The following is a 106,817-nucleotide window of genomic DNA, read 5'->3' on the forward strand; positions in this document are numbered from 1 at the left end:
AGAGCATGTCCTTGCTCATTTCACTACACCACACAACACACATCTCACTACAAAGTTGTAGAGAGAGAAAGCACTTGAAGGAGTTCAAGTATTCATCAATCACGGGAAAAACTTGGCGACGTTTTTCATACATCCGAGCAAGGTAGTGATCGCGGCGAGAGTTTGAGCTTAGGGCTGCTCGGCAAGAGGAACTCTTGCAGGATTACTTCAAGGCGAGGATTCAATCGGACGCATACTCGTGTGGACGAGCTTGAGGTCGCCGTACTTTCGGGACTACAAGAATCGTTGGAGAATCGACATAGGTATTCTTCTTACGATTCCTAGATGCGTGCTTTAATTAATAAATGATACGACGATCCATTTGTTGTTGATATGATCAACTTTAGGATCCGGATTGTTGGAATTTCGATTTTGAATTGAAATATACGATTCGGACCCGCGCCTCCCGCTGCGCCAACAGTGGTATCAAAGCCACCGTATCATCGAGTATTAACGCTTTACGATTGAATAAATGTATAAATAATCATGGACTTAGGAATTATTATTGGGCATGTAATTTATAATTCCGAGGGATTTTTTTTTTCAAGATGAACAAACGCTATTGTGATATTAATTACATTTGAATAAATTCTGTCTAGGAGATTGGTACTTAAGTGGTCCGCTCGTGACCCTCCAATCTATCCTGGGAATTTTTCTAATGTGATCATTTAACACAATACGTGATTCGCTTGTGCATTATGTTGTCATCAACGGAATATGCGGAAAAAGCGAAACCCGAAAAAAAAAACCGGAAAAAAAAAATTAATATTTTTTTTTTCATAAAAAACAAAAATGCTGAAAAACGGGTTTTACACCCGGGAAAAAGTTTTCGGCCCGAAAGAAAAAAAAAAAAAAAAAATTTTTTCGTAAAAACTGAAATGCTGAAAAAGGGGTTTTACAACCGGGGAAAAAGTTTCCGACTCGAAAAAAAAAAAAACGTAAAATAAAAAATAAATTTTTTTTTTCGAGGATCAGCGATCGGTTGAGGCTTTCGGAGGTTCTAGGACGATTCCTCTATACCTAAAGAAAGCAGATATTACATAGTGAATGATTAGAGAATCATTTCCGAGATATGTAATAGTTTGCTCATTCTTTTGTGGCTAAAGAATGAGACCTAGGAAGTCCATGATCATACATGTGTGATTGCATGATTAATTTTAGCTTTAATATGTATGAGATGCATGCTAAAATGTATTGTGTGTTTAGTGAGACCTGAATAACTTAAAAACCCTAAGAAATCTTCCTAAAAGTTAAAAGATTAAGTTTATATTGATTAATCATTAAATTGTTTATCAATGGCTCTCCATTGGAGCAATAAACTAACACGCTTTGAGTTATCATCTTGTCGGCTATGGATACATAGGGGTGAGATGATATCGTCAAGAGATGTTGTTGAGTTTATTGTAAAGCATGAGATGTTACGGGTGTAGTCGATATAATATACGGCGAGAAAGGCAATTAGGCGTACCTGAGTCGTATATTATTCAAATCGATACATCTTAGTTGATTCAATGGGTTAAACTTAACTAATGTGGAAACCTAAGAATAGCATTAAGTACTTGAGGGTGAAAGCATTAGGAGCCGGAAATGATTGAACCTCATATGAGATATGATGAACAAGTAATTGTTCACTTATATATCATTTTGATCCCAAGAATAGCATTAAGTACTTGAGGGAAAGATAAATGAATATAAGAATTCAATCACCCACTTGAAATCTTTTCCAACAAAGATTCACGTTTCCTATTTTGGAAGTGTAGGATTCGAAAAAGATAGTGGGAGGCCATCTTGATAAAGACCAAATCATTATGGTTAAATATACAAAATAACAATAATACTAATTAGAGATCTTTGCTATCTAAGGGATAATAAAATTAAATAGAATCCTTTTAAGTGACATTCACGATAGTAATCGGCTAGTGGTTTAAAACCATTTTTTTTATTGATTAAGATATTTAGATGCCTCCAAGGCTATTGCGAAAAAGAAATGCACATTGGTTAACAAAGAAAAGTGTTTTCGTTTGTTAAGATGTAGGACAATATAAGTCATAGCCGGAAATATTTGGAATATTTAAAAGGCGGTTTGGTCAATAAAAGAAATTGTTTCTTTTGTCAAAACAAAAGACATTGAAATGGAAATTGTATTAAGTATTGTGAATACTTAAAGGGCAATGACGAGAGGAACGACAATTCCATCAAGAATGTGTCTATCTCATGTTCCAATGTCAATTGCTCATTTAAAAGCTTAGGTATTGGATACCGATGCTAATTCTCACATTTGTTTATCTTTTACGGATTTAGTAAAAGTGAGAAATAAAGGAAAAAGATGAAGTAATCTTAAATCTCGGGAATGACGCAAGCGTTGCGACAAGAGCTATAGGATCAACTTCAATTTTCTTAAATAAACATAAGTTGTACTTAAACAAGTTTTTTTGTACTTACCCAATATATATAGAAATATCATATCCGAATTTATATGACAAATTTGGTAGTTGATTTTCTATTTACAAAGGATGTTTGTAGTATTATGTTTGATAATACGGAGTTGGGTATGGATATGTACAAAATGTTCTTTATGACTTGAATAAAGATGTTTAATGCAAAAGATGTTTTGGAAATTAATACCATAAGTAATCAAACTTCTAAACAACTTTGGCATTTATAATTAGGACATATTGCAAAAGATAGACATAACAAGTTAGATAGGATGGGAATCTTGAGCAATCAAGATTTTGCATCTCTTCCGATTTGTGAGTCGTATCTTAAAGGCAACATAGCCTGATTATTCTTTGTGGGACAAAGAGGTAGAGCTAAAGCCGTTTAAGAGATCATACATAGTGATGTATATGGTACGTTTAAAGAAACGGACCAAGGTAGATACTTATACTTCATTTTCTACATCGATGATTTATCACGATATAGTTAAGTTTGTCTTATGAAGAACAAACATGAAGATTTTGAAATGTTCAAATGACTTCAAGAATGAAGTAGAAAACCAAATTGGAAAAGGTATTAATACTTTACGATGTGATCGAAAAGGGAAGAATACTTGAGTACATAATTTGGTATGTTCCTAAAAGGAATGTGGTATTATTTTTCAACTTACTCCTTGAGAACACCATGGTTGAATGGTGCGTCTGTCAAGAAGGACGTATCGTACATTGTGGGAAATGATACGATCAAGAATGAGCTATATACTGACTTATCCATCTCGTTATAGGGTCAAGCACTTCTTACCGCAAATAAAATTCTAAATCAAATTCCAACTAAATCCGCTCCATACATACCTTATGAGATATGGTATGGAATAAAGTCTTAAGGATGTTAAGATTTGAGGGTGTTCGGAACATATCATGTAACTTATATCCGATAAATTTGGAATCAAAATCAATCATGGAAAGATTATGTTGGATATCCTAAATACAGTTTAGGATATTGTTTCTATATTCGAACCGAACAAACAATCGTTGTTTATCGGTGGTAGTCTTTCTTAATAAAGCGTTTATTCAAGAGGGACACTAAGAAAGGAATATAGAATTAGATGAGGAGTCATCTAGTTACCAACAAAATAATGAATCAATGAAGATTGATCAAACCCACTAAAAGCCGGAGTTAGTAAAAGATGTATCTACATTAACAACTCGAAGATTAAGTAGAGTATCTCGTCCACTGGAGAGAGAGATGGTTTTCCCACATGATAAACAAGAGTTGTTTAGTCATGGAGTAAAAGATCAAATGTTGATCCCTCTACTTATGAGGAAACTATATGTGATATAGATTCTTCAAAATTGGTTTGAAGGAATAAAATCTGAAATGGATTCCATATAAAGAAACCAAATTTTAGGAGCTAGTCGATCCATCCAAAGGTATTATACCAATAAGGTTTAAATGGATCTTCAAGTGTAAAATTGGTACTAATGGAAAGGTGGAGACCTTTAAAGCTAAGCTTGTTGCAAAAGATTTTTGCTAGAGGCAAGAAGTTGTATTGTGAATACACTTTATTGCGGGTAGCCATGCTTAAGTTCATCAAGATTTTTCTTACCAAGGCTACACATTTAGATTTTGTGGTTAGACATGTGAATGTAAGAACCACATTCCTTAATGGTTAAATTAAGGAGTATATCTATATGGAACAAGTCGAGGATTTTGAATCCGAAGAAGGTTCCAAGACGTGTAAGCTAAAATGATCCCTAGTGGATGAAAAGAAAGCTTCGAGTTTCATCGTCTTGATAAATCCGTAAGAAGTTACGAATTTATCAAAAACGATGATAAACCCAATGTTTACAAGAAGGTTAGTGGGAGCAGACTCACTTTCATGATCTTGCATGTAGATAACTTATTACTAATAAATAATAATATCGGAATGTTAACTTTTGTAAAACTTTGGTTTATCTAATACGTACTCCATCAAAGACCTCGGAGAGGTAGCCTAAATTCTCAGTATTAGACTCTATAGAGATAGATCTAAGAGAATAATTGGTTTCTCCTAAAGGCTCTTCTTAGAAAAGATATTGAAGTAGTTCAATATGGAAGTTCTAAGAGAGGATTGATACTAGTTAGGCATAAAATTCTTCTTTCAAAGGGAGTGTCTTCCGAAACTTCTGAAGAAAGAAAGAATCTAGAAAAGATACCATAAGCTTCGGCAATTGGTAGTCTGAGGTATGTGTTGCCACATACAAAGCTAGAAATTGTCTATGCGGTTAGTGGGACTAATCGGTTTTAATCCAATCTATGTTGAGAACATTGGATGGTTGTTAAAGGTATCATTAAGTACTTTTATAGAACTAAAGATATGATATTAACAAATGGAGAACGAGATTTTTAAGTAGACCGTTTTACAGATTCTGATTAATAATCAGATATGGATAATAGAGAGTCTATCTCCAGATTCATATTTATCTATAATGAAGGAGTAGTGAGCTAGCAGTGTTCTAAGCAAGAATCAACTCCATACTCCATTATAGAAGCCGAGTATATTATGACATGAGATGTCGTAATAGAAGGTGTTTGGATAAATTAGTTTATAACTGAACTAAGTACGGTTTTCTTCCATTAAGTCGAAAGTTCCTCTTTTCTGCGACCACAATGGTGCTACTGCCCTAGCAAAGGAAACCGGGTCTCACAACTTATCCGAACATAAGGAAAGGCATTATCATATTATCTAAAGAAATTGTTGGAAAGAGAAAATTGTTTCTCTAAAAGATAGCATTAGCCAATAACACGGCTAACCCACTAATAAAGCCCATGACTTGGAGTCAGTAAGGTTTATATGACTTAGAGTCATTAAGGTTTACATGACTTAGAGTCATTAATATTTACATCTTGTGAAGATGGGGCTTAGATATAGTTGTCAATGGCACTAGTGCAAGTGGGAGATTGTTAGTAGTATGTGCTCTAGGGCCATTTGATCATGTATATTTGTAGAATTAATCCCAATGGCAAAGATATATATGTTCTATTTGAACTAAGTGTCTCATCAACTAAGTGTTCATTTATTACGTATTGTCCTTATCACATTGTGATAGAATCTATTCTTAAGGTGTTAAGAATATGAGTGACAGATTCTATTATACAAGTGATCTAAATAACCGTTCACGATCGATGGGGTCCTACGAATAAGGGCATCGCATTATCCCGGAAAGATCGTCACCTCTGTTTATTCTCCTGATTAGTAAAGAGTTACTAATTATAGGAAGTAGTGAGTCTCATACTACTTGATGGGGATCAGAATAAACATGTGGACACTCAAGGTGTTGAGTGAGTCGAATAAGTGACGCTAGATGACTTATACATGGTAATTCATCAAAGTCAATTTAATGTCATCTAGTTCATAATTGTACATATGTCCTTTGACTTGCGGTGACACTATCTTGTATATAGGTGATTAGAGTTTGATACTCCTTAACCCTAGATCTTTCATGAGCTAGGGCCGCGGGATGTGTTGGCTATAATTAGTTGTATATGGAGATAGGGGTTTAACCTAGAAAGGATTCATCACTCTGGATGAACGGAGACAAGATTCTATGCTACCTCGAATTGTTCTTGATGGATGATAAAACCTGCGCAGGTGTATATGACTTACTTAGAAAGTTGTTTCTAGTGGAAGTCATATTTATCAAGAACTAGAACTGAGAGATGAGGTCATATGATCAAGACAAACAGTGTTTGACTTAACCGTGACACTAGTCGAGATTGGAATCTAAGATGAAGGGAATTCTGAGTGTACGGTAATTATGAACATTGGTTCAAAAAGAATGCATCGAAACATTCATCTCTATTTGGGGGTCGTGATATGTTGCTAGACGTCACTCTCGATCTACGAGAATTAATAATTAAATGGGATTTAATTATTTAATATAAGAAAGGCGTTTCTTATGTCTCTCGTTGCCATATAGATGTGAACCTAGTTAGTCACACACAATAGAGTGTGCAACCGATTGAGTTTACGAAAGATCGATTTCATATAGATACTAGCATATCTCGGAAATTAATCTAAGATGAAAAACAAGTACAAATTAGGGACTAATTTGTAAGAGTTATAAATTAGTAAGAACGTAATTGTACTATGTCCAAGTTAATTAGGGAATAATTTATAAGAGTTATAAATTAGTAGGAACCTAATTATATTTTAACCAAGTTTTATGATTAAAAGGTTTAAGTAATTAATTAGTGTAATTAATGATACTTAAATCATTAATCATAAGCTAATGGAATGATGATGTCATGGGGATAATGCAATGAGATAAGCCTATGTCATATGTGTGATGTCATATGATGACATCACTTATATGATGTCACCTATGTGATGTCACCACATGAAAGGTGTCATGTGGTGGCAACACCTTTGCTTGGTGTGTGACACCTAGCATGCAAGGTGTTGCATTCTTAAGACATGCTCTAACCTATAAATAGAGCATGTCCTTGCTCATTTCACTACACCACACAACACACATCTCACTACAAAGTTGTAGAGAGAGAAAGCACTTGAAGGAGTTCAAGTATTCATCAATCACGGGAAAAACTTGGCGACGTTTTTCATACATCCGAGCAAGGTAGTGATCGCGGCGAGAGTTTGAGCTTAGGGCTGCTCGGCAAGAGGAACTCTTGCAGGATTACTTCAAGGCGAGGATTCAATCGGACGCATACTCGTGTGGACGAGCTTGAGGTCGCCGTACTTTCGGGACTACAAGAATCGTTGGAGAATCGACATAGGTATTCTTCTTACGATTCCTAGATGCGTGCTTTAATTAATAAATGATACGACGATCCATTTGTTGTTGATATGATCAACTTTAGGATCCGGATTGTTGGAATTTCGATTTTGAATTGAAATATACGATTCGGACCCGCGCCTCCCGCTGCGCCAACACATTTATTTAGGGAAAAGTAAAAAAAATAGAGAAATATACATTGTGTGTGTGTGTGTATTATTGTGCATACAATCTTCACTTTTAATTAATATGATATATAAATTTAATTTAAAAGTGAATTTATTTTTTATTTTTTAAAATATCAGTGACCGAAAAATAGCAAAAATTACTTGGTAGATTTTTTTTTTGTTCCATATTTGGGTTTGTCCTTTGAAGAGAAGTTAGGAGTATGGTTGTTTCTAAATGTTGGTTTAGCATAAAAAAGTGTGGAAGCTAATAAGGATGATTGGGCAATGAGAACATAAACGTGTATGATTAATGGATTCATAACTTGTAGTAGTTCTTGAATCAATTTCCTCAATGGTGAATTTTGTAATTGCTGGTCAGTACAGTAAAGATTATCAATAGCAGTGAAGCTCATATTTAGAATGTGGTATTTTTGATTGCAGTGTAAATCATACTCCTAATGCGGTGTCAGCCTTTGATAGAGTCCATATTAGGCTCAAAACGGAACCAAATATGTAGAAGCGGCAGATTTTATAGAGTTAGGTTTTCTCTTACTGCAAACAGGCCATGGCCCTATAGTTGAATACTTGCATCACAATTTATCTTTTACAATATGGATTACAACGGAACCCTAAAGTTAACAGTCGTCAAATTAGATTAGCCTACTGAGAAACTAACAGCTTCAGATTTTGACAGAGTTATTGCAGCAACCAGCAAACTCCACTAGAACTTATCACCTTTAATCCCTTTCAATAACTTGAGTACCTCCAGCATAGTGGGCCTGTCAGCAGGATTATCACACAGGCAATAAGATGCAATTTTCAGCACTTTAATCATCATCTTCTTTGATTCCGCATTGGCCACCGTAGGATCAAGAACATCAGCTGCCTGACCTTTCTTCATCTTTTGGAACACCCAACCAACTAGATTCCCTCCTTCTACCTCTTTGAAATCAGGCCCTGTAGGCTCTTTCCCAGTCACCAACTCCAGCAGTATAACACCAAAGCTGTAGACGTCTCCTCTCGTCGTGGACCTTCCGCTCTGTCCGTACTCCGGTGGAATGTAGCCAAATGTCCCAGCTATATCAGTACTCACATGCGTCTCACATGCACTGATCAGTCTGGCAAGCCCGAAGTCGGCCACTTTTGGTTCAAATTCTCCATTAAGCAAGATGTTGCTGGCCTTGACATCCCTGTGTATGATGTGAGGGATGAATCCGTGGTGAAGAAAAGCTAGCCCACGGGCAGAGCCAGTCGCAATCTTGTAGCGTTTTGTCCAATCCAGGACTTCAAGGGGGCCACTTCGGTTTCTTAGCCAGCTGTCTAAGCTTCCATTTACCATATACTCGTACACCAGCAGCTTTTCCTCACCAAAGGAGCAGTATCCGAGCAATGGAACCAAATTCTGATGCTTTACCTTGCCCAGGGTCTCCATTTCAGCAACAAATTCACGGTTACCCTGTGTTTTGGCTTCGCTTAGCTTTTTGACTGCAACTGTTTTTCCATCAGGCAAGGTGGCCTTGTATACTGTACCAAATCCTCCATCTCCAATGATGTTTGTCTTGCAGAAGTTATTAGTGGCCTCAAGAATATCAACTAAGGTTATTTTCAGAAGAGGACGCTCAAACATAGCTATGTTGATGCTTAAAGGTTCCTTTGATCTGCTGCTACTTAATAAGAAAAGGTGTTGATCCATAAAACTGCTCAACTTGCTTTCTTCAGTGTCCTCAGGATCACCCCGTCTGCTACCTCTCATGCTCCAGCTTCGTAGTGCAAAAGCTACAGTAAGAATGATAATCATGCATCCAACAGCTATCCCTGCATATCCCCAGGCATTTAGCAAAGTTAACCTGCCAAAGCTTCTGATTCTACACTCTGAACCTATAATTCTGCCGCACAAATTTTTGTTGCCAGCAACTGAAACTTTTGATAGGCTTAAGCAGATACCATTTCTGGGGACAGGACCTTCCAGACTGTTTTCTGATAAATTCAGATAAAACAGGTTATCCAAGGTGCATATTTTCTCTGGAATCTGCCCAGACAATCTATTCCCAGAAACATCAAAATATTGAAGTTGCATTAAATCCCCAAGCTCTGCAGGAATCTCTCCGGTAAGCTTATTTCCATGAAAATCCAAGTACGTCAAGTACGACAGATTGCACAAAGATCGGGGTAATCCCCCATCAAAGAGATTATTACTCAAATTCAAAGTTTCTATCTTCCATGCCATGGGATCAGACAAGAGCTCATCTATAGAACCAGAAAGCCTGTTCTGCTGAACATAAAGCCCGACAAGATTCAGCATATGCGACAGAGATGAAGGAAGCCGACCCACAAGCTCATTATTGCTTATATCTAAATGAGTAAGTTCTTTCAAGTTGCCAAAACTAAGAGGAATCGAGCCATACAACTTATTACCTGTCAAGTTCAGCTTCACTAAACTACCCAAGTTACCTAAACTTTCAGGGATGATACCTGAGAGCTGATTTTTTCCCAGATACAAACCTTGAAGCTTAGTAGAGTGCCCAACCTGTGGTGGAATATGACCACTTAAAACATTTCCGGATAAATCCAAGGTTGTAAGATTACTTAACCTAGAAAGTGATCCTGGAATTGCACCAGAAAGCATGTTATCATTAATTAGTAGATTAACTATTACCACAAGGTTCCCCAATTCCTCAGGTATTGAACCAGACAGCATATTATGAGATAAATCAAACACTCCATGGTGTTGAAGAAAGCTCGAGTCAGGTATATTAGCCTCTCGAAAATACGTAGAAGGCTTTGAAGGAATAGACCCGGACAAATTATTGTGAGAAAGAACCAAGCACTGCAACTCAACCAAATCTACGAGTTTGTCAGGAATTGACCCATTCAGCCTGTTATTTCCAAGGTCCAATGTAGTTAGTGAAATGCAATCTCCTAGCTCATCAGGAATATTACCTTCCAGAAGATTAGAATTCAAGTTAAGAACAGAAAGAGAAGTCAGATATCCAATTTCCTTAGGAATAGTCCCGATCAACATATTACTGCTAAGAACTAGCCTCTGCAATTCAACAGCATTCCCAATCTCCATAGTCAGAGAGCCCTTTAACAGATTATTTGAAGCAGAGAATTCCATCAAGGTGGTGGACTTCCATAGACTCAAAGGTATTGCACCTAATGAAAAATGTCACACAAACTCACTAATTGAGTAAATTCCCTGAAATGTATTTATGAAAATAAATTAAACAAAGGCGTAAAAATAAATTGAGGTGTTGCACCTGTGAAATTGTTGGAATCAAGGTCAAGAACCATCAAAGGAAGCTTTGCCAGGTAGTCAGGAATCGAACCAGTAATCTGATTATTAACCAAAACCAGCTGAGTCAAGTTAGCACACTTCAAAAATGCATCTTCAATTGTTCCAGAGAAGAAGTTTCCATCGAGATCAATCTCCATAAGCGACACAGCATTGCAGAGCTCTCCTGGAATTGTCCCGGTCAAAAGATTATTACTTAAACTGATATGCTTTAAGGATGAACAATTCCCAATTTCAGGTGGCAATCTCCCGGAAAACTCGTTACTCGAAAGAAAGAGCCACTCCATCTGATCCCATCCCCCAATCCAGGACGGCAACGACCCAGAAAGCTGATTCTTTTCGGCAGAAAATGTCAACATAGGCAGATGAGATAGCTCTTCAGGCAGAGACCCAGTAAGTGAATTGAAAGAGAGCATTAAAGTCCTCAAGCTTTTGCAATTTCCAAGTTCGCCAGGTATAGACCCGTTAAGCTCAGAATAAGCAAGATTCAATATACTCAAATTATGCAACTTTCCTAGAGATTTGGGAATTGAACACTTGAGTGGGTTATAAGATAGGTCAAGTTTATTTAAGGACTTTAAGTTGGAAATCTGGTCAGGTAAAGGCCCTATGAGCAAACACGACGGTGAAAAAAAGTTTTCAAGCTTCGAAAGAGAACCAATTTGAGGAGGTAATAGACCAGAAAACGAATTGATACCAATGTAGAGATCAGTGAGATTAGTGAGGTTACCAATCTCTGGAGGAATTGGACCAGAAAACGAGTTGTTTGAAATATCAAGAGAAACTAAAGACTTGAGATTATTGTAAAAGGGTTTAGGCAAAGAACCTGATAACATATTATTTCCCATATCCAGGAACCGCAGCCCAGTCATGTGACCGATTTGACTCGGAACTGTACCAACGAGTGCATTTGCAGAGAGATCAAGAGTATCAAGCTGTGTCAACTTCCCAAATTCAGGTGGAATATTTCCACTGAACGAATTATCACCGAGTCTGAGAATCTGAAGATGACTCAACTCGCCGATTTGACTCGGTATCTCGCCAGATAACTGGTTTTCACCGAGACAGAGCTGTTTTAAGCGTTTTAGAGCTGAAATTTGAGGTGAAATTTCACCAGAGAGTTGATTCTTGGACAAATCGAGGGCGGTGAGAGTGAAGATAGAGAAAAGAGAAGGGTGTAGAGGACCATTTAGAGATTGATCAGAGAGAAGTAGCGAGGTAACTCGGCCTTGCAGGCAACCAACACCGACCCAACTGCAATGAGGGGTCGACAAGTTCCATGAAGACAGAAGGGTTGGATTTTGAAGTGAGGCTTTGAAAGATAATAGGTTATCTCTATCTGGGTTCTTCCCATTTTGGTCTAAAATGGAGTTGGAGAGCGAAACGAAGAGTAGATTATGGACTAAGAAGCATAGAAACAGAAGCTTAAACTCCATGGCCAGTCTGAGAAACAACAGTTCTTGCAGAAATTTATGACAGAGACGCACTCAGAAGAAAAAACCCATTGAAGAAAAGAAAAAAAGAGAGGGATTGAGGGCTAAAGTAAAACAGAAGATGGAAGTGAAGGAGAAGGTTGAACGCCATGAAAGTATTTTGTTTTTCTTCTGAGAGAAGCGGTTTTTACAAGTGTCAGAGAGGACACGTAAGTCACGTGATTCAAATCTTTTTAAGTTCTTGTTTTTATTTTGCAAATCTGCCCCTTTTAACTTTCTAAGTACAACATTCTTTCTTTTGGAAATTATGTTAGGGCCCTCTAATAGAGCCAATTTTTCATGATCAAGTCCAGTGGATTCTATAAAATCCTGCTTTTGTCTTCATCTATTATTCTCTAAACTCTTCTTTTGTTCCCTATATTATTATTATATATTCAATTTAGTCCATAGCTTTTATTATTTTTTATGGATTTTCTTGTCACTGTAGGTGATTGTGGTTGCTTGCTAGAATAAAGAGACTCTTTACCTATTCTATGTCTTAGCTAGGCCAGTCTATCTATACGCCTTGTGTCTCCTAACCCTATAACTATAAAATTACAAATACATATGTTAATGGGCAATACCTTTTTTTTGGTTCTAAGTGTTACACAAGACTTAAGACTGGGAATAAGTGCAAATAATAAAAACTGGTGGATAAAAATGAAATATTTATACTACGGTACTGAATTTATCTCTGGTCACAAGGGCAGTAAACGTGAGTTGTGTGAGCGACTAGCAAACTGAAAAGCATCCTTGACCCTTTAATATATTGGGAAAGAAAAGTGGTTTTAATTAATTACCAAAACCAAGTGCAAACTACTAATCACTATCAATCTGTTGGAGGAAGATTGAATTATATGGCTGCCATATCAATCTTTTTCATTCTACTAAATGTTCATTTTCATTAGAAAATAAAATATTATTACGAATTCAAGTTTATTAATAAAGGTAGGAGCCTTGATTTATTATCTCCTTTGCACCAACAACAATTAGACCTCACTTAATTCGTAAATGTATATTTTTCGAGAAATATAGGTTGATGCTAAACCGCAAGTGGCGGTATTGTGCAAGTAATATAATCTGAAAGTACGGATATCGATCACAGAGACAATAGATTTAACGACTAATTTAGAGAATTCTTTTGACCGGTTAGCTACAAAAATGGTTTGAGAGTTTGTGACTAAATTAAATAATTAAAATTAACTAATCAACAATTAAATTAAAGTAATTAAAATCAATAAAATTAAAATGATTTAAAGATTAATATTTATAAATAATAAGAGTAAAAGGTTTAAGGGTTGATAATTTCAAATAAAAATATAAAATCATGAACAATAAATATTTTGGTGATTATCTAGAATCGAACTATTCTAAAATATCGAATCCCGCTCTCTCGAGCCTCAAAGACCGAAATGATCACAACTCAGTTGTATTGTCAAATTATAGTTCAGGCTAGTGTAAAGCACATATAGCTCTCTCTCGATTTCGAGTTACTATAGATAAAAATAAACAAACAACCAATTAATAGGCAAATTACTCACTCTCGTGTTATAATGAACCTAATCAAATAATTAAATGCTACTAATTAAGAAAACCCTTAAGAACACGTATTCATTAACTCACTCTCGTGTTATTAATTCATACGTTGTTGATTAACTAATCTATTTAACTAAACTCTCTCGAGTCAATAATTAAATATTCATAGGACAATGAATAAATTGATCAAAAACATTCAAGCACGAAGAATATTAATCAACGCCAAATTTTAACACCTATTAATTAATCGATAATTAACTCACTCTCGTGTTATTAAAAATCAATTAACCAACTAAATTCTGATTATGAAGCAAACTCAAGATTACTTAAATTTTAACCCACTCTCGTGACATTGTCCTTTAAGTTTCCGATTACTTAGGTTTACAATTTCTCAATTAGTTAACTAATAATGCACCATGAATCAATTTCTCAATTTAATCCAAGCATTAAGTTCAATAACCGAAACACTATAAATCACCAAAATATTCAAAATCAATCAATTATATAAATAAACGTTCATATCAACCCTCGAACGAAAGGTTTAGTTACTCATTGTCATATGAATTATAACTATGGATAAGTTACACCTTGAGTACATGAGAAATAAAAAATAGAAATAATCTATACTAAAAGAGTATTTTTGGTGTCTAAGTCTAAGTCTACTCTAAGTGGTATATATTTTCTCTACTCAAATGGAGTCTATTTATGAAGTCACTTGGAGTGGAGTTCAAGCCAAAGATGTCATCCTTCCATATAAAATTTGAGTGAAGATCAAGTTCAGAATATCTTCTTTCCTTTGAAAGTGAAGTAATGATCAAGTCATTCCATAATCATCTTGAGTGGAGCAATCTTTAACTTGTCTTGTTTCCAAAAGAGCATATTTTCTTCCCTTAATGAGCTTATAACTTATTGTCAAAGCTCATTTCTTTGTGTACAAGTCAAGAAGGATCACTTCTCTTGAGTGTGAATGCAATTCTCGCTCCTTATGGAAAGTCCGATGTGATAACTTCAGAATTTTATTGCCTTTTTCTCATGCGAACATGATTTCGCAATTTCTCGTGCCCCAAAATTTCTATGATTAGCATTTGGCACCAGCTCATTGCACGTATGCGGCCCGATATATTTTGTGCATGTCCACGTATGATTTGCTTGAAGCAGAGTTACACGCAGCCACCATTTGCAAATAGGATGATACCTACATACCAGCACAATAGTATAGTTGGTTGTCCTGCGAATTTTGTGCTCCCTTCCGTTCTCAACAGAATAAGCAGTAGCACATGCCTGAACAGAATCACGATTTGGGAAGATCATCCCAATTTGAAACTCCATCCCAGGATTCCACATAAGCTTCTCATCAGAATCCGGTGCCACATCAAAATCATCCAAATTGACATGGTTAAAACCTTCTGGGAGTTGCGATTGATACAATGTGTTTTCTCCAGAATCATGATCATTGCAATCCTCTTGCTCTTCTGCCTCTTCCTCGCAGCCATAAAAATTCTCTTCATCATCTTCATCTTCATCACTCCCTTTCTCCGACCCACTTGATTCACTCAAATTCAACTGATGCACAGAGAGATCGTTACAAACGACAGTACGGTATTCCACGTAAAATTCTAAAGTATCAATCCCTCAGTACCGCATCGTCTCTCTTAAAATTCCAAAAATATGCTCGTTGTTTTCCACTGAGTACAACGAGTAAGAGATTATACGAACACTTTCAATTTTTGGAAGTCGTAAGTAAATTTTTGTAATCTCCACTTCCGAGTCCGTAGCAACTGCCCTTATACACATATTCCTCAACACTTCAAAATTCATCCTATCAATAATTGGCATATCCACCCGACAGCCGCCCTGGTATTCTACTCCAGCCGGAGAGCTTACCATGCGGCCATCGCACCATATCATAAACGATAGGTTCATAGTCGCCATTGCTACAAACTTTGTCAAAATAAATATACATTACACTTATTTTAGTTTATAGCATTTTTTTTAAATTCATTAAATAAATTCTAATCTTTTTAGCAATATTTTTTTTTCCATTTTTCATAGTGTAAACTATTTTTTGTCATTTTTCATAGTCTTTACAGTTATTTTTAAAAAAAATCAACATACTTAATATTTCACTAAATTACAATTTCTCAATAAATTACAATAACACCTATTATTTTTGCTAACAATGACTAATTGAAAAATACGACATATTAATAATTTATACTAACACCTCGTATTTTTTAAACGTACAAATACTTAATAAATAATTAAAAACCTAACATTTAAGTTATATTAATCTATTTTTTTTCTAATTTAATATAACAATAAAAAATGAAAAGTAAATTTACCTCTTGTAGTCCAATAGTGCTAAAATAATAAAACTCTTCAAAAATAAATTTATAATCGAACCGCCATAAAAATAAAATCCGCTCTAAAACCGCCGCTTGAGACATTTTGTTTTGAGAGATTTGTTGTGTGAGGAAAATGAGGGATGTGAGAAGCAAAATGGTACAATGGCAGGGAATCTGTTAAATGACATCCGCGATATTAAATCATTTTTTTCACTCCATAATTTTTCACTCTAACCACCACTAAGAGCAAATCCATCTTCTCCGAGCATGGAGAAGACAAATTTGCAACAGGTCTGTCCTCTCCATGCTTGGAGAAGTCGGATTTGTTCGTCTTATCCATGCTTGGAGAAGACGAACATATTCGTTTTCCCAGAGCATGGTGAAAACAGATATGTCTTCTCCGAGCATGGAGAAGGCATATCTGTTGCAGATCGGTCTTTCCATACTTGGAGAAGACGGATCTGCTCTTCGTGGTCGGAATAAAAGATTATGGATTGGTGGTCGAAATGGTCGAAATAATAAAAGTTCGAGATAAAATGAGAATTTAATTAAAAAAATAAATTAATATTAAAAAATTCATCAAATGAATTTATTTGATTTAATTTTATTTTTAATTAAATTAACTATGATATTAAATTAGTTTTAATAAGTTAGTTTAATTTTATAATAATATATGTAAATTTTAAATTAATATAATTAGTTGATTTGATTTTAAAAAATGTATTTGATTTTGGTTAGATTATTTTATGGTTGGTCAATTATATGGTTTGGTTGGATTAGGAGCGTTGTCACGTCAATAATTTGCTTAGTTAGCAGTGACGTGACTGACATGTTGTTAAAAAATAGATACAAAAGGTACCGAATATGCTAAAACGGGTCAAATTGGCTGAGTTTAAAGGTTTGAATATAACTGACAAACCCTTAAACGTTTGATATTTTTTGGTGATTAAGTCTTTATTTTTTTTATAATAATGCTGACTAAAAAAGCTGGGAAATACATATATTTAAATTTGTTCTAAAAGGTATACAAAAATCAAATTAAGAAAATAAAAGTCGAAAAATTTAAATAACAAATTTCGAAAAGTTGAGAAGCAAATGGTACAATTTTTTCTTCATAAAATAAAGTTGAGAAGCAAATGGTACAATGGCAGATAATCTGTTAAATGCCATCCGCGATATTAAATCGCGGATGGCATTTAAGTAAGGTTAATCCTTACTTAATATGATCCGCGATTCAATATCGCGGATTGCCACCTAATCCGCGATATTAAATCGCGGATTGCCACCTAATCCGCGATATTAAATCGCGGATTAGGTGGTCCCAGGCACAGATTCGGGATTAATTCTCAAACAGGCACGAAATTGTAATTTTAAAAAGCCCGTAGGCACAAATCCGTCAAAAACCCGACTTGGGTTTGACTCTGATTTCCTGAATTATTCTGATTTTGACTATTTGATCCAGTTTCAATAATAAATACTCCAAAAATGATAAGAATTAATATTTATTCCTAAAATCTACAAAACACAAAAATCTAATTATATAAGCTCTTATTTTACGCACAAGTACTACAAACTAGGAAATAAATGCTATAAAACTACGTAAAATAATAGCTTATCAGTATACTTTCCGAAAAATTAATTGCTGAGGAAGTTAGTAAAAAGAAAATTGATAATTGTTTTGTTTGATTTACTTACTAATTTTTCGGGAAGTTGTTTTTTGATTTTAATTAATTAAAATATAAAGACGATATCATTCTTAATAACTAACTAGACTAATTAAATGTAGGGACATAATTGTATTTTCTATCAAGTTAACTAGGGAAGTTCTATTTACCTAAATTTGGTTAGGGAAGTCACTTCCCTAATTAAAGGAAAGTCAAAGTGCTAATCCGGAAAATAACACGTATAAGTTGAACCAGGTAAGAAAATTTTGCTACTTTCCGGGAAGTTAAACTTCCCTTACTCACTTACCCCCAATTAAGTGAGGCCTTACTCTTTTGACTAGTTTCAAAAAATAGAATTTTACGATAAAAATTATATCTTTTTGAAAATTTTACGATAACACTTACTCTTTTAACTAGTTTCAAAAATTATACTAGTATCTTTTTGGAACCAATTAAGAGAGTAGATATTGTAGATGCAAAAGAGGCAAACCAAAACTTGTACCACAAAAATATAATTTTGCAATAAAAATAAAAAATTATCAATAAAAATGTATATTTTCCATTGGATCCATGTCCACTAGTTACGATTATTTTTTTGGTTTGTTTATTGTTTTAATTGTTTTAATATATTTTTAATCGTCTTATCTTGTACTTTTTACAAGGGCTTTACTGTATACCGTTACTTTTTATTAGGTACACCCCTTTTAATTACCTTCTTGCCCTTTTAATGAAAACATAATTTTTGTTTCTCTCAACCTCATTTCAATTCTAAAATTGCAATGGCCGATTTCGATTACGATTGCAACCTAGCTATAATGAAGAACAAGTATTAAAATTCCGAAACTTTTTCCAAAATATTTTTTTTATATATTTTTTTCTCGGGGACGTTCCATAGGGAAGATGTTTCCAGGAAACGTCTTCCTTTCCGGGAAGACGCAATTTCGGGGACGTCTCCCCCTCTCCCTTCTGGGGAGATTTTTCCTGGGAACTTCTCCCCAGAAAGGGGGAGACATTGCGTCTCCCCTTAAACCGGGGACGTCCCCGAGAAAAGAATTCAAAAAAAAATTAAAAAAATTAAACAAAAACTTATCAGGGAAATTCCGTCTCTTTCTCGATTAGATTCCGACATTTTCACTCGAAATTTTTGTTATTCGTTCTTCGTGCTTGAATGTGAGTTGAGAGAATTTAAATATAAATTTTAGAATTAAAAACAGTTAAAAGGGTATTTTGGTAAAAAAAAAAGGCGGTACCTAGTAAAAGGAGCGATATTTAGTAATCTATTTTTACAATCAACAAACTAATTTATATCTTTTGAAAAGGGGTAGATAAGCCCTTAATGTTTGGACTCGGAAGCAAATGTGCATTTGATGTTTGGGCTCAAGAGAAAATATGCCCTTAATGTTTGGAGTCAAGAGCAAATATGCCTTTAATGTTTGAAGTTAGGAGCAAATATACCCTTTAATGTCTAAAAAGGGACAAATAAACCCTTAATGTCTTTAAAAAGAGGAAAATAAGTCCTTCTCCTAGATGGTATGTTAACTGTGTGTGCACGATGTGTAAAGTTTGCTGACATGACAAACGTGAATCCTATGTCACTTTAAAATTTATGAATTATATTTTTCAGTTCACTTTATAATGAAAAATAAATTATAAGCTTTTAAAATCCCAAATTCAAATCAATTAAGCACTCTAATTTAAAAGATTTTGATTTTACTTTTATGCTGTAAATTAGGATTCTAAATTAATTTGAATTTGGAATTTTATAGTATTTAATTTTGAAATTGTTTTTTCATTATTAAAAGAGTTGAAAAAATGCAATTCGTGGATTAAAAATGTCATGCAGGATTCATATATGTCAACAAAATTAACACACCGTGCACACTGTTAATATGCCGTTTAGGAGAAGAGCTTATTTGCCCATTCTTGAACACGTCAGAGGCTTATTTTGCCCTTTTTAAACTTTTAGGTGCATATTTGCTCTTGACCTCAAACATTAGGCGCATATTTGTCCTTTTTTCTATATCTTTTGATTTCATGGGTGTTCTTTATGGAAAAATAACTAAAAATGGAAACACATTAATATAAGCATGCAAGATGAAATACTCAACATCGCATAGAAGTCGAAGAGCAAATAAGAAATAGGAAGATGATGAATTAAAGAGGGTGAAGATGAAAGAGAGTGGGATTTGAGGGCATTAAAAGCAAAGTCACAATCTATTGCTATGTGGATGCTACAATGTTCACATCAAACTGTTTTTTTGTGTTATAACAAGTTAAGCAAAATTCAGCTTTGTTAATTAAAGCGAAAGAGATATTTGATAGACATTGAGTGAGAGCAACAAATGAGAGTATGGCCAAAAGGACCCTGCTCAATGACCTGTCTCTTCACAGCAAGCAAATCCTGAATTGGAATTTTGTTATTCTCTTCTAATCTTTATGTTCAACTGCCATCTTTATCTTTCCCATCTGCCTTTAATTTTCCACCAATATTATAATGCTGTAAGCGTTGCAATACTGTTTAATTGTACATAATCAACTTAGGCAATGGTGTTGTTCATGCAAAACAGCTCTGTTTCAGTGCAAACACAGAACTGAAATCCTGATTTGGTGGCCATGAGTATAGCTTAATCATTATATTAGTTATAAGTAGAGTGTTTATGAATTGATGTGCATACAAAAGTAGATAGAGTAGCATATGATATGTAAATAAAAAGGTGGGTTCACATTATGACGATGTCGGATTAAAGCAGGCTACCTGCTATGCGCAGACCAACTTTTCCTAATTATCTAAAATTTGTCCTACTCGAATCAATTCTAAACATGTACCCAAATAGTTACCTATCATTACATTTCTTTCTTATTTCAACAAAAGCTCGAACATCAAAGATTCTCTTTACAAATATTTTAGATTTTTTTTATCCTCCTCAAAATCTTGTACTCATGTTCCTGTGTTATTAACTTATACCATATGGCACACAAATGAGTCTAGCATAGCTTGGCTAATCCATGATATAAGGCACTAAAATTTTAGTTTTTGCCTTCCACTCCTCAAAAAGAGTAGCATGTGTGCTTTATTAGTCATTACTTATATTTTTAATTTTCCCTATCAACCTTACTGTTTTATTTGCCTTAGACTGATAGGATCATCACCTAAGTAAGACCAATCCAAGTACTATAGTCTCTTTCATTAAAAGAAAGTGCATTTTATGACATCAAAGTGGTTATTATTATTAAAAAAATTATTTAGATTAAATTTTTACTTAACGTCTTTCTTTTTTAAAAAATAGATAAATGAATTGTGTAAAACAATTATATGAAAAAAGATAATTTCTTACTTGTAAATATATTTCCTGATTTGAAAAGAAAGAAATGGAGGCATGCAAGGAAACAAGATCCTATAAAACCAACTACTGAGAGAGTTGGATGGGCCCTCATAATGAGTCCATCAAATCAATTGCGAGAAATATGCAATGGGATTTCTTATTAATCAGACGACTGAAGCTTTCTTAACAGAGCAAATAAAGTTTTTAACTTCAGGGGTGCTTTTGGGATTGGAGGAAACTATACACCAGTCCCCAAAATTTTTGAAACTTATATTTTCACGTTCTAAATTTTAAAGAGTAAATAAGGAGTATCTTTTTGTTGAATAATTATACAACGCAACAGTTGTGTCACGTGATTCGTGCAACAAACCAATGAGGCGTTTTCCATATGTAAATATTTAATGATAAAAAACAAACAATAATTAAAGATTTTTTATCGTAAATGTTACTCCCTCCATTCCTAAAAGGTTGACGTTTTAGACTCTTGCACACAAATTAAGAAATGCATTCATACATGACAAGTTTCCTAAATTGCCCTTAATAAATGTATATAAAGAAGAGTATATTTTCTGTCGTGTACTACACAGTGTTGAACTTTGGTGGGACCCTTTTTCTAATTATATTTTCTCAGATACTTTACCACCGTCAGATCATCATCATTTAGAGTAAAATAAAAACAATTGCTGAAAGTGGCCATGGAAAAGATAAGAAGAAAAATTAGAAGACCCATTTCTTTGTCTTCCTCTTTGAACTTTTAAATTCCCGACTAATTTTTCTACTGTAATTTTTCTTAGTCTTATCATTCCTTCTAATTACTCTCACTGGTCCTCGTCTTCTGCCTTGGATGGCCACTGTCTTGCTTTTGGTGAGTTTTTGCAATCGGGACTTAATGAACTCATCTTTAATGGTTGGCATCGGTTTTAATGGTTTTTGTAGGTGTTGACACAGTGATCTTAACATGGTTTTTGTAGGTGTTGGCATCAGTGATTTTAAGAGTTAGTCATCTCATGTTATTTACTCTTAGTAATTAAAAGAGTTGTTCTTTAAAAACGGTAAGACTTCTAGAAATAAAGAAACAAAGGTTATTTTCGGTAAAAAGGACTCTAAATATGGAAAACGTCATACAACTAGGAATATTCTGAAGAGTCTAAAACGTCATCTTTTCTGGAATGGAGGGAGTATTAGCTTGTTGTAAAAATGATGTGACACATCTGTTGCGTGTGATAAACATTTTTTTTATTACTTGTAGATTATAAAACCAACCAGCACATTTATTAAAAAATTATTATCATATTGACAATAAAATATAAATTTACTTAGATTGTTGAAAAGTGATTTAAAAAATATTTAAATTGTTGGAAAATGATTTTTTTTCAAATATACACTTAAATTCTTTTAATTCTAATTAAAAAATAAACAAAATCTATGCACAAATAATAAATTTATAATTTTTTGGACACCAATTGTAGTTTTAAAATTTGGGTTGGAGAGCCCAGAGATGCGTTCACGCCTTACTAATACCACACTCTTTAGAAAAAAAATTAAGTGTCAGCCGAAAAGATTGATGACATGATATAACTCTCTATGACGTCTAAAAGACTAAAGCAAGTTAATTAAAGGGTTAATCTCCTAAAAAAAACTCCCACCTTATCTTTTTTTTTATTCCCTGATTGTAAAAACATTATTTATATTCAATTTTGAGTTTTTAAATTTCATCCCTATCATAAACATTAAATTGTACTTTTTTTATTTGGAAAAAGTTTAAAATAATTTTTCATTTTTAATCTATATATTAATTAGATATTGATATTATTAATAGTAAAAATACCATCTTTTTAGAAAAATTAAAAATAATAATAATTTTTGTTTAAATTTTTTTAAAAAAATCTTTCCGTGGAGAATGAGCAGCTCGCTCCTTCTTCAAATTGGAAAAGGAGCGGTCACTGCTCCTTCTCCGACGCCGCTTAGGAGCGGCCGTCGCTCCTCGTTGATTCCGGATTTTTTTTTAATTTTTTATTGTTTTATAAAATTAATTAATTTTAGGATGTATTTGAATATTTTTGAGTTGAAGGACTTGTTTGTATTTCTTAAAATAGAAAAAGTATAATATAAACTCTTTTCCGAATGAAAAGAATACAATTTAATGCTTTTTGGTAGGGATGAAACTTAAAATATAAAATTGGATACAAATAGTATTTTATAAGATCAGGGTATAAACGAAGAAAAAGTGCAAGGTGAGGGTTTTTAAGGAATTAAGCCTCAACTATATATATAGGGAAATGGATTGTTACTCATTAATTTGACTATTGATAAATTCAAGTTTAAAAGAGTTTAGAAACAAACTTAAGGGAATGATTTTTCTTTTCTAATGATTATAGTCTATTGTGATTTGCATGGATTTACAACTGACATTACTATTTGGCCAAATTAGTGTCTGACAAGTATTTTGCGGGAAGAGAGCAACAGTGAGATCCTAATAGCAGGGAACAAACTCCTCAATGTAACCAGCTCAGTGTTAAAAGCCGAAGGCGAAGCTATGTTATGGGCTTTAAAGAGTGCGAGAGATTGTGCGAGTGCGATGAGTTTCTTGCAGGTAGAGAGTGACAATGCTGAGTTAATTGCAGCTCTCACCCATGACAAAAAATACCTAACCGACTTTGGAGACCTACTGCTAGAAATTAAACATTTAGCCAAAAGTTTTCAAGGCATATGTTGGTCCTTTATGCCAAGACAAGCCAACAAACTTGCCCACCATATAGCTGCTGCACCGGATTCTTTTGAAGGCAAAATTTGGATAGAAGATTGGTTACGTATTCGGAAAGAAGACTTGGTCTATTAGTGGCATAGGCTAAGCTTTTGCTGGTTTTTGCTCCTCATTGATGTGCAAGGTTTATGAGTTTATTTATCCGGAAAAAAAAATATTTTGCATGTAAATAGTTCTTAAACTATTTAGACTTAATTACTTAAAAAACCCTCATCTTTAACTTTTTTTTTCGTTTATACCCTGACGTAGGAAAATTGTCACATATACTATTGACGTTGTGTTTTTGTTTCACCTCTATCCCAAAATTCAAAAAAAAAAGATAATTTATTCAAAACAACTAAATATAAGAATTATTACATGCTTTTTTCAATTAATAAAAATACAAACAAACAAACCCTTCATCTTTAAAAACATTTAAATAAGTCCTAAAATTTAATTAATTTTTTTTATTTAAAAAAAAATCGAACCGCCATTCGACTTCCTCCGCCACCCAAATTTTTGAAACCCGTTGCCGGAATTTTTTAAAACCGCCGCCGCCGTCCTCCTTCCAGAAGGAGGAACGATCTGTTCCTCCTTCCCGGAAGGAGGAGCAGCGGAGGGCGGTCGTCCGATAATTGAATTTTTTTTAATTTATTTTGTTTTGTTGAATAGCGGGTTTTTAAATCGGAGTATGGTGGTAGGTCGGAATTGAATTATTTTTTTAATTTTTTAACGGTTTTAAAATTTTAATTTTTTTAATAATTAATATAAATTAATTAAAAAGCATGAGGTGAATTTTCTTAAAGAAGAAGGTGTTTTGGTATAATTAATAAAATTAACTTGTAATTAAAATATATGCTGAAAATGAAGGATTATCTTACACTTTTTTCAATAGAAAAAAGGTCAATTTAATACCTCGAGAGTAGAGGTGAAACAAAAAGACAACGTCAATAGTATATATGTCATTTTTTCTAGGGCAGGGTATAAACAAAATAAAGATTAAATGTGGGGTTTTTTTAAGTAATTAAGCCAACTATTTATTTAGTACTCTCGTGGTCTTTTAGTAGACGGAATCTGAGAAATGTAATTAAACATATGTGTAATATATAGCTAAACTTTGTAATTGTTGTTGATTATTTTTGTATTATCTTTGGTTTAATAGCGTAAAAAAAATCATAAATTTTAGCGTGTTTTGTAAATTTAACACGAACTTTTAATTTTATCAAATTAATACACCAATTTTTGTCTTTTGCTATTTTAGACACCAAACAATTTTCCGTCAAAAAAAATACTGATGCAGATACTTGCGATTGTTGTTGGTTGCTCGTTATTTTTTGATTATAGTTGAATGAAATGCATCAATAATTTTTCTTATAATTTTAAGGTTTCGTATGAATCTATATCTATACTATAATATAATCTTGAACTCCAAATTAATTTTGACAAGTGGATCGACTACAAATTGCCATGTGGCAATTACTCATTTAAAATTAATTTATTATTTTATTATAAAATCTAATAATTTATATTTTTAAGTTATAAAATATAAAAAGTTAAAACTTGCAATAATTAAATTTGTTTAATAACTTATAAATATTAATAGTATAGAAAAACTCTTAAGATTTTATAACTTATAAATATGAAAAAAGAAACTCTTCAAATTTCATCGCCATCAAATTTATAAAATTCTATAAGTCTAAATTTAAATTAAATTAAATTAAATTAAATTAAATTTTTTTATTTTTAATATATAATAATATAAAAAATATTTTATTTCTCATAATTTAAAAATACATCCTATTGAATATTACATATTTTAAAAATAATATTATAAGAATTAAAAAATTAAATTATGAGAACTAAAATACTTTTATTTCATTATATGCTAAAAATATGAATAATTTTAAAACTAAATTTAGTTAATTAAAATTTAAAGTTATAGAATTTTATAAATGTGATGGTTATAAAATTTGAAGAGTTTCTATTTATGTTTATAAGTTATAAAATATTAAGAATTTTTAAATATTATACCATTTATAGGTTATGAAATCAAATGTATTACTTTTTTTAACTTTTCATATTTTTAAAAATAAGTTTTGTATAACATCTAACTTTTAATATTTTTCAATTAATTACAACTTCTTTGTCATGAAATATATAAGTGTATATATATATAAATCCATGCACACATATTTAATTATAAACAAACATATTTTTTTAGAGTTTTTTTATATCTATTTCTTTCTATTTTTTCATACTTGATATTGTCTCATGCAACTTTTTCCCGCAATAAAAGAGTTTTTAATCATTCATAATGAAGCACGCTTGACAACTATTTTCCATCAAATGTCTTTTTTATTTATTTATATGACATATCTCTTGTTTTTTTAATTATATTTAAAAAAACAGTACGTTAATAAAAAATTGATTATGAATTTTAAATTTTTAATTATAATATCATTATTTATATGTTATGAAATATTAAAAAAATTTTAAATTAAATAAAAGTAATTAAAGTTTAATCTTATTAATTTTTTTTATTGTTTGGTTATGAAATTTAATGATTTTTAGTTAAAATTTAATGAAATTTCTTTAAAGTTTATGAGTAGTTCTAATTTACGTTTAAAAGGTATGAAATATGACGAATTTTTATTAATGTACTAAATATATGAAATTTGAAGAATTTTTATTATATTTAAAAGTTTTGAAATTTATCATGTTTATAAATTATGATATAGAGAATACTTTTTAAAACTATTAAAACCACCCGCGAAACGCGCGGGCATCGACCTAGTGTATATATTAAATTAAAGTCATACTCCATTTTTTTAGAGGGAATGAATTTTTTTGAAAGATATAAAAAAATTAATAAAAATATAACTTTTGTTTTATTAAATGAAATTCGATTTTTTATTAATATAACAAATAATGTTGATATTTCTATTGTCGTTAATAGTTTTTACATTTTTGTGTTTTAATATATCAATTTGTAAATGCAAAATTTAATCACATAGAATAGTAATTAAGTAATCTGGTGCTTTTCACTTAAAATTTTAGGAATGAGTCGACAACGGATTGACAAACAGAAGAACGACACATGGGCTACTTCTGACTTATGTAGACAACTTTATAAAGATAATTAGACGTATAGTTGGACGACACGTAATCTAATTGGACTTAGATGAACGTTTGGGAAGTGGAAGAGGTAAAGTAGATAGAGCAACGTGTCATACTCATATGTCAACAACATATCCTTATTTCTGCTCCATCACTACCACTTCCTATTTAGACATTACAATTCCTAAGCTTCACAGTTTTTTTTTTTTAATATCTGGGGAATTATAAATGATGTGGTATAAGAAATTTTACTATGATAAATTTGGTTTTCATATTATTTTTTGAATAAAATTAAAGATGAGAAATTTAAAATACATTCAATTAGGTTGATATTCTTTTTAATGTATGTAAATAAAAAATGGAAATTATTATAAAAATGGATGATAAGATGAAGCAAAGAATATAAGAAAAGGAAAATGCGTTTTCCTTTTATAACTAATTCCTTACACCGATTTTCCAAATGTGATAAAAATGTTCCCAAAAGCTAAAAAGGATAAGCAATACGTGTCAAGTTTAGAAAAGGTTAGATTATTCGATTGGTTGATTGAAGGGTTTTGTTTTCTCAAATGTTATGGTGGGTCATTAGGTGTGACTTGGCATACAAGGTCTTTGCCAAGTGTATATTTTTGTTGTCAAGAGTCAAGAAGAAGTGAAATTCTACTATCAAAATATCTGCCGCAATTCATTGGTTGAGGTTTCAAATGATTGATTCTTTTAAAAGGGTGCTGCTGTTTCCTTATATGTTTATTCGATTTGAGTTCTTTGATTCAATTGGTTTCTACTTTTGTTAGCTATACTAATAAGATTATAATACCTGATGCGAGATTGGCATGTTAGAGTGGTTCATATCCACCGCGAAGGTAACCGTTGTGCAGATCATATGGCAAGCAATGGCTTTTGCCACGATGTGGGTCTAGTGATCTATGACAACTTACCTACGGGAGTTGCGGACTGCATTTTAGATGATATTACGGGTGTTTTTTTCCCAGAATGTGTAGAATGCTTTAACTTTCTTCTGGCCTTTTCTTCTCTTTCAAAAAAAAAAAGATTATAATACCTAACAATTTACAATGTGACATAATATCATGGAGTCAAATGATATCAATCTTTCAAACTTCCATTTAGAGTAAATATAGAGTTCTATCTTTGACAACTAACGTTTAATCTCAAGACTACTGAAAATAATATCCGATATCAACAGTTCTATGGTTGAAAGCATTATAGTTTGATTTTTAATAAATCTCACTTAATCTTAGAGCAAGTCTATAATTCTATCTTTGGCAATTTACATTTAATAATTAAAATTTATAGACTTTCTATATGATATCATAGTCTTTTTATAATAAAAAAATCTATAATTTAACCATTGATGATTCTTTTAATTTGCATAACTCATAGATTTTTTTGGCAATCTTCATTAAATTTATACTGCAGAGAAAAATAATGAAATTATAATTAAAAACTCCTCTAAAAATGAAAACATTTTAATTTATTAGAGAGACTGAGAGAAGGGGCAATCTCTTTCCGAATCCATCGAATAAAATTAGTAAAGAAAAAAAAACTATTAAAGGAAGAGGATGTTAAACTCTTTTGGTCACTCAATTTATCTAATATTATAGAAAGAGTGTTAAGTTGCACGTCATAAAAAAATTGACTCGATTATACCTTTTGTTAAAAAAAAAATGCAGCATTTTTTCTTATACAACAATGCCAAAATTATAAAAAGAGGTTCACGTTTTTTTTTCAACAAAAAAAATAACTTATATTTTTTTAGGCTAATTACTCAAAAGTCCCCCACTTTTAAATTCTTTTCAATATTGCACCCTGATGTATATAGGAAAATCCTCTCAAAACCTCCCCACCTTTAGATTTTTTTCTGCAATTGTACCTTAAAGTATTAAATTGACCTCTTTTCACATGAAAAAAAAATTTAAAATATTTTTTCATTTTTAATCTATATTCTAATTAAACACTAATATTATTAATAATGTAAAAAAATTATTCTTTCTAAAATTATATCCAATAACTTTTTAAAATCAAAATCATAAAAATTTCCAGTTTAGGGTACAATTAAAAAAAATCTAAAGGTGGGGGGATTTTGAGAGGATTTTCCTACGTCAGGGTGTAATTGGAATGGAATTTAAAGGTGTGAGGGTTTTGAGAGAATTTTTCAACGTCAGGATGCAATTGAAAAAACATTTAAAGTTGGAGGGCTTTTAAGTGATTAAGCCTTTTTTTTTATAATTGATAATATATTCAGTTTGTAATGAAATTTAAGCGATCTAAACACATTGATCTTCCATCATAACAAAAAGTATAAAATTAAATGACTTTTTTTTTAGCGAAATAAAATTCAATATCCTTTGTGATGGCATTCATTATTATATGCATGATGAGCATTCTAGAAGAAACATAATAATCTGAAAGACTAGAAGAAAAAACAAAATGACCAATTTGGAGAGCTTTCCAATTATGAATTATAAAACAAAAACTGGACAAGATAAGCAATGGCAGTCTAAATTCTTGCTGTCTCCTTGATGAAGTTAATAATTACAGGTTCCAAAGCCTTGTTGATGAGATAAGATATTAGGTTTCCAAATTTGCGAAAGCAGCTTGCATGTGTATTGATATTGAGATAAGCACCTCAAAAGCCAAATTCCCATTTGCTTCCAATCAACATATATATAGTAATTCAAGTGGTAATTAAGCTACGTTCGATTCTTCATTCTCATCAGCCAAATCAGCCAATGACAAGTGTTAGATTCTCTAGTCTCAGATATACATTGTTTTTTCTTACATAAAGAGAATCTTTCAGATTTTTATTTTTATATAAAAAGTAAAAACTTAAAACTCAGGAAACCATCTTTAGTGGCTTCTTTCAAAACATTTTTCATAAATAGACGGCTCAATTTCATAACTTATCACACTTGCCCTTTCCATAAATAGAAATCCTTTTTCATAAATATATGATCAGAAGCATTTTCGAATCTCTCTTTGAGCTTATTATTTAATATAAGCTCCCATTAAGAATATTACTTGGTCTTTTTCTTGTCTATAAAAACCTCTTGCATGCATTTTCATATTCTATTGGCTCCACAGCTACTTCATACACTTGTACTTGTGTTTTACATATTTTTTTCTTAAAAAGAAAGTAAGATGTCAAGAGTTATAGAAACGCTGACGGTGGGGAGAGTAGTAGGGGAAGTAGTGGACATGTTCAGTCCAAGTGTGAGCATGAATGTTATTTATAACTCCAACAAGCAAGTTGCTAATGGCCATGAGCTTATGCCTTCTGTTATTTCTACTAAACCTAGAGTTGACATTGGTGGTGACGACATGAGGACCGCTTATACCCTTGTAAGTTACTTTTTTTATGGATATGTCAATAAAACATTGTATGAATAGTATTTGTTGATGGTGTCATTTTGTTTGTTTTATGTGAAAAGATCATGACAGACCCGGATGCTCCAAGCCCAAGTGATCCGTACTTAAGAGAACATCTTCACTGGTTTGTTTCACTGATCACTTCGTATATCATAATTATGTCATACATTGGATATTTGCTGAAAAGCGTTCTGATGTGTTTCAGGATGGTAACTAACATTCCTGGTACAACTGATGTTTCATTTGGTGAGGTTTCAAAATTTCACAAGTTCCAACTACTTGAGTAATTGAATAAAATGAAACTAAAGGGTTTTGACTTTTGATGAAACAGGTAAAGAAATTGTAAGCTATGAAACTCCAAGACCGGTGGTGGGTATTCATCGTTATGTATTCGTCCTATTTAAACAGAGAGGAAGGCAGACTGTAAAAGCACCCGTTACTCGAGACTATTTCAACACCAGGAGGTTTTCTGAAGAGAATGGATTAGGTCTTCCGGTAGCTGTTGTCTACTTTAATGCACAGAGAGAAACTGCTGCTCGAAGAAGATGATCACCATCACAATTGGCTTCTTTTTTCCTTTCTTCCAAGAAAATAAAGAATGTTAATCTTCTATACAGTCTATCCTTTCTTCCAAGAAAATAAAGAATGTTAATCTTCTATACAGTCGAATTTAACCATGACCTGTCAGGAATTCTGATGATAGCTCCACATTTTAGGGTTTGTTTAAACTCCAGTCCTTTACTTTTGTGGTATTATTGGATGTAAAAGATGTGATGGAAAATAATAACAGCATGATGGAAAAATAATAACAGCATTTAGCAAAAAAAGAAGTGGTAGAATAATTAACAAACTCACTCTTGCTAGTCAATGGTGGAATGCAGAGAACAAAAACATATTTTGATCCCTGATAACATTCAATTACAATAACCTATAAACCTCCCATACATTTTTACAGCCCTCACCCAATATCTTAGAGACATCTAAATGGCGGTCAACAGCCATATCTGGAAACCCCAATCCATTACCATGTCGCCTGCCGATACTAAAAAACTGGAAGCAAACATGGATTTGAAAATTTATGAATAATTTGAGTCCTGTATGACCATATATCACCACCTTGGACACAAAATTCAATGGTTCAATCTACATGATCCAAAAAGCATCAGGCATTAATTTCTGAATTGCACTGATGCTCTCTGCTGCAGCTCCTTCTTCCCCAGAACATCATCCCTGAACAGCTTGTTTTCTCTAGTCTCGGGCCTTCAATTTTGTCCTGTTCTACAGATATTGTCTGTGAACGGCGGGGGGCTTCATCTTGTGTTTCTACCGTTCGAGGTTCAAAAGACGGACATGGACCATCACTGCAGGTGCATAAAGGGATTGCAACTGAAGGAAATGGGCTACAAGTAACTGGGCAGAAATAATCAGAAGACACTGAAGCCACACGATTCTTTCGTATCTCTGGCACACATGCTGGAGATTGCTCGTCTGTATCACGAGAATGTAGAATGCACGGGGTACAGAGGCCAAGCGACAGAGGAAGTTTCATTTCTTTTGCTGCTGAACCAGGCAATTTAACAAAAGATACAATTCCATGCCTGCAGAGAGGGCATGGAATGGAGCCATGTGGGCCTACCATTTCAGAAGGAGTATTGCTTGATGAACAGAGATACAATGCACACCTCACACAAAGTTCATGCCCACACCCTGTGTATGAGAAGAGTTGCACAACAAAAGTAAGAAACCGAAAGACTACTAAATAATCAAATATTTCAATACCTACTGATATAGTTATTAAGCATTGCTTTGATCATCCTCTCCCCAACAACGTCAGATAAACAACAATCATCAAATTTTGCAAACACCTACTTATTTACTAACTTTAAAATTTGAAAACATAAAACAGTTTTTCAAGAATTGGTCAATAACTCTTTACATAGGGATCCAAATAGGACATTATTGTACAGTTCATTCAGGAAGTCATCATAACAATTGGTGTCACATTTTATTTGGTCACTGGTGTTACATTCCATTGATGCCCTTCTTCGATGAGAGTTTTAGGAATCTAATTGATCATATACATGGAAGCTCATTCAATTTGGTTGTTCAAGAAACGTGCTGGATAAGGAATTAGGCTGATGTTCTGATTGTTTTATTCAATAAGACCGCAATTATGGTATAAATATTCATCATAACATCTTAAAAACATACTGACATTCCCTTCTATTGTCAAGAATGGACAGAGAAGTTAGTAAAAGGGAAGTGCCTCATGTTACAGTTCTTATATGCTCCCACATGATCTCAGTGGTATTTGAAATTCACAAGGCAGTAAAATTTACTAATTGGCAATCTGTTTTTTCAAACTAATGATGACAAGATTGTATCTACAAGCAGTACGCTACATCGAACTACATAACTTCATTTAAATCCAATTTCATCGTTAATAAATAGAAAACATTAAATACATTCATGATAAAGAATGGGCCCATATTGGGAAAATCAAAATTCTCAGCCATTTAAAATGAGCTACACAAGACAAACTTTGCTAAGCAGAAACAGAGAGAAGAACAAACCTTCAGCAGCTACATTACATGCTCTCTCCAGGCAAACAGCACAAATATCAGGGTCATCAGAGACGGCTGTCAAGCAATGCATCCCACACTCTCTATAGGAAACAAAAAAAAAGATCACGTTTACTACCCAACTAAATGGCACTGATTGCCATTCTGTAAAAAATAAGCATCCTAAAACATCCCTTTACCAAGCCAAACTCCATAACGGCAGAATTAGATTCTTTTGGGGTAATAAGTAAAGCAATTAAAAAGGTATTAGAGACATTTAGTATTGTAAATACAAGAGAAAGTTTCAATAAGATTATACTTAGTTAGCAGTCATCACATGGAAGAAAATTCAATTCCTAAAGCATGTCACGTGGTCCTTGCCAGTCTAGTCTCTACAATCTATAGACACATTTCGAATTATCAAAATTACATGCAAGAAATAAAAGCACGCATCCACATGTTTTTACATCCAGAAATGTGTATATGCATATTTATTTCAAAGACGTACCTTGCTATGTTAAGCACACTTAAAAGAGGCAAAGATAGGTAATTAGAATGAGGAAATCTTGGTATGGCGGAGTCAGAATTTGGCGCCAATAATGGTTCAAGCCAATGACGCCCCCACATCCTAGCAACATCAACTGGCAACCACCTATAAAGTCATGAATTAATTTCATGCATCACTTTTGCATGATGGCCAGAGAACCTTCAATGTCAAAAAGAAAATGAATAGACGCGAAATAAACATTGAAAGCAATTTACCCATTGCAGTTTAAAGTCATCCGACTCGCACTTCTTGCAATGAGGATCTGTGGAATTAGGAACCCCATCATGTGACATTAGAAAAAGCAAAGATAAGTAAAGCATCAATTTAGGGTTTTTATTATTCTTGCCTGACAACACTTTAAATTCCCCCCACAAGCAGCATAGTGCAAAGGAGTGCTTCCAGCTCCTATAGATACAGTTAAATTATCAGCAGTAACAAAGGAAATGGGGGGAAGAAGATAGTCACAGAAACAAAATTGTAATGCATCAAATAGAAATGCTAACCAATTAAATCCATTGTAGTTCCATAATGAAATGTCACAGCTGACACATTTGCATGAATGTCGAGTAAAAGCTGTACACAATCAAAATATCCATTCAATGCAGCCATGTGAAGAGCAGTAATACCACCATCAGCCGCCTTATTTACAAACTTGGACAGTGCACTGCAATAGAATAACTTGAATCAAATAATCAAACAACATCTGAAACCACTGAATTAACCACAAATTTTAAATTATAGCTTTGCCTTTACGGAAAACAGGAACATCTAGTGATGGTCAAATCAATATACCCGCCATTCAGGCAAGAATTAGTACATACTCCTATGAACAGCCAGTACCTATGATCAAATTTGTTTTTTGCACTGGAAGCATCTCCTGAGTCAACATCTGCCTGAGAATGTGAAGCTTCAAAAGGGGAGCTAGGAACAAAGTCAGCAACAACTAGCCTTATGCATCTTACATGGCCGTTTACAGCTGCAAAATGCAGAGCTGTCCTTCCGCTAAGGTAATCTGCTCGTGTAACCTAATAAAAAAGAAGAAAATATTCATTCTCAGATCATTTGAGGATAAGGAAACATATGACAGTTTGGTTGAGTTAGGAACTTACATTGCATCTAAAAAGCAAAAGAGTTTGTACAACTTCCCAGTGTCCATATCGACAAGCTTGCATCAAAGCCGTCTTTCAAAAGCCAGCCATACATACGAGATTCAAAGTGTTAGTCAGAAACAGATCCCACCATTTTCCTTTTTTATTGTAAATTATTTTATTTTGCCCAATTTATGTTTAACATGTAAGCAAATTTTCATTTCAATTAAGTCCATTTGCTAATCCAAAAATTCCAGAACTGATGCAATTCTCTCAGATAATAAATCAAAATAAATGATAAAATTACAATTTTGAATTCCAATATATTTTAATTATCTCAATATAATTTAAATCCAACAAAAAAAAGGGAAAAAGTTACCTGGCCACAGTAATTACGAGAATTAACATCAGCTCCATTGTCAAGCAACAAAGCCACGATCTACCAGAAGTTCGAACATTATGAGTAAATTAGCTAAGGAAAAAATTTCATAAAATAAAAAAAGGAAAAGGAAAAAGGGAAGAACCTCGTTGTGGCCTTTAGCGGCGGCGAAATGGAGAGGAGAATTAAGACCGCCAAAGGTGGAGTACTTAGCTAGACAAGGATTGCAATCCAAGAGCATCTTTGCTTCCACAAAATCCCCATCTCTTGCCGCCGATACTAATCTTTCACCGGAAGCTGAGCATCCGAATGAATTCCCCATTTTTCTTTATTTTTGTTTTTATCTCTCTATGGTGTTTTATTTTTTGTTTGGTCAACTATGGTGGAAAATTGAAAAAGTAAATCAAGGAAGAATGTGGTATGGAGTTAAATATTTTCACAAAATCTAACTCAAAAGAGAAGATAGTTTAGATTAGATTTTTGTTGATCATACATAATTTAATTTCTGGGTGAAAACAAAAGATAGTAATATGATTTTATTATTGAGAACGGAAATTCGGTAGAGGAGAAAACGGCGACGTGCCAATTTGTTTTTGTTTTTGTTATTTAATTTCCAATCTGGAAGATTTTATTTTATTTTTGTAATATTTGGAGATAAACAAATTGGAAAGAGAAAAAAAGAGTGTTAGTTGGTCCACTTTTACTTTCCCCCCCCTTTTCTTCTACTACCTTTGTCTGTTTTATTTTCTTATTTGTTTTTTACTTTGCTAGAATGTAAGGTATTAACTTTAAGCAAAAGTTACAAAATATCCCTCCAAGTTTATCCAAAAGTACAAGACAGCCCCTTAACTTATTTTTGGTACAAATAAATCCTCACAGTTCTAAAATCGAACAAAAACACCCCTCCGTCCATGACTTTGACAAACGGACGTTAAACTGGTGATGTGGCACTAGGAAAAAAGTTCAAAAACATACTTAATTTTTAAAATATCTATTAAATTCATATTTCAATTTTTTTTATTATTTCACCCTCATGAAAGGTTCAAAAGTACCCTTAACTTAAAATTCATTCAATCAAACCCTCTTCTCCACTAACTTTTTTTTAAATAAACATATTTTCCCGACCTTCTTTCCAGCAACACCCCGACTCTCCGTCCCATATCCACCGCCGTCTTCCCTCATTGGAAGACCAGCTGCGGCTGGTCTTCCATGGGGGAAGACAGGAAGACCAGCAGCGGCTGGTCTTCTTTGGAAGATGAGCCGGAACAGGACGGCGGCGTGGCGGCGGGTCCGAGGCGGCGGTGTTGGAAATAATTAATTTAATGTTTGTTAATTAATTATAGATTAATTAGATTTTATTAATTGAAATTTAGTTAATTAAGGTTGTTATTTAAAAAAAAATTAATTAAAAATAAAAAAATTGTTGATTCGGGATGCCCGCTGTCGTATGTTGTGGAAGTGTCGGGTTACAGTGGTTCAATTTTTATTTGATTTTAATAAAAAAATTAATTAGAGTAATTAGAAATAAGAGAGTGAAATAATACAAAAAGTTATATAGTTATAAAATTGGTAAGTGTTTTAAAAATTAAACATATTTTTGAACCTTTTACGAGGGTGAAATAATAAGAAAAAAAATTGAAATATGAATTTAGTAAGTATTTTAAAAAGTAAGGGTGTTTTTGAACTTTTTTACTAATGCCACGTCACCTATTTAACGTCCGTTTGTCAAAGTCAAACTTGGAGGGGTGTTTTTATTCGATTTTAGAACTGTGAGGATTTATTTGTGCCAAAAATAAGTTAAGGGGCTGTCTTGTACTTTTGGGTAAATTTAGAGGGTTTTTTGTACCTTTTGCCTAACTTTAATTATTAAAATTAATGTTTATTTTACATTTACAGATAGGTTTTTCGTTTTTGTTTATGGTGACCGAAAATAGAAAAGACAAACAAAAACGTGTGATTAAGAAAAGGATCCGCTATGTAGATTAGCTTAGTGTATTTGTGGCTTTGGCCTATCTCCTTGATAAAGAAAAGAAAAGAAAAGGATGAGTGATCCATGAAATTCAAAGGGTATTATAAAGAGAAGAGTGATTGGCAGACATTAGATTATTTTATTTTTACTTGTGATATCCGCAATCGGATTAGGTAGTGTTGGGTGAGATGGGTCCCCTCATTCCACTTACAATGGAGAAATTAGATTTTCATATGCTTATTATAGGCAAAAGGGCTCAAAAACTACCGAGCTTTCAATTTTTTTTCAATAACACCCTCACCTTGTAATTTTGTCAATAGCACCCTATTTCGTATTTTTCAATTTCAATAGCACCCTAATTGAGAAAATTAGATGATTTGATTACTATAAGGATGAAAATTTTCAAAAGAACTAAATTTAAAGGTGAAATTATACTTTTTTCTACTTGAACACATTTAAACAAGTCCTTTTAACTTAAAAAAAATTCAAATAAGTCCTCGATAAATGAGTTTAATTTGATGATTTAGGGTGCTATTGAAATCGAAAAATACGAAATAGGGTGCTATTGACAAAATTACAAGGTCGGGGTGCTATTGAAATCCAAAAATACGAAATAGGGTGCTATTGAAAAAATTACAAGGTCAGGGTGCTATTGAAAAAAAAATGAAAGGTGGGTAGTTTTTGAGCCCTTTTGCCCTTATTATATGCCGTTTCAATTCATTTTAAGGTTTTATTTTTGTTGGCAAATGGTGCAAAAATAAACCATTCATCACATACAGTGCTCATTATAGCCTAATTCATACAGTGCTCATGGTTTACAATGCCCATCATAATATTTAGCAGAGAGCCCGGACACATTTTTCCCGTAACTCTAGCTAAAAGATGTTTGAGATAAATTCTATTATCACAGCCTACAATTTATCATGTCAGTACTGATTGTAATTTCCTAACAATAAAACAACCAATTACAGTACTGATTGAAAGTCCCTATCAAGATCCGAATAAAAAAGATATTAAAAATACAAGCTATATTCATGCAGGAAATTGACAAGAAATAGTTGTTTGAAAGAAACTGAGGCATACAATTTCAAGTTCTTGGCCATTTAAATACAAGGAACAAGTGGTACATTTCTTTCTCCCCTAACCAATTCCTGTATTTCCTCTGCTGATTTCTTTTTCTGCCAACTTAAAACAAGCAATAACACCATCAGAGTAGCGAATTCAAGTAAAAAATTCCCAAAGAAATTTCTTTGTTCTCTAAACATATTAGCTACATTAGTCTGCCTGGGGAAAGAAGCACTGGTATTGAATGATATCTTAATTTGTTTAAAATTCAGTAGCAACACTAAGTACATAGCTGTAATTAAAGTGTAGAGGTGTGATTTGAAATATATATTAAAATATGATGCCAAGTTCACAGTGCCTTGATCACATTAATCAAACACTCTTGCAGCAACTCAATTTGACTATAATTAGCTAACATACTATAAATTCCAAAAGAAATGCCATAAACAAAGTTTGCAATCAACACTAGAAGATACAACTAGGATGTATTTGAATCTCCACAAAAGTTTACATCACTCGGTTAACTAATAACTATGGTCGCGTAACCGTTGCATGCTGTTTTTGGGGATTAAGGTTGATTGAGAAGATAGTGTTGTCCGTTGTGAATGTGATGAGGTTTTGAGTGTTGGATTTTACAAGATTAAAGAGAATGAGGATAAGCATTTCATTTGCAGCAATAGGTAGAGTGATGTATTAGTGGGTTTCAAATTGTTGAAAAGCATCAACCTTTGTTCAGAATTGAGACGAGTGTTGTTCTAACTTCTCTACATGTTACTGAGAGAAGAAAGTTGGTCATAACTGCGCCTTCACACCTAAGCAAAACAAAAACTCGCGAAAAATTAAATAAAAATTGGCGTCGCCCGGGTTCGAACCGGAGACCTTCAGTGTGTTAGACTGACGTGATAACCAACTACACCACGACACCATTTTTATTCTGCTGCACTTCGCTTCATTATCTACACAAACATTACAAAGTAGAGCAATCATCAAACATGCATGGCAAAGCACAAGTTATTCGTTGCACACCAAACCATACTAATACACACTATTAAAATGCAGATTTTCACTTTTTCAGTTTAAATTTAGCTTAATTTGTTTATATCTTATAGAGTGATTGGAATAAGGTACGTATCATAATATGGTAAAGAGAATCCAGGTTGGGGTGATGATGTTGCTAACATGGGCTGCCATAGCAGCAGCAGAAACAGACTGCTCCACAGTGGAAGGGCTGCTCTCGGCTTGTTCTAATTTCATAACCTATGGTTCACCGGATCCCCTTCCAGATTCACCATGCTGTGAGGCCATGACCAGCCTCAACACCATTGCAGACTCTGGAGACAACAGACCATCTGTTTGCAGATGCTTCACCGGTCTCATTACTGTCTATAATCCTAATGCTACAGCAATCGCCACTTTGCCTGGCTTTTGTGGTATCAGTTTGGGCTTTGTCATTGATCCTAATACAGATTGCACTTAGTAAATCTCCGTCTCTCTCATTTTCACCCTAACATATTTTATCAACATTCTTATAGCATTTGGTATATTAATTATTGCTAATGCCATTTATGTGTTCATGCAGCTCTCGATGACTTTTCTTGGACGAATGAACAGAAAATAAGAGACTGATCAAAAAGTCTGTCTTCAGATACCTTTTGTTACAAGAAAATAAATGAGAGTGATTATTCCTGACATGTAAAATTTAACTATTCTATTTACCTTAATATGATGTTTTGTTTATCTTGTAATGATGAGTTTTTATCAGAATTGGCCGAAAAGGAATGATGACAAGGTTTCAAATGGCAAATGCTAAAATGTCTGTTTCTCAAGATTTGAAATCACAATCCATTTCCTATTAATTTAATCATTCATTGTAATATCATATACAATCTTGACTGTTTAATTCAATGGCATGTTGTGGGAATCCAAGGTTTCATTGTCATATCATACACATTCTTCGGCCATTTATATACAATCTTGACTGTTTAATTCAATGGCATGTTGTGGGAATCCAAGGTTTCATTGTCATATCATACACATTCTTCGGCCATTTCAGACAAGATGTTCATAGGACAATAAAAATAAGAAATAATTGCTTGCAACCCCTGATATTAGGTCATATTATTCATCATTGATTCTTCAAAATGACACTTGATGGTCATGAAAATGGCTACTTTATATTACTGTACTGAAAATCACAAGTTGATATGTATGTCATTCTAACATATAGTTTGAAGAACCAACATGGTAGTAATAACTCTATACTTGGAAACACAGTAGAATTCTTTTTTCCTCTACAAACAAATTTAAGTACTTGGAGTTCATCAATCAGTAAATTCATGATATTATAACTGAAATGTATTGAAAATTTAACATTAAGAATAAACTAAATGACTAAGTCGAGCACAACTGTAATAACAATTACACATTGCTAAAAAAATTACAATCTCAAATTTTGCAGCATCAATTATTCGGTTCTGTAAGGGCAAGGTTTGTGAGATTATGGTTAAAATAATTACAGCAATAGCATTCTGCCACACATGAAAAATGAAAAAAAAAAAACAAATGGGGAAAAAAATATTAGCAAACAAGTGGCTGTCACCTTATACCGTTACTCCCCGGCCTACTGTTCATGCGGCCAGTTGCTGGAGAAGCTTTGTTCCTAAAGTTTGTCTGCGGTGCAAAGCCACTTTCTGAAACGGTATCGACTTCATAAGACCCTTGGACAGGTCTTTTACTTGAACCAAATTTTTCAAGCTCTAGCCTCTGCCTTGGGGCACTTTGTGATCTAAGCTTATTCCGAAAGGATTCTGTATTAGCCATGTAGCTTGGGTAACCTGAATAACCATTAAAGAAACCCCATGAGCACTCACTCCTTGTTGGTGTAAAAGTACCTCTTCTGCCACTACTTCCAGCCCTAGATCTAGACGACGGGGAACAAACATGGGGACTATTCTCCACAGTCCTTGAAACAGCTTCGTCCTTCCCCACAGGAAACTTAAGAGAGCTTAGCGATGAAAATTCTTCTGAAGATACTGTTGGCATATGATTTGTTGCCTTTGTCGATGACTTTGATGGTGATTCGAATGCTGCAAACCTCTGGTTGCTATAATCTGAAGCCAAAATATGTTCTGGCATCTGAAATATTCCAGTACTTTGCTGGGATTTCATGCGAGGCATCCAAGTATCCACTTCAAGAATCTTGTCACTTCTCTCATCGTCAGCATGTCGCTTTCTCATTGGAAGGGTAGCATGGTTGTTCCGGAAACTTTGTTCCATCCAATGTTCTAACCAATTTGAACCTAGCTTTGCTTCATCCAGGTGCATGGTGTCTCTAAAGTTTGAATTCGAACCACATTTCTACACAAAGTCGAAATGTAAATGCAATTAGGATTTCATAAAGGAGCGGAATATGTTGATGTCATTCAAATTGGTGCTATTTGACAAAAGATTTTACAAAATCAATCAAGAGATACCTTATGGATTGAGGATCCATCAACTTTTGTACTATATGCACGAAGCCGGTATTCCTTATGAGGCAACGCAGGGACCTGCAAGTAAATAAGGTTTAATAGCGGGAATCACCTAAATGCACATGGAATTTACTCGGCATAGGCATGTCTCATATAACACAAATTGTTTGCTTACAAGTAAAGGTTCGCTTACTGAGAAAGCTAAGGCACAAACAGAAAGCTCCCTACAGGGACAAGCTAACTAAATAGAAAATGCAGAAACAGAAAATAAAGGTTGGCTTACGGTTTCATAATGAGGCAGAGAAGAGTTTGTTGTAGCAGTAGAATGCCATAATTCTGGGATATGTGAGCGAGTAGCACGAGCTCGAGCCTGCACTCTCACCAATGTTTGCATGCGTCTAAGCATATCTGCTGTTTGCTTTCTAACAATGTGACCTCGCACTAAAGCTTGAAGCTTCACTAGTGCCTTCAGTGCTCTTAGTGCTCTCCTTGCCTATTAATTAATCAAAATTATATATTCATCGACAGGGAAGAAATGTGTGGGACTTAACTTAATCATTGTGTCACAGAAATTTATATCAAAGTTAGCAGAGATTAAAAGGTTAGGCACTGGATATAAAATAATAGTTTGACAACCAAAACTGTCATCAGGTGAGGCACATAATTAGAAATTACAGGGGGGGGGGGGGGGGGGGGGCTCATAACAAACTCCAAAACAATAAGTAATGTTAAAATGAGATACTATCATAGAAGGCAGAGATACCAGCTACGGAGTTTTGGTGTAATGGTATGGTGAGCTATCCAATGCTGACGTCACAGATGAATAGCTGTGAGTTTAAGGCACATGCAAACATGTCTTCTGGAATGAGTAAATGAAAAATTTAATAATGTAGTATTGAGTTTTATATTTGTGATGCTTAAAGCTGCAGAGTGCTGAGTAAAAGAGACCAGATTATGTTTCTTGTGGCTACGAGAAGTGAGATCACATTAGAACCACTTGTGTCGGCGCTTACTTAATGTTACACTGTTCTTTCTTTTTTTTTGGTTTTTGTATGTACCAAAGCCAAAGGACCACCCCTCACCTTACCCTATTTATTATTAAAAGACAACATTTTACAGCTCAATTTTCCTATTTTGTTAGGTAATTTCATAAAGCAGATTTTCATATTTCCAATTCAAAGTTTCTATCTTTGGATTTCACTCAGCCAACCAATGTAAATGTAACCCAAAGGGTTTTACGCAAAAGAATTGGGTTTATTGTCATTTATGCATAATTATTGACAAGAATTTAAAAGGGTTAATTTTATGGAAAACAAAACGTAATCATTCATTTACTAACCAGGTAACCACGAAACGCCGATTGTATCTTAACCGCAGCCAGCGCCTCTGCCCATCGCCGGTGACTTCCACTGATGTGACCTGAGGCAGTACGTGGAGTGCCAGTAGAAGTAATTCTCCCTCCAGCGCCGCTGGTCAATCTGACAACCTCGGCTGCTGCTTGAGCAGCCGCGAGTGCCGCTTCGGCAACCGCTGCAGTGGCTGCCGCAACCGCTATTGCGTGCTTGTTGGCATCAAAATTGTCATCGAAGGAAGCTGATAAATTGGTATGTGAAGGAATTGTATTAGAAGATCTAGCGAAGCTCCACCGCCGTTTTTCCTTGTCCGGTGGAGAAGAACTAGACTTTTTGGAGCCAAAAAGTCGCCGGAAAAGACCCATAGTTCATGGCTTAATTGATTTTGGAAAAGAGAAAGACATGGCCTGGAGAGAGAATAGAGAGTGTGTGCTGGTTGAGAGCGAGTGACTATAGACTGACACACTCATAATAAGTTCCTCTTTTCTAATGAAGCATATAGAAGGATTAAAATAAGCAAATCTGGAAATATTGATGCATAGTTATAAGCGCAGTAGATGAAGTGTGGTTTATACGCGCAGTAGAATACTGTTTTCTGTTAACAGCATAATGAGTTTTTCAAATCTTGATTACCTTTGCTCATATGGACGTTGTAAAATAAAATGCCACGCTTTAAATTCTCATTGCTGCTCACCAGATTTGAAATTTTCACCTGTTTTCATCACTCTTGCCATATCATTAGAAAGTTAATTTTTGGTACTCTAAATTGAAAAACAAAAAACATAATTTCTAGGTTATTATATGCTAATTGTTTTTTAAGCATACAGCCAGTAATAGTTGTAGTTACTATCTGTGTTTAAAATACAAATAAATGGTGAGTCTCTACTAAATTAAGAGTTTGTGGTGATTAGGTAGGCAACGAGTGGATTGTGGTAGTTTAAGGTGGGATTAAGGCCTCGCTTGGTCCGTTTTGTAGCAATTTTTGAAAAGTAACTTCCCGAGAAGTGTAGTTCCGGAGAAGTTTGATAAATGTTACTTGTTTCAGTTTTTATTTTCCGGAAAGTACAAAATTAATTTTAATATAATATCCTATATTTTTAACTAAAAGATATAAATGTCTTTTGATATGTTTTATATTGTTAAACAAATAATTTTAATTTAAAAATCGAGCAAAATAATTTAATTTTTGCTTATTATCTCTTATTTTGTACTATTTAGGAGAGTTTTTAAATATTAAAATTTAAAAATTATATTTTTTTATTTGAATTTTACATAATATAAAATATTTAATAAAAATATTTACTTATTACAAATAACAATTATAAAATAATATAAGTATATTTTTTGAAATAAATAAAAATATTTTTATATAAATTTTAAAAGAAAAAAAGAAAAGAATTAAAGTTAAATTAGGAAAAACCAACAAAAATATTAGGGAAGTTCTATTTCCTTGAGTTTTGGTAGGGAAGTAATTTCCCTAATTAAAGGAAAGTCAAACATCCAACTTTTCGGAAAGTAAAATGTAAAAATTGAACCAAGTAAAAAAAAATTGTTACTTTCCGGAAAGTACAACTTTCCTAATCTATTTACCCCCAACTAAGCAAGGCCTAAGAGTTAAATTAGAAGTGCAGATGAGTCCAAAAATGAGGAGACTCTCATTTCATTTTCATAAGAATAAGACAAGTTATTGACATATATAGGAGTGGTCTCTGATTAAATCATGAAATGATATTTATTCTCCTATTTTGATCATTAGTACTCCCTCCGTCCCATTTAAGAAGGGACATATCCCATTTTTATTTGTCCCACTTAAGAAGGCCATATCGTGTTTTTTGTGCCAATTTATATGAATTTTCCTTTTATACCCCATTTTCTCTTTCCATAATTAATGAGTATTAGTCTATACACAAAATACAACACTATCATAAATAGGGGTAAAATAAGAAAATATTATAGTAGTTAATGCTTTCTTAATATATGTGAAAAAGTCATTTGTCCCTTCTTAAACGGGACGGAGGGAGTAATAGTTTAGACAATAATATTGCTTTCTCAAATAAAATACAGTATCTTTGGGTCATAAATGATGTTGAGTGTGGCTGAGGGCACATTTAACCAATATTTATTAAATATCATTATTATGTCATGCCATAAACAACAAATTAAGAAGTACTACATTTTATTCATTTTGCTTGGCTGCCCATCGGGTTACATTTTAATTTGGAAAGAAAATGAAACATATAATTTTAAAATAGAGATCCATAACACCGACGCTGCCATTATTCCTAGGCTATTCTCCTGCTTCCACCACGCATATGTTTGTCATCTGCAAATAGAAATGGAACCCTTAATTAAAATAACTCTACTGAAAAATGCAATTATATATGAGCCGAGCAGAAAAAAGAAAAATAGTTCTACCAGTTGCCGCAGTTAAGAGGTGGCATGCTACAGCGGGAAGGGAGACGAGCGGCGATCCTGAGGGTGTTGCAGAGGCAATCATGTTCGACAGTTTGGAGCGCAGTGCAACATTGAGGGCTTGGGTCGGCAGTGGCACCAGGCACCACATATTGGCCGCATACATTTAGGCTGGTCAGCTGGGCAGGACAGCTCTGCTGTGCTTCGCCTACCTGACTCTGCACCAGTACTGAAATAACCAAAACAGCCACTACTGCTAGAATGGATTTGAGAGCTGCCATTGTTGCTGATTGAATATTTGTTTGATTATATTTGTTTGTGGTGATTAGTATTGCGCATTTAACCTCCTTTTATAATGCCTGCTTCATACTTGTACTTCAACTTTTACATGACTCACCTAATCCCAAACCTCACTTCACCATTACTGTGTGGTGTGCTGCCATCCTAAATTAGTTAGATCACTACTCTTTTGGGTAGTGAAAATCCATTGTGAGAAGAGACATTTTGGTCCATAACTTTAAATAGTTAGATCAATTTGATTTCCTTCATTAAAATCAAATTAACTCAAAAGCTTATAAATTATAATTCATATCAAATTTTCTTAATCCATTTAGATTTGGATCATTTGTATCTATTTCATATAAGTTTAAAAGTTTTGAATGTAATTAATTTTGCAGCACAAGTTTATGGATCAGATTGTTCTTTCTCGAAATTAAGGGCAGTGAGAAAGGAATTAAACGTTTTAAAGGATTTGTATTTATAAATCTAACACTGAAATAATTGATAAAGTAAAGGAAATATCAGAAATAAAGATGAATACAAATCATTGGGGGGTAAAAAGAGGCTAATCTATGTCCAATTCATTAGGTGTAACTTTAATTTGGAACATTTGAATTAAATTGAAATATAAAGAAAAAAGGAAAAAGAAATGATGAAGAGGGGTCAAGAAGAATTAGAGGCAATTTGATCAGAAGGTGGAGCTGTCCAATAAGATTTGACAGCAAAAAGCAATTTCTCCCTCTCAAGAGGTCCATCTTCATGATCAATAATCTGACTGTCCCAATTGAATCCATCAGTTATTCTTTTGATCTTCACCAACAAATCCACATCATCTCTAAATATCACACTCCCTTCAGGTCTCAGAATCCTGTCCATCTCCAACAATATATCTTCCATTTCACATCTGTAAATCAATTAGATTCCATATAAGTTAGTCTCAGTTTGCAAATGTTATGTAACAAAAACATGAAACTGATAATTACCTGCCCTGGTAGAGGCTAAATACAGAATCAGCATGGATTAGATCATAAGTTCTTGGATAAGTAGACATTGCCTCGCACCTGTGGAACAATGTGGTGTCAAGTATACAATCATAATGCATCAAGTGGAATATTTCATCTCAATACCAAACTTTGAAATAAGAGTTTAATTACCAGTCCTGATATGTTCCGATTAACCCTCGTTCGTAAATGACGCCGAGAGTGTTGACCTTGGCTTGGGCAGGAACCACATTCATAACCCAAGCAGGTTGATCAATTAGAGCAGCAGCAAATCCACCTAAGCCAGCATTCATGTCTAAAAGGTTTCTGTACCGTCCAGATTGTCCTAATTGGTTGTTCACCGTTTTATAATACGACACTCTCTTTTTCCACAATTCTATGTCTTTCTTGAAACTTTCTGCTGTCACTCCTTGGACTGTTCCTCCGGTGATTCTGGGTGGGATAGCATTTAATCTTTCAGGCCACTTTTTCAATCTTCCTCCGGCTGTTTCTTTATTATTGGATACCTGAGGCAAGTTTGTCAAACAACTCTCCAACTTTGTGTACCATGCTCTGTCAGGATCCTGATGGGGCAGGCAGAATGGTGGATTTTTTGTAATTTTCCTGTTAGATTTGCAATTGAAGTGGTTGAGTGGCTTCTGCCAAATAGCAATGTCATCTTTTTCTACCAATTTAGTCCAGCAAAGGCTCTTAGCTACGTTCTCAATTTTAGTTTGTTCATCATTCAAGTCGTCTCTAGTTCTCTCCCAGCCTTTCCAGTATTTCTTCCACCGGATGGGAGGACCGGACAGAATCCAGTATCCACCTGGTCTGAGAACTCGATCGACTTCAGTTAGAAATAGCCCGTCTGTTGAATTCAATGATGTAAACATTAACTATTGTCATATTGTTCACATAAATGATTTTGTAGGATTGGGATTGTTTATTTTGTACTTGAGGGGGTCATATTCACGATATACACCGTTTATTATAAAATGAGCGGTGTAGATTAATTTTATTAAAATTGTACTTTTTTGATCTACACCGTTCATTTTACAATAAACGGTGTAGATCGTGAACATGACCTCCTCAAGTACAAGATGAACTTAAGGGGATCCCAATCTGATTTTGCGAGAGATGGAAATAAACAGATACCATGATCAGCCCATGGGATAAGGCAGCGAGAGCAATGGGCCATGTCGAAAGCACGAGCGGGGTAGGGAAGTCTTTTGGAGGCAAGAACTCCGATGAGAGCAGGAACCCCTCGTTCTAAAGCAAATTGAACTTGGGCTTCGTGGGTGTCCCTGGGTGCAAATGACGCTGTTAGTATGTCACGTGACAGAAGATATGCTCCCCAACTCGCTACCTGCATTTTAACATTACTCACTTACATTACATTCAAAAACAACAAACCCTATTTTGCCATAAAATTTGGCCTTACCAAGGTTTTGCAAAATTATTTAACTTACAAAAAATTATATAAGTGATGTCCTTAATCTTCTGTTTTATATTTAAATATTTATTTTTTTACATTACTGTGTATTTAGCCATTTTCCGGTCACCATTGTACTAAAAAAACCCAAAAATGACTCTCATTTTATTTAAATTTTAGTCAAATGGTGTCAAAAGAGCAAAGTTTTTGGTTTTTTTAAAAACTTATTCAAAATCTTTTAAAAATTATAAATTTATCCCAATTTGAATAACTTACTTAAAATTGAGTCAATTACGGCTAAATGACAATAAAATATGTAATTTTAAAAAATAATTCTCAATTGAGATGTCACGTGATTCGAATAAATCGATTTTCATTAGTGGTTTATTGTTTAAAAAATGACTAAAAACACTCATTGATACGCATTTAAAAATCAGTTAAAATACAATTTAAAAACAAATAAAAATTTAGATATTAAAATAGTATATTTTAAAAGTTCAGACATCGCTAGTGTAATTTATCATTTAACTTGATGTATAGTGAAATTCAAAAAAAAAAAATAAAGTCTTGAATTTTAAATTTTCCATGTAAAAAAAGTTAGTGTTATTTTAGAATGTACTTTTTATCATACTAAGATACACGGTTTTAACTAATATTTACAAATCTATACAGTAGTATATTCTATAAATATACTTCTAATGATAAAAAAAACTCATATTTAACATTTTTTTAAAATTGCGATTGGTGGATTAATTGCATCTAATGAGACTATATAAAGTGTAATTTCAGAATAGGAGTGAATCATTCAAGATATGGTGTATATACACTGAATATTTACGAGCCTATCACCACTCTAGGAATCAAAACAAAAACAGCTAAATTTTAAGGATCGAGAAACCATTAATTAAATTATCAAGTGGTAAATAACAAACGTTTGCATCTCTCATCGGCTATAGTGTAACGAGGAGTATAAATCGAGATGTAATTAAAAGTCCAACACATTAATCAATAACTAAATTTTGTTGGTCAGATTCATTACTCCATAATAAAAAAAAAAGCATATACTGTATTTAAGTTCCTAGCGAAACGCAATCTAGTAGCAATTCATTTAATTCATCCCTTCCAATTCCCCTTGTCAGGAAAATCTACATTTTACAAAAGTTTATTTAACTTTCCATATAATCAGATTTCTTCCTCTTTTCCTAACAATTAAAAGCTAAAATTAACCACTAAACGTTGAAAAATATCTCAACTTTTTATAAATGCTAGATTTTTTACCTTTCTGTTTTTATTTCTAATTCCTTGTTAATGTGTAAACAATAATTCTCTGTGCTGATACTGAAATTAAATTCAAATGCAATTTGTACAAATTAACCTATATGAAATGCAGATGCTACTTCCTAAATAAGCACAATTAATATACTCTAAAGTTAAATTTAATTAGAATAGGAAAATATGCAAAGGAAACAATAAAAAAAAGAATGAAGCTTAATTATTACCCCGCAGCCGGTGTCAATGGCGGTCCGAATAGAGCCATCTTTAAGATTGATTAATTTTCCGATATCATCAATATAAGCATCGGCACCATTGGGAAACATAGTTCCACCGCCTGGAAATCTGAAACGATCGCCTTCGTATCGAATCCAATTCTGCACTGCTTTCTCCACTGTAAGATGTTTATGAGGCACATTAGCGTACCAAGCAAACTCACGGCTAGCTGGCCATGGAAATGGGTTCCTGTAACCATGAGGAGCTGGTATACGACACTTTATTTTCTCGTATTTTTCAGGGCAATGCCTCTCTCTATATATAAGTTGATTTCTCGTGAATCTCAACGATCTCCGATCATCCTCACACGGCGTGTACTCACTGAAGTTCGCGTTGCATGAAGGATATATTTTGATCTCCGCCGTTACGGTGTCTCCTAGTTCTCCGTCTTTAGCAGAATGATGGGGCACAAAGTCGAGCAGTTGTTTTTTGGTGGCGGTAGGGTTGCATGGGATTGAAAGTATGGTATTTGTGGTGGATGTGGTGGTGGTCAGAGTTAAGCGGCCGGCTTGTTGCCAGAGGCCAAAGAGATAAGAGAAAATGCAAAGGAAAAGAATAGAAAGCAAAGAGAAGAGATTATTTTTCTTGAAAGAAAAAGGAAACATGTTGGCAGTGAAAGATTTGAAGGGTTTGGAAGTAGGATGATATTCAAGATTAGAAGAAGCCATAATTAGAGGGGTTTTTTTGTTTTAATTTGTGTAGCTAAATGGTTAATTTCTTGGTAGTCTGTTTCTGTATTTATTGTGGTCTGGGATTAAGCATGAGATTTCAAGTTGAAAGAGAGAGATTAAGAATGTGGATTGAAAAAAAATAGGTTTCATATCAAGTTGATCATGTGGACAATGAGTGTGAGGAAGTTCTAAGTTTACCAATTTATTGCTAATTTTATATTAACAAAACAAATTAAAACAACTATATATATATATCCTCAAAAACTATAGAATTGACATGAAAAGTAGTATAAAGTCTGTATATAATATGAGCTGGATTATTGAGATAAATAGGAAGTTAGAGAAGGGTAGATTTGTTTATTATATTTTTTTTAATAAATTAGCGTGGGTTAATAATGAAAAAATAATAATTAATGTGTTTTTGATATTTTAAAGTGACAAATATTATGGGCTAATTTTTTTTATCAAATGCGACAAATATTATATACCGAAGAAAGTAATTGCGGGAAAAAAATGAATTAATTAAGGTCCTAAATTGAGAAATAACAGGCTGTAATTGGAATTGTAAATTAAAGAAAAGCAAATGTGTAGTCTCGATTAGGTAGAGTCAAACATGGAAAAATGAAAACTGGTTTACCCAAAGCGGCAAAATCCTAAAAATTAGGTGAAATTAATGAATACGTGTAGATAGTTTTCAGTGCATCAAATAAGAATTTTAGGGATTATGCTTTTCATAAAAACCACTCCTTACTAGTGTAGTGTTGCTCTCCCACCGTCACGGCCACGATTGTTTATTATACACCATTTGTTATTTCATTAGGCTTTATTTAATTTCACTATGTCGTTAGGCTTTATCTAATTTCATTTTTTCATTAGGCTTTATCTAATTTCATCTTTCCATTTTCCAACAATCCATTAGTTGTTATTGTTGTGAAAAATTGTTTTAATTTGTCCTATTCTTTTTTGTCATTTTGTGTTATTTCAAAACAACATAAATCTCACATGGGAAGTGTAGAGCTCCAATATTGAGTTTATAAGGGTGTATGCAATATAGGCTCATAAGTGTGTTGAGGGGGAAGCAATGGGCTCGCCCCCCCCCCCCCCCCCCCCTCTCCGGAGTAGGCTTGAGGGTTGGAGTTCGGGATGAAAGTCGAGTGGGCTTGTCCGAGGCTTGACTAAACTTTTTGCAGCCCGTTATAATTTTATTTATTATTTAATAATTAAAGCCTTATATGAGAAGGTCCTATTTTAGCATATGTTAAATTATTTTTGCTTGAAGCCTAAAAATCTGGAACAAATCTTGACTGAGTTTAATTAAAACGTTTTTATTTATTTAACCATGTTTTTAATTAAGGATCCTGCACTCACTGATTTCGGTTATGTTTAACTTAACCTCTTTTACGTCCTCATTCATTTACTTGTTGATTACGAATTTAAAATTGAAATGAGATCATGGCTGGATTAGTGGGATATGAAAATCGTATCAAATATTTTATTCACTGCTACTTCTGATCCTATTTTTTTCGAATTAAATAGAAGGCTTAGTTGTATCCTGGGGTATACGCAAATACTGCGAAATATACTTTAGGTCAGTGAAACATTTCACGCCTCAAAGCAAAAACACTCTGTTCGTTCTTTCAAATACTACAACAATCTAAAGTATATTATGTCTACTGAAAATACGAACATGGGTGTTACTGATACTGAGAAATCTGACGCTCCGCCTACGGTTACGCTTCCAGCTGCTGTTGCTCCGCCAACCTTAATGGCTACTGTTCCATACGCCAAACCCTTTCCAGACATCTCAAAGATACAAGTCTTTAACGGTGAAAACTTTCGGCGATGGCAGGAGCGGATCTTTACTGTTCTCGACATGCATGGTGTTGCCTCTGCATTAACCGAGGCAAAACCACTCCCTACTGCTGTCAAGGAGTCCGAAACATGGCTTTATGCCAATAAGGTTTGTCGACACACAATAATCAGTACATTATCTAATGAACTTTTTGACGTTTATTGTGCGTACAAGGAAGCAAAACAGATATGGGATTCGATGATCAGCAAGTACACTGCCGAGGATGCTGGAAAACAGAAGTTCGTGATTGGAAAATTTTACAAATGGGAGATGGCTGAGGACAAGGATATGATCGCTCAGATTAACGAGTACCACAAACTGCTCGAAGATCTTAAGGGCGAATCAATCACACTGCCAGAGGAATTTGTTGCTGGAATCCTGATTGAGAAACTGCCTCAATCATGGAATGACTACAAACAGAATCTTAAACACAAACATAAACAATTGACATTGTAGGAACTGGTCACACACATAATAATTGAGGAGACGAACCGAAAGGAAATCAAAGCTGCCCGAAACAAGGCGCTGAATGCAAGGGCGAATATGGTGCAAAGCAAGGGGAACTTCAAGAGGTATGATCAAAAACCCCCTGTAGTTGTTAATACTGATTACAAACCCAATATAGCTAACTCCACTGCTTTCAAGAAAAAGAGTACTTGTTTTGTGTGTGGAAAACCAGGTCACTTTGCAGCTCAATGCAGAAAGAGACTCAGAAATGGCAATCCTCCTAAGCCAAATGCGAATTTGGTTGAAGGAGATGATATTATTGCTGCTGTCACTTCTGAAGTGAATTTGGTTGCTGATGCGAGAAACTGGATGGTAGACTCTGGTGCTACCAGGCATATCTGTGCAAGCAGAGATGCTTTTACCTCCTACACACCAGTAGGGGATGGAGAAGAATGTGTGTTCCTTGGTGATTCCCGAACAGCTCCTATTCTTGGAAAAGGAAAGGTTCTTCTCAAGCTCACATCAGGAAAGACACTGGCTCTGAATGAAGTACTTCATGTACCAAACATTAGGGCTAATTTGTTGTCTGTTGCACTAATGGGTAAGGGTGGAGTTAAGGTGTCATTTGAATCAGATCAGATTGTAATGACAAAGAATAATGTCTTTGTAGGCAGGGGTTATTGTAATCAGGGTCTGTTTGTACTGAATGTTGCTGAAATAATGAAAAATGCATCTACTTCTGCTTACTTGATTGACTCTATTGATTTATGGCATGCTAGATTAGGACATGTGAATGCTAGCTATATTAAGAAAATGCAAACACTTGGTATAATAACTGGACTAAATAAAACGAACATAGATAAATGTCAAATATGTGCTGAAACTAAATCGACTAAGAAAACGTGCCATTCTGTAGTTAGAGAATCTGAATTACTTAGTTTAATTCATACAGATTTAGGAGACCTAAAACAAACCATGACTAGAGGTGGTAAAAAATATTATGTGACATTTATAGATGATTGTTCTAGATATGCTAGAGTTTATTTATTAAGAAATAAAGATGAAGCATTTGATATGTTCCTAATTTATAAAGCTGAAGTAGAAAACCAACTTAATAGAAAGATTAAAAGAATTAGATCAGATAGAGGTGGTGAATATATAGCATTTAATGAATATTGTGAAAAAGAAGGAATAATACATGAAGTAACTCCTCCATATTCACCTGAATCTAATGGCGTAGCAGAAAGAAAAAATAGAACCTTAAAAGAAATGATGAATGCACTACTAGTTAGTTCTTCTGTTAGTGATAACTTATGGGGTGAAGCTATACTGTCTGCTTGTCATTTACAGAATAGAATACCTTATAAGAAAACTGGAAAAACTCCTTATGAACTATGGAAAGGTTATAGTCCTAACCTGAAATATTTAAAAGTGTGGGGGTGTCTAGCTAAAGTAATGTTACCTGACCCTAAGAAAAGGAAAATAGGTTCTAAAACCTCTGATTGCCTGTTTATTGGATATGCTGAACATAGTGCTGCTTATAGGTTCCTTGTATTGAAAAGTGCTGTACTTGATTGCAATACAATTGTTGAAACTAAGAATGCTGAATTCTTTGAGAATGTGTATCCACTAAAAACTGAGTCAATTTCTCATATGCCCACTGTTAATGAAAATGAAACTGAAAATATAACAGTGAACTCTACTGAGGAGTTGAGACGGAGCAAAAGACAAAGAATTGAAAATTCCTTTGGAAATGATTTTTATACGTATTTGGTTGATAATGAACCTTTAAATTTTAATGAAGCTGTTTCCTCTTCTGAGTCTGTTTTTTAGAAAGAAGCCATTAAAACTGAAATTGATTCAATTAATCAAAATAATACTTGGGTTTTAGTTGATTTGCCTCCTGGCGCAAAACCCATTGGCTGTAAATGGATTTTCAAAAGAAAAATGAATCCTGATGGTTCAATTGAAAAATATAAAGCTAGATTGGTTGCGAAAGGTTTTTCTCAAAAACCAAATATTGATTATTTTGACACTTTTGCCCCTGTAACTAGAATTGCTTCAATTAGAGTTTTAATTGCCTTATCTTCAATTCATAAACTTTTTATTCATCAAATGGATGTTAAAACTGCTTTTTTAAATGGCGAATTAGAAGAAGAAATTTATATGACACAACCCGAGGGTTGTGTTGTTTCAAATCAAAAGAACAAAGTTTCTAAACTTTTAAAATCATTATATGGTTTGAAACAAGCTCCTAAACAATGGCATGAGAAATTTGATCAAGTTCTGATTAGTGATGGGTTTTCCTCTACTGATGTTGATAAATGTGTTTATACTAAAGTGCTTGAAGGTGAGTCTGTCATTATTTGTTTGTATGTGGAAGACATGCTTATCTTTGGTACTTGTCTTAGTATAGTACATGAAACAAAGGCTTTTCTTGCTTCTCAATTTGATATGAAAGATATGGGTGAAGCAAATGTAATTTTGGGTGTTAAAATCATAAGGAAGGGTGATAGTATAATACTATCACAAGAGCATTATGTTGAGAAACTTTTTAAGAAGTTTGGACATTTTGATGTCACACCTGTGAGTACTCCTTATGATGCTAACACTAAGTTAATGAAGAATAGAGGAGATCCTGTAGCTCAAACTGAGTATGCTCAGGTTATTGGGAGTCTGATGCATCTGATGAATTTCTCTCGACCTGACATAGCCTATGCTGTGTGCAGATTGAGTAGATATACTCATAATCCTAATCGTGATAATTGGAATGGCATTGTCAGACTAATGAAATATTTGAGAGGAACCATGAGTTATGGTATCCTATATAGTGGATTTCCCGCTGTACTTGAAGGGTACAGTGATGCTAACTGGATTTCAGATTCAGATGAGATAAAATCCACTAGTGGTTATGTGTTTACACTTGGAGGAGGTGCGATTGCTTGGAGATCATCTAAGCAAACGTTAATTGCCAAATCTACTATGGAGTCCGAGTTTATAGCTCTGGAATTAGCTGGCAATGAGGCTGAGTGGTTGAAAAACTTCTTAGTCAGTATTCCTTTGGGAATAAAACCAACTCCTTCAGTGTCTATGCATTGTGATTGCCAAGCGGCAATAGCCATTGCTAAGAATAAAGCTTACAATGGAAAGAATAGACATTTACGTCTAAGACATGATGTGGTGAAGCAATTGCAAAAGGATGGAATTATGTCCATTGACTATGTGAAGTCAGAGCTGAATTTGGCCGATCCTCTGACTAAACCTTTGGGAAGGAAAATGATCCTGGAAACATCGAGGGGAATGGGACTTGTGCCAATTTGAGTATTAACCGTGATGGTAACCCGACCTCTGTGATTGGAGACCCCATGAATTTGGTTCATACGGGTAATAATAAGTCATGTGTTAGTCCTGCTAGTACTAAATTTTGATTTAGTTCATTCCTATGGTGTGAGTTGTGCTAGAAGCAACTATTGTGAGGTTGAGTTTATAACTCTTAATGATTTCATAGTCCTTAAGGATAGTTTATATTTAGTTGCTATATAAACTTGATGAAATCACCTATATGAGTGTGGAGTGGGGCCGCTCCTATATGACTTGTGGCTAAGTCGTTAGAGCACTCATGAATAAACAGGTACGCGCACGGCCTAAATGCGCACAACCGCGTTGAGTAGCAGTTTGTGAAAGTATGATGTGAGGGATGAGAATTATAGCTTACAAATGGAATTCTTGGTTCATAGAAGTTTAAAACTTCACCAGGCTTACCGTGAGTTATACCTCTTCTTTTCAGGTTTTGGTTCATAGTCCAAAAGACACCGAAACTGATGCATTTATATTTATAAGAGAAACTAATCCAGCAAGTGTTTTTCTGTTTTGAAATAAGTGGGGGATTGTTGTGAAAAATTGTTTTAATTTGTCCTATTCTTTTTTGTCATTTTGTGTTATTTCAAAACAACATAAATCCCACATGGGAAGTGTAGAGCTCCAATATTGAGTTTATAAGGGTTTATGCAATATAGGCTCATAAGTGTGTTGAGGGGGAAGCAATGGGCTCGCGCCCCCACCCCTCTCCGGAGTAGGCTTGAGGGTTGGAGTTCGGGATAAAAGTCAAGTGGGCTTATCCGAGGCTTGACTAAACTTTTTGCATCCCGTTATAATTTTATTTATTATTTAATAATTAAAGCCTTATATGAGAAGGTCCTATTTTAGCATATGTTAAATTATTTTTGCTTGAAGCCTAAAAATCTGGAACAAATCTTGACTGAGTTTAATTAAAACGTTTTTATTTATTTAACCATGTTTTTAATTAAGAATCCTCCACTCACTGATTTCGGTTATGTTTAACTTAACCTCTTTTACGTCCTCATTCATTTACTTGCTGATTACGAATTTAAAATTGAAATGAGATCATGGCTGGATTAGTGGGATACGAAAATCGTATCAAATATTTTACTCACTGCTACTTCTGATCCTATTTTTTTCGAATTAAATAGAAGGCTTAGTTGTATCCTGGGGTATACGCAAATACTGCGAAATATACTTTAGGTCAGTGAAACATTTCACGCCTCAAAGCAAAAACACTCTGTTCGTTCTTTCAAATACTACAACAGTTATCTTATTATAATTGATTATTTTCATGAAAATAAAAAAAAAACACAATTAAATACTACTAGTACTATGGAGTGATATTAGATTAAACATGTCTTCTTAACCATATAAAAGTCAAATGTGTATTTTAATATTTTGCTTTTTAAAATGTGAGTTGATCATGTGCAGTTTCAAACCTTGCTAGACTTCAAGTTTTGATTTTTTCGCTTTCAGAAAAAAATATTTTGCATGGATCCCGATAGTACTTAGAAAATAACTGGCATAAGCTAAAGCAACCTAAAATTAGATAAAGCCTAAGAAAGTTGTTCATCATATTCCTATGGGATCATATAATAATAATAACTTAAAACGTACGTTGCTAAATACTCTAGATCTCCTTTCAAATTGATTCCCCCTTCACTTATCACAGAATTGGCTTGCAAATTGCGGAAATATAAAAGCTAATTTTTGTATAAACTGTAAACATGTAACCCGTGTGATAACTATAGAGAAAATGTCTTAGAACCCCTCAAAAATTGAAAAATTTATGTTAGTGACCCATGATTTTATTTTTTGCAAAAATCTCTCAAATCTTAAAAGAACTTTGCATGACTACCTTTTTATAATAACTCTTCCTATTTTATTTCTATGGTGTATTTTATCTATTATGTTTTTGTTACACTCAATAATTTCCTTCATTTTTTATAAATCAGACCATTGGTCGGAATATTATTGACTGAACCATTGTCGGTCAACGGCAGTCAACGCCGGTCAACGGCCGGTCGACATCGGGTCGGACCACCAATGGTCAGACTATTACTGGTCGGACCAACAATGATTTGTGGTCTAACCATTTTTAATGGTTGAACCAATGTTGATTAGATAATTAAAAATTAAATAAAAGACCATTTTATGGATAAGGAGACTTGAAACCTAGCCCTCTTGAATGAAAGACATTGTGCTTTGCCATCAAGGCAAGGCCTTATTGTTGTCAATGTTTATTCTATATAATATATATATATATATAACTGATTATAAATTTAAATTAATTTATTAAAATGAAATTAGCTCTACAGTACAAATAAAATAAAATCTAAATATCTACTTAAATTAAATTTACTATAAATATAATATTAAATTAGTCTAATTTAATTTATTTATTAAAAAATTACATAATAAAAAAAATAAAAATTTTATATTTCACTCTTTATTAATACATAAGTAAGACTAGTAAGATTTTTCATTTGTTAAAATTGAAAAATATATTTTGTTTGTTAAAATTAATAAATATGGTGGTTTAGTGGTCGGGACCGAAGTGGTCATGGTCGGATACGTGGTAGTGGGACCCGTCGTGGTGTGCATAAACTCAATATCAACTTCATTATTTATACCACTAAAAATAATTTATAAAATAAGACATAAATTAATAGTAATTTGAATTAAACTATCTAAGGTTTTATTAAAATGAACAAAAAGTAAATTTAAAATAAGTGAAATGAATATCAACTCAATATCAACTCAATGTAAACTTAATTTGAACTCAATATAAATTTAATGTCAACTTAATATCAGCGCAATGTAAATTTAACATTAACTCAACGTCGACTCAATGTCAACTCAATGTCAACGCAATGTAAACCTAATGTCAACTCAATTTAAACTTAATGTCAACTCTATATATATATAAACCTAATGTCAACTCAATATAAACCTAATGTCCACTCAATGTAAATTTAATATCAATCCGAAGTAATTTTTTAGTAAATTGTTTTAATTTTGAAATATAAATTAATGTTAACTCAATGTAAACTTAATAACTCAATGTTGACTGAATGTGAACCTAATATCAACTCAATGTCAACTCAATGTAAACTTGATATAAACTACGTGTCAATTCAAAGTAATTTTTTTAGTAAGATATTATAATTTTAAAATTAACTTAATATCAACTCAAGATCAACTCAATGTCTATTTAATGACGACTCAATGTAAACCTAACGTCAATTCAATATAATCCTAATGTCAATTTAATGTAATCCTAATGTCAACTCAATGTAAACCTATTGTCAATTTGAAGTAATTTTATAGTAAATTATTTTAATTTTGAAATTTAAATTAATATCAACTTAATGTAAACTTAATAACTCAACGTTGAATCAATGTCAACTCAATGTGAACCTAATGTTCACGCAATGTCAACTCAATGTGAACCTAATATTCACTCAATGTCAACTCAATATGAATATAATGTTCAATCAATGTCAACTCAATGTAAACTTGATATAAACTACATGTTAATCAAAAGTACTCCCTCCGTCCCGTTTAAGAAGGGACAAATGATTTTTTCACATATATTAAGAAAGCATTAACTACTATAGTGTTTTCTTATTTTACTTCTATTTATGATAGTGTTGTATTTTGAGTATAGACTAATAGTCATTAATTATGGAAAGAGAAAATTGGGTAAAAAAAAGGAAAATTCATATAAATTGGCACAAAAACATGATATGGCCTTTTTAAGTGGGACAAATAAAAATGGGATATGTCCCTTCTTAAATGTGAAGGAGGGAGTAATTTGTTTTAGTAAAATATTATATTTTTAAACATTAACTTAATATCAACTCAAGGTCGACTCAATGTCTACTTAATAACGACTCAATATAAACCTAACGTCAATTCAATATAATCTTAATGTCAATTCAATGTAATTCTAATGTTAACTCAATGTAAATCTATTATCAGTCTGAAGTAATCTTTTAGTAAATTATTTTAATTTTGAAATATAAACTAATATCAACTCAATATAAACTTAGTAACTCAATGTTGATTTTCAATATCAACCTAATGTAAACTCAATGTCAACTCATTGTAAATTACATGTCAATTCAAAATAAATTTTTTAAAAATTATTATAATTTTAAAAATTAACTTAATATCAACTCAATTAACTTATATAATCTATTTTGAGTTTTTGTCGAGTTGATATTAAGTTAATTGTGTTTTTAATACATTAATTTATAAAATCTATTTAACTTTATTTACTTTAAGTTAATATTTAATTTACACTACTATTAATTTAATTAGAGTAATTTAATTTAAATTTTGACAAGAGTAATATCTTATTAGTGTTTTGTAATATATATCATTTATAATCAACCATTTTAATAGGTTATATTTAGGCTTTTTTATACATTATTTAAAGAGTGCATGTATCTATATTAAAGAGTAAATAAAGACAACAAGCATGTCTTGCCTTGGTGGTTAAACACATGGATAAAAAGTGAGAGGTTATGAGTTCAAATCCCACTATGAGCAAAATTATATTTTATTAATTCTTTTAAAATCCACCACTACAGCTGACCACCGTTGACCGGTGGTCGATCGCGGTTGGTTGGTTTGTCTAACCAAACCCAGATTTGCCACGTGTCACCATTTTATTAACTAAAGTATAGACCAATGAGATGTTGCCAAATAGTAAGGACAATATTGTCTCATTTTTTTTTTGGGTTATGAGGGATTCTTGAAAACTTTTTTTTTTGTGAGAGATTTTTGCCAAAATCAAAATGGTAAGGAAAAAGTGAACACCATAGCACTTTCAGCGGATTTGTGTAAAAAAAACCCATAACAGTATAGCTAGAATAGCTGCGAAAAGCCCATCACCGAGTCCAAGTCTAACTTCAGAAACTGAGGCCAAAGCCCATAACCGAGCCCGAGGTCTACCTCCACAAGCCAATATCAAAATTTCAATGGTAACAATAATCTTGCCGAGATAATCAAACCACTAAGATATCATTCAATCAGTACATCGTCTGCTTAAAATGGGAAGTAATCTCGGAACCGAGAGCACACCAAATTACTAATAGAAAACATTACTTGACAATAAAAATTTCTCACGGAGATAATCTGATGCCATGCCGGCATATCCAGGCAAAAAGAACAAACAAATTCTTACCTACAATGCCACATCATTAAAAATATGGTTAATGTAAAAAAAATCACGAACTTTACACGTTTTCTCATTTTAATCACATAGTTTAAATTTTCTCATTTGCATGCATGAACTACCATTTTTTCTCAAATTCATGCACGGTGCTGAGGTGGCACTCATTTATTGGTGTAAAATGAACTCCATCTCAGCGAATTACACCAATGGAGCCGTGACACCTCTGCACCGTGTATGAATTTGAGAAAAGTGGTAGTTCGTGCATGGAAATAAGAAAATTTAAACTACGTGATTAAAATGAAAAAACGTGTAAAGTTGGCGAATTTTTATAACATTAACCCTTAAAAATACAACCACCATTGTCACGAGTTCACTTCATAAATATCACAAAATATGTAAAGTTAAAATTACCCATTTTCACATTATTTATTTTATACTTTTCACTTCTTACTTCTTTATCCCACTTAAACTTACTTGACCGTTAGAGAGGCATTGCAGAATCAACTTATGGGGCCCTTAACTAACAGTTATTCTTTGTATTTTAGGTGAACTCGGTGGCTTATCAGGCCCAAAGTTATCACCATAATATAGTGAAGATTGATGCATGCTTTTTTTTATTTAGATCAATTAATCTAAGTTGGTGTCGGTAAGATAATCCGGTAATTTTAATTAAAATAATTAACAATGACAATAATTAAGATTTAAATCGGAATGTAATTAATGGTTGTATAGATTCTTTTCAAGACAACAATTTTGTTAAAATTATCCTCACTTAGACGTTTAGATTTTATTTTCCATTTTTAATTTAAAATTGACGGCAACCCCTAAAATTAATTTTAGACTTAACTTCTATTTTTATTTATCGTATGTTGTAATTTTGGTATTATTTCATCACTCATTATTATATGGATTATTTTTAAAATATCTTCTTTTGGAACATATTTACACCTTTTTTAGCTTACTTTTTGAAATTTTGCTATCATTGTTTAAAGCATAATATAAAAAACATCCTACTATATATTAGAGTTTTATCTCATTTTAGGTCATTTGATTCTCATAACCGTCACACTTTTTTTCTCTTATCACACAAATTCTCTCTTTCTTTTTATTTTTCTCTTCCTATCAAATTTCTCTCTTTATCTTTACTTCTCACCTTATTAATTTTTTTTCTTCTCTTTTTTTTTCCGATCGTCGCTTTCTTCCATCTCGCCGTCGCGCATCTTCCAATGGATTTCTCGTCTTGGTTTTTTCGTCATTGTGGTTTTTTCGGTGGATTTCTCATCGTCTTGATTCTTCCAATGATTTTATCATCGCCGCGTTTCTTTAGTTGGATTCATCGGCGCCGTTTTTAGATTTTTTGTAATTTTTGGGTTTCTTATGATGATTTAAATTTTTTGTTAATAGATTATTGTACATTTATTTTTTATGTTTATAATTTTTTATGGCATAGTTGCTCCAAAAATCACCAACTTTCGCGTGTTTTTGGTATTTGACAGGAAATTTTAGTTTTGGCGTATAAATACACGAACTATTAATATTTTGCATATATAACACGGGCACCGTTTTTGACCTAAAACGGCACAATTTTTGACCTAAAACGGCATCGTTTTATACCTAAAACGACACTGTTTTTCATCTAAAATGGAAACTTGGTCATATATGCAAAAAATTGATAGTTCGTGTATTTATATGCCAAAATTAAAAGTTCGTGTCAAATACCAAAAACATGCGAAAGTTGGTGATTTTTTGTGCATTTAAGCCTTTTTTTATTGTTCATATAATTATTTTGTCTTTCTCTTATTCATAGATTTTTTTTTATTTCGATACTACTAATTTTTCAAATAATAAACTATTTATGGTGTATTTCCAGTATTTTAATGGTGTATTTACGTTATAGTGTATTGCTATTGTCTTTATAGTGTATTTCTGGTATATCTACGTTATAGTGTAATTCTAGTGTTTTTCTAATGTAGTTCTAGTGTTTTTATGGTATTGTTATGGTGTATTTGTGGTGTTTTTATTAAAAAAACACCAAAAGACATTAAAATTACACCATTTAAACAGTAAAAAATATTATAATTACAAAAAAAATACACCATTTAAACAGTAAAAAAACATTATAATTACACCGAAAGTACACCATTTAAACAGAAAACATTATAATTACATCGAAAATACACCATTTAAACAGTAAAAAACATTATAATTACACCGAAAGTACACCATTTAAAGAGTAAAAAACACTAAAATTACACCATTTAAACACTAAAAAAATTATAATTATACTAGAAATATACAATTTAAACAGCATAAAAATATTAAATAAACACCATAATAACACTAGAAAAATAAAAAAATCTATAAAAAATTAGAAATCATAAAAAAGTGAAAAATATATTTTTCAAATTAAAAAACTAAAAAAAGTATTTTTGATAAAAAAAAAAGATACGGGATGTAAATATGTTTTAAAACAATATAAAGTTGGAAATAAAATAAAAATCGTGTAATGTAGGAAATTTCCTCATTATTGTATTATACATAATTAATTTTTGGGATAATAAATAGACAGTCTCATTAGGCTAGCTAATTTAATTCGATCAAATTGATATAGACATTCAGGCCTAATTAACATTTAATTAGTTTGGTTGTATAAGTCATTAAAGATGGTACATAAATAAAATTAATTTCACATAGACACAATTTAGACTTAATTAACAAGTAGACATTATTATTAATAAAATCAATTATAAACAGAGGGATATATGTATAATTAGAGAAATTTTACTATTTTACATGTAATTATTGGATAAAAATGATAGATTAGGCAAATAATAAAATATCAAAGTCTATACACAAATTATGGAATACTAGTACCCGGATTGGTGCGATTACTAGTGTTCTATGATGGAATCTGGTCACCGTAGAAATTTCGAAAAGATATCACACACTACTAGAAAACAGGGCTTTAGTGACGGAATATTCCGTCGCCAAAGCCCTAATTTCCGTTGCTAAACACAATTTGCGACAGATTTGCGACGGACTGTATCCGTCGCAACATTATAGGTCGCAAACTGTGTTAGCGACCAATATTCACTCCGACGCCAAATTTGCGACGGATTCTTCCGTCGCAAAATTTTAAAATTCCGTCGCCAATTTGTTTCCAAACGAGACTGAATGGGAGACTAATTTGCGACGGAATAGGTATTGTTGCGACGGAATAATCCGTCGCAAAACAATTCCTTTTGGAGACAAATGGTAAGGGTTTGGCGATGGACTAGTCCGTCGCAAATTTGCGACGGACTACTGCCGTCGCAAAACTGTCACCATTTGACTCCAAATGGAATTGTTTTGCGACGGATTATTCCGTCGCAAGAATACCTATTCCGTCGCAAATTAGGGTCATTTTTCGGCAGATTTTTGTCGTTTTCCGCTATTTTTTCTGTTTTTCCCTGCCGTTTTAAATCTGTTAAATACAGTAACAACAATTCATTTATAAATCACAATCAATTGAAACTGATAAATAAATATGTATATATATATATATATATATATATATATATATATATATATATATACATATATAAATATCAAAGTATACATAAACGTTAAAAAAGAAAAAAAAACATATTATATTTGTAATAAGATAAGCTAACACGACACTACAAAGTTGTAGTGTCGTCATCATCTGGTGGGGTAGGTGGGGGCTGTGGCCGAAACTCTGCCGGAAGGTTAGGAATCATCCTAGCAATCTCCTCGCGTATCAGCTGGGCCATGGTCGCCGCCTGCTGCTCCTAAGCTAGTCGCAGACCCTTCTGAATGTCGTCCTGCACACGGCGCTCGACCTCCTCTTCTGCCTGCTGAGGAACTTCCTCGCTGCACCCTGCTGCTTGTCCCGGCGTACCTGCTGCTCGCAGAACCCAAGCCATGACTGTTTTCTACTCCCTTTAAGCGTGAAAGCATCCGTATTTTCCATGCAGTGTGGGCAAGCCAGTCTCCCAGATGTGCTCCAGCCAGACAACATCGAATAAGCGGGAAAATCATTAATTGTCCACATAAGTGCCGCTTTCATTTGGAAATTCTGTCGCCTTTGAACGTCGAATGTCTGGACTCCAAATTCCCACAGTTGGTTCAGCTCAGTTATCAACGGCTGCAGAAAAATATCCATTTGGTGTTTAGGATTTCGAGGCCCAGGGACTATAAAGTTAAAAACATGAACTCATCGTTCATACACATCCCTGGGGGGAGATTGTACGGTGTCAAAATTACTGGACATGATGAATAATTCTGCCCGAAGGCCCCAAATGGTTGAAACCCATCAGTACACAGGCCTAGTCTGATATTTCAAACTTCTTCCGCAAACTCTGTATGCAATTCACTGAAATGTTTCCACGCCAGGGAGTTTGACGGGTGACACATCTTTCCATCAACCATTTCGTGTTCTGCGTGCCACGTCATATGCTTGGCGGTGACTTTAGAAGCGTACATCCTCTGCAATCTCGGAGTTATAGGAAAATAAAACATTTTCCTATAAGGGACGTTAACTCGTTTTTTCACAGAATTTCCTTTAGGGGGCGGTTTCCACCGTTCGTGATCGCAAATTTTGCATCGCGTTAACTCCGCGTCTGACCCCCAGTAAATCATGCAGTTGCAGAAACAACAATCGATAACTTCAACCGGCAACCCAAGACCTCTAAACATCTTCTTTATTTCAGCAAAGTTCTTTGGCATCTTGTTGTCCTCTAGGAGCAGCTCTTGTATAAATTCGGTCACATCATCTATTAAAGCCACTGACCCACTATGTCGACATTTGATGTCCAACATTTTAGCAGCTGCAGACAAGGGAGAGTGTTTGCTGTTACCGAGGCATACAGGTTCTTCGGCCGCACGCATCATATCATAAAAATGTTTAGCTTCATTATTCAGTTCCTCCTCTGTGAACACTACTTCTGGACCGGCAACATCGATAACCATTCTCTGAACTGAGCTGAACTCGTCATCCCCCTCATATTCCATGTAAACGTCATACTCCGGTAATTGTGTAACAGGACGGGGATTTAAAACATTTCTCTCCCCATGAAAAACTCAGACTTGATAATCTTTGACAAACCCATTCTGAAAAATGTGGAGCTTCACTGTTTCGACATCTTGATAACTCGTATTTTTACATCCCACCCTAGGACAGGGGCATTTAATCTCGGGCCCACTCATACACGCTGGATGGCGTAACGCGAAATTTTCAAACTCTTGGACGCGCTCGTCAAAACCTGGGTACAACAACCCGCCCTGGAGCCGCCTATACATCCAACTTCGGTTTGTATCCATTTCTGTAACACGGATAATTAGGAGGGTTTTCGGTAAAAAATAGCAAAGTCAATGTCATTGACTGCTTTAAAGGTATGGACCTATCTCATTAGCAAAATCGGCGCCCCTTAACTCGGCCACGTTATATGCCTAGCAACGGAGAAAAATATTCGGCAGCCTTCCGGCGTCGTTCTTCTTAAGTGCGATACTTAATATATGCGCTGTAACGCTAATTATATATTCCGCGAGGAATAAGCGTTAAAAAACATATATTATACATCCACCCGGAGAACAAACGCTGGAAAACAACCAAATATTTTTCAACCACTACTAGACATATATGGTTTTCGTGATCGAGTTACGGGAGGACCAGTTTTGCAAACTGTACAATTCCGTGTCGTTCAATCTCTCGAAGACACGGGACAGGAACTCTACGGCTAGGTTTACGATTTTATTCGGTTGGAATAAAATCGAGATTTATTTATAGGTTGAATGTTGTAAATAAAATCTATTCCAACTAAAATAAATCAAAATAAGCAATAAAACCTACTTGTTGAAGGGCAGAAACGCAAAGAGAAGATGAAAAGCCCGGATAAGTCGGAACCACGGTGCGCAAACGAGTGTCAGAGAATACAAACTTATCACATTAAAAAAACACGTATTTATAAAAAAAAATTCTAATAAAAATTCGGCAGCACTTCCCTTAAAAATGAGCATCACCCATTTTTCAGGGAAGTCCTGCAAGCAAATTTCATAGCACAATCCAACAATACAATCCAATTACATCGAAAATTATATTTATAACGTTAGTTACACTAATTAGCCTAATTTAATCAACTAATTAACAAATAAACAATAATTATAAACAAATGATTATTATAAGTTATAAATTTACTAATTCAACATTATTAATACAAATTAAACAAATTCAAATATAATTTAATTAACCTAGACCCTAAAAAAATTTAATATATTTTACTAAAAAAATAGATAATTAACCCTAATAAATAAAACTAGCCCTAAAGTAATTAAATTAAACTAATTCAAATATAATTTAATTAACCTAACCCTAAAAAATTTATATAATTTAAAAAAAAAGATAAATAACCCTAATTAATTAAAAATACTAATCCTAAGCTAAATTAATTAAACTAATTATACAATTACAATTTGATTAACCTAAACCTAAACTAATTTGATATAATTTCAAAAACAGAAAATTAACCGTAATTTAAATTAACCGTAATCTAAATTAACCCTAATTTAAATTAACTCTCATTTAAATTAACCCTAATTTAAATTAACCCTAATTTCAATAAACTAATATAGTCTCTAATTAATACAATAATTAATAAAAAAAAATCAAAAAACTCACCTCAGGCAGCAGCGGGACTGACCGGAGCCAGCAGCGAGTCTCACCGGAGGCAACATCGGGTTAGACACCGGAGGCAGTGGCGGCGGGCGGGACTGTTTTTTAAAAGAAAATTATATATATTTACTAAATACTTAAACAATAAATGAATGACAAAAAAAATAAAACCCTTACCTGAGTGGTGGCCGGCAAGAAAAAGGGGACGAACAGCGGCGAATTGCAGAGAGAACAGAAGACAGCGGCGACGAACGGCGGAGAGAACGGAAGACGGCAGCGAAGATCAGAACAGGTAAATGGAGAAGAAAAAGAGGAAAGGGCGGCGGATAATGGAGAGAAATCGGATAAGAAGGGGCTGCGGAGAAGAAAGGGCGGAGAACAGAAAAAAAGAAAAACGGCAGAAATAGAAAAAAAGGAAGAAGAAGGAAGAAGAAGGGTTCAGCACGTTCATTTAATTCGATTTTAGCGACAGATTTATAAACTGTCGCTAAAATTGAATTAAATGAAACACTGCTTTTAAAGCAGCACATTTGCGACGGATTTTAGATTTCTGTCGCTAAATTTGCTGCTTTAAACGCAGCGTTTTTTTAATTTCAACAGTTAGCGACGAATTTAGGCAGAAGGTACAAAAAAAACCCTTGACTTTTTCTCAAAAGTACATATCAGCCCTTTTACGTTTTTTGGGCACAATTAAGCCCTCGTGTTTTTAAAATTGTATAATTAAACCCTTATTGTTTTAAAATCGAACAAATAAACCCTTTTATTTTACTTTGGGGACACTTATCCCCTCAAAATTTTCGGTAAATATTTTAAACATTAAAATTCTTATTAAACTTTTTTCCTATATGATTATGAGAGACATGTCAACCATTAACGAGTGTTTCTAATGATGCTGGATGAAAGGGGTTATTTGTTCTATTTGAAAACAAAGAGGGCTTAATTATACCCCAAAAAAGTAAAAGGGCTGATTTGTACTTTTGTAAAAACTACGAGGGTTTTTTTGTACCTTTCGCCACGAATTTATTAATCCGTCGCTAAGTTTTTAGGCGGTAGCAATTCCCTCCAAAACCCAGCCAAAGTAGCGACGGGCTAGTGACGGAAAGTCCGTCGCTAAGTTGGCGGGGACTTTCCCGCCAAGTTTTTTGGCGGTTTAGCGACAGATTATTGGTCTGTCGCTAAATCCGTCGCCATTTTGCACTTTTAGCGACGGATTTTCAGTCTGTCGCAAAAGTCCGTCGCAAATTGCCTATTCTCTAGTAGTGACAGTCTGCCGAACGGTGACTGCTAACTTTCGCGTTAATTCTCGTGATTAGTAGTACGTTGTCTTAAGTTTTGATTAATAACAATGTCGTGCTTGTTTTGATTAACAACAATATCGTGGTCGTTTTGATTAACAACAATATCGTGGTCGTTGAAAGTGTGTGTCTCACTCCGTTGCTCATAATAATGGTGTGCACAAAATAATAATTATAATCATAATCATAATTATAAAATCTATTGGATCTCACATTAAAGCACACTTAGAATTTATTTAAAATATTTTGAAATTTAATTGAAATTATTTTAAAATTATTTAAATTATTAAAAAGCATTTTGGAATTACTTAAAAATACTAAAATATATTGGAACCACATTAAAATGTCCTCAAAATCATACACAAAATAAAGATAATAACAGTTTTTTTTTTAAACCATACGAAAACATGCTCAAATCATACACAAAACAAAATATATTAAAACTGTATTATGACGTATTTAAATCTTACTCAAATTAAAATACAAAATAATATATTAAAATCATACTAAAACATACTAAACTTCAATGAAAATGTTTTGAAATTTGATTGAGAACATTGAAATTATTAAAAATTATTTTTTAAACCACCACTATAAATTTTCATTTCTTTTTGTAATGCTTCATTTTTTTCATGATTTTAGGAGACAAGAATATTACGGATTCTGCTAATTTTTAGTTTGATAATTATATGAATTTGTTTATCTTCATTTATATTATTTTCGATCTTTAGAAGTTTGATGCTAAACGCTAAAAAGGCGTCTACCTAATTGAGATGATCAAGTGCGCTTTCAGATTTCTAAATTTTACTTTACTTAAAAACAAATTTGACACCACATTAAAACACATTGCAATCTTACTGAAATTATTTTTATTTTTGAAATTATTAGAAACCATTTCCGAAATTATCTGATACTATAAAATACTAAAATATACTGAATCCACATTAAAACATACTGAAAATCATGCACAAAATAATAATAATAATAATAATAATAATAATAATAATAATTATTGAGACTATATTGAACATACTTCAATGAAAATATTATGAAATTCGATTAAAATCATATTGAAATTTTTAGAACTATTGGAAGTAGGGAAAAGGGGCAAAAATAACCTTCATGTATATCGTGTGTCTTTTGTTGGCACCTCATGTATTTCGGATCTCAAAAATGGCCCTAACGTCTTGAAAAGGTATAAAAAAATAACCCTTCCGTTAACATTTCTGTTTAATGTCGTATGCATTTTTGTTTAACGACGTCCATTTTTTGTCTCTTTTTTGACACTTTTTATAACGTTAGGGTCATATTTGAGATCTTAAATATACGAGGTGCTAACGAGAGACATGCGGTATATATGAAGGTATTTTTTGCACCTTTTCCCATTGGAAGTATTCAATTGAAGGTTTCTTGCACATTTGCAGAATATGGGCATGGGCTTGATACTGTCACGACTCATGACTTGGGGGCAAGATATTTATAAAAACAAAATATTGATAAAAGTGATTTGCATATAGTAGTGGTCCATTCAAGTTGGAATGATCAATACTACGATAGAATATCGTATAGTTTAAGAAACAAATCTCTAACCAGCTCATAGTTTAGTACTTTAATAGTACAAAATACAAATTGATAGTAAGCTAAGCAGCTAAGTCAACGCTGCTTATTTCATAAACGATAATCACACAATACAAGAATGCATACTGTTGAATTTAAGGTTTAGGTTTGGGGACAATGAGCAGAGGATGTTGTTTCTGCAATGTTATTCCAAACTTTTCAGTCATGTCTAGCTTTGCAGGATCCTCACCATTTGGAAGAGACCAATCAAAACAATGTATCAAAGAAGCCAAAATCAACGGCAGTTGCCTTGTAGCCATTGCTAGTCCTGGACAGACTCTCCTTCCTGAACCAAATGGTAATAGCTCAAAATCATGACCCTTCACGTCGAAACTTGATCCAAGAAATCTTTCAGGTTTGAACGATAACGGGTCTTCCCAAGCAGAGGGATCGCGTCCAATGGCCCAAACATTAACCAATACTTGTGAATCTTTTGGAACTGTGTAATTCATAACTTCACAATCCTCGGTAGCACGGCGAGGAATAAGGAATGGAGCAGGAGGGTGTAATCTTAGTGTTTCCTTTACACATGCATTTAGATATGGAAGTTGGGCAACATGGCATTCCTTAATTGGGCTTTTGTTGATTTCTCTGTCTAGCTCTTCACTCACCCTTTTCATGGCTTCTTTGTTCTTGAGAAGCTCTGCCATTGCCCACTCTACGGCTGTGCTAGAAGTGTCTGTGCCTGCACTCAGCAATTCCTGCAACAATAAGATATTATTTATCAGGAAATCAACAGCTAGCATACAGAAAATACTAATAATGAGTGAAAGAAAGGATGATGGTCAGTTATGATACCACAACCAACCAATTGATTTGATGGTCATCAAATCCATTTGAAAGGAAAACATCCAGGAAATCTGTTTTGGGAGCATCCTTTTCATATGTTTGTCGTCTTTGCTTGATGTAAATTTCCCATACACCAAACATCTCTTCAAGGCATTTTGACATTTTTCTTTTAAGACCTTGAGGATCCAAGGGTGCTAAGATAGGATAGAACTCAGCTATATTTGGAGAAGTGGCCAGTTCCATCATGCTCCACAGCAAACTTTTTACTCCACCCCCTTGATGTTCCAAATCAAGTAAATCCCTTGAGAATATGAGATTAGAAATAGTATTGAAAATAGTACCGAATACAACTTCAGCAACATCCACTGCTTGTCCTTGTTTCATAGCCAAGAATTCCACCATCTCCGCTAGCTTCTTCTCCCTCAAGACGGCCTGTGATTCAATTGCTTTTGCAGAAAAGAGTTCAGTCCTGCACAAGGCTCGGAACATTTTCCATTGATCATTACAATGAGGATTCCAAACAATCGCTACGCGTTCAAGAACACGAGGCTCCCAAGGAATTGCTTTAACAACAAATCTAGAAGACAGCAAACGGTCATGATTCTTGAGAATTTCAGTGGCCGCCTCAGGAGTTGATCCGACCACAACAACTTGCTTGCCAAGTCTTAGCAGGATCAGAGGGCCATGTGCTTTAGCAAAGTTAGCCATACAGATATGTAAGTTTCTCTCGATTTGGGGAATGTTGCCTAAGATAGGCCATGGCTTAGGACCTGGAGGAAGAGGAAGATTAAGACGGTGTTTTGAAGATAGAGAGCTCAAAAGTTTGTTGAGGACGATGAAGACAATAACAGGTAGAAACAGAAGAAAGGGGAGATTGAGCATTTTTGCAGAAGCTCTTTGATGTATGTCTTGGAGTGAAAATGGCTGAGGTGTTTAAGGTTAAGATACACAGTCAAACAAACAAAAAATAGGTTAAGACAAACTGACACAGCCGAAGAGATGACATAACTTAATTAATTTTGTTTCAAACATTAACGTATTTAGTCATTCATAGAAGTCCAAAAAAGAATACGTGATTGAGATGGTGGTATCTTGTATTGATATTACTAGTATTTTTTGCAAATTAATGTTGCAGCTCACCCTAATACCTCAATAACATGGAAGCCTCACACGGACCTTCAAGTCTCCATATTTTCCACATAATCCTGTCTCCTGATTGTGCAGCTCACTTAGCGAATTATGCCTTAAAAGAATTTTATTCAATTTTAATATTTCACTAACTCCATATTTTACTAGAATTATAATATGGCTTAAATTTGATTTCTGATTTTAATATTTTTTTATATTTTTTAGTTGTTTTATAAACTTTATAATTAAATCAAACTAATTTCCTAATTTAATTCGGTTTTTATTTTCTTAAAAAAACATTATCGAATCTAATACACGCTCCTATATGAAGCATCAATACATCTTGTAAATAGAAGAAGTTTTCTAAAAAAATTACAAATAAAAATATTATATGAGTCATATAATTTTTTTATTTTAAATAAGTATTTTAACTTTAAAATGTAGCAAATAAGCTTTTATCATTTTTCAATTATTGTATTTGCAGATGATATTAGAAATATAGCAAATATAGAAACGTGCATTTCTTTTCCTTTTCTTAATGATAAAAATATTTTAAACTTTTAAATAGTTTAATTAAAATTGATCTGGGACTTTATATAAATTTAGGGAGTAAATTTATCCTTTTTCTGATGATTTATGAATAATATTTAGCTTGAATGTCAATTTTAAAATATTTTTACATGTTACTTTATTTTGTTATAAAAAGAATTCCTTAGGGTTCCATTTGTTATATCCCATAAACATGAGGTTCTTTTGTAAAATTATCCCAAAAATTTAAATACTGAAATAGCACATTCAAACGACAAAAGTTAACCCGCACGGGTTTGGTCTAGTGGTCTAAACCTCAGCCATCTGGGCGCCAAAGGTCGCGAGTTCGAACCCCGGCTACGCCCTTTCTTAATATGGAGTGGTTGAGGTTGGATTGCTGGCCATTATAGCCCGGAATTACCAGGTATGTGAGCTTGCGGGCGGTCCATATCCCGGGGTTTGACAATGATATTGAGTTTCGCCTCAGTAGAGTGAGTCCTCGTCACCAAAAAAAACGACAAAAGTTAATTTTACTTAAAGTTAGAACACAGGTTTTTTTTTCTTTCCTCCGTCCCGCATTTGTGTTAGGGCTTTGAAGAAGAGAGCAAGTTGTTGGTCTTCAACGATCAGCCATGGCCGACGACGATTACAACGATATGGACATGGGGTTTGCTTCATTTAACTCTCTTTTTCTTCCTCCTCTATCTCCCTAACGCTTCACTTCATAAACAATAGGTTTTCCTTTTCATTCTTTTTTGGGCTGTTCTTTTTATTTTTAGGTTCCAAAGTGATTAATTATACTTTAGTGAGAAATCATTATAAATTTGAAATTCATCTGTCAAGATTTCTTAATTATTTTCTCAATTTTAAATTAAATGTTAAACCCTACAAAAACCTTATTCATGCTCTTAGCTTAGGGAAATTTTGAGGTCACTTTATTTATTTTCTTTTTATTATTTTGCATCTGTTAAGTGATGCTTATTTTGTAAAAGATTAATCAGACCTAAATTGTAATTATCTACATTTTGTATGTAATGCAGGTATGAGGATGAGCCAGCAGAGCCTGAGATTGAAGTAAGGATTCAATTATATCATGTGTTGCTTGCATTGAATTATCTATTCTAAATTTTCTAAAATAAATGTCCTGTGGAATGATTGGTCTATAACAGGAAGGGGCGGAGGAGGATATTGAGAACAATAATAATGAAGATATTAATGGGGAACCTATTGAAACTGATGATAAGGAAGCTGAGGAACCCGTGGAACGGCCTCGTAAGACATCCAAGTTTATGACCAAATATGAGCGAGCTAGAATTTTGGGAACCCGTGCTCTCCAGATCAGGTTTTCTTCTTCTCCTTTCGTGTTTGCTAATGGAAGTTACTTTAAATGTAAAATTACGCTGATCTAGTTGTATTGATGGGATTGTAAATTTCCTCTTTGGCTATTGCAGTATGAATGCTCCTGTAATGGTTGAGTTGGAGGGTGAAACAGATCCGCTGGAGGTAAGGATCTTTGACTTCTAGGGAAACCCGTAATCTTTTTTTCTTTTGCGATAAGCAGACGTTGCTTGTTTGGACTGAAAATGGGCTTTGCTTATACTGTATAAAGTTTTCAAAAAAGCCAACTGTTGCATTAGGTATTTCATGTAACCTTCAAGGAAGCATTTAAGTTACCTCTCATATTGCTGTCCTACATTGCATAATATGATTACGTAGTTGGCTGCAACTTGTTTTGCTTTCTTTGTGCGTCCAGCGGTGTCAGAGTGTTCTTGTAGAGAAAGTGGGTTTTACTTGTATAGGACATGCTAATATCTATGCAATAAAATAGAAACAGAAAAGCCTAAGAGAGGAAAATCTATTGTTTCAAACGCCCACTATGAAAAGAATTGTCTTCGACTATGACCCTATTAACTTTTAGAGAAAGTAGGCTGTACTTGTATATGACATGTTAATCTCTATGCAATAAAATAGAAACAGAAAAGCCTAAGGGAGGAATGTCTATTGTTGCAATTTGCAAACGCTCACCATGAGAAAAATTGCCTCCGACTGTGTCCCTATTAATTTGGATTTTTCCTTTTGATGGATGCAGATGAAATCGGGAGTTTGATTTATGGATCATATATCTTCTTAGGAATGAAATGTAATGTACATCATGTATAAATGCAGGATAGGGTTAAGAGCATAGCAATCTATATTTAGCTCACCGAATACAACTATTTGCTTTTAGTATAATATAGTCACTGAAATGTTGTGACTCGTGTCTGTTTTAATTGGCGTTGGTTGTATATTTGTATATACCTACTTGTCACACCTGTTTCTAGTTTAAATGGACTACTCTTGTAATTCATTTTTGGAACTTTTTTGATATTGGTACTTTTTTAATGGAGTAGCATATTGCATTGTAGTTCTTCCTTTTTCAAATTAACTTAATGTTTGATGCCGTTTATGTCTTATTTCTTCATCTGTCTAGATTGCTATGAAGGAGCTTCGAGAGCGAAAAATACCTTTTACTATCCGTCGTTACCTTCCTGATGGAAGGTAAGGTTTTTAGCTTAAAATTATTGACATTCTACAAATTGATTGTGAGTTATTTTAGACTCTGCAATGGTTTGCTTATGATCTGTCATTAATTGGTTTCTTTTGGTGTCATCTTCATTGTATCTTGGAACGGACCAGTTATGAAGACTGGGGAGTAGATGAACTGATAGTTGAAGACTCATGGAAGAGGCAAGTGGGAGGCGATTGATCAATGGGCAATCGGTTGTTGCAGACTGTAATTTTGTTATTGCAAAATGACCTCCAAAACCATTGTATGATAACTCTCAACTTGTCCCTTAAAATAGTATGACTTCTGAATATGTAGTAACTTTTGGCTATTCACTCACAAAAAAACTTGCAATTACTAACTTAAGCTGTTGTCTGCCCTATTGAATTTGAGATACGAATGATTTGGATTTGCTTGTGTTTGGCAATGGCAAGTAGCATTTTGCTCTTCTTTGGCTATGTTTGGTTCATAGAATATGTCCGGAATAGCATAGCTATTCCGTGTAGAATAACTATCTTTACTTTGGGTTTTCCATGATTTTGTAGAGTAAATGCTCCTCTCAAAAATAAAGAATAGACATTTTATTCCTTAGGAATAGATATTTCATTCAATGTCTATTCTATTTCATGAATCAAACATGCCCTTTTATTTCATTCCATGTCTATTCTATTTCATGAACCAAACATGCCCTTTCAGAAAATTGTGTTATGTCTCACATTATAACATCCAATCTACCACGGCTATCCAAAATCTACTGGCTTGAAAAAAAGATGAAGTCTACTTTTTGTTTAGTTCAATTCTATAGTAATGTTATTGATATTTATTTGATAATTCATTTGATATAAATATAATCAATTCTATAAAATTTATAAATAGAATCGCTAAATAAATTTTTTCTTAAAACATTAATATTTTATAATTTTCATTTGAACCAAGCGTACCATTAGTATTTAGTCAAATGAGACAATGACTTTAGAATTTGAGTTTCTGATAAAAACAAAAGTTCGAGTAACTGTGTTTATATTTACTTTTATGTGATATTTAATTATATTAATGCTAAGTTTTTTCATTCATGTCATGTGAGACATAATTTGATTTGAATTCAAATTAATACATACTCAATATGATGATCGAACATGGAATTATTGGAAATAAAAAATATATGAAATTTAAATTTGATTTGCCGTAATAGAATAAAACGTAATATTAATCACTTGTGCAATTGTAATATAACTACATTACACTACATTATGTGAACTAAAGAAAGAGGTCAATGCTACACTATAAATTTTAGCTGCAATTAAGTAAATAGTTACCATGTGTAAAAAATAGTAACATTTGCTTGATCATAGGATTACAAAATATCAAAATAAGTGTAATAGAGTTTGCTTTAGTACCGATAAGTTTATATGATATATGAGCTGGAATTTCGAGAAACAATCAACAATGAAAGTATAATTGTTTGAAGTCGTGGTACATGTTTTATTTAAGGAGTTGCGTGAGAATAAGAAGATTATGCCCCAACAAATCAGAAGGACTCTAATGGCCATTCTTAATAGGACACATTAAAGATATTTTTTTGTTGAATAGAATCATATGCTATACAAAAAACCTCTAAAATATTTAGCAGTATTAATTCTTTCTGTCTATTCATTTATCTTAAATAAGTTGTCAATAGTTTTATACTCCCTCCGTCCTAATAGAGTTGTCCACTTTGAGAATTTTTTTTTGTCCCAAAACACTTGTCCACTTTCAAAGAATAACTAACTTTACACTTAATTTTTCTATATTACCCCTATTTAAAGGCCACTAATAAAAGTAAATTATTTGTGAACCCTACATTAAATAGGGGTATGACAAGAAAAGTAAGGAAAATTTTACAAAAACTATAAACAATGATTGCTTTTTTTAAACTGTGTGATAAAGGCAAAGTAGACAACTCTATTGGGACGGAGGGAGTATTCAATTTGCTTCGGTTATTATAATTTACTACTCCCTCCGTCCCGTAAAAATAGAAAAAACACCCATTTCACAAGAATTAACAAAGTAGTTATTTATAGGTAAATTGTGATAATTTGTCTAAATTACTCTTTGTAGTCAATTAGTTATGTATATTTCCTAAAGCCACTTTACTAGTTATAGCACTTATAACTTATTTATTTATTTTTCAAAATATGCATTTAATGTTTTATGATAAGCATGTAGGGGTATTTTAATAATTTTTGACTTAACTAACTCCACTTTTTTTATTTTTATGGAATAAAAAAAGATGGTACTTTTTCTATCTTTACGGGACGGAGGGAGTAGTAAATTTAACCCTATTATTTATTTTCAAACTAGATTGCGGGAAATGCTATATACTTTTGCTAAATTGTTAATGCTTGTCCACACGTGTTGTAGATGCCCATAAGAACAGTGGACGTTTCGTTTCACACATGTTATAGATTTGAATGTATGAACACCGTACTAGTGCTGACTCACCAACACGTCGGACTAGGTTAGTGTTTACAAAAACATCATTCATGTGAATTAGTGGATCAAATAATTTGGTTTAGTGAAACTAAACACCCTTTTTCTATAATTAATAATTTACTAATATTCTGTAATCATTTCATTTCTTGCTTTGTCGATTTGTTCATATCTATGCTATTGATTCTCCTTCAATTGAACTTCTTGTAGCATGAGGGTCCAGCTAGTCGTTTCTTTTTTTGAGGAAATTACATTTTTTTTATATCCAATGAATTAATCAACCTATAAATTTAAAGTAAACAATAAATTGATAAAATATAATATAATTTAGTTTTTCAAATAATTTCCATAATAAAAACATTTTTATTTTAAAAAAAATAAAGTTTAAAAAGTTCATAATTTTTTCTGCTAATGGTATAAAAATGATAAAATTGGACAATGTAATTTTTTAAAAAATATGCACTTTTCTCTAATTACAGACTTAATTATCAGAAAATAAGTGAAAGAGCTATAATATATGTTATTTTATGAATAATTTTTTATCTTTTCTATTTCGTACTTCGATATAATTAACACAAATTATAAAAATAAAGGACTAAATTAATATAATTTTTTATTCATAATATATTTATCAAAAATTTATATCAACTTTAAATATACTAATTTATTTTACCTTTCAAAAGGCGTTAATGCAAATAAAAGACATTCTATGACTAAATTTTACGATTTGATGGTCTTCGTAATAAAAAAGATATCTGGCAATAAATTTGCATTCCTTTGAATAAATCATGATTTTTATTGTGGGATTCCGATCAATATATGTATGCACTAAAACTAGTTAAATAAATGTGACATATGTCTCATTTCATATTTTTCATTTAAGAAGTTCATATTATGCTTTTGGTGCCATTTTTTAAATTTTAACGTAATTTACAAAACAACCGCTAATACGAGTAAAATAAAAAAAAATCAACTATTGTCTTTCTAACTCGTATAAAAGTCATATACCACTTCTTAAACATGACATGAAGAATATTATTTCTTATTAATCGTAATTATTGTGACGGTAAATAGTATAGCTGAATTTTGTCTCTTTAAAATGGATAAATAATACTATTCTTCTCTCTGTTTTTCCATTATTTTTTTAGTTGTATTTTCAAACAAGTGATCATAATTCGTAGCCCTTATCTTTATTTCTATACGTCCACAATAGTAATTACTGGCCTACTTAAACATGAAATTAATTATTAGTCAAACCGAATTATGCCGTGCTTGATGGGGTATGTATGGATATAATTCGGTTCATTCGTTCCCACTCCATAGCATGTTCTGTCTTGCCATGTCTAATTAATCAAGGCTAACGTGTACATACTCTAATTAATTGATCAAGGATAACGTATTAATATTAATAGCATATAAATTATGATTCACATTTCAATCAAAATATAATTAATTGTGAATGTTGATATATTTAGGGTTAATCTCAATAAAATACCAAACGTTTGCGAGTTTTGTCAGTTATAACCAAATCTTTCGAAATTGTCTAGTTTAGCCATTTTTGGGATATTTAGAACCTTTTCTAGCCATTCGCAAAAAAAAGTCACAAAATTGTCATTCGTTAATGGGCTAAACTAGCTGATTTTGATTGATTATGTTAAAAAAAGAGGAATTTGCACAAAACACTCCTTTTTTTAACTTATTTGTTCTAAATACCTCAATTTCAAAAATTTACTTTTTTACTCTATTTTTCTATTATTTTTAGTTGTACCTCAATTAGCAAAATAACTTATTTGTATTTTTACCCTCCTTCTTTTAAACACATGCATATCTCATTTTCCTTTTTTTTCTCTCTCATTTTTCTCTTTCCTCTTTCTTCTTTCTTTTTTCGTTTTTTTCTTCTCTCTCCTTTTCTCTCTCCTTTTTCTCTTTCTTCCTTCTCATTTTTTTTCTCTCACTTCTTTTTATCTCTCTTTTTCTCTCTCTTCTTCTTCTTCTTCTTCTTCTTTCCTCTACAACTTTTTTTTCTTCGTTTTTCTTAAATCTGCTTTTTCTATTTTCCACATTATACAAATGAACTCCAAGACAAAAAAATTTGAATAAAAAAGAGTTTAAGAGATAATATGATGGTGATAGATGAGAAAGTTCTTCTTCTTCTACTTTTTTCTTTCTATGTTGTTTTAAATTATTTTAGCATCGTTTTTTAGAATTTTTTACAACTTTTTTTTAAAAAATCGTAATGTTCTTCATTAATGATATTTTGACCTGGTTTTCAAATGTTTTAAATTAATTTTAGAAATTGTTTGAAACTGTTTTCTCGAAACTGTTTTATACTGTTCGAAACCTTTGTAAACGGTTTGAAACTGTTTTATACTGTTTGAAACTGTTATTTTTTAAACTGTTTGAAAGTGTTTTTTAGAAACTGTTTTAGACTGCTTGAGATCTTTGGAAACGGTTTGCAACTGTTTGAAACCTTTGTAAACGGTTTGAAACTGTTTTTTTGAAACTGTTATTTTTTTATGTAAACGGTTTGAAACTGTTTGATACTATTTGAAACTGTTATTTTATAAACTATTGAAAATTATTTTTTAGAATCTGTTTTAGACAGTTTGAGACCTTTGTAAACGGTTTGAAACTGTTTTATACTGTTCGAAACTGTTTTTTGAAACTGTTTGAAACTGTTATTTTTTAGACTGTTTAAAAGCGTTTTTTAGAAACTGTTTTAGACTGTTTGAAACCTTTGTAAACGGTTTGAAATCGTAATTGAAACTGTACTTGAAACCGTTTGAATCTTTTTTAATAGATTTTTAATGAGAACAAATAAATTAATAATTTACAGTTTTCTTTGTTTTTTAAGAAAGTTATGATCGTTAGATTTGAATTCGAAGTGAAATTTGAAGCTATTTGATTAGGAATTAAAAATTCGAGCGGATCGAAATTAAATTTGAAAGTCACAATAAATTTTTAAAAAGTAATGATAGAATTAGAAAAATCAATTTGTTGAATTGTTATGAGCTGAAGATTTTAAATTGAATTGTTGATTTGTTATTTTTGTTTTCTCTTTAAATGAGCCGAGAAGAGAAGAAGAAGAAGAAGAAGAAGAAACTTTAAATAAAGTGTGTTAGGTATAAGTGGAGTATAAAAAATAAAGAGCAGAGTAAAAAAATAAATGGTTGACACGTTTGGGGTATGTAAATCAAGTTAGAATTTTAGGGTTACTAAATGCTAATATTTTTCTAATCTAGGTAATTAGCTAATTCTCTCTTAAAAAAATGTTTCAAATATTCCATATCAATCAAAATCGGCTAGTTTAGCCCATTCACGAATGATAAAAAATTTGATTTTTTTCGCAAATGGTTAAAAAGGTTCTAAATATCCCAAAATTGGCTAAACTAGACAATTTTGAAAGGTTTGGTTATAACTGACAGAATTCTCAAACGTTTGGTATTTTATTGAAATTAACCCATATATTTAAAACAAAGTCTGCAAGCCTAAGAAGACATTCTTACTAATTTATTTAAAGAAATGAAGATAATAGAGGATTCAGTAAAATCTATTAAAATCTTGGTATGCAACAACTATGTATGATTTCATAATTATTCCTATTGACAATGGAGAATATGATCCAGCAACATCTTAGACCTACGCAATATTAAACCACAAAGTTGAGACTAATTAAATACAATTGTTTTATCTTTAAGTCGCATGCCATGCCATGCCATGTGAAAATACTAGTTTCTCTCTAGACCAATAATTAAGTCAGCAGACATATGTTCTTTTTTGTCATACAGAGAAAAACCTTACATTTATAGAAGAAATAAAATAAACATGCATTTAATTCTTGAATTATCAAAAGAAATTAATTAGTTAATTGTTAAATTGACATATCAACTATACCCGAACAACAAGATTTTCATCTTGGAAGTTTTTCTCCTCTCATCTCATCCAAATTATATAATATGAAGAAAAAAAACACTAATATATACTTTATTGTAACACACTCTGAATTTTAATGAGCTTAAATTTTCATTAAAACATTTAGCCAATTAGTTGATTTATCCATAAAAAATGTATACTATTACATTTCACACTTCACATTTCCAATAATATATGAAGTTGTATTCTATAACACTTTCTAACCCATCATATAATGTTTTTTTTTTGTCATAGGCAAAACTTATAATAATTTTCCACAAGCCACATAATCGTAGGTATGGAAATGACAAAACTAAGAAAAATGATTTTATCTATTACTAAGTAGAATATTTATAAAAAAAAAAACAAATTGACAGTGTGATTCATCAATTATACGACTTATGATAAGCAATAAATAAAAACAAAGAAAGTTTAACTAATGAAAATAAAATATAAATTAGTATTTTATATCATTTTTTATGATAAATTTGTCTATATTAAAAGATGTTTATAAAAAAAATTGTATTTAAATGATAACATAATTCGATAGACAATTTTTCAATTTTAATGTTTTTTTTTTAAATTATGGACTAGCTTTTATCGTAAAATTAAGTTAAGGGACTAAAATATATTTTATTTTTATTAATTAAATCATTATGTATCTACTCGTTAGATATAATTATAAAGACTCGTAAAAGTGACAAATTAAATTAAATTGTTAAAATTAAGTTTTAAAGATATTTGTAATTAGTTATAATTAGAAATAGATAAAATAATTTAAAGTATAGGAAATTCTTATTCCATGCCCACTCATCTATACAAATTAACAACAGCATTGATGGGTAAAGAATTGGTTGTGGAAGCAAAATAAGAATATAAAATTGCACTTTTTAACTTTTTAAAAAATTTGAGTTGTTCTTCTACATACTTATCTTCCTCCAACTCCCCTTGCGTTGCGCACATTCTTGGCAAACAAAATGCTGAAACCTTCCTCTATCTCTCCTCCTCTTTTCCATAAATTCTATCACCTTCTTTTTTACCTTTGAAACTTTTCAAAGTTAATTAACTAAACTTTGATTCTTCATCATCTTCCTATATATGGGGGCTGCTTTTTCTGGTTTTGGTGGAGAATTGTCTTCTTCAGATCAGCCTAGTCTAGGTGACGTGCCTGAAAGTTGCATCTCCTCAATTCTGATGTACTTGGACCCGCCGGAGATATGTAAACTCGCCAGCTTGAACCGGACCTTCCATGCTGCTTCTTTAGCTGACTTTGTTTGGGAAACCAAGTTGCCCTGTAACTACAAGTTTCTGGTTCAAAAAGTTTTGCAACAAAGTCCTCAGCTTTTAAGCAAGAAACTTATTTATTCCAAACTCTGTCGACCTAATTGCTTTGATGGTGGCACCAAGGTACTTTTTTCTATTAGACTCAATATATAGAAAACTTAAGCTACAATTAATTATGCATTTTCTTTTAAATGTTTGACAGCAAGTTTGGTTGGATAAAAGTAGTGGCAAGATGTGTATCTGTATATCATATAAGGCTTTGAGAATCACAGGGATAGATGATCGGAGATATTGGAATCATTTGTCGTCGGAGGAATCCAGGTAACACTGTTAATTAATTGGAGGATCTCTTTAATTAGGTGCCTCTAATTCCTTGGAGTTTGGATGTCATCTTTAATCCTGACTGTGACTTACAAATATATCTCATCCTTATAAATATTTGAGATATTTCTGAAGGTTTCATTTTTGTGTTTCTTTCTCATCAATTCTACAATACTTTTAGTTTCATAGATAAGTAAAATAAATAAATAACTATCAAGTGATGAATATTTAACTTTAGAATTAACTCTTTATCAATTAGATCAAATAAATCAATCATTTTGGAAATACTTGTAGGGACTAATTGACCAAAATTTTGAGTTGATTGTAAAAGAAATTTAAAATATGAAAGGATTAATTGATAAATGATGAGTTAATTGTCAACAGTTTCTTAAACATTCCAACTGTGTAACATTTTTTTAAAACAGTCCAATAATTTACATTAGTGAATGGTAAAAGTTTCTTGAATTGTGGCTTTAACCAAAAAATAACTACAATGATAAATCTTTTCAATCAGGGCCAGAACTAGAATTTGATTAAAAAAAGGTGTGGGGGGTGTGGGGACTTTTTTTTCTTTCAAAAGTACATGGAGTTGAAAAATAAAACATGAGGATTTAAATGTAAACAATAATTACTATCAATTTCTGAAATTAGAGAAAAACTATTATTTTTTAAAATTTTAAAATTCACCATTTCCCTCCTGATAAAAATTATTATATAACTGTATTTCCCTTACAATTTTCAGCTATCTATTATTTAAATTGTTAGAAGACAGACAATAATTTTTTAAAATATATATAAAAAATAACATTAACCTAATCTAGGCAGATTTTTAAATGTAATAATGTTAAAAGTTTGGCCACTGAAATTATAATTTAAAGATGTAAGATATGAATGAATTATCACAAATAATATGAACGAAAAATTAATTAAAATATGGGGTTGTACAAAGTATAAACAACTTTTGGAGGGCTATAATTGTTTTTCCACAAAATTACCTATAATTGATTTTGCAATTATAAAACCCCACGTTGTCTAAGAAAAGAGACAAACAAACAAAAACGAGTTTGTGTTAGTATTTATTTAGTAAAATATCTTGTAATTGGATAGGGAGATGCATTATTCGATATTTTATATTTTTGGATATTTTGTATTAACCAAAATAATCTTCTCCGGTCATCCTCAGACCAAAAAAGTTGTCATCTTACACATAAGCAATGATAGGTACAATATTGTATATCTTGTTGAACATTATGAAATTGACCCAAACAATTCTTGTATAGGTTCCAAACAATTGCATACCTTCAACAAATATGGTGGTTTGAAGTAGTTGGAGAATTGGAGTTTGAATTCTCACCGGGGACATACAGCTTCTTCTTCAGAATCCAATTAGGCAAACCATCCAAAAGATTCGGACGGCGAGTTTGCAACAACGAGCAAGTTCATGGATGGAACATCAAACCCGTTCGGTTTCAGCTATCCGCATCCAACGGTCAACGCGCCTCATCGGAATGTTACTTGCATGAGCAACCAGATTGGGTGTACTACAAAGTTGGAGATTTTACGGTTGACAACAAGAAGACACACATCAAGATGAAATTTTCTATGACTCAAATTGATTGTACGCACACAAAAGGTGGGGTGTGCCTCGACTCTGTGTTCATATGGCCTACTCAGTTTAAGCTCCAATTTTAACACTAAATTTACATGGCTATCAAGGATAGCTAGTGTAAATGTTGTTAACTAACGCCACAGAAATCATTAATTTAGAACTAAATGTTGTTAACTAGGTTTGCATAAGAATATTTGGTTGAGTAAAGAAATATAGGTGTGAATCTTTTTATAAATGTGTAGCAACATGTTTGTTGGAATTGTACAAATTCATTGGTGTATTTTGTTTGGTTTTGGTTGATCGCAATAATGTATTTTGTTTTGCTCTTATAAAATCCTGAATTCATTGGAAGAAAAAAGAAGGTTAATGGGGTCATATGATTAGTTGCATGAGTGAGAGCGGCAGTTGCTCTGTTTAGTCCTATCTTTGTTGGCATTCTTATCTGCAAATCCCATTGTTTTGGTCTATTTTCTATCACTTCACCATACAATTAGTGAATCATACTTACTATTCAAATACACTCAGTGACTCAATTCACCAACAACAAGGATGTTCCACCCACCTGTGTCTGTGCCAACAGCAATTGGGTAGGCAATCCCCTTGAGTTGTATATTAGTGAAACCCAAACTTGCTCTTAATCATATGCTAATTTCATAGTATTATCATATAATTTCAAAATATCAATTCTACACAAGATTATTACAGTGAATATTAATTTTTACATGTCTCACTCTTCATCCACCATAATTAATCACATTTACTGATGAACATATTTATATGATATCGATAAAAAAAACTCCTTTCATAATTGATAAATTTATTTGGCTAATAAATATTTAAAAATTAAATTTTTTTAATTAAAATTATACTTAATAACTATTATATTTTAATAATTCATTCACCATTACAGTACTCTTTTATTAAATAATAATCTAACGATTCATAAATTGTGTATAAACCCACCTCTAATATTAAAAATCATTAGTTATTATTATTAAATCTATAATTAATATAATTTAGTTTCCTAAAATTAATTACTATTTTAGATATTTATTATTTAATTAACTAAAGGTTTGAAAATAAACATAACTTCCAATTTAAAATAGAAAAAGACGAATTTCTAAATAATTTTGTACTGATATTTCCACAGGGCTTGGATTGCGCATTTGGGTCTCTTTGGAATAAATAATAAATGAATTAGATAAATACATAATCAGCACTTCAAAAGTCTTAATTGATTTTAGAAAAAAGAGCAGAAGATGTTGGCATTAGCAGAGTTGGATTAAAGAATCTGGAGTCTGTTCTTTATTATTATTATTACTATTATTATTATGAAATATAGTCCGTATTTGTGTTGATGCTGCTCCAAACCTTCTAACGCGCCTCCATAAAGGTTCCATTTTTTTATTTTTATTTTATGATTTTACCCATTTGATCGCATTATTATTTACAACTTAGAACTACTTTGGATTGATTTGAAGATATGATTTTGAGCAGTAATGGGAAGTGGCGGAGATTTTGTAGAATGGCTTGGAGAGGACATGTCTATTAAGGTTTTTTTGCATCTGGAAGACCCTTCTCATCTTGCCCGTGTTTCTGCAGTTTCCACTGCCTGGCGCAATTTCGGTATTTCCAAAAATTCAATCGTTCTATCATTCTGTAGTTTGGTATATATGCAATTCTTTGTTTGTTCATCTACTTATTTTAATTGGATACTTCTTTTTTCACCATCTTCAATTCCCATCAAATTCTTGATGCTTTGATGATCTCCTGTATGCTATGATGCACGCAAACAGAACGCTGAAAATTATAACATTATAGAATATTTTACAAGTTTTTTCAGAAATGGAAATGGAAATGGGACGCTGAAATATAAGACTCTATGAGTTTTTTGTATGTGTTCCCTTCATAATGATAGCTTTTATCATGTTCTGCAGTGATTGCGAATGGCCTTTTTAAGCAGCTATGCTTGAAATTGTTGCCGGAGATGCGTAGTATTGTTGATTTTGTCGAGGTCAAAAATATGATTGATCCTGTCAGAGGCGGAGGCAGCAATTGCTTAAAGCTCGACTATCTTACAAGGAATCATAGAGTATTTTCTCAGTTAACTAGGGGGCTTAGCCCTGTTTTGCAAAATGATTGCATATCAGAAGCCATTAGTGCTTCGAGCACTGATAATTTTCCTGTAGAAAGCATCTGGAACACTTTGGAACCACATGATAGAGTTGAACAGGGAGCTTCATACTGGTCAAGTAAAGGGCAAAGTCACACTACAGCTCCTGAAACGTTAGTGTACAAGTTGAGTGCTAATTTATGTCTTGTAACTGAAATCCATATTCAACCGTTTCAAGGTTAAGTCTGGCTGCTTATGCTTTTGTATGCTGACATTCTTTATTCTCCAAGTTCTTTTATTCACAAGAAAAATACCTGACAGTGGCTTATGTTTGTATATCAGCATACTTCCAGTATGACTTCCCCATATACTCATCTAAGTCTGTCCGGTTTAAACTGGGCCATGCCAAATTTCCACTACAAATAGAGAATGGTGCCACTGTCAATTCTCTTTCCAACTACAATTCAACCGGTAGCGAGTTTGTCTGGACCTACACTTCGCCAGAATATCCTATGATTCAGGTAAAAAAACACTCTTTTCAATTGTAGTTCGAGGTGGATGTCTGAAGGGCTTTTCATTGCTTCTTTTCAGCTCAAGACATTTATTATGCTTGAGCTGGCTCCATACATCATTCACTAGTCAAAGCTCTTATTATTATATGTTTATTAATTCTGATGATCTTGAAATTGTTAATACTTATGCAAATAGTGATGGAGATGGGAAAACGCAATTGATAGCTTATTTATGATATCAAATGAGTTTTGTATTTGCAAATGTCGTTATGAATATAAAATTTGCTGTTTATATTAAAAACTGTCCTTTTGAACAATTATTAGAGCATCTATAGTAGTACTTATAGTTTTGAAGTGAATTTTTTTAAACAAACAGCATCTACAAAGATAGATTAATTGCATTAGAATTTGCACTTGTCAACTAAAAATAAGATAAATAGAGCCAAATTCATACTAAAACTTCATTCTTTATTTTCTGTGTCAATTATAAAAGGTTTATTGGAGTCATAGTCTGAGATAAATATAAACTACTTGCAACTAAGAGTTTGAGTCAGTTAAAGAGTTTTTTTTGGAGATGCTCTTAATTTAAATTATGAATTCTATTCGGCAGTGTATGTACTAATGCTGCTTGATCTTTTCTGCCTTTTGGGTTTTGAATGTCAAAAATTTGAAAGATTCGAATGAAATTTACAGGAAAACTGCTTGCAAAAGTTCAAGTTACCAGAACCTGTTCTCTGTGTAGGAGGGATTCTGCAGGTTGAGCTACTGGGCAGAGTTCAGAGACAAGAAATGGATGGACTATACTATATCTGGTCTCTTTCTTACGCTCTTTTGTATTGCTTGTTATATTTGTCTTTTCTTAGATAAATATGTGTAAATTTCTTATATATTTTCATTAAGGGCGTATGCATATGTGCACAAGTAATATTAGGCCTCCCGAGTTAGGATATCCTCACTAGTTCCAGTATGCATGGTTAGGTGAAATCCGAAGAGGGTATTGTACCCGTCAAATGTGTTCCACTCAGATGATAATTATATTATTATATATATAGCAGCTCTTTTTCGCATTTATATTTTAAAGTTTTTTCAAGTGTCGACACAGATACAGTTTGTTGTATCAATAGTTTGGATTTATGGAAACTGCATGGTTTTTTGCTTTACATGCTGATTAAGTTGTAAGAAAAGAGAAAGCGGAGGTTCTACAACAATAGGTTCAGAATATCTTAATTGCCAACTAGCCTTTGACAGCATAATTGACATAAGAGTTTTCTAACTCCTCTTTGCTTTGTTGGCTTCTCTCCCTCTCCGCGTTTCAATGGCTAGTAATTCTGATATGCTCGAGATGCTAAGAACCAGAATGGTTGCAAATTCATATGAAGCTGGAACATGGACTTATGTAATTTAGACATTAATTACTTCAACTAATTTGCTAAGCTTGGGATAAGATTCCAGAGTGGATGTTGATAGATGCATACCCGTGTTGACTGTCACTTTATGATTGCATACTATTTATACCAATATCTGCCTTCTGATATGATGACATTGAATTTGTTTTGATGCAGCATCTCCCATGTCCAGGCTGTGGGACGGCCCCTTATGCGTCCATTTGATGTGGAAATAGTTGATCCAGCAGGAAAATGTGCCTTGAAGTATTGCCCTCAAAGAGAAGGCAGCATGTTGACCAATGGTCTAGCTAAGGGTAAGAAAGGTGGAACATCTCGCTTGCACGCATTTACTGTGAGATTGATGGAGAGAGGCATAAGGGGATGGGAAAATATGATTCTCAATAGGCTGCTCCGCATTGGACCAGTTGATGAGAATGATTTAGATGATGAGCATTTGGATGAACATCCCTTGCCGTAGCCTGTTTGTATCCTAAATGGCCATCATCTGCTCTGGCACCAGTGTAATTGATGTTGTAGTAAGAACCTTTTCATTTATCAGTTGAATTATGCTACATATATGTTTTATCCAGTTAGATACTCTTGTCAATCTCCCAATTTTATATAGCTAGAAAAAATGTATTTTCTGGCAAGATCTGTAATGACTAGCATTAAAGTCCAAGAGAAAGACTAATAAAAGATGTTTTTGACACAGGAGCTGTGTAAGACTCAGTATTGCAATAATAACTCATAAAAATATGATATTAGGTGTTCCAGATATTGTCCGGTAGATTACACTTGCAAGACTTAACAGAGACGATACGGAAAAAAAGTGATGTGAAGCAAAAACAAAGGAAACCTAAGTACCTATAGAAATTCCATAATTAGAAAGGCAAAGGCGGGTAGGGCTACTTAATATTCTGTACAAATTCCATGTTAGTCATGCCTTCCAGCCATAACCCATGTTATCATCAAGGTCACCACTGTTAAAAAGGCCATTTTCAGTGAACTCGTGAGCAATATCTGAAACTATGTCGTCCTGCAAATGGAGATTCTGAGCCAAATCTGTCACTTTCTGATTAAACCCACTATTTCCAGCAGCTGCCGAAGAATCGTTTGAAGTAGCTTTAAAACTGTTGCTCCTGCTTGGTGCATGTCCTGACATAGCAGGTGAAGGTGCAGAGTTGCTTCCAAAACATACTCCATTCCTTCCCATACTGACACTCCCATTCTGTCCAGAAAGAGAATGCTGCTGCACACCTCCCCCGCTGTTATTAGACATTTCTTGCAGCAGTTGCTGGATCATCTGCTGGTGCAACGCTTGGTTGCCAGGAGATGACTGTGAATGGTTCTGCTGCAGCAAGTTATTACCACTCAAGGTTCGGTGTTGCTGTTGTGGCTGCTGGGGAGTAATTTGTGAACTTGAAAAACCACTTGCAGGTAAGTTCTGTAATGATCCCGGGACAAATGCACCAGGCCCTTGGAAGTTTGAAGATGGACTCTGGCTAGAATTATTAAAAGGCGATCCACCCTCTTGTTGATGTGAGCTCGAGTTTGAATTCATGGAGTTTTGCCTTATGAGGAGATTCTGATAGTTTGTCAGTGCCAAAGCAGCCTGAGCTGAACCACTTAAAGCCCCTCGGCCAGCCATTGAGGGGTTGTTGCCCACATGATTGTTTATTCCAGGATGTAATGCCATAAGCTTGTTGAGGGTGTTCCTGTCAGTTGGCAAGCCTTGTACATTTGCTAGTTGCTCCATTTCCTGCATCTTTTGCATCTGGAGCTTGCCTAGAGAGGAATGCCGAGGATAATTTTTCAAGCCCTCTGCAGGTAAAAGTTCATCAGGATCTCAATAAACATAGTGCCAGATTACAATATTGTAATCAACAAAAAAAAAGTAGAATTGTAACTTTTTAATGGACCATCTACAAACTTGAAGAGAGAAAGATGAAAAGAAAAGCAAAACAATGTTGCAGTCGCATGGATCATAAAGAACGACTTAAATTCCTCAGACAGGAGGTAGTCATAATAGTATATCCATAGTAATCAATATGGCTAAAAAATTATCCCTTTTTAATCTTTGGCTATATATAAAAGGCACTTCTTGGATGAAGATGCAAGCAAACTTCCAGATATTTTACTTTCATTTTCCTCAAGTTTAACTTAACTAATAAGGACCTCGACATTATAAAAAATATTGTAGAATAAACACAAAGCTCAATCTGTCATAGACAACTAAAAAGTGATAGATTGTAAAGTATTCACAAAGCACAAGCAGCTGCTAATAAGTACATGAAGCCGGCGAACAATTTATTACCTATAGGCCCAGCTTTGTGCTCCCGGCAGAAATCAATCAAATCCTTCATGCTGTTGACAACCTCAGAAATCTATCAAAAATTGAAGTGAGCAACTACCAGAAGCAATCAACAAAATCATATATGAAAACTGAAATTTAAATTTAGAAAGAATTATACCTGCAAACACCTTACATATCTTTTGGAGAAACCCAAATCATTTAGAGACTGTAACTCTAAAGTTTTTGCAAGCTGACGCCCAGCAGTCAGGACCCTTGAAAACAATACACATTGAGTCAGCATCGACTATCAACCCTACTTGTACTGCAATGATAATCTAGTCCTTAGAAGACCAAAGACTAAGGCTTATTCAGCATAACCTTTCATCTAGAAAAAACACATGCTGGATGCAATTATCAGAACTGAAATGCAAACTGTGACCTTATCACTCAGATCTTACTCTAAAGAAAAAATAGCTTCCAAAGATCATTGGAAGTGGGGTCATGTGGCTTTCATTTCCTAGTATACAAGACTCAGGAGTTGGATCTTTTGTTCCCTGGCTTTCACGAATTCATTCTCAGGGCAGAAAAAACCATTTAAAGAATTAATGTATTCCAGCCCAAAAGCAATGCATAAACAACACATAATCACAGAAAGAAAGGAAACAATCAATTTATCGATTTCTTACATGTTGCTGTTTGTTTGCAGGTCCTGCTGAGAGACCCCATCAGCGCCACTTTCAGCAATTGTGCTCTGGCACTTTTGTGCCACCTGAACAAGCTGATTAACCTGCAAAGGTAGAATCAGAGTATATATTTAAAATTTCTTAGCCAAAAGAGATGATGTTTATTTATTTATTTATAAATTAAAGAAATTATTTGTTTACCTGGGGTGCAACCACCCTTCGCGGGAGAAGTTCTTCATGACGACGTGCACAGAATTCCCATGACAGAATCTAAAATCCACATATATGTAAGCAGGTGGTGTCAATGTACCTAATACCAAGTACTGAATTGCACATGAAATAAAACTTCTGACCTTCAAGTCATGGGTGAATATGATACGGAGCTGACCCTCGCGAACAACACGAAGTTGCTCATACACGCTCTCTTGCACTGCTTTGCCATACTCGAGCATCATTACTCCAGATGGAAATCTACATTCACGTGGCAAGTCCAAAAACAAAAGCTCATCAATGACACCACTTCCAAATTTGATCTCATCCAGTCTTGGAAGTACTTCAAAAGTGGCCTCTGTAGCAGGAAACCAATCCAATCATTTACATCTCTAAAAGAACAAGCAAAAAACTTGTAAAGGTATGAACCATTGAGTTCCACCATTAACATGAGCAACAGGAGGTTGAAGATGAAGCAACAAAATGTTATGATAGCTGTAAGCTGTCATAATAAATTCCTATCTTTTAGCTTATGTCTTTAGTTATTCTACTAATTAGCAAATAAATATAAGTCTGAGACTTATTCAGGAAGTAGTTTTATTTATTTCTTATTTAGTGATAGTTTATGTTTTATAATAGGATTCTTCTAAATACCTATTCTAATTAGGACTATTTTAGATTACCTATTACAATCATGAAAGGATTCTACTCTATTTAAAGAGATGGAGTTTGGAATAAGAAAGCAATGAATAATTTCAATTAAAGTTTTGAAAAGAGAAGTCTCTTTTTAATTAATAATAATAGGTCGCTCGAAGAAAGGAGGAAACAAAGGAAATCTAGTATATTTCTCGGCGAACAGACCCGTGACGAGATCCTATTTGCGGGACCATAACACAAAACCTGAGAGAAGTGCAAACAACCGTACAGATATATGGCTTTTAAGTCATTACCGATCTACATCAGTGAAGTATCTCTTCATTTTAAGATAACTTTCCTTTTCACAAAGGAGAGAAGTAAGCCTATGCCTATGCTTTTCAATAATCCTGCTCCTAGCAACCTATATTCACTTTCCCTAGTCCACTACACCCTACCCCATATCAATATTATTTGATTCGAATTAAACATTCCAGGTTGAGGTGAGTAGACTAACCTGCCGCCTAGGATAACCAGAATTTTAACAAAAGAGTGTAATATTCTCAGAAAACCCAAATGAGGGCAGATGAAAGGAAAGTTGTTGACTACCTAAATTTTATATAGGTGGGTCTACCATATTTACCATTGCAAAAATTAAAATTCTACAAATACTGAAACTTATCAGAATTTGAAATGCGCTCAAGTAAATGCAGACTAGTACTTGTTGGACTAAAATATAAAACAAAATATTAAGATATACAAAATAATTCATCAAAAAAAAAAAGATATACAAAATATAATTCTGAGTCACTTCCCGGCATTCTTTTCTTTCTCTTCTTTAAAAAATATTTCTAAAGCATATGCCTGAAAACATTATTTTGTTCAAAATCAAAACACTTTTCAAATTGAAAACTGATTGTAGATATTTTCTTTAATTGAGTACAAAAAAACAAACAGTTAACCTTCACAAGTTCTACTAAAACATTTCAGAAGGTAAACAAACAAATTTCTGCATGAAAGAAAGGCATGCTCTAGCCTTTATGAAGCCAAGGACCTATATATTCTGTTCTCTAAAAATAGCACTGCAATCAGTGTGCAGTTATCATGGTCAGTCATCACACAAAAAAATTTGAGTATAACACTTTGGTGGTAATTACTTGAAGTACAAAATCAAAAAAGATATAATTTAAAAATTTCTTACCAAATCCTCTTCCAGACTTAGAGCCGCAAATATCGCACTGCCATGCCTCCTGAAAATTAAACAGGGAAAAGAAAATGCAGTTTCAAACCATTGTAGTGTTCAAAACTGTGTTGTGTAAATAATATGAAAAATAACATAAATTACTCCACGCACACATATATAAAAATATGAATAGCTGAAGCAACTAAGTGTATCAATCAGTGTAAAATGGAAAATCAACTTGCACACATACCTGCACAGACCATTACAAAGTACAACATTATAATAGAAAAGACTATCATTCTATTGCAAAAGGACAGGAAAAATAAAATAAGAGCACAGAAACACTACCATAGCTGCCTGAGGGAAAACACCAAGTGCATGATGCCCAACATTGTCGTATAACGACAAGCACCATCGCTTCTTCGCCCGAGGTGAGTAATATTCAGCCACAAATTTTCTCCAATAGGCAATAGCATTCTCCTGTCAAAACAAAGAAAAACTAACACGATCATATGCATGTTTGAATCAAAGAAGCTGCTTAGTGCAATTCAAAATTGTTATGGAAGCATGTGAACAAATACGAGTATTTAGACACGAAATACATATAACACCACTCGAGAGAGTAATAAAAAGAACAACCACTATATGTAATAACATGAAAGTACGAACTTACAGCTGGTCGTTGTCGTTGATGGTACAGATATTGCATCAACCGGCGGGCACATATGCCTCCATCATAAGGGCGCTTTAAGGCTGATACTGGCTGCATGGCCTGCTGTTGCATTTGCTGCCTCAATTGCATCTGCTGCTGCTGCTGCTGTTGCAATTGGGCTCTCTGTAATGGTGGCATAGACTGGAAAATTTGCTGCTGTTGCCTCAGTCTCTGTTGCTGAAGCAATGTCTGTAGCTGCGGACCTCTGCCCGGCAACTGCATGGAATCCTGTCTCTGAAGCAGTTGCTGCAGCACTTGCTGCTGCAGAATATCTTCTTGTTTGATATCTAATCTGGGTTTCTTTTGCACGTGGGAAAGATTATTTGTGTCCTGTAAGAAAGTTCCAGGGACTCGTGGACCCATCGGAAGAGAAGTTTGAGCAGTTTGTGAGGTAGGCAGCGACATAGCACTTGTTGCCCCCTGTTGATGCTGAGCATGCTGGATTTGCTGTGTGCTTGGGTCTTGATGATTGCCCTGCTGTACTACAGAGGATCCATCAACAGCTGATGAGCCTGAAATGCTGATATTATTGGATGTAAACGACATAGGAGATGCTGGCAGACGCATGTATGACTCGGTATTTATGCTGGCACTTCTCTGCAAATGGGGACCTCCGGAAAGTGCTGAATTTGCATCTGTCACCAGAGAACTTGCCCCGACACTTGGTCCAGAATTTGCCACGCTGTTCAAAACGGCATTATTCATGTCACCAGAAACCGGACCCCGATTGGGACGCCCAGTTCCGGGAATTGAATTGGATGAGTTACCAAACGATGAGGTTAAGTGAGAGTTAACTACAGTCTGAGACTGCCCATCCCCCTGGAAGAAAATTCCTGAACTTGAGGAAGATTGGGCTAACCCTCCAGCCACACGAGAAGGTGCCATGGTAGGCACCGCTCCTGGGTGGCCAGAGTCTATGTAGCTCTCGAGAGCCAGGCCTGACCAGTATTGTCAATGATAAATATTCAAAACTCACTTAATTTCTTGAAAAACTGAAGTCCATTATAGACATTTGAAACCAAAAACACTACACAAAATACAATATGCACACAATATCCCCACTTGTCACCAGCCAAAGAGAAAACAAGAAATCTGAGTCCTTGTACAAATAGTGTCACTGATCAAGGAGATTCTTGTTGGGAATGCAATAATTAGTGATCTGTTAGAACTGTCGACAATTTGTTGTAGGGATCTAATAAAATGTTCAATAAAACAAACCAAAAAATAGCATCAGCCACAGAAAAGCCACATACTAAAATACAATATTTAACTCAAGTATTTAAAAATCAAGAAAAGTATAACTGATATTAGACCTCTAAAGCATAGGAAAAAAAAATCTTCCAACTTGTCCCTAATCAAAACCCTAACTCTCAGCTAAGAAACAAAATACAGCAGACTAACTGATAACGCAAAAGCCCAAGATTATATAGCATTAAAAAGGCGCAAACAACTAAAATATCACCAAAAAAAAGTGCTAACAACAACTAATCAAAGCTTGAACAAAAGTTAATCAAACACATTGAATATGAGAGAGTGCGTAAATAAAACTCAAATCAAAACTGATATAGTTAAAAAAATCCCAAATTAATCAAGATTTTGGCATGAATTCAACACTTCAATTGTAAATTCAACTGAAAGATCAACAGGAAAGGTAATGGTAAAAGATTACTATGAGCTGAGTTAAGTATGCACCAGAGATGGATCAAAAATAGCATAAAACGCCAAAATAAAAGAAATTATAAAGAAAAGCTCAAATCAATTCCAAGCAAATATAATGAACTACTAACCTTGAAAGAGCGAGCTGTATAAAAAGCGTTACTTTTTATTTTATTTTTATTGTCGAAAACGAAAAATCAGAGAAAAAAGATGGTCGATAAGAGGCCGCTTTATATACCTAGCGGGAATTGCAGGAAGACTGACCGGCTGCACTAGTAAACCAGCTGATGTCTTACCGGCTGTGTCCGGTTACATCTCATACACGTGTTGATTGTGCTGTCGTCTTACCTAGTCGGTGATGGATCGCGCGGTGACGACGAGAGCTCGTATTTGACGTGGAGGGCTGTGATTGAGTTAAGTGAAATGGATGGGCAGCTCTATTCGGGCAATTATTCACTACTGCAATACTGCTCTTGCTTTTGCAATTTTTCATTGACACGTACGATATGCGAGACTATTTTTGAATATAATATGGACATATAAAAATGTTTGTGGACGTGTCAAGTGATGAAGGAGGGGTTATTTTGCCTGTCAAGTGTGTGGATACAGAGCATCATAGCTTAATGTTTACTAAACACGGTTAAAGAATACGGATAGACTCTCTCAAGTCTCAACAAAGTAGGGATTAGACGTTCCTGTTTTCCTTTTCTAAAATCATCAAAAAAAATTAATCTATTTAAGACTTAATTATAGAAACATATTTCAATTTTTAATTTTTTAGTATAATTTAAAATTTAAAAAATTAATTTATTTATTAATTTACAGTCTCAACAGTAGATATTTGTTAAAAAAAAATCAATTATGTCATTTATGTTTAGAAGTAAAAGGCATAATGAACTTTTTCCACTCTAATTTATACAGTTCAAAATTTAAAACTTAAAAAATACACTAAAATTGATAATTTTAAAAGTTCTGACCATATTTAAAAATGAAAATCGTCCAACTAGCTTACATAAATTGTAGTACAAGATAATATAAATAACCGTTTAATTTTCGTGTTCGTGTTGACACAATTAATAAATGAGTCATATTTTTGTAATAGGTCGTATTCGTGTGGGCGGTAATCGATCCACTATATTAAACGTGTTGTATAAGATAGACACACGTAATCTGTTGGATTTTTGTGTTGTATCGACATTGACACGGTTAATAATGGATTATATTTCATGAGATATGATTAACAAAAGAATTGTATTTGTATATATAGATAATAATTGTGATCGTATATAAATTGACACAGCATGAATATAACTCTCTAATCCTTTTTTTTTTATAATAGAGGAAGGGGTAGCGTTTGTGGGCTGAAATGAACCCACGATTTCATCATTTTTCTATCCAGCGCTTATACCATTTGAGATACAGCTCGTTGGTACTCCATAATCCGTTTTGACACCCTTTGCAATGTGTAAGTTACATAAGTGATCGTTAATTGCACATTGAACTATGACATTTATATTTTCAATAGATATTCACATATAACAAAAAAAACTTTAGATTTAAAAATAATTAATTAATCTAAGAAATATAACAAATTATAAAAGTATTCTAACAAGCAAACAGTATATAAAACTAAAACATAAGAATAAATAATAAAAAAAATACAGAAAGATGTCCATGAAATTGAAAATAAAAAGTAAAGTACAAAAGAACTAACAACAAAATTTAACATTGTAAAAATATTAAATTGTCACCATTAAAGATAATAAACAATCGCCATAATATTGCAAGAAAACAAATAGTAACAAATTAAAAATATTAAAAATTTGAAGGAAAAAAAAACTAGCAAAAAGTATTTGTAAAGAAAGAACATACATATTTAATAAGAAACAAAAAATACAAACTGTGAAAAAAATAAGAAATACTAAAAGTTTTTAAATTGTAGGGATTGGGATTTACGTAAATTCATTTGAACTTGAAAAGGTCATGTTCACGATTTACACCGTTCATAACGGTGTAGATTAATCTAATTAAAATTGTACTTTTTTTATCTACATTGCTCATTTTATAATTAATGGTGTAGACCGTAAACATTACCCTCTCAAGTTCAAAATGAAATTGAGAGAATCCCAATCCAAATTGTAGAATGTATTTTTACCGAAAGTTCACTCTATATCTTAAGCTTGGGGGAAAATATTATGTATTAATTGTGTATGTTTTGTTCGTCTTGTTCGAATTAAATTCGACTCTTAACATTTATATTATACTAGCGAGGTACCCTTGCTTCGCTTCGGGATTGGATCAGTTTAATTTTTTTTTTTGACAATCGAATAATTTTTCATTAATAATAAAGAGCAGTTACAGGTGTAAGAATTCAGAAAAGGTATAACCGTTTTTAATGACCTGACATGGAACAAGAAATAAACCTTGATTCGCAGATCGCCTTACAAAACAAAATCAAAATTACATAACCGCTCTAATACAATAAGATCCAATCCTTTTCTGTCTAACAGAAGACTCACAAACTCTTCATAAAAAACAACAAATATTTCATATAGAAAGAACAGCAAAACTTTCAAAAAAGAAAGACAATCGCTGTAAAATAGTTATAAAAAAAACTAATATAACCTATAACGATTTCATCTTCAATCTTGAAAGGGTTTGATCCATCTCTGATTTTTTATTTGTATAATATCTATTGAAATTGATGCGCTTTTAAATTCAAAAATATAAATTATATACATGCTAATTGTTTAAAAATATCATGGTTGTTTCGATATTTAAAATTGAATGTACGCACGTTTTAAGTTTATTTTAACATTAAAATTGATATTGACTGTATAAAAATTAAATTTTGTAAAATATATTAAGTGTCCACAAGTTTTGTAATATAATCAATTAATAATATAAAAAAATTATTTAAAAGCCTTATGATGTTGAAGTAAAACATTTCAAATAATTAACTAAATATCAATGCGTTGTGCAATTCAATTATTTTTAGTTTTTTACTGTTATAAATTTTTAAACTGTAAATTTTAGATGTCTTACAGATTTAGATTAACATAAACAAATTGATAATTAAAAAAATTAGCAAAAGATGTCAACTTGTTTTTTGATAAATTCAATGATTCAAATTTTAAAGTTCATAAATTTGATACATTTTAAAAATTAGCAATTTATTAAAAATTTGCATAGAAATTTTATTTGATGCATTGTTTAAGAGGGTTTATTTTATTATAGAAATGGTATTGACACTTTAAATTAAATCATTAATTATTGTTTTTGTTTTTTCTATATTCAAAATTTTAAATCTAGTTCAAATTATTCTTTGTATTGTTGTCAGCCGAATATCAATACTCTGTAATGTATTTTCTTTTCGCCAACTGAACTAAATTAATAAGTCACATAAAAATTAAACATAACATGAAGATAAAAAAATAGTTCGTTCAATTAAATTAAGGTTGCAACTTGATGATTTTATACACGATCAATTTTATGTTTAAGCATTTTACACACGATAAATCCAAAGCCAACGAACCCAAAACGTGATGAATGTTTAGAAATTCCAATCAACAAAATAACATTATTTAATTTGATATCTTGAGAAAGCATGTCGGTTTTTAGTTAAATTCACTCTATTCACCGATTTTTATCTCAAAATATTTTTATGTACTTTTTAACCCTTTATGCTTTTTTTTTATATATAGGGAAGGAGATGAGTAGTCTCCAAACAATTTGCTTACACTGCTTCTTTAAGAAGCAAAAAATAATTTAAATAATTTAGCATAAGAAAGAAATATTTTTTGGAGGCTACATTGTTTTTTGGAGAAGTAAATTTTCTATTTAATTTAATTGTGGTGAAAAATAAATTTTCCAGCTAAATTTTTAAAAAACATCTGGCACTAATCCAATGAGTATGATGGGTCTACTGTAAATAATAAGTCTAATATGGATTCTTTAAAATCAAGAAAAAATATTTAACTAATTGTAACAATGAAAGAAAGAGTTAATGATTTCCATGTGATAACATAAAATAGGAAAAAAAAATTCAAAATACAATGGCTTTATTGAAATTTAATAATAGAACATGGGTCTTTTTAATATTAACATGAGGAAGTTACTATAAAGGACAAAAGAAGTATACATTTGTTGTTAGTAATCTTGTAATAATGGGAAAGAGTTGTGTTTAAATAAAATTGAGCCCAAAAACACTGTTTAATGAACAGTGATTTTTGGGTTGGCTTAATACATTATTTAACCTCTAAATTTTCATGTTATCTATAAACTAAATTTTTGTTTCATTGGACATTTTAACTATTTTTGTTCTATTTAACCCTTAAACTTTATCATTTTGTTCAATGCGACCGCTAAATTATTTTTTTGTTCCATTGGACCTCTTAACTATTTTTTTTTCTATTTGACCTCTCAAACTATACTATTTGTTCTATTTAACCCCTCAACTAAATGTTTTCCGCAATTAATATCTAAACTACTTTTTTACTCATTTAACCTCTCACACAATGTATTAATTTAAAAAAAATTAAATATATTTCATACATTTAAACTAAAGAGCGATATATTTTATAAATTTTTTAAAAATCTATTGAAGAATTAATTGCTTTAAAATCATATATTTTAGCGTGTTTTACAATTTAAACACAAACTTAGAAGATTCGTAATTGATTTGAAAAGTTTGAAATTGCAAAAAATTAAAAGTTGGTATTTTAAAATTTCTAAAATTAGAAATTCAAGTTATATTTATGAATCACACTAAAATTTATAGTTTTTTTAAACAATTAAATATTTATTTAATATTATCAAAGTATAATAAATTTATATATTTTATAAATATCGTTAAGCAAAAGATACAAACTCCTTTTATCATTGTTGAAATGTAAAAAAATATTTACATGTTCAAGAAATAATATCATTTAATTATTTGATCAACTTTAATTTTTTTATTTATTTCTACCATTTTCTTTTTAATTTATACTGTCGTTAACAATTTACGAAAATATTATTAAAATGATATATTTTTTAAAAAATCACATGTCATTGTATATAAATTAATTTATATGCTTTTAAGCATTTATTCTAAATATGATATGGTTGAAAAAGTTGTATTTTTTAAGAGGTTAAATGGGTAACAAATAAAAATTTAAATGTGGAATAGGCAAAAAGAATAATTAAGGGGTTAAATATAACAGAAAAAAAAGTTAGAAAGTCTAATGGAACACGAAATTAGTTCAAAGGTCATAAAGAACAAAATGGTAAAATTTAGGGGTTAAATAGAACAATGAAAATAGTTAAAAGGCTCAATAGAACAAAAAATTAGTTTAGAGGTCGTATGGAATAAAGTGGTAAAGTTTAGGGGTTAAATAATGTATTAAGCCCTTTATACTATGATTGTATATAAATTAATTTATATGCTTTTAAGCATTTATTCTAAATATAATATGGTCGAAAAAGTTGTATTTTTAGGAGGTTAAATGGGTAAAAATTAAAAATTTAAATGTGCAATAGGCAAAAAAATAGTTAAGGGGTTAAATATAACAAATTTATATGCTTTTAAGCATTTATTCTAAATATAATATGGTTGGAAAAGTTGTATTTTTTAGGAGGTTAAATGGGTAAAAATTTAAAATTTAAAATGTGCAATAGGCAAAAAGAATAGTTAAGGGGTTAAATATAACCAAAAAAATAGTTAAAAGGTCTAATGGAACATGAAATTAGTTGAAAGGTTATAAAGAAAAAAATGGTAAATTTTAGGGGTTCAATAGAATAATGAAAATAGTTAATAAGCTCAATAAAATAAAAAATTAGTTTAGAAATCGTATGGAATAAAATGATAAAGTTTAGGGATTAAATAATGTATTTAGCCAAAAAGTCCACTTTTATACTAGATATATAGATTTTGGTATCATTTCAATCATAAAAAAACGTGTCAAATAATTTTGAATAAAAACACTACAAGTTTAGTAATTTGACTTATTTTATTCTATGAATTGGAATGAGAGAAGATATTTTGAGCATATATAAAAATTAAAATAGAGGTGGTAGAAAACTATTAAAAAATTTAAAATCGAAAGGATAAAATATATCAGAACACTAAATTGAAAAGATGTTTTTGTTTTAAGTCATAAGTTTAATCATGTTTGATCATTTGTATAAAATTAAAAATTTAATCATGTTTGATCATTTGTATAAAATTAAAAAGAATGATTTTTTTTATAGAATTGTATATTAAAATAATAAAAATAATTTAAATTAAAAGTATTATTCATAAACTATTTTTTCCGGTCCATAACGTTTGTCATTTAAAAAATAATTGGTCTATAATATTTATCATATTAAAATTTTAAAAAAATATTAATTGTTATTTTATAAATTTGTCCCTAATAATAAATAACTTAGGTATTTGATAAACTTGTCTCGTCTAAAATATGGCAAATTAGGGATGGCAATGGGGAGGAGATTCTCCGTTCCCCGTGGGGACCCGCCCCTAATGGGGCGGGGAATCCCCACCAATTACCCCCATGGGTACGGGGATGGGGGAAAATCATTCCCCAACCACGGAGATGGGGAGGGGACGGGGAGTATAGTCCCCACCCCATGGGGATCCACATCCCCGTCCCCATGGGGATCCGATTTATATTTATGTATATTTATATTATATTATAAGTTTTAGTATGTTATTTATAATTTTAAATAATTTAATATAATTTTTTTTATTAGTTTCTATTTAATTATAAATATATAATATTATAAAAGGTAATAATATTTTCTATAATGATTTATTTTTCAAATATCTTATGAAAATAATAAAATTATTTATAAATTATATTTAATTGTATGGGGAACGGGGATTCCCATGGGGATGGGGAATCCATGGAGATGGGGACGGGGATGATTTTATCCCCATTAATTAAATGGGGACGGGGATGAGAATTCCCATAGACGCGGGGATGGGGATGGGGATGGCTTCCCCGTCCCCACCCCGCCCCATTGCCATCCCTATGGCAAATGATGAATAAGAAAAAAAAAAGAGTAGTGAATTATGGTAAAATTTGGTCCACATGCAATAGCACAAAATCCTATGTTGGCCTTTGCATTGACTAATGCATTGCAGGCGTCCGATAAAGCAGTAACCTTCCAAATACAGCAACGGTGGCCATATTTAATAATTTCTCATGAGACACTTTCTTTTCAATCTCATTCCCACGTTTGAATTGTAATTTGATTGGTCTCGTAACTTCTAATATGTAATTTTGTTAATGATAAAATTAAACTTGCTTATTGCGCGAATGAATGATTATTGATGCATCTACATCTACTACTACTAATTAGCAGATTGGTGTGTTTGTTGCGCAAAATCAGGTGGCATGGACAATTCCGGAGCAATCAAAAGCAGGAACTAACTGTAAACACAGAGTGATTTGTGAAAGTTTTTTTGAATTCTACTGATATGGCAGTTAAGATATTACAAAGATATGATAAGATTGATCTAACTACGTTATTGGTTTAACACGCCCCCGCAAGATTGAGGCTCCGTTGGAGACTCCGATCTTGGAGCGAAGAGTTGTAAAATGCTGTCGACTTAAGGCTTTGGTAAGCACATCTGCAAGTTGATCCTTTGTGGATATATGATGAACTTTGAGATTACCACTGGTGACGCATTCTCGAACGAAATGATAGTCAAGAGAAATATGTTTCATTCTTGAATGAAAGACAGGATTAGCACAAAGATACGTGGCACCAGTATTGTCACAAAATAGAGATGGAGGCTTAGACAAGTGAACTCCCAACTCTTGTAGTAGATTTTGTATCCATAAAATGTCAGCAGCAGTATTGGCAATTGCTTTGTATTCAGCTTCTGACGATGATCGAGAGACTGATTTTTGACGACATGATTTCCAGGAAATTGCATTGGATCCGAGATAGATAAGATAAGCTGTAGTAGACCGACCATCGTCACGATTACCTCCCCAATCAGAGTCACTAAAGGCCTTTAATTGTAAAGGAGAATCTTTACGCAAAAAGAGACCATGAAAAATGGTGTTCTTTAAATAACGAAGAACCCGTTTCAAAGCTGTCCAATGCAATTCAGTAGGAGAATGCATATATTGTGATAGACGATTAACAGCAAAAGATACATCAGGACGAGTTAAAGATAAATATTGAAGTCCACCCACCAATTTCCTATAAGGAGTTGGATCAATAGGAGCAGAACCATCTTTAAGTAACAAGGGAGATGTAGAACACATGGGAGTAAGAACTTCTTTGGCTCCATCCATAGAAAATGATTCCAGTAGATTAGCAATATGCCTATGTTGAGACAGGAACAGACCTGTTGGTGTGTGAATCACTTCAATACCCAAGAACTGATGCAAAGTGCCAAGGTCTTTTAAGGAGAATCTGCAGCTTAGTTGCTTCACAAAAGTTTCCAGAAATTTGTCATTGTTACTTGTGAGAACAATATCATCAACATAAACTAGGAAATAAAGACAAATGCCGTTCTTGTTATAGATAAACAAAGAAGAGTCAGCCACTGAATTCTGAAAACCGAATTGAAGAAGGAAACCTTTGAGTTCTTGATACCAAGCTCGAGGGGCCTGTTTTAAGCCATAGATAGCTTTCTTTAGCTTACACACATGATTGGGCATTGAAGAATGAACAAATCCAGGAGGTTGAGCCATATAAACATCATCAGTAAGTGTACCTTGAAGAAATGCGTTATTAACGTCCAATTGTCGAAGCTTCCAACCATAAGCAAGAGCTAGACTGAGAATTAAGCGAATAGTAGTTGGTTTTGACACTGGACTGAATGTTTCAGAGTAGTCCAAACCCGGACGTTGATGATAGCCCTTAGCCACTAAACGTGCTTTATACTTGGAAATCGTACCATCCATATTTCGCTTGATTCTAAAAACCCATCGGCAGCCTACCAAATTTTGATCTTCTGAAGGAACCAAATCCCAAGTACCATTTTGCATGAGTGCATCAAATTCTTCAGACATGGCAACTCGCCAATGTTCAACTTTCATAGCTTCAGAGAAGCTTTTTGGTTCAAGAGATGGAGATAGAGGGTGAGCAGTGATTTGATTCACAAACTTTTGGTTGAAATACTTAGAATTTTGTTTTCTTACTTGAGAAGACCTGAGATTATAATGGGAAGACTGAAGAGGTTGAGATGGAATAGGCAGTGGCGGAACAGATAATTGTGTTGGTGTATTGGGTAATATGTGTGAGGTGGAAGGAGGGGCAGGATTTAAATCTGGGTGTGACACTGCAGGTGGTAGAGGTATAGTGATAGTAGAAGCAGGAAAAGTGGAGGGAATATGAATGGTGTTGCTGTTGAGATCCGCACTTGAAGACTCCAATGTTGACGGGGATTTGACGAAATGTCTACTTGTGTCCTGCATGGGAAATATTGACTCGATAAATTTGACATGTCGAGAAAGATAAGTCTTTTTAAAAACAGGATCGAAACATTTGTAAGCAGACTGGTTTGTTGAATAACCAAGAAAAACACATGGCGTGGATCGAGATTGCATTTTAGAGGTGGTGTATGGTCGTAACCAAGGATAGCATAAACATCCAAAAACTTTTAAACGAGAGAGATTTGGAGATCGATGAAATAGCATTTGAAAAGGTGACTGAAATTTTAAAACTGGAGTTGGAAGACGATTTATTAAGTAAACCGCTGTTTGAAATGCATACGACCAATAGGAATGTGGAAGTGATGCAGTGTGAAGTAAGGCTAGTCCAGTTTCAACAATGTGACGATGACGTCTTTCAGACGTGCCATTATGTTCTGGCGTATACGGAGGTGTTTTAAAATGAGATATACCGTGTGAATTTAGAATGGGTGCAAGAGATATATACTCACCACCATTATCTGTGTAAATGGAGATGATAGGATACTGGAAGTATTTTTCAACTAGCAGTTTAAATTGAGGAAACAAAATGGCAACTTCAGATTTTTTCTTCATTGGATAAAGCCACACATATTTGCTAAAATGATCAACAAAAATTAAATAATATCGAAAACCATCAATTGATGTTTGTGTCGGACCCCAAACATCAGAGTAAATGAGTTCTAAAGGCTTAGTGCTACAAAGAGAATTTTCTGCAAATGGCAATTTATGACTTTTATTTAAAGCACATGAACTACAATGAAACTTTGAATCTGAAAATGATGGAAACTTCAAATTGCTAGAATGAAAAATAGAACGGATGACAGAGATGGTCGGATGCCCCAAGCGTTTATGCCATTCATCGAGTTGAGAGATTGTTGTGTGATTAACTTGAGGTTGGGTTGTACTAGGGACACAGTAGACATCATTAACATTATCCCCGTGAAACATTTTCGCCCCCGTGCGCAGATCCTTCACATGA

At 32.9% G+C, this 106,817-nt stretch overlaps 12 protein-coding genes and 1 non-coding gene across 14 annotated transcripts; 5 read left to right on the forward strand and 8 right to left on the reverse strand.

Moving 5' to 3' along the window:
* Positions 1-7,929: 7,929 nt before the first annotated feature.
* Positions 7,930-15,652, reverse strand: LOC126673023 (leucine-rich repeat receptor protein kinase EMS1). The gene is made up of 5 exons (XM_050366975.2): positions 15,437-15,652; positions 14,744-15,283; positions 14,436-14,514; positions 10,678-12,198; positions 7,930-10,573 (listed from the first exon to the last, which is right to left on the reverse strand). The coding sequence occupies exons 1-5, from the start codon at positions 15,650-15,652 to the stop codon at positions 8,139-8,141; spliced, it is 4,791 nt and encodes a 1,596-aa protein (XP_050222932.1). The 3' UTR covers positions 7,930-8,138.
* A 14,245-nt stretch (positions 15,653-29,897) lies between these two features.
* LOC126673618 (CEN-like protein 1) lies at positions 29,898-30,993 on the forward strand. Its single transcript, XM_050367830.2, has 4 exons — positions 29,898-30,269; positions 30,359-30,420; positions 30,502-30,542; positions 30,628-30,993. Exons 1-4 carry the CDS (start codon positions 30,069-30,071, stop codon positions 30,843-30,845), a joined length of 522 nt encoding a protein of 173 aa, XP_050223787.1. The 5' UTR covers positions 29,898-30,068; the 3' UTR covers positions 30,846-30,993.
* Positions 30,994-31,110: 117 nt separating this feature from the next.
* LOC126673617 (E3 ubiquitin-protein ligase XBAT33) lies at positions 31,111-35,415 on the reverse strand. Its single transcript, XM_050367829.2, has 10 exons — positions 35,017-35,415; positions 34,872-34,931; positions 34,514-34,585; positions 34,245-34,429; positions 33,908-34,068; positions 33,751-33,809; positions 33,620-33,666; positions 33,366-33,509; positions 32,870-32,961; positions 31,111-32,003 (listed from the first exon to the last, which is right to left on the reverse strand). The coding sequence occupies exons 1-10, from the start codon at positions 35,191-35,193 to the stop codon at positions 31,459-31,461; spliced, it is 1,542 nt and encodes a 513-aa protein (XP_050223786.1). The 5' UTR covers positions 35,194-35,415; the 3' UTR covers positions 31,111-31,458.
* A 3,341-nt stretch (positions 35,416-38,756) lies between these two features.
* TRNAV-AAC (transfer RNA valine (anticodon AAC)) lies at positions 38,757-38,830 on the reverse strand. The gene has a single exon. It is a non-coding gene; the product is annotated as a tRNA-Val (tRNA).
* A 155-nt stretch (positions 38,831-38,985) lies between these two features.
* On the forward strand, positions 38,986-39,766 carry LOC126674300 (putative non-specific lipid-transfer protein 14). The gene is made up of 2 exons (XM_050368732.2): positions 38,986-39,381; positions 39,485-39,766. The coding sequence occupies exons 1-2, from the start codon at positions 39,044-39,046 to the stop codon at positions 39,492-39,494; spliced, it is 348 nt and encodes a 115-aa protein (XP_050224689.1). The 5' UTR covers positions 38,986-39,043; the 3' UTR covers positions 39,495-39,766.
* Positions 39,767-40,261: 495 nt separating this feature from the next.
* Positions 40,262-43,209, reverse strand: LOC126674458 (protein IQ-DOMAIN 23). The gene is made up of 4 exons (XM_050368903.2): positions 42,715-43,209; positions 41,659-41,868; positions 41,379-41,453; positions 40,262-41,262 (listed from the first exon to the last, which is right to left on the reverse strand). The coding sequence occupies exons 1-4, from the start codon at positions 43,090-43,092 to the stop codon at positions 40,501-40,503; spliced, it is 1,425 nt and encodes a 474-aa protein (XP_050224860.1). The 5' UTR covers positions 43,093-43,209; the 3' UTR covers positions 40,262-40,500.
* A 1,677-nt stretch (positions 43,210-44,886) lies between these two features.
* LOC126671568 (stamen-specific protein FIL1-like) lies at positions 44,887-45,469 on the reverse strand. Its single transcript, XM_050365351.2, has 2 exons — positions 45,143-45,469; positions 44,887-45,050 (listed from the first exon to the last, which is right to left on the reverse strand). Coding segments are annotated over exons 1-2 (279 nt in total). The 5' UTR covers positions 45,421-45,469; the 3' UTR covers positions 44,887-45,049.
* A 403-nt stretch (positions 45,470-45,872) lies between these two features.
* LOC126671468 (probable methyltransferase PMT15) lies at positions 45,873-50,218 on the reverse strand. Its single transcript, XM_050365234.2, has 5 exons — positions 49,330-50,218; positions 47,554-47,764; positions 46,573-47,266; positions 46,402-46,479; positions 45,873-46,322 (listed from the first exon to the last, which is right to left on the reverse strand). The coding sequence occupies exons 1-5, from the start codon at positions 50,044-50,046 to the stop codon at positions 46,082-46,084; spliced, it is 1,941 nt and encodes a 646-aa protein (XP_050221191.1). The 5' UTR covers positions 50,047-50,218; the 3' UTR covers positions 45,873-46,081.
* A 20,191-nt stretch (positions 50,219-70,409) lies between these two features.
* On the reverse strand, positions 70,410-72,363 carry LOC126671611 ((S)-N-methylcoclaurine 3'-hydroxylase isozyme 1-like). Its single transcript, XM_050365393.2, has 2 exons — positions 71,256-72,363; positions 70,410-71,158 (listed from the first exon to the last, which is right to left on the reverse strand). The coding sequence occupies exons 1-2, from the start codon at positions 72,126-72,128 to the stop codon at positions 70,553-70,555; spliced, it is 1,479 nt and encodes a 492-aa protein (XP_050221350.1). The 5' UTR covers positions 72,129-72,363; the 3' UTR covers positions 70,410-70,552.
* Positions 72,364-73,425: 1,062 nt separating this feature from the next.
* LOC126670993 (DNA-directed RNA polymerases II, IV and V subunit 6A) lies at positions 73,426-75,813 on the forward strand. The gene is made up of 6 exons (XM_050364678.2): positions 73,426-73,569; positions 73,943-73,976; positions 74,072-74,244; positions 74,354-74,405; positions 75,373-75,440; positions 75,579-75,813. Exons 1-6 carry the CDS (start codon positions 73,535-73,537, stop codon positions 75,646-75,648), a joined length of 432 nt encoding a protein of 143 aa, XP_050220635.1. The 5' UTR covers positions 73,426-73,534; the 3' UTR covers positions 75,649-75,813.
* Positions 75,814-82,697: 6,884 nt separating this feature from the next.
* LOC126675387 (F-box protein PP2-A13-like) lies at positions 82,698-85,335 on the forward strand. The gene is made up of 3 exons (XM_050370025.2): positions 82,698-83,235; positions 83,315-83,433; positions 84,714-85,335. Exons 1-3 carry the CDS (start codon positions 82,927-82,929, stop codon positions 85,123-85,125), a joined length of 840 nt encoding a protein of 279 aa, XP_050225982.1. The 5' UTR covers positions 82,698-82,926; the 3' UTR covers positions 85,126-85,335.
* An 883-nt stretch (positions 85,336-86,218) lies between these two features.
* Positions 86,219-89,645, forward strand: LOC126671031 (F-box protein At4g00755-like). Its single transcript, XM_050364722.2, has 6 exons — positions 86,219-86,435; positions 86,540-86,668; positions 86,980-87,393; positions 87,498-87,676; positions 88,361-88,479; positions 89,230-89,645. The coding sequence occupies exons 2-6, from the start codon at positions 86,542-86,544 to the stop codon at positions 89,528-89,530; spliced, it is 1,140 nt and encodes a 379-aa protein (XP_050220679.1). The 5' UTR covers positions 86,219-86,435; positions 86,540-86,541; the 3' UTR covers positions 89,531-89,645.
* A 139-nt stretch (positions 89,646-89,784) lies between these two features.
* On the reverse strand, positions 89,785-96,654 carry LOC126671030 (probable transcriptional regulator SLK2). 2 transcript variants are annotated; one of them, XM_050364719.2, is made up of 10 exons: positions 96,554-96,654; positions 94,728-95,958; positions 94,403-94,534; positions 94,073-94,121; positions 92,382-92,596; positions 92,230-92,298; positions 92,032-92,132; positions 91,524-91,617; positions 91,367-91,436; positions 89,785-90,873 (listed from the first exon to the last, which is right to left on the reverse strand). In XM_050364719.2, the coding sequence occupies exons 2-10, from the start codon at positions 95,649-95,651 to the stop codon at positions 89,990-89,992; spliced, it is 2,538 nt and encodes an 845-aa protein (XP_050220676.1). In that variant the 5' UTR covers positions 95,652-95,958; positions 96,554-96,654; the 3' UTR covers positions 89,785-89,989. The 2 variants fall into 2 exon arrangements, with proteins under 2 accessions (XP_050220676.1, XP_050220678.1); XM_050364721.2 differs by having other exon boundaries at positions 94,728-95,704; positions 96,554-96,651.
* Between the last annotated feature and the right edge of the window lie 10,163 nt (positions 96,655-106,817).

The sequence above is a fragment of the Mercurialis annua genome, linkage group LG3 (assembly GCF_937616625.2).
Source record: "Mercurialis annua linkage group LG3, ddMerAnnu1.2, whole genome shotgun sequence".
NCBI lineage: Eukaryota > Viridiplantae > Streptophyta > Magnoliopsida > Malpighiales > Euphorbiaceae > Mercurialis > Mercurialis annua.

Excerpts from the sequence above, each read along its gene's own strand:
- LOC126673618 (XM_050367830.2), top strand. The coding sequence starts at position 30,069 with ATGTCAAGAGTTATAGAAACGCTGACGGTGGGGAGAGTAGTAGGGGAA. Across the intron at positions 30,270-30,358 it reads TGAGGACCGCTTATACCCTT|ATCATGACAGACCCGGATGC; the intron begins GTAAGTTACTTT and ends TTATGTGAAAAG. Across the intron at positions 30,543-30,627 it reads TACAACTGATGTTTCATTTG|GTAAAGAAATTGTAAGCTAT; the intron begins GTGAGGTTTCAA and ends TTGATGAAACAG.
- LOC126671468 (XM_050365234.2), bottom strand. The coding sequence starts at position 50,046 with ATGGCTTCTTCTAATCTTGAATATCATCCTACTTCCAAACCCTTCAAA. Across the intron at positions 47,765-49,329 it reads CCATTGACACCGGCTGCGGG|GTAGCGAGTTGGGGAGCATA; the intron begins GTAATAATTAAG and ends GTTAAAATGCAG. Across the intron at positions 46,480-46,572 it reads ATCGGAACATATCAGGACTG|GTGCGAGGCAATGTCTACTT; the intron begins GTAATTAAACTC and ends ATTGTTCCACAG.
- LOC126673023 (XM_050366975.2), bottom strand. The coding sequence starts at position 15,652 with ATGGCGACTATGAACCTATCGTTTATGATATGGTGCGATGGCCGCATG. Across the intron at positions 15,284-15,436 it reads GACTTCCAAAAATTGAAAGT|TTGAATTTGAGTGAATCAAG; the intron begins GTTCGTATAATC and ends TCTGTGCATCAG. Across the intron at positions 10,574-10,677 it reads TGATTCCAACAATTTCACAG|GTGCAATACCTTTGAGTCTA; the intron begins GTGCAACACCTC and ends ATTTTTCATTAG.
- LOC126671611 (XM_050365393.2), bottom strand. The coding sequence starts at position 72,128 with ATGCTCAATCTCCCCTTTCTTCTGTTTCTACCTGTTATTGTCTTCATC. Across the intron at positions 71,159-71,255 it reads AAATCAATTGGTTGGTTGTG|GAATTGCTGAGTGCAGGCAC; the intron begins GTATCATAACTG and ends TTATTGTTGCAG.
- LOC126673617 (XM_050367829.2), bottom strand. The coding sequence starts at position 35,193 with ATGGGGAATTCATTCGGATGCTCAGCTTCCGGTGAAAGATTAGTATCG. Across the intron at positions 33,667-33,750 it reads GGAATTTAAAGTGTTGTCAG|ATCCTCATTGCAAGAAGTGC; the intron begins GCAAGAATAATA and ends CTAATTCCACAG. Across the intron at positions 32,004-32,869 it reads ATGTAATGTAGCTGCTGAAG|GGTGTGGGCATGAACTTTGT; the intron begins GTTTGTTCTTCT and ends TCTCATACACAG.
- LOC126675387 (XM_050370025.2), top strand. The coding sequence starts at position 82,927 with ATGGGGGCTGCTTTTTCTGGTTTTGGTGGAGAATTGTCTTCTTCAGAT. Across the intron at positions 83,236-83,314 it reads GCTTTGATGGTGGCACCAAG|CAAGTTTGGTTGGATAAAAG; the intron begins GTACTTTTTTCT and ends AATGTTTGACAG. Across the intron at positions 83,434-84,713 it reads TTGTCGTCGGAGGAATCCAG|GTTCCAAACAATTGCATACC; the intron begins GTAACACTGTTA and ends ATTCTTGTATAG.
- LOC126671568 (XM_050365351.2), bottom strand. The coding sequence starts at position 45,420 with ATGGCAGCTCTCAAATCCATTCTAGCAGTAGTGGCTGTTTTGGTTATT.
- LOC126674300 (XM_050368732.2), top strand. The coding sequence starts at position 39,044 with ATGGTAAAGAGAATCCAGGTTGGGGTGATGATGTTGCTAACATGGGCT.
- LOC126671031 (XM_050364722.2), top strand. The coding sequence starts at position 86,542 with ATGGGAAGTGGCGGAGATTTTGTAGAATGGCTTGGAGAGGACATGTCT. Across the intron at positions 86,669-86,979 it reads CACTGCCTGGCGCAATTTCG|TGATTGCGAATGGCCTTTTT; the intron begins GTATTTCCAAAA and ends CATGTTCTGCAG. Across the intron at positions 87,394-87,497 it reads CCATATTCAACCGTTTCAAG|CATACTTCCAGTATGACTTC; the intron begins GTTAAGTCTGGC and ends TTTGTATATCAG.
- LOC126671030 (XM_050364719.2), bottom strand. The coding sequence starts at position 95,651 with ATGGCACCTTCTCGTGTGGCTGGAGGGTTAGCCCAATCTTCCTCAAGT. Across the intron at positions 92,299-92,381 it reads TATTCACCCATGACTTGAAG|ATTCTGTCATGGGAATTCTG; the intron begins GTCAGAAGTTTT and ends TGTGGATTTTAG. Across the intron at positions 91,437-91,523 it reads GATATGTAAGGTGTTTGCAG|ATTTCTGAGGTTGTCAACAG; the intron begins GTATAATTCTTT and ends AATTTTTGATAG.
- LOC126670993 (XM_050364678.2), top strand. The coding sequence starts at position 73,535 with ATGGCCGACGACGATTACAACGATATGGACATGGG. Across the intron at positions 74,406-75,372 it reads GTGAAACAGATCCGCTGGAG|ATTGCTATGAAGGAGCTTCG; the intron begins GTAAGGATCTTT and ends TCATCTGTCTAG. Across the intron at positions 75,441-75,578 it reads CGTTACCTTCCTGATGGAAG|TTATGAAGACTGGGGAGTAG; the intron begins GTAAGGTTTTTA and ends GGAACGGACCAG.
- LOC126674458 (XM_050368903.2), bottom strand. The coding sequence starts at position 43,092 with ATGGGTCTTTTCCGGCGACTTTTTGGCTCCAAAAAGTCTAGTTCTTCT. Across the intron at positions 41,869-42,714 it reads CGGCGTTTCGTGGTTACCTG|GCAAGGAGAGCACTAAGAGC; the intron begins GTTAGTAAATGA and ends ATTAATTAATAG. Across the intron at positions 41,263-41,378 it reads ATGGATCCTCAATCCATAAG|AAATGTGGTTCGAATTCAAA; the intron begins GTATCTCTTGAT and ends GACTTTGTGTAG.